Raw genomic sequence first — 143,510 nt, forward strand, 5'->3', positions numbered from 1 at the left:
ATCATGTTAGACCTTAGGCTAAGTAAATTCTTTCCTTAACTAAAACCCACTACACCGTCACCCTATGTCACCCTATAGGAATGTAACTTTATTTGGGTGGTGTCTGTTTTAAGAATAATCACCCCTGGAGAAATAAGTATCCTGGTTGACTGACCGCTGTCACAAGGAGAGGGTCGTAAATTGTCAGCAGGCCCCCTGGCCAGAAGATGATGTAACACCCCTAAGACCTCTGTATACATTTGTATGAAGCACCTGACTTTGATAAAAGTCAGGACTGCTGACCCCGCGTGACTTTTGCATAACACCTCAGTGTATAAAAGTAGACCATGGAAAATAAAGAATCGGGATCAGTTTCTCGAAATACTGGTCTCCCCATGTCGCTCTCTCTCTCACTCTGGTTGAGTCTCCATCTGGAGCGCGGAACCCGCCATGCTTACTAATTATGCCTGGGCTTCTAAGATCCGACCGGGGAGGCCTCAGTGTCTCCTCTCCTTCAGGAGAACGGAAGGATGCCTGCGGCCTACGTAAGTGGTGCAAACTTCTTGTCTTGAAGTTTTATTGGTCTCCCGCGTAAACCAAGCTACTCAGCCTCTTTTCTCCACTGAATTTTCCTACTGAGCTATCTTTATTCTATTACTCTTTATATCTTTAATTAATATCTAATTGAAGCTATTGTATCCTGATCCTCGCCTATGCCGTCTCTCCTTCGAATACCCTGGATCAGCTGGGGCTGGACCCCGGCAGCAGATGGTGACTGCAGCCATGAAATTAAAAGATGCTTACTCTTTGGAAGAAAAGTTATGACCAACCTAGATAGCATATTCAAAAGCAGAGACATTACTTTGCCAACAAAGGTTCGTCTAGTCAAGGCTATGGTTTTTCCAATGGTCATGTATGGATGTGAGAGTTGGACTCTGAAGAAAGCTGAGAGCTGAAGAATTGATGCTTTTGAACTGTGGTGTTGGAGAAGACTCTTGAGAGTCCTTTGGACTGCAGGGAGATCCAACCAGTCCATTCTGAAGGAGATCAGTCCTGGGTGTTCATTGGAAGGACTGATGCTAAAGCTGAAACTTCAATATTTTGGCCACCTCATGTGAAGAGTTGACTCATTGGAAAAGACGTTGATGATGCGAGGGATTGGGGGCAGGAGGAGAAGGGGAGGCCAGAGGATGAGATGGCTGGATGGCATCACCGACTCGATGGACATGAGTTTGAGTGAACTCTGGGAGTTGGTGATGGACAGGGAAGCCTGGCGTGCTGCAATTCATGGGGTCGCGAAGAATCAGACACGACTGAGCCACTGAACTAAACTGAACTGAAATCTCCCAAGGAGAGACTGGAACTGCTCAGCCTCCTTTTTTTGTGATCATATTCCAATAGTTTGCATCCCCTGTGGTGCGGTGCCAGTGGTTGAATATAAGCACCCTTAACAACGATGCCAGTGACAGCTCTGGGTCAGTGTTGGCACTGAGGCCTGTTGTCCTGGGCTCCAGTCAGGACGCCCCGGGAGGTGGGACTGCTGTCAGGAGCAAGGGGACCTCCGGCCACCTCTGCCCACTCCCCTGTCCTCATTAAAGCTTTAGAGAGGAGAGGAAGTGACAGGCTCTTGTCCTTCCATCTTCCAAAGAGCATGCTTCTGTATAAAAGATGCCCTAAATCCTTTGTTGATGTACACAAGCTGAGTGCGCTTCTTGGAGGGCTCGTGGCCAGTGATGCAAACAGGTGACAGACGCACATCGTCCACAGTCTATGCTGAGTCTCGCCCCCGTTTCCAAGAATAAACGCATTAATCTGTAAACTTTCAGCAGGGCCTGAGTCAGGTAGGCCGGCCACCTGGAGCAGCGGCTGGCTCCCTGACGCCTGCATCAGTGGGTCGGGCTGAGGCTCAGGACCAAAGGAAAAGCTTTCCGTAAAGAAGAGATGCTCACCGTCCTCAAGACTGAGGACAGGCAGATTGGAGTGAAGAGAGAAGGGAAGCCCACCGATGCGTCAACCACAGCTCGGCCAGAGCGGTACTGCTCCCACCTCTTCCTGGGCCACGCCTGCCGGGAGCCCAGCGCATGCGCAGGGCCCCCGATTTCCGGGCCGGGTGTGCGGGAGTGCTGGCGCAGACGCAGAAGCGCGCAGACGCAGAAGCGCTCAGACGCTCATGAGCGGGGTGGGGCGGGGTGGAATAAACCTGGCGTGTGTGCAACGGAGACTCACGCAGCTGTTAGGGGTGAGTCCGCACACATCTAGACAGGCAAGATCCACACACGTCTGACCCAATGGAAAGGCAAGTTGCAGAAATGTCTGTACAATATAACGTACTCTCCACGAGGAAGAGAAGAAAGAGTGTGAGAGAGGGAGAGAAGTTTGCATGGGCCCAGAAGAAAATGTCGGGAAAACACCACGCACTCATGATGGTAATATTGAGTTCCCGAGTGGTGAGAGGCAGATGGCGGATGGAATTCACAGCTTTTTCACTTTTTAGCTAATATCTGCCTCTGATGTTTGAGCTTTGGTAGCTCCTCTGAATAGCTTCTCTAGTCTGAAAATGGCACCACCGGAAAAAACTGCCGTTCGTGATACGAAAGGAAGGCGCTGGCTGTTTCCGTCTATAGAGGTGGCGTCTTCTGCAAAGTGGCCCCTGGGCACACACCCGCCCCCACGGTGTGCGTTCACTTCAGTTCCCCAAGTCTGGGACAGACCTGATGCGAGTCCTCACGAAGGTCCTTCCACCAGCAGACATCTGACAGAGTCCTGTCACCTGGAGCCTGGGGCTCTTAGAAACCACCAGAGGCGGGTCTCCGCTCGTTTCTGTCTTCTCTAGCTCTGCCTCTGGAGATCGCAGGTGCGATGCTTTGGCACTGTGCGATATTCCCCTTGGAATGAGGCGGTTTGACTGAGCATGGGGTTTATTAGAAATAGATTTTGTCTATCTGTGGCACAAATGCCACAGTTAGGAGTTTGCTCGCAGAAGGCACGCACACACGCACACACACGAGAGCACGTGTGTGCTCAGCCCTGCCCTGGTGAGCAGGTCCCCAGGTTCCATGGAGCGGGGGTGTGTGTCTTGGGAGCGGCAGCCCCCTCCCCACGTCCAGGGGTGCCGGGAGCCCCTGCATGGACCAGGCCTGTAAGGAGCAGTCCCGACTGGTGCCAGTGCCCGGGAGGCGATGGCGTCCAGAGGCCTGAGCTGCCGCCCGCCCGCCCCCACCGGCCCACCCTCCGCCGGAGCTCCTCTTCACAGGCGGGAAGGCTTCCTCCGAACGTCCTCAGGATGTTGATGCTATCAGAGTCAGCCAGCAACAGACACGAAATGGGTTTTATTCAAGCGGCCACGCACGGCGGCTGGGGCACACTCCAGGCACACGTTTACAGCACTTTGCAATGACACGTTGGGCGCTTTGGTCACCTCTGTCCTGCTAACGGGGAGTGACAGGCAGTCTCCCCCCTGCTCCCATTGGGCCGGACCACCAGTCCTAGGCTCGTGGCCTTGGCTCCGGCAGCTGACAGACCCCCGGGTGCTCATCCAGCACCCCCGCCATACGGCGGCCCTGAGAGGCTTGCTCGCTGTCTGAGCTGGGACTCTGCTGCCGGGCCCCCCGCGGCTGCCCCAGGCTCTGGGCCAGGCTCCTCTCACCGGGGGCCGGGCACACCCCCAGGGGGCCTCTGCTGGGTGACAAGCCTCCCAGTCTTGCCCAGGCTGTCCAGCCTACTCCTCAGCCCAGCCCTGTGCCCCGGCCCCGCTGCCCAGCGCCGGCCATCCTGACGACAGGCACCCACGCTCAGGTCTGTCTGTGATGCCCCAAGACAAAGGCTCCATGGTCTTGTTGGTAAGGGGGGCCTGATGTCACAGAGCGGCTGGAGAACTGAGCGCAGCAGCAGAGAGGCGAGAGTCCCGATGTGGCGTGAGCAGGGCGGGGCCGCGGGGCACCCAGGGGTGCGAGGCAAGGGGCCCAGCTGGGCTTGCAGGAGGCTCCCTGGAAGCCTCGGAGTGGGTGGAGGCCCACGTGTCCCGCACCCAGCGGGGTGGACCGCCCCTGTGACTAGGGGTGGGAGACCAGCGGTGGAGGTCATGCAGAGACGGGGTAACCACGTCCCTGAGGGCCAGCGCCCCAGCTCAGGCCTGCGCCCCCCGAGAACTGGCGCTGAGATCAGAAACCCCTTCCTTCTTCCACAGTCGCTGGACCCAAGTCCTGGGTTCCACCACTGTGGTCTTTGTTATTCTCTTTGGAAATGGGCCTGTCTGCCAAACGTGTGAAGTACAAAGTGCCCGGCTGCTGGCGTTTGACAATCGTGAGCTTTAAGTCCCGGGTGTTTTGAGGTCCCCCAGTCCCCCGGGGGCTCAGCTAGGCCCGGCTCCGGGGGCCAGCGCCGAGTCCGCTCGGGCCCCCACTGAGGCACCCTTAGATGACCGAGGTCTCCGTCTGCAGCAGGGACGGGGCCCGGGAGCCGCGGGGGCCCTGCAGGGCGCCGTCGGAGCCGGTCCTGGAGATGGACGAGCTGTGCAGCCGGTAGTCCCGGGCGGAGGGCCGGCTGGGCCACAGGCCGCGCCACGTGCGTCTCAGCTCGCTCTGCACCTGGAGCGGGGCACGGCCGCACGGGCTCAGCGGGCGGGAGCCGGGGGCCTGCAGCCCCGGAGCAAATCTCCCCCTGTGGCCCGCTTCTGGGTGTGGAAGCTGTGATGTCCGTGGACGGAGTCAGGCGGGCTTGGGAACCAGGAGGGGACAGGGACTCGGGGAGTGCCAGAGAAGAGTGCTCTGACCCGGAGCCGGAGGCAGCTGAGACGCACGGGAGGGCTGAGCGGAGAGCTATGGGCACTGGCAGTGGCATTGACCCCGGCAGGGTGACCCCCAGAAGGTGGGCCCGCTCCAGATCTTTTCAAGTGAAGTCGGTCAGTTGTGTCCAACTCTTTTGTGACCCCATGGACTGTAGCTCACCAGGCTCCTCCGTCCATGGATTTTCCAGGCAAGAATACTGGAGTGGGTTGCCATGTCCTTCTCCAGGGGAGCTTCCTAACCCAGGGATTGAACCCGGGGCTCCCGCGTTGCAGGTGGATTCTTTACTGTCTGAGCCCCCAGGGAAGCAGGTCCTTTAGGGGTGTTTTAAGGAATCCCCCACGAGCCGGGAGCCTATGCTTCCCTGGGAGGCCAAAGGACTCACCTCGCTGTTGAGGAAGCAGTAGAGAACCGCCACCACCAGGCCCTGAAAGGGAGAAGGTACTGGTCAGAGGCCACCGGTCCACCCCCCGCCACCCCAACCCCCGGGACTCGTGGCCCCGCCCACCGCACCTGAAAGGATCCTAGGCACAACTCGAACAGAATCTGGTACTTGGAGGAGATGCGGATGGGAAAGACAGCGAACACCATGTAGTGGACTCCAAACAGCGGGATGAGCAGCAGGGTGGACTTGGCCAGCCTCCTGCAGCGGAGAGAGTGGTCATGCTCTGGGCAACCGAGGGCCTCCCTACGCAGCCACACCTCTGCCCATCCCAGGAGAGTGTGCAAAAGCAGGGGCAAGCACCACTCTGCCCCACAGAGCAGTAAAGCCCTCTCGGGAATCTTGGCCAATCGGAAAGGGCGGCACTGGTCTGAGCAGGTCAGACAGCCCTGTGTGTCCCTCGTTTAGAAGCAGAGACGGGGCAAGCATCCCCAGCATCCAGAGGATGGGGCGAGTTTTAGTTTCAGATCCAAAGAGCAGATGCTGCAAGGCTGCCCCTGGGCACAAGTGAGACCGTGTCCCCCTGACGGCCATGGACAGGTCCTGCGGGCGACCCTGCTGTGGGGCCCAGACATCTGAGGAGTGGGAGAGCTTGGACCCTATTTCACTTCCCTGCCGGGGAGCTCTTACCCTCTTAACCAAAGAGCAGACTTTCTTCTCACTGCAGTGGTGTTGAAAGCAAGACAGCTGAACTCAGTCCTACCTGCCCCCAAGCCTGTCCCACGCCCCAACCAGGTACAGGTCATTTCCGCTAAGTCAGCATTTCCCAGGCCCCAGCACCGGCCCCGGCACCACCCGAGGCCATGCTGAAGTGGGCCTCCTCCGACTCAGCGTCCGGGTCTCAGTGCTGAGTCCTTCTTCAAGTGCACAGAGGTGCTGCAGCTGCTGAGCGGAACCCCCTCGGAGAAACTGCTGTGAGCCAGGAACTCTCACAGCTGCACACAAGAGTCATCGGGGGGGCTCTTCAGACTTGGAATCCAAACTGCACCCCATCCAGTTACGTCAGGTCTCTTCGGGTGACCTGGCCTCTTCCCGGGGGAGTCCCCGTGGCTGTATCTGATGCAGTGACCCCACCACGGTCTGAGGGTCAGGAGCCCTGGGGTCACCGGGAGGACGGGCAGGCAGGCAGGCAGGGGCTGGGCCCCCTCATGACCCCAGCAACCAGCCACCACCCGGATGACCAGCCTCATCCTGGCAACGTGGAGGGAACCAAGGGAGGGGTGCCTCCGGCTCCTCCCCACCTGCTCTGCTGGGTTGGCACCACCCAGTACTTGGCAAGACCCTGATGCTGGGAGAGATTGAAAGCGGGAGGAGAAGGGGATGACAGAGGATGAGATGGTTGGATGGCATCACCAACTCAATGGACATGAGTTTGAGAAAACTCCAGGAGATAGTGAAGGACAGGCAGCCTGGCGTGCTGCAGTCCATGGGGTCACAGTCAGTCAGACACAACTGAGCGACTGAATTGAACTGAACCGAATACTCAGAAAGAAGTCACCACTTTGCTGACGTGTTTTGAGACACCTACAGAGTTCACAAGGGGTTTCCTTGTATTGGGTGATCTGCACAAGCTCTGCCCCAGCTGCACGCGTGACCAGGGCCTCACTGGGCGAGGAGGCCTCAGGACCCCCCACCAGCATGTACAGGCCTGACCGTCTGACCATAGCACACGGCAGTCTCGCGGGCTTCAGCACCGCGGCCGGTGTCCACCCGGCAAGTGAGGCTGAGGTTCTGCAGGGACCAGCCCATTAGGCAGATGTCAGAGAGACCTGCCTGGACTCCTGCAGTTGAGACTCTGCTGGTCTCTAGAAAGGGGGCTTAGAGGTGGGACTCCTGTGCCTGGGGATCTGCCACTTCTGTTATGAGATGGAGACAGAAAACACACCAAAATACAGCCAGGCGAGCATCACAGATGTGCTCTGCCTTTTTTGTTATTCTGGAAAAAGAGTAGATTCTATTATCCGCATCTTCAGGGTCTGCAATTCCTGCCCCCATTTGCCTGAACCCAAGGCTGGACCAGCTGCACCAGCCCCTCCACACTGGACTAGTTTTAGTTACACTCGAGTCGCAGACTTTATTTTTCTTTATAAATTCTTGATAGATTTACAGAGTCTTCCAGTTCCTTTACAGAGTTCTCAGTCCTTGTTAATTAGCTGGATGAGGGTGGGTGATTACTTAAACTCTGCTCTCTTTCTAATGAGGGAGATGATATCCACCTTTCTGTTACCATTCAGGCAACAAACACCAGTTCAGTTCAGTCACTCAGTCGTGTCTGACTCTTTGCGACCCCATGAATCACAGCACGCCAGGCTTCCCTGTCCATCACCAACGCCCGGAGTTCACTCAGACTAACATCCATCGAGTCGGTGATGCCATCCAGCCATCTCATCCTCTGGCCTCCCCTTCTCCTCCTGCCCCCAATCCCTCCCAGCATCAGAGTCTTTTCCAATGAGTCAACTCTTCACATGAGGTGGCCAAAGTACTGGAGTTTCAGCTTTAGCATCAGTCTTTTCAATGAACACCCAGGACTGATCTCCTTTAGGATGGCCTGGTTGGATCTCCTTGCAGTCCAAGGGATTCTCAAGAGTCTTCTCCAACACCACAGCTCAAAAGCATCAATTCTTCAGCACTCAGCTTTCTTCACAGTCCAACTCTCACATCCATACATGACCACTGGAAAAATCATAGCCTTGACTAGACAGACCTTTGTTAGCAAAGTGATGTCTCTGCTTTTCAGTATGATGTCTAGGTTGGTCATAACTTTTCTTCCAAGGAGTAAGCATCTTTTAATTTCATGGCTGCAGTCACCATCTGCAGTGATTTTGGAGCCCCCCAAAATAAAGTCTGACAGTGTTCCCACTGTTTCCCCACCTATTTCCCATGAAGTGATGGGACCAGATGCCATGGTCTTCGTTTTCTGAATGTTGAGCTGTAAGCCAACTTTTTCATTCTACACTTTCACTTTCATCAAGAGGCTTTTTAGTTCCTCTTCACTTTCTGCCATAAGGGTGGTGTCATCTGCATATCTGAGGTTATTGATAGTTCTCCCGGAAATCTTGATTCCAGCTTGTGCTTCTTCCAGACCAGCCTTTCTCATGATGTACTCTGCACAGAAGCTAAATAAACAGGGTGACAATATACAGCCTTGACGTACTCCTTTTCCTATTTGGAACCAGTCTGTTGTTCCATGTCCAGTTCTAACTGTTGCTTCCTGACCTGCATATAGGTTTCTCAAGAGGCAGGTCAGGTGGTCTGGTATTCCCATCTCTCAGAATTTTCCACAGTTTATTGTGATCCACACAGTCAAAGGCTTTGGCATAGTCAATAAAGCAGAAATAGATGTTTTTCTGGAACTCTCTTGCTTTTTCGATGATCCAGCAGATGTTGGCAATTTGATCTCTGGTTCCTCTGCCTTTTCTAAAACCAGCTTGAACATTAGGAAGTTCACGGTTCACGTATCACTGAAGCCTGGCTTGGAGAATTTTGAGCATTACTTTACTAGCATGTGAGATGAGTGCAATTGTGTGGTAGTTTGAGCATTCTTTGGCATTGCTTTTCTTTGGGATTGGAATGAAAACTGACCTTTTCCAGTCCTGTGGCCACTGCTGAGTTTTCCAAATTTGCTGGCATATTGAGTGCAGCACTTTCACAGCACTTTCACAGGATTTGGAATAGCTCAACTGGAATTCCATCACCTCCACTAGCTTTGTTTGTAGTGATGCTTTCTAAGGCCCACTTGACTTCCCATTCCAGGATGTCTGGCTCTAGGTCAATGATCACACCATCGTGATTATCTTGGTCGTGAAGATAATCTGAGTCGTTATTAAGTACAAGGCCCACATGAGGTGTTACCTGGACCCTGTGGTCAGACAGGGAAGACAGAACCAAATATAAAATGCAAAGACGTGTGGCCAAGGAGAAAGGTCAGGGTACAAAAGAGGAGAGTGGACAGACACTTGGATACCCAGCTCTCCAGAGGCTGTGCACACTGGCGGCAAGGGAAGCACCCAGCCTGAACAATGGCCTTGGCGACGCTGCCCTTGGACAGGTCACTCCAAGTCTAGGGGTCCCTGTAAATTGGCCCAGGGCACACTCCTGTGGCTAAAGGAGACGACGTGGGGTCATGTGTGGGTCCCCAGGCCCCAGTTTCTCTGCTCTGCACACACGTACTCCAAGTTGTCAGGCCGCGTGCGGCTGCTGAGGGTGGTTCGGAGCTGGCTCAAAACACATACTCACTTGTACTGTGACTGGTCGTTGCCACCGACATCTGGGGACGTCAACTTCTGCAGTAAAATTCGTATAATGCTAACAAAAAGGATGAAATTGACCTGCACAAAAAGAGATGACATTTCAGGGTGTGAAGTCCCCCTGCAAGGGAGGCGGCGAGGCCAGGATGTCTGCAGCTCAGCCCCGCCCAGGGCCCCACTGGCTCAGGAGCGCCAGTGCCCTGCCCAGTCAGGTCTGCTCCCCCTGCCCGCCCCCCAAGTCAGAGCAGGGCAGTCTGTCTGTGGCGTCACCTATGTGTTGACCCCAGGCTGCAGCAGTTTAGTTGAGAACATTAAGACGTGCATTCCACAGATGGAAATCCAGTTCAGATCCAAGGCTGCACACTTTGGGGAGCTGACTGTGCCCCCCTCCAAAGGTGCATCTCCCTCTTGCCCTCCCCTTCCTCCTGATGGTGGGCCGAGCCACCCGTGGTAGAGCTCAGCCTGGGATTCTTGTCTCGAGAGGCTGAGTGGAACGGGGCCGTCTGTATTCACCACAGGGCTCTCTGCCCAAGTGCAGCCTGGTGGTAACTCAGGTTTCCACACAGAAGTCACTTACTATAATAGAAATTAAAATTGGTGTTCGTATAACCCACCAAGGAACACTGTGGTCATTGGTATCCCAGCAACTATTGAAGAAAGAGAAGGAAAATCACATTATCACGGATTCCATCTACAAACGAAGCATAGGAGGATAACACAGGCCTGTGGCTGCACCCCTTCCGAGGGGCTTGCCAAACCAGCCGGCACCCCCACCCCCGCCACGATGAACCCCTGACTCACAGGTTTGTTGGGTGGTCCCTCCTGACCGCCACGCCCTGTCTCCGGGAGGAAGCTGGGACAGCAGGCTTGTACAACGCCCCCCCCGATTGCCTGTTAACTCACACCCCTCCCAGCAGAACAGACCCACCCTTGTTCTGGAGCCTGGCTGGTTCCGACAGGAGGGTGTGGAGTCCTGGAACTCAGTGTGGCCTGTCTAGACCTGCAGCCCCGGCCTCCCCTGCAGGTAGAGGCCCACGGCAGTGCGTGAGCAAGACTGAGCTGGAGAGCTGCCCAAAGAGCCAGGGACAGAAGCACACCAATAAACTGGACCTGTGTGAGCGCCAAGCTTGGGGTGTTTGTTACTGGCAGGGGGCGGCTGGGAGGGGGCGGCAGGTGGACCCGGGCCCGCATGAGGCACAGCAGCTGCTGCGCTCCACGGTGGGAGCTGGGGTGCCTCAGGCTAGGCACGGCCTGCCCCACCGTGCACACAGCAGAAGCCTCTGGGCCTGGCCCAGCCGCAGGGCCTCAGAGGGCTGAGCCCGGATGCCCTCCTGCTGGGCTCCCACTTGGCTCCGGGCCACACCAGTCTCCCTGAGACGTAGCTCTGTCTCTGCCTGGCGGACCCCAGGCCCCGCTCCACGGCCAGCCCCCATTCAGCTCCACCTGCTCCGTGGCACCTGTCCGAGGTCCCCACCCTGAGTCGCCCCCCTGAGTGTCCAGAGGCTGCCTTCTGCCTAGACACAAAGCTGCCCTCCGGCTCCCCAGGCCCTCTGTCAGCAGCGCTCCCCCTCAGCCACAGGCACAGCACTCACCCCGTGTCCTCCAGCAAGAGCCGAGCCACAGTCCACGCACCCGTGCAGACAGTGGGGATGCCTGCAGAGAGACACCCGGTCACCCCGGCCCGGCACTGGCCACCTGGACCAGCCCGATGGGGACGCACACGGGAGCCTTCGTGAGCCCCCTGCCAGCAGGGACAAGGGCTTTCTGACGGACAGATTAATGGAAACTCTTCATAAATATGGAGAGGGCAATGGCACCCCACTCCAGTACTCTTGCCTGGAAAATCCCATGGACAGAGGAGCCTGGTGGGCTGCTGTCTACAGGGTTGCACAGAGTGGGACATGATTGAAGTGACTTGGTGGTGGCGGCAGCAGCTTCATAAATACACACAGGCTTACCCTCATGCCTTACTAAGCAGTGAAGATAATTAAATACGAGTTTGAAGGCTTCACAGGCCTGAAACGCATGTGTTTCTGGATGTTGGTACCAACGTGCTGGAGAGGCTGTGTCCCGACTTGGCAGAGACCTGAAGGGGCGCCCCTCACTGCGAAGGTGGGGCCCGCAGCTTCACCCCTTTCCGATTCCAGCTTAGGCAGAGCCCCACTGATGAGCGCGTTAGGGGAACCTCGCTGGGGACGGTCTCCCTGCTCCTTCTCCCAGGCTCCTTCTTTCTGGTTCTCCCCCAACCCCCCGCCTCGGTTGGGGTTCACCCCAGGAATGAGAGTCACAGTGGTTTTAAACCAGGTTCTAGGGCTTCCCTGGTAGCTCAGCTGGTAAAGAATCCTCCTGCAATGTGGGATACCTGGGTTCAATTCCTGGGTCGGGAAGATACCCTGGAGAAGGGAAAGGCTACCCACTCCAGTAAGAATACTTAGAATTCCATGGACTGTGTAGTCCATGGGGTTGCAATGAGTCCGACACGACTGAGCAACTTTCACTTTCATTTTCTGGCTCCCAAAACATTAAGGTGTTGACTCCCTTCTTCCGGGGCAGCCCAGGGTTTTTCTGAGCGGAGAGCGTCTCTGTGGGTAGGTCCGAGCCAGGGGCACCTGGCAGGCAGGGGGAGTCCTCACCCCATCCGATCAGGAGGTAGGCCCGGAAGCGCCGGCCAGGGGCGAAGATGACCGCGAGCAGGGTGTGGAGGTAGAGCCCCTCCACCAGCAGCCAGTAGAAGTTGGCCATGATGCAGTACTGGAAGAAGACCAGGCTCAGCTTGCAGCCCACCTGCACGGGGAGGGGCCGCGTGAGCGCGCGCCACCACAGGCCCGGCTCCGGGCCCTGCTGTGCAAGGAGCGCGGAGGTGCCTCCCGGAGGCGCGAGAGTGTGCGTGTGCGCGTCCGGCGAGGCCTGCAACCTGCGGAGGGCGACACGGGCCGGGCAGACGCACACCACGCCCGAGGGGACGGTCACCCTGGGTGACGCGTGGGGCCCGGCCCCCCTCCCCCTGCCGCCTCGTCCCCACTAACCCTCCGCTCACTCCCACTTCCCTCCTCTCTCCCTCCTCACTGTGTACTCTTTTTTTTTTTTTTTTTAAGTGGGTCAAAAAAAGTTTATTTTGAATATTTAATTAAAAAAAACCATACCTATAAGGTGTGCTACAGAAACTTAGATACAAGGATTGCATATAAAACCCAACCTAACCGTGGTAAAGCAAATGCACTTCAGGAAAGAAAACGCGTCCCTTGTGGTCACTGAGGTCCCAACACCCGAGCAGTTCCACAGGGTCACTCAGGAGGCTGCTGAGCAGGCCTCCCAGCCCCTCCCGGGGGACGGGCTCCCCACAGCAGCCCAGGAGAGCTTCACTGTGTACTCTTAACAAGAGACAAGAAGTAAAGGAAAAAACAAGAGAAACCACCAAACAAAATATTTCCTCAGGTGTTTAGAAAGGGGAAATTTAGGCTTTAGGTCACTAAGCTTATATAAATGCACCGAAAACAACCCCCAGCACGTTTAGTATTCTGTATCTTTACAGCCTGCAGCCCAGATACATACTTGTGGACGGATGGGCTGGATACACTGAGACGTGCGGATAGACCCGCCCACGTGCACTTGGTGGGCGGGCAAGAAACGCCTGGCAGCCCTTCAGGCAGGCGCGGCTGCACATCTCCAGGCCGCTCGCTGCCGGTGCCTGGCACTAGGTTTCTCTCGCTCTGTTTCTTTCTAAGGCGGTTAAGCTTTACCAATGCCGAGTGTGGGGCGGGGGCCCGGCATGTGGAGGACAGCAGGGCTGGGCCCGGTAAGTGGAAAGAGGCACGCTAAAACCCATCGATGAGACCCCGGGACTGGCGCCCCTCGCTGGAACACTGACAGAGGCCGGCCTGGGTGTCGGGGAGAAGGAGCCCCCCATCGATGAGACCCCGGGACTGGCGCCCCTCGCTGGAACACTGACAGAGGCCGGCCTGGTGTCGGGGAGAAGGAGCCCACGCCCGAGGGTGGAGGGGCCCACGGTGAGCCCTGCTGGCCGGGGCAGGGGCATCCTGCACACCGGGCGCCCACGGCGACCAGCTCTGCTTGTTACAACTTAAATACATGTGCCCTTCACTGCCTCCAGCCTCTCTCCAGTCCCCCCTGACCGAGTGGTGGCAGAAATAGAAACCAAGGTGTGTCTGTTACTGGCGGGATGGTCGCACAGACTACGTCACACCTTCCAGATTCAAAGTAAGAGACCCTGGGACCCTGGTAGACTCAGAGTTTCCAAGATACACTGTTGAAGGAGGAAAAAAGACAAAGTGTGTTTAACATGATTCCAATTCCTTCTTCTTAGTAAAAGGTTTAAAATGCCATGTCTGCACTTCTTCACTGCAGCTCATACGCCATCAACACACTCCAAGGGCAGAGGCTCTGGGGTGAGGGGCTGTCTGCTGACCTTCAGTCGTGGGAAGGCCGAGAGGCCAGCGGCCAGGACTGCACCCTGCTTGGTTCCCAGCGGGTCCTTGGCCAGTCCTGTGCCGTCTGGGAGCCTCTACCACCCACGGCAGCCAGGCGTGCAGGGCGCTGAGCCCCAGGGCCTGCAGGAGGTCCTGCTGAAGGTCAGCTTCGGGTGGCCCTCGGGTCGCTTCTTTTCTCCAGACTGCAGCCAGTTTCCACGGTTTGGATGAAACCCAAGCCAAGGAGCAGCAGGGAGGCGCCCGTGTGTGTGGGCTGGCCTTGGTAGGGACGGAAGCCGGGTTCTGTCTCTAGGTCCACTTTATGAGCCAGTACAGCTGGCTTCTTTGAGGGCCAACCCCTTGCAAAGGACGAGGAAACTGCACCCACATCCATGACTGTCCAAGGCACAATCCGGGGTCACACCTGGGAACGCTTGCCTCTCGGGCCCTATGGGGACATAAGCAACTCCCTACGGTGCTGGGGAGACTTACAGCGTCCACAGGTGCTAAGAGCAAGCAAACAGGAGATCTTACTTAAATGTGTGGAAGTGACGGCTGCAGGGCTGGGGAAGGAGGCTTTGTCACCTCTGCGGGCCTGAAGCCCGGAGCCCTCACTGCTCAGCGAGCAGCAGAGGTGAGGGCCACGGCCACGGCCACTTTCGTGGTTTCTGGTGTCTTGTGTGCCAGCTGCCCCACACTCGAGGACGTGGGCTCCCCCAGCACCACTCAAAGCCCCTGTCTTCAGAGCTGTCCTTCCAGGGTTGGAGCCAAACTTTCTTGATGGGAAAGAATGTGAAGAGTGTGTGTGTGCCTGGGTGTGGGCACACATGGCTATGTGTCTGCATGCACGTGTGTGAGCACACACTGCTGTGTGTCTGCATGCACATCTCTGAGCACACACATGGCTGTGTGTCTGCATGCACATATGTGAGCACACACATGGCTGTGTGTCTGCATGCACATCTCTGAGCACACACATGGCTGTGTGTCTGCATGCACATATGTGAGCACACACTGCTGTGTGTCTGCCTGCACGGGTGCACCTGTGTGTGTTGACAGGCTCTGCTCACTTCCCTTTCTCCTGCTCCCTCTCCCCTCTCTGCCCCTCTATTCTATCCTGGGCTGTGGAGCCCAGGACCCTCGGCAAAGTCAGGCCCCCAGCCCAACCTCCTGCCCTCCTCTCTGGGAGTGCCCCTGTTCAGATGTTTCGGACCTCTGAGTTTGCCCCTAACGCTCCAGGCAGGTGGGACTCGGGGCAGGGACATCCCAGTTCCCATCCCTCCACCCCCACCTCCCTCAGCCTGGAGCCGGCCAGGTCCTCTGTCTACACAGCAGGACAGCATACTGCTCAGGTCAAGGGCCTGGTGTCCATGAGTCCATCAGGGTCACTACATCCTTTAATGAAGGAGGAGCTAAGTAAGGAGGGCTCCTTGGAGCAGAGTTCTGAGTAAGGCAGAGAAGCAGCAGAAGATTTCTCAGCAGGAGGAGAACTGGGTCTCCCGGGTCCTGGCCTCTGGGGGACCCCCGTCTGTGCAGAGGAGACTCCATCCCGGGACAAGAGCCCAGGGCTCCCCTTCCACCTGGGGTGGGACGTCCGAGTGGAGGGCCGTGCTGCTGATTTTACTGTTGCAGTCAGTCCACACGCCTCGCGGAGGGACTGTCCCCAGGGTATATTAACCTGCGGGCCGGGAAGCAGCTGCTCTAGTGTGGTAAAGGCTTTACTGTCTTAGAAAGACCCTGATTCAGACTTCTTCAGTCCAGAGGAATGGAGTCAGCAGATGGGTCCATCCATGCCGGATGCCAGTGGAAAGCCGGCTCTGGCTCCGCGTGGAAGAGCCGACCTGACCGGGTGACATGAAGAACCCGGACGAGGGAAGCACTGGACCGCGGCACACTCCATGAATGCACCACACTGAGCTTCCTCCTAAAGCCCCACGAAGTCCACCGCATGCCCCGCCTGCACCGCACAAACTCCCAGTCCGGGCGATCCCTGCGCGGCCCATTCACCGCACTGTGTCCCGGGCAGGTGCCAGGGCCACGCTCCCCCAGGTGGTACCCGTCCTGCCAGCTGGAAGCATCCACCGCTCAGAATCCCGGACACAAGGGAGAAAACGGCGTCGCACGTGCCCACCCGTGTCCCTTTCTTCCAGCCCCCAGCTGCTGCTGGTCCCTTCGGCGGTGCCCTCGAGCAAGTCTGGTTTTGCCTGCATCAGCGCTCAGGCCGTGACCTCCCAGCGGGCAGTGCCTGTGCCCCCACTCACGGCACCTGCCGCCCTGAGTTGCTCTGAGCGCAGGCCGGACCCCACCCCACCTTGACCGGGGCCTCGGTGAAGCCGGCTCTTGACCTCATCACAGACGGAGGTCGGTGGCGGGCAGGAGTAAACAAGGCTGCCTAGAGGGCCCGGCCCCGTACAGCCTTACCCAGGAGGATGGCAGGTCCAGGCAGTGCAGCATCCCAGAGCTGGAGTACAGCACGTCGTCCTTGACCAGCACCGAGACGGCCCGCAGGATGAAGGACAAGAACAGGTTCAGGTGGATGTAGTTCCGGGTGCAGTGCAGCTTCCTGCCGAGGGGAGGTGGGGGGCGCGTGGGGGAGGGGCGGGGGGCGAGGAGGGCGAAGGGGAGGAAGGATGGGGGGGTGGGGGGGTGGGAGGAGGGGTGTTGGGGGGCGGGGGGCGAGGAGGGCGAAGGGGAGGAAGGATGGGGGAGGGGTGTGGGGGAGGGGTGTGGGGGGATGGGGGTCGAGGAGGGCGAAGGGGAGGAAGGATGGGGAGGGGTTTGGGGGGGCGGGGGGCGAGGAGGGCGAAGGGGAGGAAGGATGGGGGAGGGGGGTGGGGGAGGGGTGTGGGGGGACGGGGGTCGAGGAGGGCGAAGGGGAGGAAGGATGGGGAGGGGTTTGGGGGGGCGGGGGGCGAGGAGGGCGAAGGGGAGGAAGGATGGGGAGGGGGGAGGGGGGGCGGGGGGTGAGGAGGGCGAAGGGGAGGAAGGATGGGGAGGGGGGAGGGGGGCGGGGGGTGAGGAGGGCGAAGGGGAGGAAGGATGGGGACGGGGAGGAGGGAGGGAGGGGTGTGGGGGGGAGGGAGGGAGGGAGGGGTGTGGGGGGGCGGGGTCGAGGAGGGTGAAGGGGAGGATGGGGTGGGGGAATGGGAGTCATGGGAAGAGGGAGGAGATGGACAGTTAAACACTTCGACAGATGCCTGTGTGGCTTTAATCTTAAAGCTTCTTTTTTATGGAAGTGAACAATGTTGAAGACTCTTGAGAGTCCCTTGGACTGCAAGAAGATCCAACCAGTCCATCCTAAAGGAAATCAGTCTTGGGTGTTCATTGAAAGGACTGATGTTGAAGCTCCAATCCTTTGGCCACCTGATACAAAGAACTGACTCAGAAAAGACCCTGATGCTGGGAAAGATTGAAAGTGGGAGGAGAAGGGAACCACAGAGGATGAGGTGGTTGGATGGCATCACCGACGCAATAGACATGAGTTTGGGTAGACTCCAGCAGTTGGTGATGGACAGGGAGGCCTGGCGTGCTGCAATTCATGGGGTTGCAAAGAGTCAGACACGACTGAGCGACTGAACTGAACTGAACAATTTAAGTATTCCTTGTGTATTTAAGATGGTTTCTGCTTTGCATTACGGTACACATTTTTGGGTATCAATATTGCCCTTTGTTTCTGACTTTGCACCTTAGAGCAGAGTCCTAGAAACAGGGCTTTGGGATAAATGTGGACAGCACAGCCACGGCGCATCTGAGCCTGCAGAAGCATGCCCCACTTCACAGATGTGAACACCATGTGTCTCTGCAGCAAACTTCCTGCAAGACCACCTCAAAGGACCTGTCTTTGAACAACTTTATGTGGTATTTGCTTCTCTAAAACATGTTAAGAACATTTTGTTTATAATCATTTTACAACACATAAATTCTGCTTTGGAGAAGACTTAATTAGATATTTGATTTAACTCTGACTTTTTATTGTTTGGAGACAAGCTGTTCCACACAAATGAACTTCCAAGATCATTAAAACATTAACTCCTTAAGTTGAAGTAGAGTTTACAAATTTGAAGGATATTAAAAAATATATTCTAAGCAGACTTCCACCTGTGGCTCCAAAGAGAAACTTATCTGACCTCTCTCCCATGTCATCCGTGATTTAAAAAGTTGTCTACAGAGCTCTGGAGGGCAGCTGAGGTGGCTGGGATCTAAAGGACTAGGGCCCTGGTGAGGAGGGAGCATCAGGCACTGCAGCCTCCTCTCATCTCCTGGCTGAGGGTTAACCCAGGTTTTAGGGCACAGCGCTGATTACAGAGCGGAGGCCCAGAGCTTGTAACAGCGTCACCAGATGGAACGGACGACAAAAGACGTCAAGGGCTTTCAAGGCAACAGAGTGGAGAAAAGGAAGCCACAGGGAGCCTCAAATTCTGCAGGCAGTTACCTAAGAGATTTTCCTTCTCTTTTTTTCCATTTCCCAAGGTGTTCATTTGTTGGATGAGTAGAAGGATTCCTAGGTTTTCATCTGAAACCCCTAAAGGGCTGTGACTTAGGAATAATGACAAACCAGCCTTCAGAGAGCCTAAAATGCGGCCTTAGATTGACTCAGTCCCTGCCTGGCTCAGGCTTGTCTGCCCATCTTGCTAGAAAGAGTAAATCCTCTCTGTGGTATGATACCATCTAAAGCCTCTATGATTTAATTATATGTAACTTCAATAATCAATTAATAAATATGCCAGAAATAGTACCAAATGATCAAATGCAGTTAAAAATGGAAAAACAAAAATAGAATAGATAGAGATCCAGATACTGGTATTTTAAGACATGACTATAAAATGTCTCTGATTAATATATCCAAGAAAATTAGAGGATGGTGCGCTAATAAATATTTCCCTTTACTTCTGACTTAGTGCCGAAGAATTGATCTTTTGAACTGTGGTGCTGGAGAAGACTCTTGAGAGTCCCTTGCACTGCAAGATCAAACCAGTCCATCCTAAAGGAAATCAGTCCTGAATATTCATTGGAAGGACTGATGCTGCACCTGAAGCTCCAATACTTTGGCCACCTGATGTGAAGAGCTGACTCACTGGAAAAGACCCTGATGCTGGGAAAGATTGAAGGCAGGAGGAGAAGGGGATGACAGAGGATGAGATGGCTGGATGGCATCACCGACTCGATGGACATGAGTTTGAGCAAGCTCCAGAAGTTGGTGAGGGACAGGGAAGCCCTGTGTGCTGCAGCCCATGCGGTCACAAAGAGTCCGACACAACTGAGTGACTGAACTGATACTGGCTAGAGGATGGAATTAATTGTAAAAATCAAATGGAAAATTGAAAATTTTAAAAAACCCATGAAATTAAGAATTAAATAGCTGGGTTTAAATATTAGATTAGACACAGTAAAATAGAGTATTATTATAAGTTGGAAAACAGATTGGTAGACTGTGTCTAAAGTCCTGCATGCATGTGCACTTAATCGTGTCTGACTCTTTGCAACCCATGGACTGCAGCCTGCCACACTCCTCTGTCGATGGGATTTTCCAGGCAGGAATACTGAGCAGGTTGCCATTTCCTCCGCCAAGGGATCTTTCCAACCCAGGCATCAAATCTGTGTCTCTCGTGTCTCCTGCACTGACAGGATTCTTTACCACTGAGCCAGCTGGGAAGTCCATGTCTAAGGTAGAGAGAAACGAATTAATGGAACATAGAAAGAAATAAGAGGAAGTATACAGGAAATGTTGAAAATATTTATCATGTGAAAATGGTGTTTCAGAAAGAAAGGAGAGAGAGAATAAGGTAGAGGAAATATTTGAAGAGCTGCTGGCCAAGAATTTTTGAAACTGATAAAATATAATAACAGATTAAAGGAATTCCACTAACCCCAAGAAGGAGGATTACACAGAAAACCACACTAAAGCCCATGACAGCAAAAGTGCTAAAAACCAAAGACAAAGAAAAAAATCTTCAAAGGACCCAGAGAAAAAGACTCATCCTTCAGCAGCATTATGGTGAGACTGGAAGCTGACTTTCAAAAGAAATAACGATGTATATCTTCAAAGTGATGAAAAAGTGTAACTGCCAACAAAGAATTCGGTCCTCTCAAAAATATCCTCAAAAGTGAAGGCAAAATTAAGATGATTTCAGGCAATCAATAGCCATGAGAATTCATTGCTGGGAGGCCTGGTCTCCTAAAAGGAGATCTTCAGGGAGGAAGTTGACCCAGATGGAAACGTGAAGATGCAGGAAGGAAAGACAGACAGATGGGCAATTCTAAACAAATACTGCGTTTGAAAATAACAAAAATAGTGATCACGCATGTGGCATTTAAAATATGTGCACAATTAGAATACATGACAATGACGCAGAAGTCATGAGGCTGAAGGGAAGGCTTGAGTTACCTGGAAGAGATGGAAATAGTAACTGGAGGTTAATGCCTGTGAGACACGGATGCACTTAGTTAACATGAGGTGGAAACCAGAGGAAGAAGCACTGAATATACGACTAACGATCCAAAAGGGAAACACTGGAATAATAAAAACACTTGACAACTTAAAAACAAACACGAATAGAGTGCAGGGGCCACAGAACAGCTGAGACAATAGCGAAGAGATGGAGGCAGACTGAAACCGCAGCTTGCCAGCAAGCAGTCGGAACGTGAGCGGAAGACACTGTGTGCACGACTAAAAACAGACTGGAAGTAAAGAACAAATCTCAATTAAGTGGAGCTTACAGAACACGCAAATGTAAAATAGGGATGAATCTTGCAGATATCAAAGAAAAGAAGGCAGACATAGCTACACTAATGTAGACTTATTTTTAAGGCAAGGCGCGTTACTAAACACGGACAGCTTACAGGAAGACAAAACATGAAACGGGGGTGCCCCTAACAAGCAAACAGTGAAATAAATAAATGGAGATATAGTTAAGTCCACAATTATAGCTGGAGATTTTAATACACGTCTCTCAGTGACTATAGAACACGTGAAAGTGTTAGCTGTCCAGTCGTGTCCGCCACTCTGTGACTCCACGGACCATAGCCGCCGGGGAAGTAGTTAAGCGAAACAGTAAAATTTAGAATATTTAAATAACACGATTGATAAATGATGGAAATGATATATGTAGCACACAAACCAGTAACTGTAGGATTTGCACTGTCTTAAAATGAAAATGAAACTTTGACTAAAAAAGACCAGATTCTGAGTCACAAATCAAATCTTAACAAATTTCAGAGGATTTAATTCATGTGGTATGGTCTCTGATTACCACAAGTTGAGCCAGAAATCATTAGCAAGCTGAATAGAAAACTAATAACAGATTGGAAATTAAACTATAAAATTTTATAGTTAAAAGATAATCAAAAGAAGAGCTTAGAAAAACTATGACTAAATGATAATGAAAAACACATCTTTAAACTTGAAAGATGGGAATGAAGCAGATCTGAGAGGGAAATTTGTAGATATAAATAAAAGCAGTTTAAACAAAGGAAGGCTGAACATCTAACTTAACAAGCTAGAAAAAGAACACCAAATCGAAACCAGAGAACACAAAAGGAAGGAAGTAATGAAGATAAGAGGGCATGTCAGTAAGTTAATAAATGAGCATACAAGAGAAAAAAGTCAAAAGCTGGTTCTTGGAAAACACTGATAAAACTGATAAAACTTTATACAGTATGATTCATCAAGATACAAAGAAGGAAAATAACAACGACCAGTGTTGTTCAGTGTCTGACTCTTTGCAACTCCATGAACTGCAGAACACCAGGCTTCCCTGTTCTTCACAATCTCCTGGAGTTTGCTCAAACTCATGTCCATTGAGTCGATGATGCCATCCAACCATCTCATCCTCTTCACCTCTTCTCCTCCTGCCCTCAATCTTTCTGAGCATCAGGGTGTTTAGTCAGCTGTTCTCATCAAGTGGTCAAAGTATTGGAGCATCAGCTTCGGCATCAGTCCTTCAAAAGAATATTCAGTGTTATTTCCTTTAGGATTGACTGGTTTGATCTCCATGCAGTCCAAGGGACTCTCAAGAATCTTCTCTGACACCACAGCTCAAAAGCATCAATTCTTTGGCGCTCAGCTTTCCTTATAGTCCAACTCTCACATCCATATACGACTACTGGAAAAACCATAGCTTTGACTATACGGACCTTTGTCAGCAAAATAATGTCTCTGCTTTTTAATATACTGTCTAGGTTTGTCATAGCTTTTCTTCCAAGCAGCAAGCATCTTTTAATTTCATGGTTTGCTGTCACCGGCCACAGTGATTTTGGAGTCCAAGAAAAGAAAACCTGTCACTGTTTCCCCATCTATTTGTCATCAAGTGATGGGACCGGATGCCATGATCTTAATTTCTTGAATGTTGAGTTTTAAGCCAGCTTTTTCACTCTCCTTTTTCACGTTCATCAAGAGGCTCTTTAGTTCCTCTTCACTTTCTACCATTAGAGTGGTATCATCTGCATATCTGAGGTTGCTGATACTTCTCCTGGCAATCTTGATTCCAGCTCGTGATTCATTCATTCCAGCATTTTGCATGATGTACTCTGCATATGAGTTAAATAAGCAGGGTGACAATCTACAGCCATGATGTACTCCTTTCCCAATTTTGAACCAGCCCATTGTTCCATGTGCATTTCTAACTGCTGCTTCTTGACCTGCATACAGGTTTCTCAGGAGGCAGGTAAGGTGGTCTGGTATTCCCATCTCTTTAAGAATTTTCCACAGTTTGTTGTGGTCCACATAGTCAAAAGCTTTATCATAGTCAATGAAGCAGAAGTAGACATTTTTCTGGAATTCTCTTGCTTTTTCTATGATCCAACAGATGTGGGCAATTTGATGTCTAGTTCCTCTGCCTTTTCTAAATCCAGCTTATACATCTGGAAGTTCTTGGTTCACGTACTGTTGAAGCCTCATTTGAAGGATTTTGAACATTGCCTTGCTAGCATTTGAAATGAGTGAAATTGTGCAGTAGTTTGAACATTCTTTGGCATTTCCTTTCTTTGCGATTGGAATGAAAACTGACCTTTTCCAGTCCTATGGCCATTACTGAATTTTCCACATTTGCTGGCATGTTGATTGCAGCACTTTAAAAGTATCATCTTTTAGGATTTTAAATAGTTCAGCTGGAATTCCATGACCTCCACTAGCTTTGTTTGTAGTACTGACTCCCATGGCTCACTTGACTTCACATTCCAGGAGACGACTCTACACATGGACATCACCAGATTGTCAATAGCAAAATCAGATTGATTATAATCTTTGCAGCTGAAGATGGAAAAGCTCTATACAGTCAGCAAAAACAAGACCTGGAGTTGACTCTGGCTCAGATCATGAGCTCTTTATTGCAAAATTCAGGCTTAAATTGAAGAAAGTAGGGAAAACCACTAGGCCATTCAGGTATGACCTAAATCAAATCCCTTATGATTATACAGTGGAGGTGACGAATAGATTCAAGGGATTAGATCTGGTAGAGAGAGTGCCTGAAGAACTATGGACAGAGGTTTGTAACACTGTACAGGAGGGGGTGATCAAAACCACCCCCAAGAAAAAGAAATGCAAGAAGGCCAAATGGTTGTCTGAGGAGGCCTCACAAACAGCTGAAAGAAGAGAAGCTAAAGGCAAGGTAGAAGGGAATGAAATACCCAAGTGAATGCAGAGTTAAAGCCTTCTTAAGTGAGCAATGCAAAGAAATAGAGGAAAACAATAGAATGGGAAGGACTAGAGATCTCTTCAAGAAAACTGGGCATACCAAGGGAACACTTTATGCAAAGATGGGCACAACGAAGGACAGCAAGGAGCTAACAGAAGCAGAAGAGATTAAGAGGCGATGGCAAGAGTACACAGAACTGTAGAAAAAAGATCTTAATGACCCAGATACCCATGATGGTGCGGTTACTCACCTATAGCCAGATATCCTGGAGTATGAAATCATGTGGGCCTTAGGAAGCATTACTACAAACTAAGATGACCAATACCAGGAATGAAAAAGGAGGTATCAGTATAGCTCTTACGCACGTGAAAATATAAGAGATATAGATGAAATGAACAGATTCCTTGAAAAATACAGCTTATAATTAACATAAAGAGAAACAGAGAATTTGAATCATCCTATGTCTGTTTTTAAAAAATTGAACCTAAAAATAAAGCCTTCCCACATGACAGTCCTCCACCCAGATGGCTTTCCTGGTGATTCCACAAACGCTACAGAGGAAGCAGCGCCTTATTCAACCTTCACTGTCCCACAGAATAGGAAGGACGGCACTTGCTCATTCACTTGTGGGCCAGCATAACCGTCAGAGCAGAGCCTGATTTTACAAGAAAGGGAGTTATAGATTAAATTCATGAGTGTAGACACAAAAGCCCTAAACAAGACATTAGTAAACTAAACCCAGCTACATAGTAAAAGGATAGTACATAGAACAACCAAGTAGGAATGAAAGGGAGATTTAATATCAGAAAATCTCCCTATATAATTTTCACATTAAATGAACTTATGAGAAAAACCCCCTACTTATGTCAATATATGCAGAAAAATTATCACAAAATTCATAACCCATTCATGATTAAAAATTCAGAAAACTGGGAATTGAAAGGAGTGTTCTTAATCTGATAAAGAGTATCATCAAAATATCTGTAGTGAATTTCCTGCTTTACAGTGAAATACCTAAAGCTCCCACTGTGAGCTCAGAAATAAGGGCAGGGGCTCTGCTACCGTCACCTCCAGTCACCAAGACATGAGCCGCACATGGAAGAATCCAGATGGATTTACCTAATAAGTATAAAATTCATAAATTAAGCAAGGCTGCTGAAGCAAGATTAACACACAGAAATCACTTCCTTTTCTGGAAAGTTAATACACACATGTATACAAGAGCATAAACAAGGACTTTGGCATGACTATCAAAAGACGTCCAAGACATTTACTCAGAAGACCACAGAAGAGTACTGAAAGAAATTAAGAAAGCCCAAACCAAGGGAAGGAGCTCCTAGAGTCATGGCTGGGTGATTTAAAATGGTGAAGGTGTCCAGTCTGTCCAAGCTGATCTACAGATTCAATGCAATCCAAAATGAAATCTCATCAATTTTTTTTAATGGCTACTGACAAACTGATCGATTATGGAAGTGCAGATGACCAACCTCTTCGTAATGAGAAACAAGAGTTGACAGGCGTACATTGCTGGAAATCAGGGCTCGTTATAAGGCACAGTGGTTATAGCCACGCAAAAATGGCAGGGGAGAGAGGAAGGGGCAGACAGGACAGTGCGCAGTCCTGCTGCCGCCGCCGCGGTGCCCTGGCACAGGCTGGCTTTCCAGGCAATGGCCTTGGAGAAGCTGAATACACACACAGAGAAAGCACGTGAATCTCAACCCCTACCTCTCACCACCCACAAAAACAAACCACCCGTGGATCATAACCCAAACACAAGAGGTTAAACAATAAAATTTCTAGATGGTAACAGGCTTAGGAAGCTCTGACCATAATGACAAAGAGTCAACAGACTTGATTAAAATGAAGAACTTTCACTGATCAAAAACCTCATCAGGGGAGTATAAAGTTGAACCACAGTGCTGGAGATACAATCTGTAATTCCCAGGGCTGACAAAAGGCTGCACTTCAGAACTCCTAAAAATTAACTTAAAAAAAAAAAGAGAGACAGCTGAATAGAAAAATGAGCAAACACTTGAAATGGTACTGCAAAAAAAAAAAAAAATTAAAAAGTTTCCAAACATGATATCATGATCCACCAGGGAAATGCAAATTAAAAACACAGTTCTATATTATACAGACCCAACTGCATGGCAACAGCTTTTAAAATTGGGATAACAAATGGTGTGGGAGATGGAGTAGAAGGAATCTTCACTCAGCAGGTGTGAGTGTGCAGCACCCGGAGAGAAAGAGTGTGTGCATGGCTATGATCAGGCACGACGTATGATTATAAAACAGATGGGAATATAAGGGGAGGCGTGCACACACTCACACACCCGAAGAAGTGTGTACATGTGTGCAGGAGACGGCACATGCTGTTCACAGCAGCACTGCCTGTCGTCAAACAGCTGCCCCGAGCTCCATGAACACTGGATGAGTAAGTGAGCCGTGTCATCTTCACACAGGACAACCACGCGCAACAACGCGGGTCCATCTCCCTGCAAAGTGCTGAGTGAGGAGCCCCGAGACTGCGCATGCCTCCCGTGAGTTCTAAAAGAGTCAAATTAGCGCTGCAGTCAGAGCTCTGAGTCGCCATCACCTGCTGGGAAGTGGGAGCTGACGGACAGGCGGTGTCCCAAGCCCGGCTCTGGGGCTGCTCCTGCTGGGCCGCGGCCTGGGCGCTGAGCTCGTGGGGAGATGGGTCTCAGCGTGGGGAGCCCTACCCAGGCCCTGCTGCAGGCTTCACTCAGGGAAGGCTGTTCTCTGTGTAACGGACCACAGGGGCCTCAGTAGTGAGGTGTGCTCTGCGTGTGCAACAGACCCATGGGGCCTCGGTCGTGAAGTCTGTTTCATGCGTGTAACACGCCCACAGGGTCTCAGTCACGAAGTCTGTCCCACATGTGTGACACGCCTGCAGGGCCTCGGTGGTGAAGCCTGTTCTGCGTGTGTAGCACGCCCGCAGGGCCTCAGTCATGAAGTCTGTTCTGTGTGTGTAACATGACTTAGTAATGAAGCCTGTTCTGTGTGTGTAACACGCCCACAGGGCCTCAGTAGTGAAGTCTGTTCCACATGTGTGACACACCCGCAGGGCCTCGGTGGTGAAGCCTGTTCTGTGTGTGTAACACGCCCGCAGGGCCTCAGTAGTGAAGCCTGTTCTGTGTGTGTAACATGACTCAGTAGTGAAGCCTATTCTGCGTGTGTAACATGACTCAGTAGTGAAGCCTGTTCTGCGTGTGTAACACGCCCGCAGGGCCTCAGTAGTGAAGTCTGTTCCACATGTGTGACACACCCGCAGGGCCTTGGTCGTGAAGCCTGTTCTGTGTGTGTAACATGCCCGCAGGGCCTCAGTAGTGAAGCCTGTTCTGTGTGTGTAACATGACTCAGTAGTGAAGCCTATTCTGCGTGTGTAACACGCCCGCAGGGCCTCAGTCGTGAAGTCTGTTCCCTGTGTTTGGCACACCCATGACTGTGTGAACAGATTCCTGAAGGTGAATGGGGTGCATGTGGCTGTGGATCCGACCCTGCCATCCCCTGTTCAGCAGCAGGGCCTCCTTCTCAAGTTGCTACAACTGGGATCAAGAGCACTCACCTGGTGGAGGTGCTGTAAGGACCAAATTATTAATAACGACCCTGAGGAAACGCACAGCACGGGCTGGAGCAATCACCGCAGCTGCTCCTGGGCCCGTGAGTAAAGGCCCGTGAGCACATGCTGGACCCCGGGACGCGGTCAGGAGCACAGCGACCGACCGCCCACGACTCCCGCGCAGAGCTGGGCCCTGCGCCGGCTCCCAAGTCTGCACGCCCCTGGACGAACGAGACGCTCCCTCTCTGTCTGCAAAGTAAGGTCGTGGTGGCTCGGTCCTTTCTCAGCCTCTGGGCTGTTTTGGAGAACAAATGTTTGGTGACCGCAAAGAAGTCTGTTTCTTGGGTGTGGTGACCAAGACAATGGGGCGTGTTATTTTTATAACGTGGGTTTTAGACTCAGCTGTCTCACAGCTCTCTGGGGGTGGCGTGACCAGGCGGACAGAAACCCAGACGGAAGGTGGAGCCCAGCCTGCAGCTGTTCCTCACTGAGCCAGCGGCGCAGTGACTGCCACTGCAGGAGTGTGCTGCCCGTAACCAAGCATCTTCTCCTGCAGAGAAGATGGTGTTTGATATGCATAAAGCCACCTGAGATCCTCCTCACGGGTCATGACCGTACTTGCAATAGTTAAATAGGCCGTGAAGGACAAACCCGAGGGAGACTGTTGATGTCAGTGTTAGTCGCTCAGTCGTGTCCGATTCTTCGTGACCCCACGGACTGTAGACCGCCAGGCTCCTCTGTCCATGGAATTCTCCAGGCAAGAAAATCAGAGTGGATAACCATGCCTTTCTCCAGGGGAATGTTCCTGACCCAGGGATTGAATTTTGCCAGCTGAGCCACCACGGAAGCCCCATACTGATATCAAGTATATGGTTTGCTCGAGATAGGAGCTCTGAGTTTTTTCTCATTCAAGTTACCCTGTGCCAGCTTACCTCCTTAAATTTTTTTTTCTGTATTAACAATTTCTATATTTTAAAATGTACAGTTAAATATAGAAGATAGCAGAGCAAATAGTAATAATATTATATCAGTTTCTTAAAAGAGTTTTTTTTATCATATACAACGACAGGTCTTCCCTACACTTTTCAAAGTGCAGTTCTGGATTAAAGGCACTGCCTCATTCTTCTTGAGAATGATCAGCCACCTGTCACACCTGAGATGCCTGAACGGAGAGAAGCACCAGCCAACAGCTGCTGGGATCTCGTCTACATGCTCCGTTGCCTCCACTCACTCATTTTCTTCCAAGAATGGATCTCCTAATTTTTAAAATTCTCCATTTGCTATGCCACTGATGTTATCTGAAGGCTGACCGACACCTGATCTACATTTTAGCAGAGAGAAAGAAGACGTGGTGTGTGGAGGAAAAGGAAAAGGAGGGAGTCTTGCCAAGAGAGCACCCACACGGGGCTGGAGGCCTGGAGGCAGCGGGCCGCCCACGTCTCAGCCGACGGAATCTGAGCTCTGACCACCTACTGTCTGACAAAGGTGCCCAGAAGGTCTGCACAGTGTCCCCGAAATCAGGCGCGTGTGGGCCCCCGACCCTGAACAACTCGTCACAGTCTACGCCATGACGACACCATTTCCCTCTGTGTCAGGGCCAGTCCCAATTCCTGCCGTCTTTAACAACCCGCGGCTTCTGCCTTTACCAGCCTCCAACTCCTTCTCCTCCCTGGAACCCTCTCAGGTTTACCCGAATCTGTGTCTCCCAAGTTGCAATTCCTAAGACCCCCAAATAAAGCTCTTTGTTGTCTACAGATTATTTTTTGACAGGTGATCAAAACCCTTTAAAATAAGCTGGAGAGCACCCATTTTACTAAGGCTAGTGATGCTTAAGACATGGATTTAACCTGAAAGTAAAAGCTTTTCTCAGGTGGAAGTGTCTACACCTCCTTCACACCCCACCACCAGCCACAAGACGTCTGGCGTTAGCTCCAGAGACAGTGAGGGTCCGGGCGCAGGGGAGGAGCAGGCTGAGTAGGGAGCGCCCCCTACACGCGGCGTGGGTCCGTCAGCCTGTGTACTTCACAGACGCACAGAGAGAAGGCAGTCCGCTCCGCATCACGCCGCTGCTATGAGACCGGCCCGGATTTGAACCTGTCCTCCTGAACACATGACACTGTCTCTCAACAGAGCGCCCCCACAGCTTCAACCCGGGCGGTGTTCTGAGCGGGGAGGGGAAGGCCAGGCTGCGTCTGTTTTCAAAGCGTGGCATCAGTAGGGGCTTCACTGGCGGCTCAGCTGGTAAAAAATTTTGCCTGCAACGCAGGTGACTCAGGTTCCATCCCTGGGTCAGGAACATTGCCCTCGAGAAGGGCATGGTTACTCACTCTGATTTTCTTGCCTGGAGAATTCCAGCACTTGAACTGCATTCTTATCCACGGTCAGCATTGTCTCCTCAAATGAGACGTGCAGATCTCAGCGTCAGCATCCTACTGTACCTTTCAAGGGAGTCTGGCCGGCTCGGCACAGAGGAGGGCGGGGGCGTGGTCTCTGCCCCCCTCACGGGCTGAGACAGCTCAGATGGATGCTTTCCCATCTTGTTTTTGGCAGAATCACTCATTTCTGCTGCTTACCTGAAGAGGCAAAGAATTATGCTTCCTGTTGTAAGGGAGATCAGAGACACGCTGTAGCCCAGGGTGTAAATGGCCTTCACCAGAATGTAGAACGTGATCTGAAAGAGAAGGAGATGCGTCCGTGAGCTGCAGCGGGGCCTCCTCCTCGGGAGGGGCTGGGGGGCTGCTGCTGCTGGCATGATGGAGCAGTAATGTCCTGGAGCTCCACCTCCGCCCTGAGCCAGAAACGACACTCAACGCCCACCTGTTCCCTTCCATGGCACCGTGAACCACTTGGCCTGGTCTCCATAAGGCAAACCTGTCTGGAGGGTGCCAGCTGGGGAACCTCAGGAAACCAGGACGGTGGGCGGCACCTTTGGAGGTAAGCACCAGGCCTGCCCAGAGCAGTCAGCCCTCCAGACGCAGGGACCCGTCTCTGCAGCTCGTGCTCGCCTCTGGGGGGAGAAGCCCAGCCCGGTGGGTGCTGCGCCCAGCCCGTGGTCTTCCCCGAGGTCACCCTGCCCACGGAAATAGCCACTTTCAAGCAGAACCGGGCGGGTCTGACCCGGGAAGACCAGCCTGAGGCAGGATCCTGCCTCCATGGCGCGTGGCTCCCGGCTCCCACAGCGGACCCCTGGTGTGATCTGGGTTAAGTGAATGGGACGGCAGAGGTAAGCGTGAGAGAAACGGCAGATCCTGCCTCCAGCGACCCCGAGGCCCACGGGTCAGCGTGTGTGGGATGGTCACTCTTTGTGGCCTCGAGCTGCAAGGGAGGAAGCAGGGATGCACTGGCCTTCACAGCATCCTTGGAAACCCGCACTGGAGGTCTGCCCCCTTGTCGCCCTGACGCGGGGTCACAGGCAGCACGGGCCTGTTTGGAGCAGCTGCCACCGTGTCATCTGCAGTTACAGTGCAGGCGGGACCGTTGGAAAATGACATATTTCAAGCCCACAGAAAGCACAGAAAACGAAGTGATGAGCACACACACTTGCAAGCAGACCCCAGAAGCGAAGCCACAGCTGAGTAAAACCAGGGGGCGCCCGGGACCCTCCCCAGGCGTGAGGCCCGCAGCGTACCTATAACACACGTGGTCTGCTCTCGGGTCTTGGCGGGGTCGCGGGCGGTCTCCTCTCCTGTAGCCGCCTCCCTGCTGCTCGTCCTCCGCGCCCCATCGCGCTGTTTGCAGTTGCCCCGCCTCCTTTATTATTGTTCAGTCTCTGCTGCGTTTTCCCTTCTCCGCCTTTTTCTCACGTTTCCTGACTCTCAGTGCCCTCTCTGCTTTCTGCGTCCCTGGAAGCACACTCCTCGGGCTCGTCTGATGGGTCTGTGGCCGTGGACCCATCAGGCTTGTTTTCTGGACGGTCTCTTCCCCCTGCGTTTCTGAGCGCACTCTGTGCTGGATCCCGAGAGTCCCAGGCGCGGGCAGAGGCCGCGTCCGCGCGGTCTGCGGCGGGCAGCCTGTCTCAGACTCTCAGCGGCTGGGTGCTTTCCGGGCTCACCGCAGCTGCCTGGCTGGGGATGGCCCTCTGTCCACGGTGCCTGGGTGGCGGGGTCTGTCCCTCCTGCTGGGGCTCCGATCACAGTGACACTGCCGCTCATCCCAGGACCCTCCGCGGCCTGCCCCCTCACCCCTCTGCGGTGTCCTGGCAGTTTCTTTGGACTTTTCTTCCCTGTTCCAGAAATTTCTTTTCATCTGTAACTGATTTTGCTCTTTGATGAATCTACTTGAGTTTCATTTTAAAACTGAAGTGTAATTGATTTACAGTGTTGTCTTGGTTTCAGATGTACTGCACGATGACTCAGTTACACACACATGTTCGTTTCCTTTATAGGTTATTACAGAATACTGGGCATGATTCCCCTGTTGTCTGTTTTACAGACAGTAGTGTGTGTCTTAGTTCAAGCCTCCCCCCGTCTGCTTTGTTAACCATGTTCGCCTTCTGTGTCTGTAAGTCCGTTTCTGTTTCGTAAATAAGTCCATCTCTATCATATTTTACATTTCACATACAATTAATACCACGTGACTTTCGTCTTTTCTGACTTCACTTAGTATGATCATCTCCAGGCGCCTCCGTGTTGCTGCAAATGGCATTATTCCATGCTCTCTGAGTGGCGTTCCACTGTACGTATGCACCACCTCTTCTTAATCCGTTCACCCACCGGTGGACAAACGTGTTTCCATGCCCTGGCTACTGGAGACGGTGCTGTGATGAACACTGGGATGAATGTTTCTTTTCTAGTCAGAATTTTCTCCGCATACATGCCCAGGAGTGGGGTTGCTGGATCATATGGTAGCTCTATTTTGGCTTTTAAAGGAACCTCCACAGTGTTCTCCATTGTGGCCGCACTGACTTACACTCCCACCAACAATGTAGGAGGGTTGCTTTTTCCCCACACTCTCTTCAGCATTTATTTTTTGTAGAATTTTTAATGATGGCCATTCTGACCAGGGTGAAGTGATGCCTCGTTGCACTTTTGATTTCCATTTCCTTACTAATTAGCGATGTTGAGTGTGTTTTCATGTGCCTGTTGACCACCCGTATGTCTTCTTTGGAGAAATGCCTAGGTCTCCTGCTCATTTTTTTATTGGGTTGTTTGTCTTACTGTTTTTGGGTTGCATGAAGTATTTGTATATTTTGGAAACTAAGCCTATGTCAGTCTCATCGTTTGCAAATATTTTCTCCCAGCCGTAGGTCGTCTTTTCATTTGGTTTATGCTTTCATTCACTGTGCAGAAGCTTATAAGCTCAAGCTCCACTTGTTTATTTTTACTTCTGTTTCTATTGCCTTGGAAGACCGATCTAAGAAAACGCTGCAATGATTTATGTCAGAATGTTTTGCCTATGTTCTCTTCTAGGAGTTTCATAGCATCCTGCCTCATATTTAAGTCTTTAAGTCATTTTGAGTTGATTCTTGTATATAGTATGAGGGAGTGTTCTAACTTCATGATTTATATGCAGCTGTCCAGTTTTCCCAATCCCACTTGCTGAAGAGACTGTTTTTTCTCTGTTGTATATCCTTGTCTCCTTTGTTGAAGATTAATTGGCCATCGATGTGTGGGTCTATTTCAGACTCTCTGCCCTGTCTCATTGATCCATGTGTCTGTCTTTGTGCCAATACCATGCTGCTTTGATTACTGTAGCTTTGTGGTATTGTCTGAAGTCTGGGATGGTTATGCCTCAAGCTTTGTTCTTATTCTTCAATACTGCTTTGGCAATTCTGGGCCATTCATGGCTCTATATAATTTTTAGGGTTATTTGTTCTAGTTCTGTGAAAAATGTCATGGGTAATTTGATGGGGATTGCATTAAATCTGTATATTGCTTTGTGCAGTATGGTCACTTTAATGATAATTTTCCAATCCAAGAGCATGTGGTTTCTTTCCATCTTTAAAATAATGTTCACTTCCTTTGTTAGTGTTTCACAGTTTTCAGCGTGTGAGTCTTTCACCTTCTGGGTCGGTCTTTGTTGCTGTTCAGTCTCTAAGTCATGAATGACTCTTTGCGGCCCCATGGACTGCAGCACACCAGGCTTCCCTGTCCTTCACCATCTCCTGGAGTTTGCTCAAACTCATGTCCATTAAGTCAGCGATGCCATCCAACCATCTCATCCTCTGTCATCCCCTTCTCCTCTTGTCTTCAATCTTTCCCAGCACCAGGGTCTCTTCCAATGAGTCAGCTCTTTGTATCAGGTGGCCAAAGTATTGGAGCTTCAGCTTTAGAACCAATCCTTCCAGTGAATATTCAGAGTTGATTTCCTTTAGTATTGATGGTTTTAACTCCTTGGTGTCCAAGGGACTCTCATGAGTCTTCTCCAACACCACAGTTTGAAAGCATCAATTCTTTGGCACTCTGCCTTCTTTATAGTCAACTCTCACATCCATACATGACTACTGGAAAAACCATAGCTTTGACCGTATGGGCCTTTAATACACTGTGTAGGTTTGCCATAGCTTTTCTTCCAAGGAGCAAGTGTCTTTTCATTTCATGGCTGCAGTCAATTTCTGCAGTGATTTTGAAGGCCAAGAAAAGAAAATCTGTCACTGTTTCCATTGTTTTCCCATCTATTTGCCAGGAAGTGATGGAACCAGACACCAGGATCTTAGTTTTTGAATGCTGAGTTTTAAGCCAGCTTCTTCACTCCCCTCTTTCACCCTCATCAGGAGGCTCCTTAGTTCTTCTTCACTTTCTGCCATTAGAGTGGTGTCATCCGCATACCTGAGCTGTTGACATTTCTCCTGGCAATCTTGATTCCAGCTTGTGATTTATCCAGCACAGCATTTTGCATGATGTACTCTGCCTAGAAGTTAAATAAGCAGAGTGACAATACACAACCTTGACATACTCCTTTCCCAATGTGGAACCAGGCTGTTGTTCCCTGTCCGGTTCTAACTGTTGCTTCTTGTCCTGCATACAGGTTTCTCAGGAGGCAGTAAGGTGGTCTGGTATTCCCATCTCTTTAAGAATACTCCACAGTTTGCTGTGATCCTCAGAGTCAAAGGCTTTAGTGTAGTCAATGAAGCAGAAGTAGATTTTTTAGAAGAATTCCCTTGCAGTTTCTATGATCCAGCATATGTTTGCAATTTGATCTTTTGTTCCTCTGTCTTTTCTAAATCCAGTTAGTACATCCGGAAGCTCTCAGTTTACATACTGCTGGTTAGTCTTATTCGTCAATATTTTTTTTTTTGATGTAATTTTAAAGAGGTCATTTAAAAAATTTCTCTTTCTGATATCAATATTTCATCGTTAGCATAAAAGAATGCAATAGATCTGTATACTTTGCTTTTCATTATTTTAGTTCTATTTTTTCCCCCTCAGAGCAGGTCCTTTTTGGAATATCTTGTCTTTGGTTATTTTCAATTTCCTCTTAAAAAAAAAACATTTTAAAATGAACTTATTTGTATTCTGTGCTTGATGAATCCACTGTCTCCAATGCTGGGGATATGACTTCACTGTGTGTGACCTGCTGACTGGTTCACAGTGCTTTCTTCTTTGCGTGCATGCTAAGCCACCTAGTCGTGTCCGACTCTGTGCAGCCCTATGGACTGTAGCTGCCAAACTCCTCTGTCCATGGGATTTCCCAGGTGAGAATACGGGGGTGAGTTGTCATGCTTTCTTCCAGGGGATCTTGCCAACCCAGGGGTCGAACCCGTGTCTCTTGTCTCCTGCGTTGGCAGGTGGGCTCTTCACCACTGGTGCCGCCTGGGAAGCTGCTTTGTGCAGTTTGTACATTTAGGCGTGAGCTCATCTTTGGGGTTGGTTTACGGGAATGTGGGAGGCCTGGGCAAGGATTTCCTTCCGGGAGAACCTGTGTTTGCATCTGCCAGGCCCCTCAGTGCTGCTGATCAGGAGGGCTCTGCCTGCATGTCTCAGCTCAGAGTCTCCTTAGTGAGCAGCATAACAAGAAACCACCCTGCAGGAAGGCACAGCTGGGGTGACATCCCGGGGAAGACGGGCATCCAGGAAGGAGGACAGCCCAACAGCGAAGCTGGCAAAGGAATCCTATGGGGAGCCCGAGTCCACTAGGATCAACCAAGTCCAGTGGAAATAATAAGATAACTTTTTTTGTTTACAAAATTGGTGATAACTGAAAGAATATGAAAGTGCTGGTGAGGGTGTTCGCTAAATCACATCCATTTCCAGTGAAAATGCACATCAGCACATTTCAGGGAAAGCTGTTTGACAACATAATTAAAAACATCCTCTTCATACTTCACATCCTTTAACCAAGAATTTGAGATTGGCACCCAGATTTGTTTCGTTAAAGTAGTAAGATATTAGAAACAACCTAAGCTATGAACTAAACTCAGCATATTTATAAAACAGAATATCACACTCCCTTAACAATCTTGTTTTTGAAGGATGTTGACTGACTTCAGAAAATGTTCATGATATATGATACTTTGTAAAACAGAAGAAGCCGGGTGTACATTAGGTACACTGGCAACGTTGAAGTAAACACATGAGCGCCGGGAAGGCACGGGGGTGGGGACTGCCCACGCCTTCCTCCTGGAGGGCCCCTCCCTGTTCACACTGCCGCACCGTGCAGTAAGAGGAGTAGAAACAGGAACGGTTGCACGCTAACCACACGCATAGCAGAGGCTGCTCGGAGGTCGGTAATGGGCCGCCAGTCTTCAGTTCCCAGCAAAACTACTGGCAAGCTCCCAAGGGAGAAAATACCTATTTTCTGTCATCTGTAACACCTATAAAGAAAGACAGTGAAGTCGCTCAGTCATGTCTGACACTTTGCGACCCCATAGACTGTAGCCTACTAGGCTCCTCCATCCATGGGATTTTCCAGGCAAGAGTACTGGAGTGGGGGTGCCATTTCCTTCTCCAGAGGATCTTCCTGACCCACGGATCGAACCCAGGTCTCCCACATTGTAGGCAGACGCTCTACCATCTGAGCCACCTTTTAACACCTATAATCTGCACCGCAAACCTCATGAAACAGAGCTGAGCACAAATACTTGGGGGAAATGCAACGAGTCCAGTGCTCACCCCCCTTCTAATACCTCTGAAATTAGAAGGCCTTGCTCCCCTTCAGGGTGAGGGACCCATCTAAACGCTCCTTTGTAGTAATTTCTTGATACAGAAAAGATTCATTCTACATGACTGGCTGAATTTAATATTCATCTGTGACACAGTCAGGATAATAGGATGACACCCTTTCCAAACTCATTCTTATGAACTGTGAATTTATAGCAGTCTTACAACTAGACATCTAGTCTAGTGATGTATGAAAAGGATGTTTTTAATTATATTGTCAGTTAGGACTTGTTTTCCTGAAGCCAATGAAAGGTGATAAAAGAACATGTAGGATACTCTGCAGTTCTTAACTCTTTTCTTTGTAACCCTTTGGGCATCCACTAAGCTTGTGGTCCGTGAAAAGTCAGCTCAGAGAATACACTACTTAGCTGATGTTTGATTGCATGGGGTTTGGAGTCAGACAGGCCACGTCTGGCTACACTGTTGATGAGCCTGGTAGTCTCTGCCAGCTTCTGTCTGCACACACGGCCTTTGCAGACCCTTTCAAGTGTTCAGAATTGTGTATCACCCTAACCTGCGCACTGCACACGTGTGGACCCTTGTGGTGTCATGGGCAAAAAGCCACGGAGGGCATCTGCTGCAGGTTTTGCTGTTTTCCCTGCAGTCCCAGTAAGTTTTCACTGTCGCCTAGCAGAAAACCTTTACGTGTGACCTGCAACGGTGTTTATGCAATTTTATGCACAAGTTTATGCAATTGAGTTTCAGACTTGACATCACATCCCCTAATCTTGACCAGGGCATCTTAGGGAGGAAGGTGACCTCTGGGGCTTTCTCTGAGGCTTCTCCAAGGGGTGTTGGAGTGAATATTGGGGTGAACAGAGAAAACTCATTAAAAACAGCAGATGAGCCTTGCACACAAGAGCCGTGGCCTGAGCCGTCCTGTGAAGTGACCGTTCTGTTCCCCTCCATGGGCAGACGTTGCTCACCGTCTCAGGGCATCTCTCGGAGGACCGGTGAGGGGGTCAGGCTGGCCCGGCTGTGGTTCTGCTGCTGACCGTGTCCAGCACGGGGCCCCTGCTGTCCGTCAGCATGTGGGTCAGAGGCCACTTTACCCTGAACCGTTAAAACCCTGTCATCCCGAAACAAGGGCGCAAACCTAAAAACCCAGTCAGGCAGCTAATTCAGCCACAGCCCTCGGTCAAGTGGCTGCTCCGCTTTGTTTTCCCTCTGCTGAATGGATGGAGTGCACGTGTTTCTGAAACAAGGGAAGGCCTGAGTTCTGGCTGCCAGTACCGCCCTGGAACAAAGTGACCTCGCCTGGCACAGAGCGGGCGCCAGGGGCCGGGGACCCCCGCGTCTCCACCAGTGATGTGACTCAGCCCAGGGAGCCCGGGAGGGCAGGCGGGTCCCTGCTGGGTCAGAGCCAGGGCCCCTCCCGAGTCAGGGTCCCCGTCCCTCCGCTGGAGCATCTCCTAGTGTGCAGACAGTAGGAAGGGAGGCCTCAATGCATCCCATTCGTATTCAATGCTGTATTGTTCTTTTCCCAGAGAGCCCTCAGATTCGCGAAGCTTGAGGCCTACAGGATGATTCCTGGGAGTGGAGAGCGGGGAGAACTTTGCTGGGGGCACCTGATCTTGAGGGGCTGAAGCTGCAAAGATGACTATCAGGGAACAGAAAGGTCAGTCCCAGTGCGGCCGAGGTGTCCCCCAGCGGGACACCCAAGGGCAGGTGGGGGCCACGTTTCCAGGGCCTCAGCATGAGCAGTACACATGTCTGCACGACTCGACCAGGGGAGATGCTCCAGTGTCACATGAAACAGGCACGAGTGTGAGACTTCGATTTACTTGGGAAAACGCTCTACAGCGTGTCACCGTCATCGCATGATCAGGCGGTGGGGGGAACACGCCAGGGAGCTTGCCCTTCTCGAAGCTTCGGGGCCTTGGCGGGGCGGGCTGCAGTGGGCAGCGGGGATGAGACCCTGCACGCTGGGCCGTCGAGGCCCTGCTGGGAGGAGATACCGCCCCTTCCCCCACCGTCACCCGGGGCGGCCTCCCGCCCCCCAAGTGCGTGGGGCCAGGTGGCGAGTGAGTCCCCCGCAGACCCCGCTGTCCATGCGCACCCGCCGCCTGGAGCTGCCGGCAGAGCCCTCCCCAAGGCGCCCCGTGGCCTGGCCTGTGTGTGCAGACGCAGAGCCCTAACTGTGCGACGCAGCCTCTGCTCGACCTGCCAGGCCTGCTGTGCATCTGCTGTCCCTGGGACTATTAATAACTCTCGTTCTCTCCTGAGAGCCCAGGTTTGGCCAATATTTTATACAGCCACCCTATTTATAACCCAGTTGTGGGTTATGCAATCAATTCCGAAGGTGACAACCAACACTTAAAAGAAGGCAGCACGGAAAATGTGGCTTTGTGGAGTGTCTGTGTTGGCTCACAGTGTGAAACGCATTTCTAACTGTGGATGTCAATCAGCAGTCGAAAGCCCCGTGGCTGGACCAGAGACTTGATTCGGGAAACTTCTGATTACAGCCTGGCCCGGCCCGTTGCCTCACCCCGCAGCTGAGGCACAAACACCCTGACGTGTTCTCTTTTGAACCTGCGGAAGCCCCGTGCTTCAGTACCTTTGTAACACAAAAGCTAATTCATTTCCGCAGACCTTTTGGTAATGATTAACCTGTGTACCTGGGGCCCTGGGAATGCAAAGGAAACCACCGTTGATACTCAGTGTCTGTCTGGGACAGGAGCCACTTGATTAGAAGGCACAACCCCTGTCTCTGGGGAACGTAGGACATACAACGTCCTGTTGGATGAACAAGACTAACACAAACCCTGAAAAATGGATGAGTAGGCGCTGACCTGCGCTTCTAGCTGCAAACTCAGACCGAGCGGCCAAGGCACAGCAGGGGCCAGAGGGGCAGGGACCCCTGGTGGCTGGCAGGAGGCAAGGGTGGGTGGGGGGCTCGAGGTGGGGGGCGTGGGGTGCTGGGGACACCGGGATGTTTCTGGATGGGGGCCGGGGCCGTCCAGGCTCCATGCAGAGGCATCAGTAGTGCACGACACTCACTCTGCTTGGCAGCTGCTCCGAACACGCCGGTCCTGCTGGGTCTCCCAGCTCCTCTGAGAAGGCACCGCAGGGACCCACGCACGCCGTCCTGTGGGGCGGCAGGTGGAGGGTGCAGTGGGCAGTGTGTGCTGCCCACGGCAGGACGCAGAGTGGGCTGGCCAGCCCGGGCCTCTCCTCGTGGTGGCTTTGGCACAGGGCAGGGTTTTGGAGCCTGTGGACCAGCAGCAGGGCCAGGAGGTAGCCTCTGTCTCCCGTGCAAGGAGGTTCCTATTCTCACGTCAGAGATGGAAGCTGGGGGCTTCTTCATTTTAGAGGCCTCCAGAAACACAGCCCCGCCCGTCTTCAGGGCCTGTGGTCCAGGCTCAGTTCCAGCTCAGGATTCGCTGTGAGGCTCACTGTCACGCTGGTAACAATCTTACCGTTGAGTTTTTCTTCCTGAAGGTTGTTGGCAAATATCTTTTAAGATCCACCCATTCTGATTAGAAGATTCTAACTATAACCTAATCATGATGGTGCTTTGCAATTTACAGAATGTAGCACAGAAGTTAATTCATTCTCTTCTTCCAACGGCCTGTGAAGGAGCAGACGTGTTCTCGCCACCCTTCTCTTACTCAGGTGGGACCTGAGTCCGGGGAACAGTCGTAAAACGCGGGGCCACCGAGGTGCAGGGTTGAGACTCCACTCAGACCCTAGTGTCTTCTCCCTCCAGAGGCTCCTCCCTGAGGGCAAGTTACCCAACTGTTTCAGCTTTTTCCTTTAAGAGGAATCGGTCAGTTCTGCAGATAAGGACGTGGATGTCACCGCTCTATCCAAACAAAGAGCAGAACTCTGAACACACAGGAAGTCAACGGCTCTCCTTTGGTCCACAAGAGAAGGGAGGACACAGGACAAACAGCTGTCCCAAGACTGGGGGGGACCAGGCAGCGGCAGGAGCTGGGGGCTCCCCGAACAGAACCGCGAGGCTGCCTGTTAAGCTGCAGGAATCAGACACTGGCGCGGCGGAAAGGACAGAGAAGGACGTCAGCGAGCAGGACAGAGCAGAGTCCAGTCCGCGTGATGGTCACTGGTCTTTGACAAAAACTAAAGGCAGCACCCTGGGGCAAAAGCAGTCTTTCCAACAAACGCTGCTGGGACAACTGGACATCCACACGCAAAAGAACGAGCCTAGGCACACCCATATGCTGCTGCTGCTGCTGCTGCTAAGTCGCTGCAGTTGTGTCCGACTCTGTGTGACCCTATAGACGGCGGCCCACCAGGCTCCCCCGTCCCTGGGATTCTCCAGGCAAGAACACTGGAGTGGGTTGCCATTTCCTTCTCCAGGCATACCCTTATATTTTCACAAAAATTAACTCAAAATGGGCTATAGCCGTAAAGAAAGTAGGAAGGCGCACAGTCCTATCTAACTCTTTGTGACCCCATGGGCCATAGCCTGCCAGGATCCTCTGTCCGTGGGATTCTCCAGGAAAGAATACTGGCGAGGGTTGCCATTTCCTCCAGGGGATCTTCCTGACCCAGGGATCAAACCCAGGTCTCCTGCATTGCAGACAGATTCTTTAGCATCTGAGCTGTCAGGGAAGCTCCTATAGATGTAAAGGTAAACTGCAAAACCATAACTCCTAGAAAATAACATAGGAGAAAACCCAGATTCCCTTGGGTTGTGATGCTTTTTAAAATACAATGCCTGTATGTATACCTATGGCTGATTCATGTTGAGGTTTGACAGAAAACAACAAAATTCTGTAAAGCAATTATCCTTCAATAAAAAAATAAATTAAAAAAAATACAGTGCCGAAGGCACCCTTCATGAAACAAATCATTGATAAGCTGGACTTCAATAAAATTAAAAAATTTTACCCTGTGAAAGAATTTTAGAGAATGAGAAGACGGGCCACAGACAGGGAGAAAATATTTGCAAAAGACATCTGATAAGGATTGTTATTCAAGACACATAAAGAACTCTTAATACTCAACAATGAGAAAACAAACAACCCAACTAAAAATGGGCCGAAGACCTTAAAAGCTGCCTCTCGAAAGAACGGATCCAGGTGGCAAACAGGCCAATGAGAAGATGCTCCCAGAAAGCACAGGTCAGGGCGTCCAGGTGGACAGAGGCCCCAGGAGCCTGCAGACTCGGTGGTGAGCAAGCGTGTGCGGACTCTGCACTCACCGGGGACCCCGGTGGTGAGCATCCCTTCGCTGTGAAGTGGTGATTAAAGGCAGAGCTCTCCCTCATGGGCTTGTTGGGGGATTTAATGAGCCAATCCATGTGAGAGCTGTAAACACTCTCAGTAAAAGCCCGAGACGTGATTTATGGCGCTTGGTTTGATTTTATAATAAAGACCGTTTTTATTAGGAAAGAGATCCTCGAGGTTGTTAATCCAGCACCCCTAGTCCTCCTGGGTCAGGCTCCGTTTGCGCTCACTCTGCTTCATGGAGCACCTGGAAACACCCACCGCCTCCCCACGGGCAGCGTGGTCCCGCCTCCCGCACGATCACCAGCATCGTGTAGGAAGGACTGGCCGGCGCGATCCTGCTGACCGCAGCTCCTCCTCCCGTCTGGGGGGCTCAGAGGTGCCGCGCACCCAAAGGGGAGACACAGGTCCCCGGCTTTGTGCTGGGCCCCTCTGGTCTCTGCTGCAGCCTTCGGGGCCTCTGAGGAAGTGGACCTGAGCCCAGCTGGGAGTCCTGACAGCACTGTCCCGGGAGGAAATGACCAGGCCCCTGTCCCGGCAAGTCAGGGTCACCTGGGGACATCACGTTGCCCCCGAGGTCACTGTCCTCCTGAGGATGAGCAGAGGCTTCAAGAAGGAGACGGGGGTCCAGACAGTCCCCACGACTAATGCCCCGTCAGCACAGGCAGACTCCCCATGGAGACTGCAACCCTGAGCGGCCGGCAGCCTGGCCATGGGTCGGGGGGCAACCCTCCAGAGGCCGGGGCCCTGGGCTCCTGGGCTCCTGGGGTCCTGGGGGCCCCATGGCACTCCAGAGACAAGGGTCCTGGTGTCCCGTGACCCTCTGAGGTGGGGGTCCTGGGGTCCCTGTCTGCACAGCTGTCAAGACTGTGGCCCAGCTCCCTGTCTTCAGTCACTGCAGGGACCGCTCCTTTGTTGGTATGGACTGGTTACAGGAGAATGCATTTTCTTTTAAAACCCAAATGTGACATTTCTGAGGTTAAAAAAAAAAAGTGGTAGATATTTTTGAATGTTTTCTCCCACTGACACCTATTTTGAGCACAGGGTTTATGCTAAAGAAAAGGCAACAGAAAGAGAGGTCGGGAACCTGTGCTTTGCCACCAAGCACCCTCACGCTCAGTGGGGAATCCGGACCTGACCCTAGAGACACCAGGCAAAGCCCACAGGGAGCCGGGCTGAGGGGCGAGGCCTCCAGCACGACGAGGGAAGGACAGAGAACGGCTGGGGCGGGAGAGGCTGGGTCACTCCACCAGAGCCGCCCTGGCTCCTCGGAGGGACGCGCCCTGGGCAGGGGACACAGACAGCAGTCAGGGAGCAGCTTCGCAAAGACGTGCGGTGCTGGGCTTACAGCAGGGCTGCTCACTCCTGAGGCAGCGCGTGTGTGTGGCCAGGGGTCTGCTGCTTGCCCCCCAGGCCTCAGAGGCTGCAGGACAACCAGCCAGCCGGGTTCCCCGAACCACTCCTGCAAGAAAGTCGCCTCCAAACAGGCCTCAGGAAATGCTCAACAGCAGGAAATTTGACGGCTGAGTCTCCACTTGTCCTGACCGAGTCCAGGTGGAGGCAAATGTCACTGAGAGATGATTTGTCAAACAGCAGAAATTTGTTCTGAGGGGTCTTAAAACTATTTGAATATAGAAATAACGTATTTGCTGACTTCTGAAGAGGTAGAAAATATAACCAAACCACTAAAGGGAACACGCAGCTTCACTGTTTCCGGTCCTTCATCCACGTGTTTCCGGGCGTGCAGTCTCTTGCTGCCCTTGTCCAGCTCCTGAAATGCCCACGTCCCACCCCAGTGGCGGGTGGTACCACCCTAACAGTGAGGAGGGGAGCTTCTCCGAAAGCCTGTCCTCTCTTCCTAGGTCTGTAACAGATCGCAAATACCCAGTAAAACAAACATTGTTAATTTCCATATTTTCTTCAATTATCTCTTTGGACTACAGACTTTCAGTCCTGAAATCTGTATGTCATGTGGAGAAACAGACAGGATTATCCAGCGAATATCCTGGTTGCCCCCATCCTACCCTGGAGCAGCGCCTCCCTTCCTGAGGGTCTGGTGGGTACGGCTGGGGCTGATAGGCACCCAGCCCTGCTGGCAGGGCTCCCCATCCTGAACCCACCCCCCGCCTGCCTCACCTCCCAGACGCAGTGCCGCCCCGTCATCTGATGAGCAGTCCATGCACTGAGCGTGCCCTCCCGTGCCCTGAAAAAACCCTGGGAAGCTTCCTCCCTCCACTTGATGCAAAGTGAAGCACAGACACCACCCTTGGTGCTTGTTTGGAGGCAGAACGGGACCGGCCACCGTAACAGAGCTGACTGTGGGCCCCCCTGCACCTTTAGGGCTCCAATCCTGGCCTCCGCCCCCTGCAGGCCATCCCTGCTGAGCCCCTCACCCCACCCCACGCGGGGACATCGTGGTCCTGCAGGGCCTAGGAGTGAGAGATGGAAGGCATCTGACGCGGAAGGACCGCGTGCTGGGGACGGGGACCCTGGGGGAGGCAGCACTAGCGGTCAGAGTGAGAGTTGCTGCGTGGTCTGAAAGCTGAGAGGAGGCCACAGAAATATTTTTAGGAATATGGCATAACATGGAAGAAATGTGTCTGCTTGAAGCATGGGAAGGTTGAAATGCCAAACAGCTCTCTTGGCTAAATTTAGCAGAAGTGCTCTTTATTTAAGACCTATGTTAGCAAATATATAATGTGGGAGATGTATGGAGTGCCTGCTGTGGCGTGTCCACTCAGCACAGGACGCCAGCCTGTCTCTGGGACTGCTGTCCTTGGGAGGGGCCGTGGGCCAGGCACACGCAGTGACTGAGTCACACCTGGTGGCTGAGCGGGGTACAGCCCTGGGGCCCTTCACCTGGGCGGCTCTCGATAACAGGGGAAAGGAGACCTCCTGGGCCCACAGAGACTCATCACGGCCTCCGACTACAAGCTGCTGGATGTTTTGCCAGCTCTCGGGTGGGACACTGGGCAGGAGGTGGGAACCAGAGGCAGGGAGGCTGGCCAGGACACTCTGACCAGGAGCCTCCAGATGGCCTTCAGCGGAGGAGGGAAGTCAGGAGGACAGGGTCTGCCTGACGTGCTGTGGGGGCGCCCCTGGGCCACAAGAGCCCCTGGGTCTGGGGCAGGACTGGTCGGGGGCTTGGTGGGGGGGCAGGTAGGCAGGCAGATGACATGGGGTGGAGTGCCCAGTCCTGGCTGGTCCCTCCTGAGGCTGAGGCTATGGTGCAGGATAAGCTCCTTGGCTCCAGAGACCTTCAGCTCTCAGGGAAACCCTGGGCTCCCATGATAAGGGTGGGACTTCCTTAAACCTTCTTAGTGGTATTAAGCCCTTTATCCAAGGGTTAAAAGAGAAGAAGTTTAAGATGAAGATACGCAGGCCAGGCTGGAGGTGACTTTTGCTGGGAGAGGAACACAGACAGGGGAGACCTCGTCTGTGGAAGCTGGGGCACAGTGAGAGGGTGTCCCAAGATGAGCAGGGCTGGGTCAGGGTTTTGAGGCACCAGGAATGCAGGCTTAGACCACTGAGCGCCCCCCAGCCCCTCGCAGCCTCACAGTCACGGCTCCGGCTGTCATCCAAGGGCTTCTCTGGGGTCTTCAAGCCCGTGTCTCCTTCTCAGGGCTCCCGATCCCCGTTACTTTACCTCCTGATTCCCTCACCATATGTGGCTTATGTGGAGACTGTTTTTCCCCTTGAATTTAATTAACTTTGAAACCAACAAAGGTTGCACACGTGGCACCCAGGGTGGAGTTTGGCTCCGTGACAGCAGGAAATCCAATTACAACTGTAGAACTGGGGAGAAAGATGGGCTGATGAGACGCGGAGTGATGTATTAGCAGGAGCCCATGGAAGGCCGGTGGGCTGAGGCTCTCGCTCCCCACCAGGAGGGCCTGTCCTGGCCTCGCTCGGGCAGCCCCATGCCTTGAGGCTCTCATCCTCACGGACTCGCTAAACAACCAGGCATCCAAAGCATGCGAGCGTGGGAGCTGCAACCAGGGAGAGAGTTACTCATCCTGGCTTTGTGCCATTATTTCCTTCACTTTCTCATATTAAAGTATTTTGAGTTTCTAATCCATTAGTAGGGAATATGCACTCATGATACTTGCAGAGTCTCTGAAATGTTTAACTGAGAACAAAAATAGCTTTGCACACTGGATAGAAAGGCAGTGGGAAGTCACAGGCGCCCCATCCTCGAGGGGTCTGAGCCGACGCAGTTCCCACAGGGTGTCCTCTACAGCCGTGTCAGTGCTTCGTTGCCTGAGGACAGAGGGGAATGCCAGGGTTCCCGGAACATTCACGTGTGACGTGAGCACAGGCTGTGCTTCCCCCCATGGGGTCCCGAGGCCTGGGAGGTCCACATGCTGGGCTGGCTGCGGCGGCGGGCAGGAGCTGTGGGCAATGGTAGGTGGGTGTTGGAGCCCCACCCGCCCTCCACGCTCAGGAGGCCGGGCGCTCCCCGGCTGCACCCCTGGGCTGTCTGGGAGCACGTGTGAGGTGACAGGGGCCAGGCCACTGTGGGGCTGTCCTCGCTCCTGGTCAGAACAGGGCTGGGACACTCGTCTCTACAGGGACGGTCCTCAAACTGGGGTCAATGCTACGCAGTTTAAGGCTCCCTCGTAGAACACCGACAGGACGTCTCCCAGTTTGGACACGTTACATCATATACATCATAGAACAGCAGTCTGGGGCGAGTCCGGAACCTGAGATGGCTCACAGGCCCGTGAAGAGGCGGTTGGCCTGAGTTCCCTCGGTGGTCTCTGACCCGCCTGGGGGCCCGGCCTCCAGCGAGCCCACGGGCCATGGCACCCAGCCTGTCCTGGGTGGCGGGGCTGACAGTGGAGGCGGTGAATGCCGCCCAAGCCGCAGGCTCAGCACCGGGGCCCCACCTTTGTGCTGCAGCCACGGGGGCCATGGGGGCCTTCCGGCCGCCCCTTCTCTGTGGGGTCCCTGCAGAGCGCCCCAGGGCGCAGGTCCAGGTGGGTCTGTGGATGGGTCAGCAGCCCTGGCTTGGCTGCCCAGGTGGGTCCCACTGCATCTGGGCAGCTGCCCTTGTGTGGGGAGCGGGGGCTCGGGAACTGCCCCCGAGGAAGGGTCAGACGGACTGACTCTCGTCAGAATGGCAGGGTCCCTGGCTATGCCACATTGTTCCTCCAAACCACAGTTTCTCCATCTATAAAGTAGGCTGTCACCTGGTAAATGAGGTGCGGGTGGGCAAGCGGCTGACGAGCACACACCTGCAGTGGTTGGAGGAGTAGGCTCGGGGCCTCCCCAAGGCGGATGTGAGGGGCTGTGAGCCCCCACGCCCGGCGCACGCAGGAGAACCTCACACCTGTCAGCGAGGCGCACACAGCACGGATGCCCAGCCGCACCCCGGTCACCCTCCCTGCCCGCCAGTCACGCCTCACCAGGCTGATCTTCCAGTTAGAGGGGTACACGCAAAAAAGGTGCTTCTTCTCCAGGGTTTCCTGATCCTACAGGACAGGAACTGGCTTTAAATTACAGACCTTGGTGAAGAGAGCAAAGGAAGCCCCTCGGTCATCCAGGAAAACGACGGGCAGCAATGTTCCCGCGGGTCTCACCTGGGGACTGACATGGGGGACTGGCGGGAGGGGGGCCTCAGCCCACAGACAGGCTTCTGCCAAGGTTCTCTGGGCTCCTGCTTGGGTGGCAGGCAGCCCCCAGGCTCTTTAAATGAGCCCCACACCCAATGCATGGACTGTGTGGATCACAACAGACTGTCGAAAATTCTGAAGGAGGTGGGAATACCAGAGCACCTGACCTGCCTCCTGAGAAATCTGTATGCAGGTCAGGAGGCAACAGTTAGAACTGGACATGTAACAACAGATTGGTTCCAAATAGGAAAAGGAGTACGTCAAGGCTGTATATTGTCACCCTGTTTATTTAACTTATATGCAGAGTACATCATGAGAAACGCTGGGCTGGAGGAAGCATAGGCTGGAATCAAGATTGCCAGGAGAAATATCAATAACCTCAGATATGCAGACGACACCACCCTTATGGCAGAAAGTGAAGAAGAACTAAAGAGCCTCTTGATGAATGTGAAGGAGGAGAGTGAAAAAGGTGGCTTAAAACTCAACATTCAAAAAACTAAGATCATGGCATCTGGTCCAATCACTTCATGGCAAACAGATGGGGAAACAATGAAAACAGTGACAGACTTTATTTTCTTGGGCTCCAAAATCACTGTAGATGGTGACTGCAGCCATGAAATTAAAAGATGCTTGCTCCTTGGAGGAAAAGCTATGACCAACCTGGATAGCATATTAAAAAGCAGAGATATTACCTACAAAGGTCCATCTAGTCAAGGCTATGCTTTTTCCAGTAGTCATGTATGGATGTGAGAGTTGGACTATAAAGAAAGCTGAGGGCCGAAGAGTTGATGCTTTTGAACTGTGGTGTTGGAGAAGACTCTTGAGAGTCCCTTGGACTGCAAGGAGATCCAACCAGTCCATCCTAAAGGAGATCAGTCCTGGGTGTTCACTGGAAGGACTGGTGCTGAAGCTGAAACTCCAACTTTGGCCACCTGATGCGAAGAACTGACTTACTTGAAAAGACCCTGATGCTGGGAAAGATCGAAGGTGGGAGGAAAAGGGGACGACAGAGGATGAGATGGTTGGATGGCATCACTGACTTGATAGACACGAGTCTGAGTGAACTCAGGGAGTTGGTGATGGACAGGGAGGCCTGGTGTGCTCCAGTCCAAGGGGTCGCAGAAAGTTGGACACGACTGAGTGACGGAACTGAATACCCGAAGCTGGCAGGGAGCACACGTCTGAAGTAGGCCCAACCTGGGGCTCCTAAGGCTCATCCCTGTCCACACAAGGTCATGGCCTTAGTAGCAGGGCCCAAGGGGAGAGAGTGGGCTGGTTTTTGGTAGTAAACAAAACAACCCCCGTCACGGGCCACGGCTTGGTGAGCGTGCCGGCACCGGGGAGTTTACAGAAGGCCCGGGGCAGGCTTCAGCAGAGCCGCGGTCGTTCCTGGAGGGGGTCTCTTCTCGCCCCTCCCCTGCCCTGGGCCAAGTCTGGACCCAGCCTGAGAGCATCACCAGCAGGCACTGAGCCGGGGCAGCCCCGGCCAGGCACGCTGGCTCTATGTCTGCAAAGATGCTCCAAGCTTGGTCCCGTCCCTGCGGCTGGCTCAAGGCTAAGAAAACCGCTTCACAGCTTCTGAAGAGCCTGTATTGTGGCGACATCTCCAAGGGAACAAGAAACCCTCACCGCAGAAAGGACACACATTACAGCTGGGCTCAGCAAGCACCGCCACTCTGGGGTCACCTTCCAGACACAGCAGGCTGGCGAGGCCTCCCTACCCCAACCTTACAGAACCGTCATGATTCCTAAGCCCATGCAGCTGAGCTGAAATACGGGCCCAGCTGGATTTGACCGGAAGTGGAAGGAGCAGCGAACAAGGTGCTTACCTTACTCTCATCCTCAGGGTCGCTGTAGCCACACGCGTCCATGAAATCCGGGAACGTCTCTGACCACCCGTCACTGGTGCAGTTCTTGCTTATGTTTCCTGGAAAGTGAACGCCACGGGTCTGATCTGCGTGTTCACGGCGTGCACCTGCGCCTCGGGGCCTCTCGCTCCCTCTGCCGGTGAGGGTCAGGGCCTGGACCAGGGCGCCCGCTGCTCAGGGCCTCCTGACCCCTGGAACCCGGGCAGTGGTCCTGCATTTCAGGGGGCCTCGGTGGCTGGAGGGAGCAGGTTCTCAGACAAAGCACGGGCACATGATGGTCGTCACGTGGGATGCAGTTAACCGTGTGCTCGGATCGCCACAGAGCAGAGTGGAAGTAAACAGGGTGTATCCTGTCAAGTGAGAAGGGTCTGCAGCCAGACCCCGATCACCGTGTTCTGCTCTCCAGACCCCGATCACCCTGTCCTGCGGCTGGAGTCGGGAACAGAGAAGAGCGATGGAGGAGCAGGGTGCGGGGCTCTTTGTAACTCACGCAACCCTGACGTCTCACGAGGAGGCCCTGCGACGATCCCTTGTTGTGGACAAGAAACCTGACGCTTAACGAAGGTGGCCCACCGGCCCAAAGCTCCACAGCCGAGAGCAAGTGGCCCATTTCAGGACGGGGCAGTCAACTCCTCAAGTGCACAGCACGCTTGCGGCCCACCTGCCCTTGGGACAGTACCCTGAGGTCTGGAAGGCCAGGGGGCGGGGCGGTGAGGGGAGGGCGGAACCGCGAGGGGCGGGGCAGGGGGCGGGGCAGAGAGGGGGCGGGGCAGCAAGGGGATGGGCCGTAGTGATGCGGCGGGGCAGAGAGTGAGGGGCGGGGCAGTGGGCGAGGCAGTGGGGGAAGCAGGCGCACAGTTAGAGGGTCTCCGCACCAGGGTCTGTGAGAACCTTGCTCTCCGGGGGCGTCAATCGCTGTGGGACCTCCCCCTGCTGTGGGGTCCTCTTATCTCCAGGCCGCTCCCTACTCTGGCCGTCCTGAGTTGCGGTTCATGGCGGGGGTCTCAGTACAGTGGTGACAGGCCCCCACCATAGTCCCCCCAAAGCTGACTGCACACCCTTCATGGCTCAGAGGGCAAAGAGCCCTCCTTCTGTGCAAGAGACACAGGTTCGGTCCCTGGGTGGGGACGATCCCCCAGAGGAGGGCATGGCAGCCGGCTCCAGCATTCTTGCCTGGAGAATCCCATGGACAGAGCAGCCTGGGGGTCACTACAGTCCTTAGGCTGTAAAGGACTCAGACACGACTGAGCAACTAGCACTTTTCCCACGCTTTTCCTTGCTGCTCAGTGCATGGTTGAGCGTGACTGTCCCGTAGGGGCCATGGTCACAGCGTCTGGTCCTGAGCACTGACAGCTGGGCTCAGACCCTGCTCCGGAGGGTCCTGACTTGGGGGTGAGGCTGGAATGGTGGCGGCCTCCACAAAGAACCAGCCCCCGGGAAGAGCTCTCATCCAGGGTCACGTTCAGGCTCGAGTCAGGGGCAGGTCAGAGCCCTGCAGCCCTCTAAGGACCAGCCCCGTGGCTTCTAGAGAGAAGCGGGCAGAACGCAGGGCTGGGCCCTCTTGCTGCTGGATGCAGAGTGCAGCACCTTCCCCGAAGGGGGAGACCCCCCTTTGTCCATGAGGGCCTTTGTCCATTCATCAGAACAGATCTCAGAGTCCTTGAATCTGGCCCTCCTGCACCTGGAGGTTTGACACCACTCCTTTCAAAGACCTGCCTCAGAGCAAAACCCAGCCCAGCTCCCCACCCAGAGGCAGAGTCTCCTGCGGCTCGTTCCCACCCCCATCCTAGCCCTGCTTGGGGGGACCTTCTGCAGCCCCAGGGCCCACTGGCATGGTTGCTATGACAACGTGCACCAATGTCTGGAGAGACCACCCCCCCCACAATTTCCCACCTACAACTTTTTAAAAAAATAAAAAACAGGTGTATTTCTCACACATCCGGGTTTTCACGGTCTGTGTGCAGAGCAAGCCCCAGGAAGAGGCAGCCCTTGGCCCCATGAGCGCCTCCTGCAGGTGTTCAGGGGCTGAGAACCCAGAGTCAGTCCAGGAAGGGAGACGTTTCCTGTGAGGGAGAGAGTGCGTCCTAGGCCAGCAAGGGACACCCTGGAGGACATGCTCTGAGGGCCATGGGCGCCCAGGTGAGGCAGGTGTTCCTGTTCTCCTCCTGCCTGGTGCCCGCAGCCCCTCGTCTGCACTGGACACCCATGTGCCGGGCTCCTGCTCAGGGTCTCCCGTCCGAGCCCTCCGCGTGTGCTGTGGGTGGACGGCCTGGCAGCAGGCATTCTGTCCTCCCAAGCTCTAAGGTCAGGTCAGCACAGCTGCTCCCTGACCCACCAGGTCGTGGATACCGACGCCCTGCTTCTTGTGCCTCCATGGAGAAGTCGATCCCTCTGACCAAAACCCCCAAAAAGCTAAAAAATGACACAGCGGAACAGTACCTGGTTTGCTGTAAAAATTGCTGAACAGTTTTGGACAGGGCACCGTGACGGTCTCGCCAACATCCGCGGGGCGCCAGCAAGTAATGTTGTCCCAGATGCCGCTGCAGGCTGCAGGGGAGACAGGGGTGAGCGAGGCCCACGGCCCACCGCAGGCAGCTCCCTCCGGCCCGCACTTGGCACCCAGAGATGGGGCCAGATCTGCTCTGAAACTTTGCAATAGACAGCCTATCAGTTAGATGATTATACTGCAAATCATTCTCCTGTGAAACAAAGTCGCACCACGATATTATTGAGAACATGCTTGGCACGGGTTCACTGTGATCAGCTTTGCAGAAGTGAGTGAGTGGGAAGGGACGAACCTGAGGCACCCAGGGTGCACTGTGCACTTTTGAATCTCAGCAGAATCAGTACTTTTTCCTGATGATATGCTTGCCCCTGTGACACAGTGGGCACCACCCGGTATCTGTGTAAGTCTTGGAGATGAGGGTCCCCTGAGGCACACACCCTTGTGCTTTTATGGACTCTGACTTCAAGGACAATTTGTAAATTTAAATATTTGATAAGATTTAGTTGATTGCAGCAGTCAAGATGATATACTGGTGGTGAAATTTTAGGCTACCTTCGTGGAGTTATCTAATAACTTAATTAGCACAGTGTTAAAGCCTAAAACATTTTTCAGATCTCCTATTTTGTGTAATAGCCCCCCCCCCCCATGAGGGTAATTCATGCACGCATTGCATTAATCATCTTACCAGCAAACAGCACTGAGCCTCAAACAGTGCAAGGACCTCTCACGTCAAACAAACAGAAAATGAATCCTTGAACCCAGGGATTTTTTACTACAAGTTCAAGGTGTTTCTACTATGTTTTGTGACCTCTAAAGTTTTGCATTTCAGTTAAACTTCAGTATTGGAGGAGCAGTGTGCTGGCTTCAGTTAAAACAAAGAAACAACACTTCTGCTCTCTGACATGCCATCCAGATCTGTACGATAACTGTGATATAGTTTTGGTTTGACCACAGGAATGTTTTACTTCTATGAAAACAGATAATGAAAAGTTGGCTCCAAACCAAGTTTTGCAAAAAAGTTGAAAATATCTTTCTAAAGGCTTTTATAAATAAAATGAAAATATGTGTGCTTAGTCACTCAGTCTTATCCGATTCTTTGCAACTCGATGGACTGTAGCTCACCAGGCTCCTCTGTTTGTGAAATTCTCCAGGCAAGAATACCACCCCTCATGGGGTGGCTATTACTCAAAATAAGAGATCTGAAAAATGTTTTAGGCTTTAACGTTGCACTAATTAAGTTATTAGATAACTCCATGAAGGTAGCCTAAAATTTCATCACTCATATATCATCTTGACTGCTGCAATCAACTAAATCTTATCAAATATTTAAATCTGCAAATTGTCCTTGAAGTCAGAGTCCATAAAAGCCATTTCCTTCCTTAGGGGATCTTCTTAACCCAGGGATCGACCCCAGATCTTGCATTGTGGGATGATTCTTTACCATCTAAGCTGCCAGGGAAGCCCCAAAATGAAAATACACTCATCCTACAAACTGCATTCCATACCAAAGATTGAGCACAGGAACGCACACTACAGTAGCTCACACATGTAAAGAGAATGCTGCTTTCTGAAAAATTAACTAGAGTAAATCATCAAGGACAAAGATGTCAGTAGAAACACTCTCCCAGTTGGGTGGACAGTGTGGCCTGTGGGCCTGGGGGTGTGTGGGTGAGCAGGGGGCAGTGGTGGGGGGTTTACCTGCGCAGTGAGTCTGAGCACAAGCCACAGATAATGGGGAACATATGCGCTTCTCTCTCCACCTTCCAAACCTCATGAAAATGACAGTCGAGAAATCAGAAAGGGCAGTTCCTAGAAAACTTTATGGCAGTTCCATAAAACTTTGAAGACAGACAGCACGTGTGTTTTAAAGACTCAGGCAGAGCAAAGGGGGCACAGAAGAGCCTGCAGGAGAAGGGAAGTGGGCAGTGCCCTTGAAGGGCCCTGGACCCCAGGACCCAGGGCTCGGGCTGACTAAATTTGGAAGAATCACACTGAGTGTGAATTCTGAACTCTGGGAACTCCAGCCTCCCCCAGCCTGCCAAGTGTCTGGAAGCTCTGCTTAGGCCACCTGCTGGAGCAGCGCCCAGGGGAGGCCCCAGACAGCCAGGCCACCTGAGACAGGCAGAGTCGCTCTGAGAACTGCAGTTGGGGACCACCCGGTGTTCATCCCGAGAGAAGCTTGTCTTGTTCTGCTGCAAAGTCTGATGCTAACTGTTGAGAGATATGGGGCTTCCCAGGTGGTGTTGATGGTAAAGAGCCCACCTGCCAATGCAAGAGACATAAGAGATGCGGGTTTGGCCCCGGAAGACCCCCTGGAGGAGGGAGTGGCGACTCCCTGCAGTATCCTTGCCTGGGGAACCCCATGGAGACCGGAGCCTGGCAAGACTTTGTTTTGCAAAGCCAGATTTCCAGACATTCCCAGCCATCATTCTCACCTCTAACTCTGTGGCTGCTTAGCAACTCACTTTCCTCGTTTTTCCAAAGCACACCAACTGGTTTTCCCAGAAACAAGTGCCTTTTGGTATCTGTCAGCTTACATTCTGTTTAACTAAGCTGGTGGTTGAGTAGCAGATGTGGGTGGTGACGATACATTGTAAGCTCGGCAAAGTGGTCCCAGAGGTTGCAGGGAGGAGGTGGCGGAGAGCCTTGAGCAAAGAGCTTCCCGCCAGGGTCACCAGAAAAGAAAGCATAGGAGCCCAGTGGACACTGGTGCTGGGCTTCCTAAGCTCCTCTTGGGAGGGCAGTTTAGTTCCCTGAAAGCAGCCTTCCAGCCCAAGTGGTTCAGGAAAACTGACCTGATGCAGTGTGCAGCCTCCAGACATCCCCGAAACTTCACGGCATCTCATACAGAACATACTGGAGGCACTGATGAATGGTGTAGGAAGGGCTACGATCGGAACACGTACCTATAAATATGCTGGAGCTCCAAGGGGACAGCGGCAATTCACTCGCCAGACAGGAGTCTTAAGCGGGGGGTACCCACCATCATGGAGAGAACCCTAATCCCCTTGTTCCCAAAAACCCACTTTCTCTCCAAGCTATCTCCGGGCAGGTCACACTACCACAGGTGGGGTACTGGTGTTGTTTTGAGTCCTGGATTTATTTTCTCATTATTTCAGTGACATAAGCATCACTTTCCAGAAAACCACGTGAGTCTCATCACTCAGGTCCTGCGGTTCCTCTCGGCAGAGCTTTCACAGGCACCGCGTTCCCTGCCCACGGGTGCACACAGGGCGGTGGGGGCCAGAACCCCACCTGGCCACCACCGCCCTGACCCCTGAAGGCCATGTCCTCACTGGTGGTTTGTGGTCGGAGCCCTGGACACAGAGCCAGAGGTGCGTCCGAGTCCAGGTGAGCATGTGGACAGAGGACGGCCCTGGGCACTCGCCCGGGGGCTGAGGGCTGAAGTCTCAGGTAGGCTCTGACCACACGGACACGGCTGCCCTCTCTGGGTGAGGCTCCTGGGGCGCTCCCAGCAGAGGCCGGGCTCTGCTCCGTCCTTGTTGTCACTGGGAGAGGAATCCATTACCCAGCCAACACCAAGGCAGAGAGAGAGAGCACAGCAGTGGGACCGCGGGTACCCAGGGACCCTGGCAGACCGGAGGTGCCCATGCAGCAGGGAGGTGCCCAGCGGGCAGGCAGGCACGGGGTGATGGAGGAGCATCCCAGACCCACCGGGAGCTCCAGGGAGTGGCTACACTCCTGCAGCCTGGCAGACCAGCAGGGGGCAGAGGGCCCAGCACCCCAGCACCCCCGGGTCAGCTTGCTCCAGACGGGGTATGGGGCAGGAGCTGCAGGAGCAGGGACGTGGGAAAAGAAAACGCAACACACCCATTCCAGCACAAAGGCGCGAGGTCTGGCAGCAGCTGGCAGCGCCAGCACCACCTTCCATTTGTAAGTTTAAAGTTGAAGTTGCGAGCGGCCGGAATCAGATGCTGCAGGCATGTGCTGGACGTGCCCCCGGGCTCTGAGGCTGGAGCTGAGCTGGTCGCTGGACCCCAGCCCACAGACGGCAGGGCCCACGAGGCCCGGGGCGTCCCCACAATGCGCTGATCTTGCTCAGGAGAAGCCAGAGAAATGGCAGCCTTGCTCTCTGGCCAGGCCTTGTGTGCAATATACACACGCCTTGCGTGGGACATACTGTGGCCAGAATGACAAGGTCTCCAAGGCTCGCCTGGCCGCCCAGGGAGGAGGCTGCAACTCTGGGGCTGCCCTGCGTGTGCCCACGGATAACACCATCAGAGGGCAGGTCTCCCCTCGGTCCAGGCTGGCAGTGGGGCGGCCGAGGGGCAGTGACAGCATGCCAGGTCCTTCCCAACTCCCCACCCCCACCCACCCCCTGCCCTGGGACCCGCTGTTAATGCCCACACCCAGGGTCCTGCTTTGATTCTCCCTCTGGCGCGGCTCAATTTTTAAGTTTCCTGGAGGTTCTCACAAGTACCCAGGGCTCAGACCGACTGTCTTGCAGGGCAGGCGCCAGGAGGGACCTTGAGGTCATTAGTGTGGGTGTTGATGAAGGTGCTGGGGCTGCTGTCCCTGGGAACTTGTCAGAAAGTTCTTGGGTCCCATCCTAGGCCACCAAGCCAGAGACCCAGGGTGGCCCTGCAGTCCCGAGCTGGTGCTGAGCAGTTCAGGGGCTGAGGCGGCCCCATTCCCGCCCAGCACAGGAAGGGGGTGGGTGTGGAACTCCTGCAGCTCAGCAAGCCTGGTTTCCGCTGTAAACGGTGGGGCGGCGGCAGGCTGGGGGGTGAAGGGGGGAGCCCTGGTGTGCCCACGTGGCAGGTGCCAGGGTCTGTGTGGCCCAGGGAGCCCAGAGTGGCCATGGGGCACCTCCTGGGGTGACAGCAATGCTGGAGGGCCATCCCTGCTCCCCAACTTGATGGCCCCCAACACCTCCACAGACCTGGGGGGCTGTGCCTGATGACCACCCCATCACATGAGCCCGCTGGGGAAAGGGCTGCTCAGGAGGAGTTGTGAGAGCAACAGGGGGCAGGATGCCACCCCCAGGGGCCGGCTCTGCCCTCAGGAGCTCATTTTATCCCCAGACCCAGGCAGCAGGGCGGGGGTGGCTCCCCAGTCTCAGCTCATGGATATGGACGTGCAGGCCAACATCTGCTGGATCATCGAAAAAGCAAGAGAGTTCCAGAAAAACATCTACTTCTGCTTTACTGACTATGCCAAAGCCTTTGTGTGGATCACAACAAACTGTGGAAAATCCTTCAAGAAATGGGAATACCAGACCACCTCACCTGCCTCTTGAGAAATCTGTATGCAGGTCAGGAAGCAACAGTTAGAATCGGACATGGAACAACAGACTGGTTCCAAGATGGGAAAGGAGTACGTCAAGGCTGTATATTGTCACCCTGCAGGGCTCCAAAATCACTGCAGATAGTGACTGCAGCCATGAAATTAAAAGACGCTTACTCCTTGGAAGAAAAGTTATGACCAACCTAGACAGCACATTAAAAAGCAGAGACATTACTTTGCCAACAAAAGTCCGTCTAGTCAAAACTTTGGTTTTCCCAGTAGTTATGTATGGATATGGGAGTTGGACTATAAAGAAAGCTGAGCAGCAAAGAATTGATGCTTTTGAACTGTGGTGTTGGAGAAGACTCTTGAGCATCCCTTGGACTGCAAGGAGATCCAACCAGTCCATCCTAAAGGGGATCAGTCCTGAATATTCATTGGAAAGACTGATGCTGAGGCTGAAACTCCAATGCTTTGGCCACCTGATGGGAAGAACTGACTCATTTGAAAAGACCCTGATGTGGGGAAAGACTGAGGGCAGGAGGAGAAGGGGACCACAGAAGATGAGACCATTAGATGGTATCACCAACTCAATGGACATGAGTTTGAGTAAGCTTTGGTAGTTGGTGATGGACAGGGAGGCCTGGCGTGCTGTGGTTCATGGGGTCGCAGAGATTCAGACAGGACTAAGTTACTGGACTGAGTGATGTGGCGGGGCCCCCCGGCCCTGCCTGCAGTGCTTCTATGTGACCTGTCTGGGGTGGGGCAGGGTAGACACCCAGCAGGCGTCCAGCTCGGTGAGGCTGCTTTTGCCCTGGCGGTCAGTGGCAGCACCGGGCTGGTGGTCTCAGCCTGGGCCAGATGGAGGGTCGCTGACCCACCTGGGCCTCCTGGGTGGCGAATGGCCCCCAGGGCCCCCGACCCTGGCACTCCTGTGGGGCCACCCCCATGAAGGCCACAAGCCCACCGCCAGGCCGAGGACGGGAGACCGGCTGGCTGGTCGGTGCCACAAGATGGCTCTGGTGTCGGGGCCCTCTCCTCCCCTGAGTTCTGGTCTGGGTGATTCAGGCTGCACTAATTACTAGACCCCTCCCAGCGGGAACAAAGCACGTTGAGAATGACTGCCACGATTCCTCACTGTGCCTGCCATTCTCCTCGTGAGCCTTTGAAAATCAGTGCCAGGGCTCTGCCTGGAGAACAAGGACTGTGAGGCAGGGCCAGCTGGGGCTCACTAAGGGGACCCGAGGACATCAGAGCTGGGAGGACCTGCTGACCCCTGGAGGCCCTCTGCCTCACACCCGGGGTCCACGCCTAGAGTCTCAGGAGCTTTGAGGCCCACGGGACGCAGGCCACTTCCCGCGACGCCAGTCTCTATCCACTCAGAACGTCTCAGCCATTCATGGAGACGCCCTTACAATCCTACAAAACCTTCCAGGTGTGCAATCTTAAGCTACGGGCACTGCACGTGTGCTGGGTGTGTGTTTGCACGGGCGTCAGTCCAGGTGCGGGGAGATGTGCGCGGCGCTGGGAGGCCATGCCTGCTCCGGTTAGTTCCTGGCTGACGGCACGTCACGGCCCCCATGGCCCCTGCTCCAAGGTGTGGCCTGGTTCCTAGTGAACGCGCCTCCCTGACCCCGGCATACTTCAGGCCAGTGGCCCAGCGTGTGGGGCCACTCTGCTGGTGGTACTCTTCTGGGCTCCCCTTAGGATCCAGCACCTCCACTTCCCACAGCCCAGAGGCTCCTCACCCCAAGTGCTGGCACTGACCCCTCCTGGACCCTGCTCTGGGGGCCGTCCTCCCCGGCAGAGGACGGTTACAGACCCAGAAGACCTCCCTGCCACCTGCAGCGGGGCAGCTGCCACTCACCTCTCATACCCGCGTCCCCTGGGACTGGGGGCCCTCCCTTCCCTCCACAGTGGGGCAGAAATCACAGGGTATTCCAAGGTCTCTCCCCAAAGACACCTGATCCCCAAACAGTCCTGCTCTTTTGCTTCTGTGCTGTGGGTGTTGAGGAAACACCCCTCTGAGTGGCCTCCTCCTGGCCACTCATGGGCACCTGGTTCTGGCTCTCTTCGGGGCCTGAGAACATCCTATACATCGGCCTATACATCCTATACAACAGCCTGTACAACACCCTGTACAACACCCTATGCTGCTGCTGCTGCTAAGTCGCTTCAGTCGTGTCCGACTCTGTGCGACCCCATAGACGGCAGCCCACCAGGCTCCCCCGTCCCTGGGATTCTCCAGGCAAGAACGCTGGAGTGGGGTGCCATTGCCTTCTCCAATACAACACCCTATAAGACACCCTGTACACCCTATACAACACCCTACACATCCTATACAACGTCCTGTACTCTGCACCACGGACACAGAGATGTGACATGCTTTTCTTTCAGAAAAACAGGACGCCCTGTATGCTGTCTTCTTTGCTTTCTCAACAAAACACGTCTCATATTTTCCTGTTCTTTCTGCGGTGCGCCGCGTTTTTAATGGCTGGCTAATAGATCAACATCCACTTACTTGTGACACACAAGGAGTGGTGACCCAAGTGTCTGATCGGAACTCTGGGTGGTAAGGCCTTAGTAGGTGCCCCCCAGGTGACTGGACTTGTTTCCTGTTCTTTTAGAAGGAACTGCAGTTCTTCCCCAAATGATGAGGAAAAGCTCTTCTTTACAGAGAATGCTAATTGATACGTGCAAAGAATGGTTAGAACTTTAAAAGCTGACATTTTGGACCCTGAGACAGACTGATTCGAGTGTGAATCAGGAACAGGGTGGGGGGAAGGCTGGGAAAGAGGAGCAGCTCCAAAGACCACCAGCCAACTGCAGGGAAAAAGAACTTGGTGTTCAAGATCTGGAGGCCACTTATACTCAAGTGGCCGGACAGCATAATGGGATACTGAGGGACATATCGATCACCAGTATGGGGACCCCACAGAGCACACACATGACCTGCATCCGCTCTTCCCAGAGGGTCTGATCTGAGTCTCCTCAAGCCTTCATGTCCAAGCTGCTGTAAGGAGACATGGGCTGGAAGGACACACCGAAACGCACCTGGAATATGGGACACTCTGTGAGGTGACTGATCTGCTGCTTACTGTCTGGGGGTGCAGGCGGAAGCACCCCCAGGGCCAGGGCCCACAGCTCTGTGGACATGTCCACGGAATGTGTCCTGCACAAGTCGGCCCAGCAAGTGCAGAAGTGCTGACAGCTGCTGAACACCCAATGCCTCCTCTGCAGCACCTGACTACATGGATGTTCAGTCACACAGAAAGGGCAGCCTCGCTGCGGGAAAACTGCTCATGAAGACAGTAGGGGAAAGCCACGGTCCCTTGGCCTGCAGAGCGAGGTCCGGCCCTGGAGTAGCTGGGGCAACGTGGGATCCTGGGCCCTGGCTGGAGAAAGGCGGCCAGGATGCCCTGTGGGGGAGGCCGTGCCAGGCCTGGTGCGCCTGCCACTGAGCCCACGAGCAGAGTGCACAGGGACAGAGGTTAGCTACAGCTAAGCCTCCAGGAGAGGCCTCTGGGTACTCTCACGGGAGCAGTCTCAGAGCCGGGAAGTGCAGCTGGCTCTGGTGTAGCTTACTTATTCTTATTCCTTGAAGGTGAGGACTCTGCATTCCCACAGGAAAAGAGAAACTGCCAGACAAACCCTGCTGGGGTGGCAGCACAGATGTGGTCACCGCCGGCTGGGCTGACGGTGAGACCGCCCTGTAAAAACAGGACTGCAGCCGCCCTGTGCAGACGCAGCTTTGCAGCACACGCTGCAGGGGGCTGTGCTGACCCAGTAGGTTTGCCAGGGGTCCTCTGTGCTCTGAAACTCTGATTTAACAGTTTTAAAGAAAGGAGTTATCTTCATTTTAGCCCTCAGAGCCACTGATCTGCTTCTGGCTCCCAGCAACCCCCGTCTATTATCAGTGTAAATAATTGAAAGCTAGATGGATCGTCTCACCAACTGAAGTTGGGAAAAATCCTTTTTAAAGTGGGTTGGCCAAAATGTTCATCTGGGTGCCCCCCTGGCCAGCTTTAACTTGAATGAAATTCTTGGCCAACCCAAATAAAAGGGTTTGTGCTTCCCTGTGAACCTGCTCACCTGTTCTGACCTGAATTACCGAATAGGCCGCTTCCCACTTGCCTGCCGCCCGAGGGCCCCACTCTGGGTGCAGGGTGAGCGCCTGATTTGCTACTTTCTGCAGGTAAATCCAGGCCAGCCTTGAGACCCCCGGGGTCCGGATGACTCTGACCAAAGGGCTTCCCCAGGCCAGTGGGCACCCAGGATTCGAAAGAGGCCACAGAGGCAGCTGGGGTGGCCCAGAGCCTCCCACCTCTCCCAGGGCACGGAGCATAGCGCTGCCAGACGTGGCCATCCACGGGGCCTCTGTCTCTGGTCAAATCTGCTGTGTGCCCACGACCAAACCTCCATGGAGGCTCCAGGCTCAGCCCTGGTTGAGCCTGGCCCCTTCCCAGGGCAGCTGCAGTCACGACCAGCAGAAACATCCCCACATCCTCACTGCCGCCTCACCTTGACTGCCTGCCGAGACCACCTCTCAGAACGCTCCCACCCTAGACTCTCAGGCCACACAGCACAGGAAGGACCCCAGGGTCTGCCTCCTGAATGCAGGGTGTGCAAGGCTGAGATGCGGAAGGTACCCCCAGGGAAGCAGCCTGGAATGCCCCATGTTTCAGCCCCTACGCCCAGCGGTCTTAGCGTGCACCAAGGGAGTGGATGTGATGCTGAGTGGGTTCAGACCCCCAGCCCCGCAGATGGTGACGTGATCCCCGGGGATCCCGTGCACTGGACCTGGAGGCTCTGAGACACTGGCCTGCCAGCCCCTCCCTCAGTTTCGGAGTCACCCTTTGGGCATATTCAGTGCGACCTGTCCAGGTGTCCAACTACAAATGCCCTGTTTCCCGACGTCCTGCAGAGAACCCAGTTACCCTGAACACTAACAGTGGTGACCAAGCTCTCCCAGATGGAGGCCTCCTCCTTCTGTTGTTCTAAGGATGCATATTTACACCCTTTGTTCTCAAAATACTTGCAGTGGCGTAAGGAGTGCTATTTCCACGCATTTCCTCAGCTGGACACGGAGCCAAATGTCTTTTTAGAAATGCTGTCATCAGGGATGACAACAGTACTTGCCAAGGGTGGACACAGAGAGGAGAGGCGCCTTCAGAGGGGACAGCCCCTCAGAGCAAATAACAGCCATGTTGGGAGGTGCACTTCTCAGACATGTCATTGACATTGACACTGAAGTCGCTCAGTCATGTCCGACTCTTTGTGACCCCATGGACTGCAGCCTTCCAGGACCCTCTGTCCATGGAATTTTCCAGGCAAGAATACTGAAGCGGGTTTCCATTTCCTTCTCCAGGAGATCTTCCCGACCCAGGGATTGAACCCGGGTCTCCAGCATTGTAGGCAGACGCTCTACCATCTGAACCACCAGGGAAGTCTCAGACATGTCAGTGCAGGTGAAATCAGCCACATGCTGGGAGCGGGCCGCTCCAGTCAGGACTCGGAAGGCACTCACAGCACAGGCTCAGGGCAAGACGACAGCCCCTGCTCGTGCACGCGGAGATGGAGCATTCATCTTCCACAAACGGACTGGACCTTCTTCATGACTCAGCACAGCTCTGGGACCAATGCAGCCTCGGACCCTTCACACCTGTAGTGATGAGTGTTCATGTCCCCCCAAAAAAATATTCACTGAGGGTCACTGGTCCTGAGGCTGCCCGAGGGGCCTGATGGATGCGCTGGGCCAGGAGGGTCTCTCCAGGACTTCCTGAAGCAGGAACACCACAGATTCACAAGCCAACAAAGGCAGCAGCTTGGGGCTGGCTCTTCCGAGTCCACACTGCAGGCCAAGCCTTCGGGCCCAGAGAGAAACCATCGGGCGGGTGTGGACCATGACCCAGAGCCACGCTGCTTCCTAGGCCACCTGTGCAGGAGCCTGGACTTTATACAGGAGCAAACCCAGGCTCCACAACAGTGCTCCAGCTCTAAACACGTTTCCAGGGCTGCAAGGAATGTTTTACGGGGAACTCATTCTTCAGACACCTCCTGGATATCCCAATAGTCAGTATAATTAGGGTGCTACAATGACCCCAACCTTGGTAATTTGGAGGCAAACCACAAACCAAGGGCTGGGAAATGCCATTTTGGGCGACAGTGCCACCAGATGGTGTCTTGATCCAATCACTTTGGAATTTCGAATATGGAAGTGGCAAAGTTTCATTTCAGTTCAGGTGGATTCCATAGTTGGGAGTCATATTCTGGGACCTGAACTAATGCTAAACAAAGATTCAAAACCCGGAACTAATCAAAGCTGTTAACTGAACAAAGCGATTTTTTTTTTTTAAAGAAATGTACAGAAGCCCACTTTGAAACTATTTTAAAAATATGCTGAATCCAATCAACCCCAAATATCAAAATGTCCCCCACACTGAGCTGAGCAAATGCGGTGCCTGTGGTGGGTGTCCCAGCAGGCACGCCTGCCTGAGGGCTGACTGGAAATCCCCCTGAGGCAGGCGTCTCCCCACAGTACCAGGACCGGACCGTCGGGAGACCCGTGAGGCCCTGCAGCGAGTCAGCTCAGAACTGATGGAGAGCTAAGCTTGTGCAGACGCCACACCTTCACCTGCCGTCCTCTGTACAAATCCTCAAGAACCTTCCCTCCGAGGGCAGTGACCCCTTGGGACGTTGTTGGTGCCGCACAAGCTCCCGGGTGGGCAGAGTCAAGCCTCATGGCACGGGAGGCCGGACTCAGCTGACGGGCTGGGGCTGGAGGATGGTGGATCCTGCCATGTTACTCCCAGGGCGATCTTCCGTGGATTTACGAGCAGCACTTGGGCGCCGTCCCGGGATGGTCCCGGGACATCCATCTCGCAGTGTTATGACAAGACATCTTCACACGGGCCAGCAGCCGCTCATCCGAGCGTGCCCCCGGGGGCTGGACACCCGGCTGCGCAGACCAGCCTCCCGCGGGGCCGTCCTCCTGGCTGTGGGCGTGGCCGGGGCCAGGGGCGTGGCCGGGCGCCTCGTGCGTCCACAGGCCGCTGCCCCGGTGCACAGCCTGTTGACCTGGCAGCCCGGGAGCCCCCTCTCCCTGCCCTCCTCCTTCTGGGTCACACCCTTCGGGCCGGCCCTCGGTCACTCCTCCTGTCTCTGGGGCCCATGGCCCCGCACGATCCCACCTGGTGGGCAGCCTCCAGCCTTCCTCCCGTCCCGTCCTCTCTCTCTACCTGGCCTCCGGGATCCCCGCTGCCCCCCAGGGAGGGGCTGGATCCTCTCACCCTGCCGGTCTGCAGCTTCAGGCCTTGCGGTGCCTCTGCCTTCCCCACTCCACCCGCTCACTCCACTCGCTCCACGGCGGCGTCCCCAGCGAAGTGGCCTCTCTGGCGGTCCGCCCAGCTCTCCAAGCTCGGGAACAAGCCTGACGCCTACCTGCCTGCCACCTGCCTGGCGACCTTTGGTGCTTCACGCAAGGCGGGTCAGGAGCAGAGGGACAGCAGGGGACGCGTGCTGTCCTTGTCACGGGGCGGCAGGCCCCTGGGCAGCCTGGCCTCACCCTCCCCGTCCACTCAGACCAGCCTCAGTCCTTTCCTCTCAGGGAAGGAAGGAACTGTAAGAAGTCACAGATGACTTGAGAAGCGGGAGCAGCCCTTCCCTGGGGTGGGAAAGAGGCGACTTGTCGGTCAGTTCTCGGGCTGTGGGAGCCCCTCACAGCTCACAGCCAGGGTGGTGTCCAAGGGTAGGCATCTGGGCTGCCCTGGGCCCCGGTTCAGTGCCTGCGCTGTGGGGTCTCCGCCTGCAGCTGAACCCCAGTGGCCTCCAATGGCCCCTGTGGACACGCAGAGAACCGGGCATGTAGTGAGGACAGCCAGCCAGGAAGGACTCACCAAATCCACACACTGCCCTCAAACCCCAGCAGAGCGATGTCACTGTGAGTGGCCAGGGAGGGTCCTCCATCCCAAGGGGGTGCCTGAGCAGAGGTGCAGATAATAGATGAACAGAGGCAGCTGTGGGGGTTCAGAGGGAGGCCCCTCAGCTTTGAAGCAGGCTTGGGAGGGAAGAAAACTCTGGTCTAAAACACACCTCGCTCACTACGGTGCCAAGTACAGTTTTATGAAAAGAGCACTGGATTCAGGGTCCAGGGAGCCAGGCTCTGCCACCAGCTTGGGCGAGAGACTGGGGGTCCTCTCTTGTGTCCTCACTTCGGGAAGGTGGCTGAGGGCACCTTCAAGCATCAAGACCAGAAAGCCCTGTGCCTCCTGGGTGGACGTCGCCCTCCCTTGTCCAGAGAGAGGACGCTCAGGGCCTTCCGTCTGCCCGCCAGGTGGGGTCTGCAGGTCTGCTTCTGGGTCAGCAGACGGGATGGCCCTTGGCAGACGCCTTGGTGCTGGGAGGCTGGGGGTGTGCAGACAGGGCCCGCCCCGGAACAGCAGAGGGTGCACCTGGCCACCCCCAGGAGGGTGGCAACACCAAGTGCTGGGCAGGACCTGTGGCCGCAGGGACAGCGGACAGCGCAGCAGAGGGGCCAGCAGCCCACGTGGGAGCCACTGCTGGAGGCCGCGGATGGCCACCCTGCGGGGAGTCGCCCCTGAGCTGGGGACAGGCGTGTGCACCTCAGGAGGGGCACGGACAGCCATGCCCCAGACCCTCACTGAGGACAAGTGCAGGGCAGCGAGCTTGGCAGTCGGTGCATGGCCTCAGGGCTGATCGCCATAATGAGAGGGGGTCTCTCGTGGGGCGGAGGACAGGCGGGCAGACCAGCGTCTCCCGCGAACCTGGGGTTCCCCAGCTCAGGGCCCCTGAGGCAGGACACACTGCCCCAGGCCTTCCTCCGCGGCTCGTGGGGGTGAGGGCAAAGGGCACCCATGGGAGTGAGAGCATGTTGCCCACAGCCTGCTCTGCCTGGAGCAGTCACCTACAACGACCAACCTGCCAGGGCCTCAGGATGAGCCAGGACCTCCCGCTAGCTCGAAGGGGCGCAAACCCAAACCCGCCGTGGCTCTCGATGGGTGAATCAAAATCAGTCCAGTATCCTTAGAAAAGTCGAACAGCGGGAAGCTTGCTAGTCCAGCACCTCCTGGGGACCTGGTTTAAGCTACTGCTTGTTATCAAAGCCTCCATAGCCAGGAACCTTCTTGACACGGCTCAGACTGTGGAGCTGCCCCATCCCCTCTCCCAGAATTAGGGCAAAAATGATGCAAAGTCACGGGGAAGGTCCCAGGTGCCACGGGCACAGGCGGGGACACAGGCAGAGAGGAGCGTTGACTCAGGGCCTCCCACCGTGGTCGGCGGTGCAGGCAGGGACAGAGCTGCTGTGAGCTTACTTCCAGGCATCCGTGGCCTGAGCCTCACGGGCGGGACTAGGTCAGTCTTAGTGCTGAATCAATATTAAGTCACAAAGCTCTAAATATCTCTAAACACCTCCTAAACTTTTCTGTTTTACAAAGTGAATCCGTTAAAGAGCTTTAGAACTGAAGTTGGCTTTTCTCTAGATTTCTGTGTTGGTTTGTTTGTGTTTGTTTTAGATCCAACATGTAATAAAAAGGATTCCTTGTTAGACTTACACAAATTACCTCACCAGAATTGAAAGCTAGTGTTTTTTTTTTTTTTGCCATTTCGGGTGCTGTCTCACGCTGCTTTCTCGCAGCTCCTACAGACCCTGTGTCTCCTGACGTTCACTGTGGATATGGGAATCCGTCTCATCTCACTCGGCGAGAAGGCCTTCGCTCAGCTCCCGGTTTACCTCGTCTGTAGTATCTTTATTCTGGTAACTCATTACTATTTATATCCTTGGTATTCAAGCCACACACATTTCAAAGAGCAACAAGGAAAAGATGGGAATTCAGAACACAAGCTGCTTCTCTCTGCAGAAAGCGGGGGTGCCCGGCAGGCTACCTGGCCGGCCTCCCTCCTTGGGGGCGGAGCGCTGCCCACAGGCTCTTCCTGTGAGTCAGGGTGAAAGGGCTCCGGCAGGTGTTTTTGCTGTTGAGCTAACAGTGAAATAAGAGCCTTTGATACAAGGAAACACTGAAGGACTGACGCTTGTCATTGCAGAAAGACCGAGTGACACCTTCCCCCGGCTCCTCTAACTCTCCCACATCCTCTCTGCTCCGGCCGACGCCAAGTCTGCACAGGCTGTGCCGTCCATGCTCCCGGCAGCATGTCCAGCGGGCCCTGTGAGGTCACTCTGAGGAATGCGGAGCCAGACAGCAGAGCCTAAGACGGCTGAGCCCTGAGGAGTGCTTTAAACATCCTGGCCCATCTCTGCACCACGAGCAGCTCTCCGAGGAGGCCGGCCTGGCCTGCGGTCCCTGCAGAGCAGCCTGGCAGCTCAGGCAGCGTCTGCACGGCAGCTCTGCCTGCTCCCATGGAATGTTTTAAAAAATACTGGTTGCAGACTTTTAAGAATTGGAGTATTTTCACCAACTCCATGGACGTGAGTTTGAGCAAACTCCAGGGGACGGTGAAGGATAGGGAGGCCTGGTGTGCTGCAGTCCATGGGGTCAGTCGGACACGACTGAGCGACTGAACAACAGGGACCTAGAGTTTGCTTTTCTAACGTTTGGTGCCCGCGTTTCTTCACAGCAACAAGTGGGTGGTGAGGGACATTCCCCAGGCCCCGTGGCCAAATGTTACCCTGCCCAGCGGCGTGGCCCCGGCTCACACTCGTGAGCTGTTGGGACCAGGGACAGACTCGAGTCTTTGGAACGAGAAGCACGAAAGGACAAGCCTTCACACTGCTTACGGCCACACTCCATCCGCCTGGGCCGACCAGAGGTGAAGAGTCTCCTTATGAAAGAGAGCCGACTGAGGACCGTGCCTCCTGCCCCACAGTGGACGCGCTCACACCGCTCTCCTGGTCCTGTGTCCGTCAGGGTGATCACGGGCACAGACCTGCAGGCACCCCTCCCGACGCCCAGTGACCCTGGCCAGCTGGGAGGGGTCTCCACGAGGGAAAGTCACGGCCAAAGCCCCTCTCCTGAAAGTAAATGCTCCTTGCCTCCTGTTGGGTCGGCTTCCTCCTGTTAGCAAAATGCTCTTGGTGAGCGTGGGGGATGAAGAGTGTTAAGGAGGAAGCACGAGGCCGGCGCTTCAGGAGCCGTCCCCGAACAGAGGGGACAGCGAGGGGCGGGAGGGGCCGCCCCGGGTGACTGCCAGGCAGGCTGGGGCAGAGGCTTTATCCATGGTGAAAAACTGACTCCAGTTCAGTCTGCCCCTGTGTCAGGGGTCGCGTCCTCCCCGTTCCCGCGTCGGGAGTGCCTGCTGTATCAGGCCTGTGGCGGGGGCCTGCCAGCGGTGAGGGCTGCAGGATCTGGAGGCATCGGCCTGCCCTCTGAATGCTGGCCGATGCCCGCGTGAAGAAGGGGTTCTGTTCACAGCTGTCCCCGGTCAGTGCCAGGGAGTGGACGCCATCTGGGAGCAGCCTCAGAGCCCAGCAACCTGATGGCCCAGTGATGACGGCATGAGCGGGCAAAGGCCCACCCCACGGAGCCCGCCCATGCTCCCCACGAGGGAGGCCTGGACCGAGCGCCGTGCTGGCCGGACCTGCTCCTGCCGTGACTAGATGCTTCTAGGGTTTCGGCTCGCCTCCTATCCGCGTTTAGCTCCCCTAAGTCTCTTAATTTCCACCAAAAGGACAGAGCTCAGTGGCTGTGGCAGCTGTCTTGTCCTGAGGCTGACATGACTGGCAAGACCCAGCCTCATGGATCCTAGTAGCTGGCTAGCGGTCACATGTGGCTTTTACAGGACAACTCCTGAGTTCATGTTTGAGTCACCTGTTTTGCCTTCCTCCAGACAGAGCTTGACCAGACCTTTTGGAAGACATGGCTCTCAGGACGCTGTGTGCACTGCAGAACCACAGATCTCAAAAGCTGCAAGGAGCCCTTGGACCAGAGTCCTTGTTTTTTCAGCTGAGGAAGGGGAGGGTCCAGGGAGACAGGAAGGGGCCCGGGAGAGCTATTTTAGAACTGGTATAGAGCCCCTCTGGCTGCAGACCACCTGTGAATACCTGAAATGTGTGGTCCAAATTGTGATGCACTCTAAGTGTGAAATGCATATTGGGTTTCCAAGACAATATACAAAAAAAGCAAAATCTCTCCTCAATATTTTATATTGATCACAAGTTGAAAAAATAGTGGTTTGGGTATATTTGGATAAACAAAACCATTGTCAAAGTCCTAAGTTTCTTTTCGCTTATTTTAAAATGGCCACTGGAAAACTCAAGCTGCCCATAAGGCTCGCATCCCGCTTCTACTGGGAGGTACTGGTCTAGAGCAGCACCCACACCTGGGGCTTCCCACTCGCGGTCCTCTGCAGGGCACCAGGCTCTTAACACATGGCTGTACTTTGACTTTAATTTTTTCTTGAATAGACTAAAATGATGACACAGAACAGAGAAAAAGAAGAAAGCTGAAGGACGAGAGGTTTTTGCCACTGTTTATGATCTGGGTGTTATCCCAGAACCTTCAGAGTTTACAAACAGGAAACGGTACCCAGGGCGGGAGCTCATCATCCCAGCTTTGCTTCTGGGAGAAATAAAGTCAGTAAGCTCACTGTCCTCATAACTGGTCTGTTCTTCAAGAAAGCAGAAGTTTCAATTTCCTGTTTGATTTCTGATAAATTCCCACCGTTCTTAACTGGATCTAAATCATCTGTGATGTAACTAAAGATTTAAAATGCAAGAAATCAGATAAATAGTCATGGGAAAAGGAGTTGCCTTTGCAAAGTGTAACAACCGTCATAAATTATTTTAATAACTGTTGCTATTGTCTCAAACCATGGAAACTATTACGTAATAGTTTGTGAAGGACCCCCTTCCCCTCTGCCTTTCCCAACACACATACCCCACTGCCCATTACCCACAATGCTATAGGATTTTTGCCAGCAGTTCATTAAAAAACATTGGAAGCAGACTTTTTTTAAAAAAAAGACACAAATGACTGTAAACACCAGTTTTCTGAGTGAGGTGCAAGCTACTTGCAAGTCCGCCTGTCCATCCCAGGGACAGTCTCACCAAGCATCATCTGCCTTACCTTTGTGTTTTTCTGTTTGAGTGCTCAGAAGCTCTGCACATCTCGTTTCTTCCTCCTGAATTTCCAGATGAAATCGGCATTCTGGGTGAACACTGCTCACCTAGTCGTGGTTAAAAGAAAGGGAAAATTCCACTGTAATAGGAAAGGCAAGCAAAAACTACATAAAAGCCCCTAAACCTCACAGTTCTAAACTGCTTCCAAACTAACACTCATTTAAAAGCAATAACCTTCATATTTTGGCGTGGCTATTTTTTAAAAAAGCCTCACTATTTACTTTGTAAAGGAATTAGTAAACAAATAAGAAACTTGATATAATTTTTTTTTTTCTGGGCAGGAAAGCAAACTAACGCAATACATCGTATGTTATCAGCACTAATTTGGCAGCAATAAAGCTCTTTAATCCAATAATCTTTCAATATTCGAGTCCTCCATTTCATAGCCCTTGATTTAATCAAAGTAAATACATGTTTACTCATCAGCCCGTTCTTAATGGCTGCACACAACCCCAGACGCCAGTGTGCTTCATCTAAGGCCAGCCTCCGCCTTCACTGGAAAGCCCTAATAGAATAACTTTATTTTTAGAGGCTGCAGGTCACATTCAAAACTGAACTTTGGAATCTGGTATGAACGAACTTTTCAAAAAGATGAGGGGTGAGCAGGGAGAGGCCTCGGGCAGAGTCACAGCAACGAGGCAGTGGGGGCCTTCTCGTAGGCTTGATTACGTGAATCAAAGATGTGATAAGCACCGTCTGTCAATGTGTGCAAAAGACAAAGCTGAACACCGCTTGAGTCTTGGAAGGTAATATTCTCTGGTCTTTATTTTCACAAAGGTCCAGCATTCTCTTTTTTTTATTACCATCTCCAACCCCTGATAAGTAGTCACACGGTAGGCTGGAGCTGTGAGGCCCACTCTCATGTCTGAACAAAACTTTTGTTTTACTGAAGAGAATCATACTCTTGCATATATTATGGCCGTCTATATTTAATTGGGCTTCCCTGGTGGCTGAGGAGTAAAGAATCTGCCTGCAATGCAGGAGACAGGTTTGGTCTCTGGGTAGGGAAGATCCTCTGGAGGAGGGCATGGCAACCCACTCCAGTATTCTTGCCTGGAGAATCCCCATGGACAGAAGATCCTGGCAGGCTACAGTCCACAGGGCTGCAAAGAATCCTACCACTGAAATAAGTCAATAGAATTCTAACCAGAAATAACATTTCCCAACAGTGTTAAGGGGCTTCCCAGGTGGCTCAGTGGTAAAGAATCTGCCTGCCAAGGCAGGAGATGCAGGAGACTCAGGGTCCATCTCTGGGTTTGGAAGATCCCCTGAAGGAGGAAGCGGCAACCCACTCCCATCTCAGGTCTCCAAGAATGCCTGGGAAATCCCATGGACAGAGGAGCCTGGTGGTCTAGAGTCCACAGGGCCACAAAGAGTGGGGCACAACTGAGCATGTATGCAACAGTGTTAAGAGCAGAAACTTAATGCTGAATGCTTTTGCCACATTTACCCTCATTTTGGGCTTCCCTGGTGGCTCAGAGGGTAAAGCGTCTGCCTGCAATGCAGGAGACCTGGGTTCGATCCCTGGGTCAGGAAGATCCCCTGGAGAAGGAAATGGCAACCCACTCCAGTACTCTTGCCTGGAGAATCCCATGGACAGAGAAGCCTGGTAGACTACAGTCCATGGGATCGCAAAGAGTCGGACACAACTTAGTGACTTCACCCTCACTTAAAAAAATAAGACGTGAAGCATGGTCTTTTTTTTTTTTTTCCCTCCCCATGGCTCATCACGGGGCAACAACCACTGTACGAGCTCCTGGTTTCAACCAGGTTGTATTTTTCGTACATGAACAAGTCAATACCTTAAATGTCAGAATTAGGAAAATTGTATTGACTTAAAAAATGGATTTTTGATAAGGTACTAAAAGACATCACAATACCAGACTTTCTTGGAATATGCACAGTGATGCCTTATTTTGGGATACCCTAGAAGTTAAAGCAGCATTAAGCGTAACAATTTCTGCAGCTATTTCATGCACTGAAATGATCAGGCAGGCTCTTATCCCCACAGCATTCCTCTGAGGGAGGAAGGCATCCTTCGCCTTCACTCTGAGGAGGGGTTGGCCCCTCTGAGGGGTGGGCTAGGTGCAGACGAGAAACACCCTCAGCACAGACGACTTTCCCTAAATAGCTCCATCCCTGGCTTCGCAACCTTAAGAGGGGATATGAGTCAATAGAGACGGTGATCTGGCCGCGGTGTGAAGTGCGTAAGCTCGCACACCCAAACTGGCTCCAGGCTGCGGGAGGGAAGCAGGAAATGGGGCTTACGGTTTAAGTGTCTTCGCATAAGAGGAAGAATTAAATAGTCTATAAATGCATTCATTCAACAAACTTCCACCCAGCATATGACCTCCTCCGGTGCTCTTAAATAATGGTAACAAATCAAAGCAGTCTATTTCCAAAGGAAACTTTGGTTAGCCACATCACGTCTCCCTGACACACACTAAAACAAACAAAAAGCATAACCGGTACTAGCAGGTGGAAAGGAAAGTGTTTTATGATAAGGCAAACTCCAATTTCCCTCTGAAAGGAGAAGCCTGCGCAGGTGACCGCAGCCCAGTCCCCAACTCCAGAGGGGGCGCCAGGGCCCCGGACCCGCTCCGCTACGAAGGGCGTCGAGCAAGGCACTGGGTTCCGGTCCCAGCAAACCCGGGACGCCGGAGCAGACCGTGCGAACGCATCTTCCCAGCCGGGTCTTACACCGGGCCGGGCTGGGGCTTCGGTTCTTCGCGCTCTGCGGGGGGATCCAGAGTCCCCGGCAGGCTTGTGCCCTCCAGCGAGCTCGGAGGGCGGGTGGAACCCCCGGGCCAGCCGCGATCCCCGCGCCTCCGGGACCAGCCCGATCCCCGAACCCCCGGGACCAGCCCCGATCCCCGAGCCCAGATCCCCGAGCCCCGGGACCAGCCCCGATCCCCGCGGCCCCGGGACCAGCCCCGATCCCCGAGCCCCGGGACCAGCCCCGATCCCCGAGCCCCGGGACTAGCCCCGATCCCCGCGGCCCCGGGACCAGACCAGCCCCGATCCCCACGGCCCCGGGACCAGCCCCGATCCGCGCGCCCCCGGGACCAGCCCCGATCCCCGTGCCCCCGGGACCAGCTCGATCCCCGCGCTCCCGGGACCAGCGCCGATCTCCGCGCCTCGGCCCAGCCCCGCGCGGGACCCGGAGGTGCAATAAAGCCGGGCGCCCGGGGCGCTCCCTCCGGGGACGGTCGGCGCGGCGGGTCGTGAGGGCGCGGGTCCGAGCGCACTCACCGGGGCGAGCAGCCAGCCGCAGCAGGTCAGCAGCGCGGGCGGCAGCAGCGCGGGCGCCCTCATCCCGGCTCCGCGGCGCGGACATGGGCCGGGCCGCCCGTGCGCAGCGACGCGGCCCCAGGGTCGGCTCCGCGCTCCGAGGTCTGTGCGCGGGGCCCGGCAGCGGTCTCCGGGTCGGCGGTCCGCCGAGGTTGCGCCCGGCGCCCCGGCTCCGCCCCCGCTCCTTCCCCCAACTCCGTCCCCACCCCGCGCCCCCCGCCCCCGCCTCTCCGTCTCTCCCCTCCCCTCGCACTGGCTTCGCCGCCTGGGTCTCCGCCCCACGTTCCGCAACCGCCCCCCGCCACCCGCACTCCTTTCGGCCGCCCGCCCCCAGGCGCTTGTACCCACTTCCCCGCGCCCCTGCCTCTCCCTGGCGACCCCCAGCCTTCGCTCCCTCCACCGCCTCTAATCCGCGGGTGACGGGTGCGCACAGGTGGAGTCCCTGTGCGGCCCAGCTCCCAGCGGAGATGCCAGAGGAGCGACTCCGGAGCGACCCACCTTATCGGAGACCCGGGCTCCCGGCCTTTGCACCTACTGTGTCCTCCCTGTTAAACAAGACCCTCGAGAAGTTGGCAGAAAGGGCAAGTGGGTTGGTTGGGGCAACTGAAAAATCAGAAGGCATTTGGAGGGCGTCCTGATGCGGGGAGACCCGCGTCAAGCTGGGTAGGTCATTCTTTGCCCCCTCCCGCCGGCCCCCTCCCCTCAGCTGCTGGGGCCGCAGAGTTGGACGCTGGGCAGGAGCGGCCGGGGCCTGAGATCCCGCCTCATCCCACACCTGTCTCAGAACTTCGCAAGGAGCAGCCGAGCCTAAGAGCTGGTTGTTACTCAGCAAATGGAAAAGCGCTAGAAATGAAAAATGAAGCCGGGAATTTTCTTTTTTTCTGTCCTCCGCCGATCATCTATCAATCGTCGTCTGTTGGTCATTATCACCTACTGTCTGTCCTTCTGTCTGTGGGGGGTGGGGGGATCAGTAGTAGAGACAGGATCTGGACTCGGGGTATGCAGCTTGGGATCTGGAAACTTAACCATTCTGGATCCAACTTGACAGACATTTTTTTACTCACTATTTGAAGCTGGACAAGCCGTGAACTTTGGACCAAGTGCCCTTGTAAATGAGAAAGCTGACACCTGCCCCTCACCTAGAGGGTTGCTGAGAATGTAGACCATTTATGGGAATGTAAATACCATGCTGTAAACATTAACTGCTTCTGGTGCAAGCAAGACACACGGTCTCCCTCTGCAGGAGTTTGTGGTCCAGAGAAGGGGGGGTTGATGTGGAGAAAAAGTGTGATAAGTACAAGATGCAGACAAATGGGAGGAGGAGGGGCCCAGAGAAGTGAATGTGAAAATGAAACACAGTGGAGAGTGAGAGACAGGGATGGTGCGGCAGGCATCTCCATCGCAGGGAGCGCCTGGGCAGAAGCCTGAGGCCCAGGGCTGTGTAAGGAAGAGGGTCACCTTGGGAGGCCTGAAGGCCTGAAAAACAGTCTTCAGTCCGTGGATAGTAAAACCTGAATCACACAGGACTGAAAATGTTAACACGTTGCGAACGCACAGCACTAGGTTCTTTATATTCTGACTTACTGTTCTTGTTCAAAACTGATGTTGGGATGGGTGGTACTTACATATGTCAGTTGAAGGTTACTCTGTTTCTCCTGGGTGAATGCCCATTCTTTCAGGATTTTTCTCACTTCCCCTTGCAGGGGGAGGTCTGTGTGTCCTCAGGGCTGGTGGGCAGAGGGGCCCCTCTGTGGGTGTCTGATGCGGTGGGGTGGGTGGTCCTGTCTCTAGACCCCTGGCACTGGTGCCCTGAGGCGTGGCAGCCCCCTGGCGGGGCTATGCTGATGCCCATGGTCTCCTGGGCCCTGGTTTCCAGGACCTGACCCATGCCTCCCGACTTGGACCACGTGGCTCGGAGCCCCGGCACCTGCTTGCCTGTGTTCTGAGGCCCCAGGAGGGGCCAGGCCAGTGAGACCGTTTTCAGTTGCCTTCCCCACCCTCCTGCCTGGACACCTTTGCCTGTCACCACTCCCACTCTGCTGCGTCCTTGGGTGTCCAGGCTGAGCTTTGTCTGTTGGTGGAAGCTAGCTGGCTCCTGGTGTGCCAGCCTGCACGCCAGAAGCCTGGAAACCTACTTTTTCAGTGAGGGAAGCTGCAGGCCTTTGCAATCAGGAGCAAGTGGAGTTGCTTCAGAAATATGTGCCACGCTGTTACCTTATATTTTGTTCAAAGGGGGGGTAGAAGCTTCGCAACCACGTGACTCTCTGAGGCCGCCTGGTCCTTCTGTTCCATCTAGATCTGCTTGGGGGGAGGGGACACGCCCCCACCCCCAGGTGCATTTTTAACTCGTACCTACAAAGAAACGTAGGGGTCACCTGCGTCCCTCTTTTTCTGTCCTTTGAAAGCTGGGAGACTAGACTTCAGTAAAAAGTTTACTTCTTCCTCCTGCTAAAAAAGCCAGGGGAGTCGAAGATGCTGCTGGCTGGAAGTCTCTGATCAAGGTGGCAGGGAGCACTCTCCGGAGCTTGGCCCCTGGCCCATGCCTCCTGGTTTCCTGGAAGCAGACTTAGAGCATGTTTCTTTGCTGCGTCCTAGTTCCCGTAGGCATAGGGCACCCCGGCTCCCGGGTGCCACAGCAGCACGGCTGCCTGCAGCACAGAACGGGTGCTGCATGTGTGCTTATAATGTCAGACTGAGTTAGATCCCCAGGCTCTGGTGGAATTCCTAATATGTGCTCAGCCTACTTCTCAAAATGCTGGTGAAGATAAAATCAAATACCAGCCCGGGAAAGCCTTCACACACATTTTCCAAGTATATAGATGTGACGTGCTGCCTCGGGGGTGTGCCCCTGTGACCCTGTGGGGGCTCTCTGCTGCCCAGGCCAACACTGGCAGTCTGCGCTCAGGCCTCAGGACAGGTCAGGGACCTGCTTGACCGGCTCATTTGCCCCGGGTGGTTTCCAGCCCCTCCTGTTTTCAACCATAACCGAATTGTCCTGTGAGGGGATTAATTAGGCCAAGCTCCCTTACAACTGCACCCCTGCCACGATGTCTGCAGTCCTGGGCCCTTTGCTGGTGATGCTTTCCTTTCCAGCTATGAAAAAGCCCAGCACTTGGATGGCAAAGTGCCCCACTTTCTTTAGATTCAAAAGTCTCTCCTGCAGCCCGGTTCTGGATCAGGCCCCGAGCCTGAGGTTAGGGAGCTTTGTCCTCTGTCGGCGGAAGGGAAGGCTCTGAGTCTGGAGGAGGGCCGGAACGCAGACAGAGCGCTGGGCAGCAGTGGGCAGGGTTGGGGCGGGCGGTGTCTTTTCTTTCCTGCTTCACCTCTGCCCATTTTGAGGCTTGGGGGTCCCCCAGGCTCAGACGGCGGGTGAGGGGTCAGGCAGCCCCACTTCCTGGCAGAGCTGGGGCCCCTCCTGACCGGCGCCCCCGTCGGCCTGGAGCGAGGCCGCCTCTCAGGACGCCTACTACTCCCAGAGGCTGTCCTTTGGTTGGGATCAGCCTCCCTCCCTAGACGGTCCTCTCAGGCAGGAGACTCTCAGATGGTCCTCCTCAGGCTAATGAGGACACAAGCCCATCCTGTGCTTTGCCAAACGGGGAAGCGGCGGCTGCCAGGACAGCGTCCTCCGGGGACTCTGCGGGCGGGCGGCCAGGCTCAGCCGGCCTGCCCCCGCGGAGGACGAGGGCTGAGCTCCGCTCGGTTTGCGGTGCGGAAGCGCTCCAGAGTCCGTCCTGGAGAAGGGGGTGCTGAACCCCGGGCCCCTCACCTCTGAGAATGCCTCCCTCGGGCCCTGCTGCGACTCAGCCCGGAGCTGGGACTTGCACGGGCCTCGGGGTCACACACCCTGCAGATGGTCCAGCCCCTCGATTTAAACACGGGGACTTGATCAGAGCTGTGTTGGTCTTTGGGCTCACACACTGACGTGATGAGCTGAGCTGTCTCCGATGTCTGACGTCACTCTCAGCCCTGTGGCCAGGGGGCCTTTAGAAACATCTGGGGAGAGACCTGCCCTCGGGTGTTCCCCTGGAAGGTTGTGGTCTTGTAAACAGACTTTATTTTTTAGAGCCGCGCATGTTCATAGGGAAGTACAGAGTTGCTATATGCGTCGCGCTTCCACACACTTCCCTGTGTTAACACCTCGTTTCACGGTGGCACGTTGTTAAAACTGAGGAGCCCATGTCATTGTTCACTGACGTTCGTGGCTCACTGTCATGAGTTTCGCCTTTCCCAGAATGGCATGAAGTTGACTCAAAGAGTTTGCAGCCTCTTCAGATTGGCTACTTTCACTTAAAAACATGCATCTAAGGTTCCTCCATGTCTTTTGGAGGCTTGACCGCTCATTTATTTTTAGAGCTGAACAATTCCCAGTATCTGTACCACAGCTTACTTCTCCACTCACCTACTGAAGGACGTCCAAGTTTCTTCCCATCGTGAACAAAGCTGCTAAAACAGCACAGTCCTACTGCGAGGCACAGGAAACTACAATGAATAGAATTGTAATAAATTATAAGGAGAAAGATAAGAAAAAGAATATATGTATGTATGTATAACTGACTCATTTTGCTGTACACCAGAAACAAATACAACAATGTGATTAACTATACTGCAAAAAACCAAAAACCTGCTAAAAGCATTGCTGAGCACGTTTTTATGTGGACATAAGTTTTCCCCTTATTTGGATAAATACTGAGGGGGGTAGCTGCTGAATTGTATGGCAAGTCTATATTTGCTTTTATAAGAAACTGCCAAGTTCTTCCAAAGTGGCTGCACCATTTTGCATTCTTGCCAGCAATGAATGAGAGTTTCTGCTGCTTCACGTCCTCGCCAATGTTCAGTGAGGTCAGTGCTCTGGATTTTGGACATTTTAATGTTTGAATGGGCTTCCCAAATGGCTCAGAGGTAAACAATCTGCTTGCTTATGCATAAGATGTAGGTTTGATCCCTGGGTTGGGAAGATCCCCTGGAGAATGAAATGGCTACCCACTCCAGTATTCTTGCCTGGAAAATCCTGTGGACAGAGGAGCATGGTTGGCTACAGTCTATTAGGTCAGTAGAGTCAGACACAGCAACTAAACAACAACAACATTTGTATAGTAGTATCAGAAAGGGAAGAGGAACTCAAAAGCCTCTTGATGACAGTGAAAGAGGAGAGTGAAAAAGTTGGCTTAAAGCTCAATATTCAGAAAACAAAGATCATGGCATCTGGTCCCATCACTTCATGGGAAATAGATGGGGAAACAGTGGAAACAGTGTCAGACTTTATTTTTCTGGGCTCCAAAATCACTGCAGATGGTGACTGCAGCCATGAAATTAAAAGACGCTTACTCCTTGGAAGGAAAGTTATGACCAACCTAGATAGCCTATTCAAAAGCAGAGACATTACTTTGCCAACAAAGGTCCGTCTAGTCAAGGCTATGGTTTTTCCAGTGGTCATGTATGGATGTGAGAGTTGGACTGTGAAGAAGGCTGAGCGCCGAAGAATTGATGCTTTTGAACTGTAGTGTTGGAGAAGACTCCTGAGAGTCCCTTGGACTGCAAGGAGATCCAACCAGTCCATTCTGAAGGAGATCAGCCCTGGGATTTCTTTGGAAGGAATGATGCTAAAGCTGAAACTCCAGTACTTTGGCCACCTCATGCAAAGAATTGACTCATTGGAAAAGACTCTGATGCTGGGAGGGATTGGGGGCAGGAGGAGAAGGGGATGACAGAGGATGAGATGGCTGGATGGCATCACTGACTTGATGGATGTGAGTCTGAGTGAACTCCGGGAGTTGGTGATGGACAGTGAGGCCTGGTGTGCTGCGATTCATGGGGTCGCAAAGAGTCGGACACGACTGAGTGACTGATCTGATCTGATCTCGTTTTTTTAATGAATAAAGCCTGTGGAGGTGATGGGTTTCCAGCTGAGCTATTTAAAATCCTAAAAGATGGTGCTATTAAAGTGCTGCAGTCAACATGCCAGCAAATTTGGAAAACTCAGCAGTGGCCACAGGACAGGAAAAGGTCAGTTTTCATTCCAATCCCAAAGAAGAGCAATATTAAAGAATGTTGAAACTACCATATGATTGCAGTCATTTCACATGCTCATAAGGTTATGCTCAAAATTTCAAGCCAGGTTTTAGCAGTATGTGAACTGAGAACTTCCAGATGTACAAGTTGGATTTAAAAAGGCAGAAGAAGAACCAGAGATCAAATTGCCAACATTCGTTGGATCATAGAGAAAGCAAGGTAATTCCAGAGAAACATCTACTTCTGCTTCATTGACTATGCTAAAGCCTTTGACTGTGTGGATCACAATAAACTGTGGAAAATTCTCAAAGAGATGAAAATGCCAGACCACGTTACCTGCCTCCTGAGAAATCTATATGCAGGTCAAGAAGCAACAATTAGGACATGGAACAACTGACTGGTTCAAAATTGGGAAAGAAATACAACAAAGCTGTATATTGTCACCCTGCTTATTTAACTTCTGTACAGAGTACACCATGTGAAATGCTGGGCTGGATGAATCACAAGCTGGAATCAAGATTGCCAGGAGAAATATCAACAGCTTCAGATATGCAGATGATACCACTCTAATGGCAGAAAGTGAAGAGGAACTGAAGAGCCTCTTCATTAGAGTGAAAGAGGAGAGTGAAAAAGTTGGCTTGAAACTCAACATTAAAAAAAAACTAAGATCATGACATCCGGTCTCATCACTTCCTGGCAAATGGAAGGAGAAAAAGTGGAAACAGTGGCAGATTTTATCTTCTTGGGCTCCAAAATCACGGCAGGTGGTGACTGCAGCCACAAAATTAAAAGACGCTTTCTCCTGGAAGAAAAGCTATGACACACCTAGACAATGCATCACAAAGCAGGGGCATCACTTTGCTGACAAAGGTCCATATCGTCAAAGCTGTGGTTTTTCCATGTGTGGATATGAGGGTTGGACCACAAAAAGAAGGCTGAGAGCCGAAGAATTGATACTTTCAAATTGTGGTGCTGGATAAGACTCTTGAGAGTCCCTTGGACTGCAAGGAGATCAAACCAGTCAATCCTACGGGAAATCAACCCTGAATATTCATTGGAAGGACTGATGCTGAAGCTGAAGTTCCAATACTTTGGCCACCTGGTGAGAAGAGATAACTCATTGGGAAAGACCCTGATACTGGGAAAGATTGAGGGCAGGAGGAGAAAGGGGTAGGAGAGCATCAGATGGTTATAGAGCATTACTAACTCAATGGACATGAATCTGGACAAACTCTGGGAGATAGTGGAGGACAGGGGAGCCTGGTGCACTGCAGTCCATGAGGTCACAAAAGGTCTGACATGACTTAGAGACTGAACAGCAATAATTTCGTTCTTTTAATTTGCATTTCCCTGATGACATAAAAGGTGAAATATTTTTTCACATGCTTATTTGTTATCTGTCTAATTAAACTTGGTGAAGTGCTTATTGCTATCTTTTATTGCTTTTTAAAAATTGCTTCATTTGTTTTCTTATGGTGAATTTTAAGAACCTTTTGTAAATTTTAGATTCTAGTCTTTTATCAGATAAGTGGTTTGCAAATATTGTCTCCCAGTCTTCTCATTTTCCTATCTTCTCATTTTCTTAACAGTGTCTTTCTCAGAGCAGAAGTTTTTAATTTTAATAAAAACTCACTTATCAAAATTTTCCTTTCTTGATTTATGCTTTTGGTGTTATGTCTAAACTGAAGGTTACCAAGATTTTCTCCTATTTATCTCCTATAAGTTTTATAGTTTTGCATTTTTCATTTACATCTATGATCCATTTTGAGTTAATTTTTGTGAGAGGTGTAAGATTAGCATCCAGACTCACTTTTTTTGCCTGTGGATAGTCAGTTGTTCCAGCAACATTTGCTGAAAAGACTAATATGAATTGCTTTTGCTCCTCAACTGTCAAAGATCAGTTGACTGTATTTATGAGGGTCTATTTCTGGGTTCTCTATTTTGTTTCACTGATCGATTAGTCTATTTCTTTGCCAATATCATGTGGTCTTGATTACTGTAGATGTCTAGTAAGTTGTGAAGTCTGGTGGTATTAGTTCTCTGATCTGCTTCTTCTTTTTCAATATTGTGTGGGCTGTTCTGCATCTTTTGTTTCTCCATATACAGATCTTATAATCAATTTGTCCACATCCAGATAATAATTTGCTGAGATTTAAATTGGGATTGCAGTGAATCCATAGGTTAATTGGGAAAGAACTGACATCTTGACTTTATCAAGTATTCCTATCCATGGACATAGGATATCTCTCCATTTATTTAGTTCTCCTTTGGTTTCATTCATCAGACTTCAGTAGCTTTCCTCATACAGATCTTGTATATATTTTGTTTTGATTTATAGATTTACATCTAGTAGTTTATGGTTTTTTTTGTGCTAATGTTAGTGGTATTTTGTGTTTTTATTTTTCAGTCTCAATTGTTTGTTGCTGGTATATAAGAAAACAATTGAGTTTTGTATACTAAGCTTGTTTCCTGTAACTTTGCTGTAATCACTTATTGGTTTCAAGAGATCTTTTGTTGTTGTTGATTCTTTGGGATTTTCTACATAGGCAATGATGTCATTTGTGAAAAAGACAGCTTCATTTATTCATTCCGAATCTGTGTTCCTTTTCTTTCCTTGTCTTGTTGCATTAGCTAGGACTTCCAATATGATGCTAAATAGGAGTGGTGAGAGGTGACATCCTTACCTTGTTTCTGATCTTAGCAGTAAAGCACCTAGTTTCTGACCAATAAGTATAATACTGGCTGTAGGTTTCTTCCCCCCAGGTTTTCTTTATTAAATTAGGAAGGTCTCCTGCATTCCTACTTTGTTGCGAGTTTTTATCATGAATGGGAGTTGGGTTTTATTAAATACGTTTTCTGCATCTACTTTATGTGAGAATGTAGTTTTTCTTCTTCAGCCTGTTGATGTGATTTGTTGTTATTGTTTAGTTGCCAGGTTGTGTCCAAGTCTTTTGTGATCCCATGGACTGTAGGCTGCCAGGCTCCTCCACCCGTAGGATTTCCCAGGCAAGAATACTGGAGTGGGTTGCCATTTCTTTCTCCAGGGGATCTTCCCAACCCAGGGGCTGAACCCACATCTCCTGCAAGACAGGTGGATTTTTGCCTCTGAGTCATTGGGAAAGACCATTGATGTGATAAGTTACATTGACTTATTTTCAAATGTTGAACAAGCTTTGTATACCTGGAATAAATGTCACTTTTTTGAAGTGCATAATCTTTTTATATACTGTTGACTTTCATTTGCTAATATTTTGTTGAATATTTCTGCATCTGTGTTCATGAGTGATCTTAGTCTAATTTTCTTTACTTACAATGTTTTTATCTAGTTTTGGTATTAAGGAAATAAATAAGTTAGGAATATTTACTTTACTTCTATTTTCTGGAAGAGATTGTAGAGAATTTGTAAACTTTCTTTCTTAAATGATACAATTTACCAGGCAACCCATTTGGACCTGGTGCTTTTTTGTATTAGAAGAGTATTAATTATTGATTCAGCTTATTTAACAGATATAGGACTATTTAGATTATATGTTTCTCTTTATGTGAGTTTTGATAGATTGTGTGTTTCAAGAAATTGGTTCATCTCATCTAAGCTATCAGACTTGTGGGCACAGAATTGCTCCTAGTATTTGTTATCCTTTTAATGTCCATGGAATCAATAGTGATGTCCCCTCTTTCTCTTCTGATATTAGTAATTTGTGTTTTCTCTCTTTAGTTAAGTCTGAGAGTTAACTTTCCCTGAAGTTTATCAATTTTATTGATTTTTGCAAAAAAAAAACAGCTTTGGAGTTTCTTTGATTTTTTTCTATTAATTTCCTATGTTCCATATCACTGATTTTTGCTCTGATTTTTTAAAATTAATTTTTATTGAAGGATAATTGCTTTACAGAATTTTGCTGTTTTGTGTCAAACCTCAATATGAATCAGCCATAGGTATACATATAACCCCTCCCTTTTGAAACTCCCTCCCATCTCCCTCCCATCCCACCCCTCTAGGTTGATACAGAGCCTCTGTTTGAGTTTCCTGAGACATACAGCAAATTCCCATTGGCTGTCTATTTTACATATGGTAATGTAAGTTTCCATGTTACTCTTTCCATACATCTCACCCTCTCCTCCCCTTTCCCCATGTCCATAAGTCTATTCTCTATGTCTATCTCTCCATTGTTGCCCTGGTAATAAATTCTTCAGTACCATTTTTCTAGATTCCACATATATGCATTAGAATACAGTATTTATCTTTCTCTTTCTGACTCACTTCACTCTGCAGAATAGGTTCTAGGTCATCCACCTCATTAGAACTGACTCAAAGGTGTTCCTTTGTATGGCTGAGTAATGTTCTGGGTGTATATGGACCACCACTGCTTTATCCATTCATCTGTTGATGTTCTGGCTATGCTAGATGTTTCCATGTTCTAGCCGTTGTAAATAGTGCTGCAATGAACAATGGGATCCATGTGTCTCTTTCAATTTTGGTTTCCTCAGGGTATATGCCTAGGAGTGGGATTGATGGTCATATGGTGGTTTTATTCCTAGTTTTTAAAGGAATCTCCATACTGTCTTCCACAGTGGCTGTATCAATTTACATTCACACCAACAGTGCAAGAGTGTTCCCTTTTCTCCACACCCTCTCCAGTGTTTATTATTTGTAGACTTTTTGATGAGGGCCATTCTGACTGCTGTGAAGTGACATCTCATTGTAGTTTTGATTTGCATTTCTCTAAGAATGAGTGATGTTGAGCATCTTTGCATGTGTTAGCCATCAGTATGTCTTCTTTGGAGAAATGTCTGTTTAGGTCTTTTCCCCACTTTTTGATTGGGCTGTTTGTTTTTCTGGTATTGAGTTGTATGAGCTGCTTCTATATTTTGGAAATTAATCCTTTGTCAGTTGTTTCATTTGCTGTTATTTTCTCCCATTCTGAGGGTTGTCTTTACACCTTGTTTATAGTTTCCTTTGCTGTGCAAAAGCTTTAGTTATCAACAGGCAGTATATTTTGTATATTGTTATAAATACATAATATAAATATATTTACCTAATTACAGTTTGCCTAATTAGGTATGGGTATAAATAAAATATAATTAAGTATACCTGATTCTGTTTATATATCTATACTTAATTAATTTGTATATAAGTTAATATGTATACTATATATGCATATTATATATATACTGTATAATTAAATATATATTGCAGTAATATAATGTGTGTGTGGCTGATATTAATTGGTGTGGATTGATGTGCTGTGATGATATATGTTCTATATACTGTATAATTATATTATATATGTGTGACATGTATTATTGCAGTACATTGGTTTGTGTTGGTTGGTATTAGCTGTGTATGTGTTGTATTGCTGTAATATATATTAATTAATATTTTAATTATAAAGATTAATTCAAGTATATTGATTTATATATATTATATGTCAATAAGTTTATACTTGTTGCCATATATAAATACATATATAAATAAATTTTGCATTTATGTATATCTGTATACCAAAATGAGATAAGGAGGTTATACATTTATTATTTAAATTTATACAGAGACATAAACTAAACATTAGACCTAAATTACCATATGCCTAAATTTATGTTGTTAAAATGTAAATTTTAAAAATTTAAAAAATTAAATTGACAAGTACTTGACAATTCCTTTGCCATAAAACCCCCATAGGTGTAATTGGGGTAGCCAGACAAAAAATTGGTTTTATGGCAAAACGGCCCCCTAAAATGGGTCCATGTCCCCGCCCAAGCTAAAAAAGTAGCGGCTTCTTTTCCAGGATTGATAGCTACTTTGATATTAAAGGAAAAAAGGGGACCATTGAATTATTTGGTAAAGAGCCATCAGAAATTGTAATTCCATATAATAAGGAACAACTTGATGCTCTTCTAATGTTTGATGAAAATTGACAGATTGCTATAGAAAACTGTTGTGGTCAAATTTTTGCATCATTTACCCTCCAATGTTTTGTTAAATTTTATATCTAGACACCCAGTTATTTTCCCTGTTAGATACAAACAGTTCCCTATTCCAGATGCCAAAAATTTTGTATAAAATTTCAAATAAAACATAACACGGGCATCCCTTATTATCCCCAGGGACAAGCTATAGTAGATAGAGCACACCAAACATTAAAAATACAAATTCAAAAGTTAAAGGAAGGGGAATTTAAGTATAGTTCCCCCCATCAGATCTTACAACATGCTCTCTTTGTAATAAATAACCTAAATGCTGATTCATCTGAAACAACAAGATACAAAGCTGCTGGTGAAATGGAAGGACCTCCTCTCTGGACAATGGAAGGATCCTGACCCATTATTAACTAGTGGTGGAGGATGTGCTTGTATTTTTCCACAGGACACAGATTCTCCAATTTAGATCCCGCACAGGCTGATTCGCCATGTTGCTGTCCCCCAGACATCCGGTTCCCCTATTGCTTTGGTCACAAAAGAGGAGGGGCCCCTGCCCTCGGAGCACGGAACAGCTGCGCGTGGGGAGCCGAGGGCAGGACCAGCATGGCTGCCGGGGCCCAGCGCACAGCGCTCGCAGCTGGTAGCCCCGCCAGCGTCTGTCTGCGCTCGCTTGGCCGCCGCTGAGCCCTAGGCCAGTTCAGCGAGGGAGCGGGGGCGGTGCCCGCTGGCAGGGGTGGCAAGATAAACATCGAGATCCCAGCTAGACTGATGGGGCTGCTGCAGCGCGGACTCCAACCAGAAAATAATTCTACTTATTATGTTTTAGCTTGTCTAACCTCGCCTTATGTTTTTCTTTTTACTAATGACTCCAAGAAACTCAATGTACGTATGAATTATTCAGGTGGATCTAATGTAGTGACTTGTGAACAATGCATGCTCTCATCTTGTTTAAACCCTCAATATAATGTTTGCTCCTTTGTAGTGTTACAACGTCCACCTTATCTTATGATGTAACCACTTATTGATATGATAATTTTGATCTTGCTGTATAACAACAACTGCAGGATTTAATGCGATCGCGAGGGTTTGTGGGCTTGCTTATCCTGGGAATAGCAGCTTTAATAGCAGCAATTACTTCTGTTACTGTGGCAGCAATGTCATTGACTCAACAAGTGCATACTGCCCAATATGTTGATACCATGTCTAAAAATGTTTCTCTAACTCTAGCAACACAGGAAGCTATAGATAAAAAGTTGGAGATGAGGGTAGATGCCTTGGAAGAGGCAATAATGCATATTGGGACTGAGTTACAGGCTTTAAAAGTGAAAATGGCTCTGTCATGCCACGCTGATTACCAGTGGATATGCGTGACATCTTTGAAGGTAAACGAGACAGATTATGAATGGGAGAAAATTAAAAATCACACTTCAGGTGTTTGGAACAGCTCTGACATTGGCCTGGACTTAAGGAAACTTCATAATCAAATACAGACCTTGGAACACTCTCAACTGGATTTTACTGCTGCTGGAGCAGCTATTGACTTTCTTCACACCTTCTCTAACTTTATTTCTGGAAAAAAACATTCTGTCTAATCTTCTCATAATCATTCTTTCTTGTATTGTCAGGATTCTTTGGCAGAACATTCAGAAGCTCGTGACTGAGCTGCATCTGGCTGTTTTAAGAAATTAATAAGAAGGACATGCAGAGAGCCAGCGTGAGGAACTCCGCCCATGGCAAAGGTCATGAGGAAGGATGCTGGGCATACGCAAAGGCGGGATCGAGCCTCAGGAGTCCCCCTGGAAATTCTCGAGCATCTACCCCCAAAACCAGAGTCTGCCTACTTTACTGCTTTGTGCTCTCACCTACACCTCTGACTTTACGGGGGGCTGTCCCCCACCACCTCTCTCTGAAAAAGAGTTAAATTACAGCTCCAGTTAATAAAGTTCCTGGGCGTGATGAGAGTGTTTTAGTTCACAACCGTGAGAGGCATGAGATGTTCTAAACTGTTTGAATACAGATTCCTTTGAGCAGTTAAAAGATTGATTAGAAATTGTATTGGTGAAGGGTTTTTCACTTGTTGGGCCAATGTTTGCTGCTAAGTTTCCATATCCCTTACCTGCTGTGTCCCTGGCAGTGTATTGATTAATATAATTGGTGTATAGGAATGTAAGTAGTAGCTTTACTGTTTGTAACCTTGGACCCTTGAGTTAATTCTTTTTCTTGTTATAGCCCACCGCACCTTTGCCCCATAGGAATGCAACTTTATCTAATGCTTTCGGAGGGTGGCGCCTGACTTTAGAATAATCACCTTTAGAGAAAAATAGGTTTTCTGAAGAAAGGATCTTAAAATGTTAACAGGCCTCCTGGCCAGAAGATGATGCAAATCACCTAAACTTTTGCATATGGTAAGTTTGCAGGAAGAAAGCCTGGCTTACTGCTGACTCTACCCCTTCCCCCATTATCCTCTATGCATAACTTAAGGTATAAAAACTACTTTGGAAAAAAAAAGTGCGGGCCTTGTTCACAGAAGCTTGGTCTCGCCATGTCGTTCTTTCTCTCACTTTCCGGCTAAATTCCCATCTTGGACGTGGAGGCTCGTCAAGCCTACTAATTATGCCTGGGCTTCTAAGATCTGACCGGGGAGGCCTTAGTGTCTCCTCTCCTTCAGGAGAATGGGAGGACACCTGCAGCCTACGTAGGTGACACAAATTCCTTATTTTAGAATTTTATTAGCTTTCCATGTAAACCAAGTTATTCAGCCTCTTTTCTCCACTAAATTTTCTCACTGAGCTATCCTTATTTAACCACTCTTTATATCCTTAATTAGTGTTTAATTAAGCAATTGTTTCCTGATCCTCGCCGACGCCGTCCCTGCTTCGAATTCCCTGGATCCACTGGGGCCGGACCCCGGCAGGTCCCATTTGTTTGCTTTTGTTTTTATTTTCATTACCCTAGGTGGTGGGTCATAGAGGATTTTGCTTTGATTTATGTCATCAAGTGTTCTGCCTATGTTTTCCTTTAAGAGTTTTATAGTTTCTGGTCTTACATTTAGATCTTTAAGCCACTTTGAATTTATATTTGTGAATGGTGTTAGGAAGTGTTCTAATTTTATTCTTTTACATGTAGCTGTACAGTTTTCCCAGCACCATTTATTGAAGAGGCTGTCTTTGCCCCATTGTATATTCTTGCCTCCTTTGTCAAAAATAAGGTACACATAGGTGCATGGGTTTATTTCTGGGCTTTCTTTCTATCTGGTTCCATTGGTGTGTATATCAGCATGGTACAGCAGTAGCATACTGTCTTGATGACTGTGGCTTTGTGGTATAATCTGAAGTCAGGAAGGTTGATTCTTCCAGCTCCATTCTTCTTTTCTCATAGCTTTTTTCGAGTAGCTTTGGCTATTTGGGGTCTTTTGTGTTTTCATAAGAACTGTGAAATTTATTGTTCTAGTTCTGTGAAAAATTCCATTGGTAATTTGATAGGGATCACATTAAATCTGTAGATTGCACTTGGTAGTATAGTCATTTTCACAGTATTGATTCTTTCTACCCAGCAATATGGAACATCTCTCCATCTGTTTATGTCTTGATTTCTTTCATAACAGACATATAAGGAGAAATTGATAGTAACACAATAATAGTAGGAGACTCTAACACCCCATTCACACCAATGGACAGATCATCAAGATGGAAAATTAGTAAGGAAACACATGTCTTAAATGATACATTAGATAAGACAGATCTCACTGATATCTTCAGGACACTCCATCCAAATGCAGAAGAATACACCATCTTCTCAAGTGCACAAGGAACATTCTCCAGGATAGACCACATCTTGGATCACAAATCAAACCTCGGAAAATTTAAGAAAATTGAAATCATATCAGGTATCTTCTCTGAACACAATGCTATAAGACTAGGTATCAATTACAAGAAAAAAGTGTAAGAAACACAAAAACATGGAGACCAAACAAGCTGTTTCTAAATAACCAACAGGTTACTGAAGAAATCAGAAGGAAAATAGAAAAATTTCTGGAAACAAATGACAATGAAAACATGACAACTCAAATCCTATGGGATGCAGTGAAAAGCAGCCCTAAGAGAGAAGTTTATGGCAATACAATCCTACCTCAAGAAACAATAAAAACATTGAACAGACAACCTAACTTTACACCTAAAACAACTGGAAAAAGAAGAACACCCCCCCCCAATTAGTAGAAGGAAAGAAATCATAAAGATCCAAGCAGAAATTAATGAAAAAGAAATGAAAGAAACAATAGTAAAGATGAATAAAACTAAAAGCTGGTTCTTCAAGAAGATAAACAAAATTGACAAAGCTTTAGCCAGACTCATCAAGAAAAAAAGAGAGAAGAATCAAATCAACAAAATTAGAAATGAAAAAGGAGAGGTTTCCACAGACAGTGCAGAAATACAAAGGATTATAAGAGACTGTCATGAACAGCTATATGGCAATAAAATAGATACCCTGGAAGAAATGGACAGATTCTTAGAAAAGCTCAATCTTCCAAGACTGAACCAGGAAGAAATAGAAATTATGAACAACCCAATTACAAGCACTGAAATTGAAGCTGCGATCAAAAATCTCCCCCAAAATCAAAAGCCCAGGACCAGATGGCTTCACAGGAGAATTCCATCAAACATTTAGAGAAGAGCTAATGCCTATCCTTCTAAAACTCTTTCAAAAAATTGCAGAGGAAGGGACACTTCCAAATTCATTCTACAAGGCCACCATCACCCTGATATCAAAACCAGACGAAGATAACACACAAAAAAGAGACCTACAGGCCAACATCACCGAAGAACATAGATGCAAAAATCCTCAACAAAACTTCAGCAAACAGAATTCAGCAACACATCAAAAAGCTCATGCACCATGATCAAGTTGGGTTTATTCCAGGGATGCAAGGATTCTTCAATATACACAAATCAATCAATGTGATACACCATATTAACAAATTGAAAGATAAAAAGCATATGATAATAGAAGCAGAAAAAGCCTTGACAAAATTCAGCACCCATTTATGATTAAAACTCTTCCAGAAAATAGGCATAGAAGAAACCTACCTCAACATAGTAAAGGCCATATATGATAAATCTACAGCAAACATTATTCTCAATGGTGAAAAACTGAAAGCATTCCCCCTAAGATCAGGAGCACGACAAGGGTGTCCACTTTCACCAGTATTATTCAACATAGTTCTGGAAGCCCTAGCTACAGCAATCAGAGAAGAAAAAGAAATAAAAGGAATCCAGATCAGAAAAGAAGTAAAGTTCTCACCGTTTGCAGATTCCATGATACTGTACACAGAAAATCCTAAAGATACTATCAGAAAATTACTAGAGCTAATCAGTGACTTCAGCAAAGTTGCAGGATACAAAATCAATACACAGAAAGCACTTGCATTTCTATATACTAACAATGAAAAATCAGAAAGAGAAATTAAGGAATCAATCCCATTCACCATTGCAACAAAACGAATTAAATATCTAGGAATAAACTTACCTATGGAGACAAAAGAACTGTACACAGAAGATTTTTGCTCTAATTTTCATATTTTCTTCTTGTGCTTATTTTGGGTTTAATTTGTCCTTCCTTTTCCAGTTTCTTAAAGTGGAAGCTTGGATGACTGGTTTTAGATCTTTCTTCTTTCCTAATGTATGCATTCAATGCTATAAATTTCCATTAAGCACCATTTTCCCTATATCTTGAAAATTTGTTTAGTTGGATTTTATGTTCACTTAGGTCAAAATATTTTTAAATTTCTCACAAGACTTCTGTTAGATCCACAAATTATTTAGAAGTATGCTGTTTAACCTCCCAGGATTTGGGGGTTTTCCAACTCTCTTTTGTTACAGATCCCTAGTTTACTTTCTCTGTGAGGTGAGAACGCACACTGTATGATTTCTATTGTTTTAAATCTGCTAAAGTGTGCTTCGTGGCCCAGAATGTGGTCTGTCTTGGTGAATGTTGCTGGTAAGGCTGAGAAGAGCTCTGCTGTTGCTGAAGGGCGCAGTCCATAGACGTCAATTAGATCCAGTTGGTGGATGGTGCTGTTCAGCTCAGCTGTCTACTAATCACCTGCCTGGTAGATCTGCCAGCTGCTCACTGAGGAGTGTTGAAGTCCAGCAGAAATAGCAGATTCAGGCTATTTCTCATGCAGTTCTATCAGCTTCTGTCTGATGCATTTTGGGGCTTTGCTGCTTTGCACATACACATTCATGATTGTTGTATATTTTTGAGAATGTACCATTTAATGATTATGTAGTGCCCCTCTTTATTCTCGATAGTTTCCCATGTTATAAAGTCTGCATTGTCTGAAATTAAACTAACTACTCACACTTTCTTCTGATTCCTGTTAGCATGAGATATATTTCTTATTTCCTTCCTCTTTAATCTAGCTGTGTCTTCATTTAAGGTGAGTTTTTTTGTAGACATCATATAGTTAGGCCTTGTTTCTAATCAACTCTGACAGTTTTGCCTTATAACTGGTGTATATTAAGATCATTGATATTTAAAGTGGTTACTGATATAATTGGATTAATCTACAATTTTTGTTACTGTTTTCTATTCATTGCCCTTTATGGGTATTTTTTTCTTGTTTGTTTTTTCATCGTCCTGCTCGTCTTTCTTCTCTGGTTTTAGTTTATCTTTTTATGTGATTTAATTTTATCATCTCTAAGCATATTAATTGTATTTCTTTAAAATGACTTTTTTTTAGTGGTAGCCCTTGAGTTTGTAATATACATTTAAGACCAATTCATGTCCACTTTCAAAGGAAACCTCCCTGCAAAGATGTAACCACAAGACAGGCAGAACACAAGGAAAAAGAAAGCACTGAAGTCAAGAGCTTTGGGTTTGCATCTGAAGACTGGCATTCCTGGGGTCCCTTCTGCTCAGGCTTTGGCGTCTTCATCTGTAAAATGGTAAAGCTGGCTGAGACAGTCTCTCAAGCCTGACTCTGTTTCCAACACTTTGAAATTTTAACAAGTCTTTAGGGGAATATGTTGAAGTATAAAGTGTCCTTTTGAGTAAGTTTTATTTCGCAAAGTTAAAAAAAAAATAACAAAACCAACACTAAACCACTAGTAACATAAGTACCTTATAACAGAGTACCCCGATAAATCCTAATGTTCTTTATGTCATTCAATGTATTCATCCATCAGCTATAAAAAATGTACCATTTCTTTTACTATTTTGAGCAAAGTGTCATGTGTTAGATCAATTAGAAATAAAAATTAAAAAAAATTATTTTACCTTCAGTTATACCTTCCTTAACACTCTTTTTTATAGAGATACAGATTTCTAATCTATGGCATATTTCTTTTTTCTGAAGAGTTTATTTTAACATTTCTTGCAAGGCAGAACTATTTGCAACAAACACCCTCAGTTTTGCTTGTCTGAGAAAGCCTTGGATATTGGAGGCTAAAATTTCTCATGTTCGTGGTTTTCCTCCTCTGTTGTCTCGGTTTTCTCTAGAGATGACTTCTTTTTCTTGTTTAAAGCTTTGAGGTGCGCAGGTCTTGCAGTTTATTTCCTTGTTGTGTCCAGGAGCCCTACTGATGTGGCAGAGGGGAATGTGGGGAGGGGCTTCTATAACCTGTGAGAGGCCTCAGCCTTGAGGCCTGTGTCCTTGGACTGAACTTGCCAAGTGCTTCCCAGTTTTTTCTTCCCCTTAAGCAGACGGATGGCCGGGGGTGCTGGACTTGAGTATTTCCCTGCCCCCAGTAGGTCAGGCGATTGTCAATCAGCTCCCCCAGAGACAGGCCTCAATAGGAACAGAGCACTCTGGAGTGTTTCAGTTCAGTTCAGTATAGTCACTCAGTCGTGTCTGACTCTTTGTGACCCCGTGAACCGTAGCACGCCAGGCCTCCCTGTCCATCACCAACTCCCGGAGTCCACCCAAACCCATGTCCATTGAGTCAGTGATGACATCCAACCATCATCCTCTGTCGTTCCCTTCTCCTCCTGCCCTCAATCTTTCCCAGCATCAGGGTCTTTTCAAATGAGTCAGCTCTTCTCATCAGGTGGCCAAAGTATTGGAGTTTCAGCTTCAATATCAGTCCCTCCAATGAACACCCAGGACTGATCTCCTTTAGGATGGACTGGTTGGATCTCCTTGCAGTCCAAGGGACCCTCAAGAGTCTTCTCCAACACCACAGTTCAAAAGCATCAATCTTTGGCATTCAGCCTTCGTTATAGTCCAACTCTCACATCCATACATGACCACTGGAAAAACCATAGCCTTGACTAGATGGACCTTTGTTGGCAAAGTAATGCCTCTGCTTTTTAATATGCTGTCTAGGTTGGTCATAACTCTCCTTCCAAGGAGCAAGCGTCTTTTAATTTCATGGCTGCAGTCACCATTTGCAGTGATTTTTGGAGCCCAGAAAAATAAAGTCAGCCACTGTGTCCACTGTTTCTCCATCTTTTTGCCATGAAGTGATGGGACTGGATGCCATGATCTTAGTTTTCTGAATGTTGAGCTTTAAGCCAACTTTTTTCACTCTCCTCTTTCACTTTCATCAAGAGGCTCTTTAGTTCTTCTTCACTTTCTGCCATAAGGGTGGTGTCATCTGCATATCTGAGGTTATTGATATTTCTCCCAGCAATCTTGATTCCAGCTTGTGCTTCCTCCAGCCCAGTGTTTCTCATGATGTACTCTGCATATAAGTTAAATAAGCAAGGTGACAATGTACAGCCTTGACGAACTCCTTTTCCTATTTGGAACCAGTCTGTTGTTCCATGTCCAGTTCTAACTGTTGCTTCCTGACCTGCATATAGATTTCTCAAGAGGCAGGTCAGGTGGTCTGGTATTCCCGTCTGCTTCAGAATTTTCCACAGTTTATTGTGATCCACAAAGTCAAAGGCTTTGGCATAGTCAATAAAGCAGAAATAGATGTTTTTTTTCTGGAACTCTCTTGCTTTTTTGATGATCCAGTGGATGTTGGCAATTTGATCTCTGGTTCCTCTGCCTTTTCTAAAACCAGCTTGACGTGTTTAAAAATGATTTTTTCTCTCCACCCCTGTTGCAAGCACAAAGGGATTTTCACTATGAGAACCTGGTCACTCCTGGAGGTAAAAGTCATGAAAATGTGAAGCCATCTGGGTTCCCCTTGGAGTTTTTAACTCTTGAATTTGTCCACAATGAACCTCCATCAATTAATAATTACAAATTAGGTGTTCCAGCCCTAGGCCTGGTTCCCACAATGGTCTCGGCTTCTGGTCTTTTGTCTGGAAAGCTGTGGTTCTCTGCAACAGTTGTCTGTCTCTCCAGTTTGGGGGGAATGGTTTTCCCTCTGAACTCAGTTTTCTGATATGTCTAAGTGAGTTTTTGGTCTCCAGGTTGTTCAGCTTTTTCTTGCTGTGAAGACAAGACTGATGGCTTCCAAGCTCCCCATGTCCTGAATTAGTAACTAGACGCCTAAGGGAAGTCAGGGGTGAGGTAGAATATAGCATGATACTTCTGTAAATATACTGGATTACTTTTTAAAGGACTTGCCAGATTATAAATCAGATGGACTCCAACATTTACCCAATGTTTGGTAAAATCCAGGGAAAACAGATCAAATGATTAACCGATCAGCAGATTAAGTGATAAAACAAGATTTTATGTACTTTTTGAAGATCAGGAAAGCCTTGTAGTTGTAGCTTTCATGTTTCAAATGGCAGGCTGACTTCCCAGAGTGGATAAACTCAAAACAAAAAGCTGGAGATTATCAGCCTGGAGAGCGTAATGACCTTGACGGAATGGGTTGAATCCTCATTCCCAGAAGAGGGGAAGGGGGAAAAGAGAGCAAACCTTCCAACACACCTAACTCTGTTTGGTTCCCTGACCCGTGCTCTGCAATCTGAGCTGCTCTACTTGCCTCTTGATGAAACCATCCCTGCACGGTGGGTGCTGTGACTGGCCCCTGAAGACGCCTGCTTGGTCCGAGCTGACATCAGGCTGGCAGCCTCTAGCGGGACCCTGGGAGCTCAGAGGGCCTTTCCTGCTCCTGCCTTCCAGGTCACTGACACACAAAGCAGCTGCTTCCCCATTGAGCTGGAATCTCCTCAGCTTTTCTTTCAAAAACCTCACCAGTGACATCTAGTGTTTTTGATGCCCAAGTCACAGGTATTTCTGTTTCTGTGACTGAGCATGCGCACACACACACACACACACACACACACACACACACACACACACACACACACACAAAGGTACCAAAGCAGCCAGCAAGGATTCAGGGCTGCTTCTGCTCAGGTTGCTGGGTCCAGGGGGCAGGACAAGCCTTTGGGATGCTGATGTCCTTACAGGTAGAGCTTGTCCTGCACACCTGCCCTCCCCCAACAGTCTTCCTCACCCCAAGCTCAAGGGTCCACCCTGGGAGGCAGACTCTGCTTCCTACTGGCTGCCTCCATCACCAACTGACTGTGAGTGTAGGAGGCGTGAAACCGGCCCCAGGCTACCAGCAGTCTCAGGTGGAGCTGTCCCTCCTGGGGTTTGTGGAGCAAAGAAGGGGCTTGTGAACATCAGTGAGGCCAGGTGCACAGCATTCTGAGATGTAGGCAGCTGTTCCTCACCTTAAAGATCTACCCTCCAGACCTGTCAACAAAGCCACCTGAGAGGCACAGCCTTAGGTGGAACCTCACAATCAGCTTAGAAAGATGAGATCTAGTCATGTGGGGATTTCCCCCAAAACCATTGTAAGATGCAGGGGACTGACGGTGTGGTCCAAGGAAGGCATTATGCAGGGCACACCCGTGGTCAGGGCCATGGAACAGGAGCGTGGGGTGAGCCCAAAGTCCCTGCAGAGCTCAAGGACAGCCCTGATGATGAATTCCTTGCAGTGACAGGGATGGAGGGTCAGGGTATGCCACAGATACAGGCTCTGGTGAACAACCACCAAACCCGCTTTTAAAACGCAGTGACCATGACACCTCCCTGCCCAGAACCCTCCTATGGCTTCCGCTTATACACCTTTCAGCATCACGCCGAGTCCGCCATCTGCTTCACCCACCACCCCAGCAAGGCTATTACCAGTGTTCTTGCATTCCACCTGCAATGCAGGAGACCCCGTTCAATTCCTGGGTTGGGAGGATCCCCTGGAGAAGGGATAGGCTACCCACTCCAGTATTCTTTGGTTTCCCTGGTGGCTCAGCTGGTAAGTAATCTGCCTGCAGTGTGGGAGACCTGGGTTTACTCCCTGGGTTGGGAAGATCTCCTGGAGAAGGGAAAGGCTACCCACTCCAGTATTCTGGAGAATTCCATGGACTGTATAGTCAATGGGGTGGCAAGAGTCAGACACAACTGAGTGACTTTCACTTTCACTTGCATTCTCAGACCTGTCCTGGTTTGGACCTTTTCCATGGTCACCCTACACTTGAGGCCACAGGTGATCTGACCCCTCCTTACCCCCTTCTCTCACCACTTGCCTGAGTTTGTGGTGAGCAAAACTTGCTGTCGCTCCCAACTGGACAACTCGAGATTCTACAAGCCTAAGGTGGACACTCTCACCTTTGGCCCATCTCCGGAAGCATCTTGTTTTCCTTGCTAAGGGAAACATGGAGACCCTCCACCCATCTAAGTAGAGTTTAGTGCCAGGCCAGGCCAGGGTTCTCACCCAACAGAGCCAGGAGCTGGGCTTGAGCAGGCCCCGGGGAGAGCAGCCTGGGGGCTAGGGCTCCCTTCCCAGGCTGGGCGGAACCAACAGAAACAAATCCAACAGCTCTCAGGAGGAGAAGCTTGTCTTCTAAACCAGGCCCCAGCTTTGGGGCGCAGGTGACAGGTTTTAAATCATGCACGTTTAACACGAACTGGTAACTCAGACCCTTCATCTTTGAGAAAAGTCTGGGCAGAGAGTGCCCTGCGGTGGGCCTGGGGAGGAGGGGCAGTGGGGAAGGAGGGAGGTGTGGCAGGATGATCCTTGCTCCCTCAGGTCCTCCTCCAAAGTAGACCCAGCCTTGCAGTTGTCATGCGCCCAATTCTTGCAAGACCAGGGTCCTTCCCTCAGAGCTGGCTGGTGGAGGAGGCAGGCTGGGGTGCCCAGAGGACGCTGAGGGGGTGACTGGTCCAGAGAGGAGGAGAATCGGGGGTAGAAGGGAGAGAGCCAGAGGGCAGAGATGCAGAGGCCTTGGGGCTGGGGCTGAACGCCCCGGTGGAGCATGGGACAGGGACGGGGGACTGATGTGGAGGGCCCAGGGTGGAGGGACGGTATCTGCTGAGCCCCGTTGCACAAGGGGCCATTAACAGTTTTGAGAAGGGTCCCATCCGGTGTTTCTTTCACAGGGCAGCCCTGACCAGTGGCGTGGACAGACATCACACACAGAGGGTCCGAAAGACCCTTTTCAATGTCTTGTTTCTGTTTTTTTTAGGGAGAAGAGAAGAAAATGAACAAGTTTAAAGGAAAACAAGATAAAGAACAGTTTTAAACCTCATGTTCAGCGGTCCAACGCGGTTAGTCACCAGTCGGCACCCGGAGCGTGTGGGGCCGCGCTGGACCTTTGAGGACCAGAGCCTTGCCCCGGCCTCCGGGGCGCAGCGCCTGCAGGGAGACCGCCTCGGCGATGACAGGAAAAGCCGTGTTGTCATCAGTGCTTTGTTCTGATAAACTCAGCCGGCTGATCACAGAGAACGCAGAGATGATTACACATGAAATAAACAGTGAGCTTTAGCTCAAATGCCTTTATGAGTCAACATAAAGTAAACACGTGGAGCTGGACGCGATGTGACTGCACAAGAGAACGCTCCCTCAGGCCCACGTGCGTCCTGAGGCTGTGCCTGGCTGTAACCGAGAGCACTTCGCTGATCCCTTTAGGGTGCTCATCTCCCGAACACTCACTTCCTGCTTGGATTCTCTGCGCCGGCAGCTCTCCCTGCAGCTTGTAAAACACGAGACCTGAGGAGCCGGAACCGGAATGGAAGTGGGAGAGGAAACCGGAAGAGGACACGGAGGCTCGGTGTGGGCAGCATGGACAACCTGCCGGCCTCCGGGCAGGAGTGGGGGTCGGCGCTGTGAGTGGGGGGCTGTGGCTGGACTGCGTGGGCGGGCAGGTGTCATGAGGTCTGACGCCCTCACCTGGGCGCGGTCCCTGGGAATCTGCAGCTTGGATCCCGACCCCCAATCCCGCCCTCCCCGCCCCCGCACTGCCAGGTGCTCACAGCCCCACTCTGCACCCCAGGCAGGGGTCACATTTTCTTCCCTTTGAATAATAATAATAATATAAAAAATGTTTCTTTTAATTTTCCCATTTTCCTTATGGTTCTGTTTATGAAATGGTCTTTTGAAAATGCAATTTTAATGCCATCTTCTTAGAATTTAATTTCTAAGAAGATAGAAAAATAAAGTGCTGCATCTCCGATTGGAGACCAACACTCGGGACTCAGGAGATGGGTGTGGTGACGACGGAGCAACGGAACCGGGGAGCCCTGCTGGCTCTTGCTCAGATGTTTACCCAAAGCAGCATCCCTCAGCGCCAAGAGCTGCCTTCTCTCTTCTCCTAGTTTCTCCACCAAAAGACACATTTTTGTTGCCTTCCCACTCAAGCACTTTGCTCAGTCCAAATAAAAGCAGTGTATTCGCACAACTCTCTGGAGCCATTTCCCATACTGGGATTCCTTCTTCACTGTCCCTTCTTTAGTAATACTCAAGACCACCCCATCATGAACAAGCCCACCTGGCAGTCACTTCTGCTCTTGTCCACCCTATGTATCCCAGGCACTCATAGCCCAGAGAAGTGACCCATTAAGCCAGGTCTGAATGAGCTCAGTAAAGCTCCATGCAATAAGAAATTATTTAGCAGTAAATTTAGAAACCAATGAAATTGTAACATTTTTGAAGTTAAAGTTCATGATGTTATAAGTTATAAGATGGCAGTTATAAGATGGCAGAGTAGAAGTACATGTGCTCATCTTCTGCAAGAACTCCAAAACTGCAGCTAGCTGCTGAACATTCATCAACAGGAGAACGTTGGATTCCACCAAAAAAAGGTACTCCACACCCAAGGGCAGAGGAGAAGCCCCAACAAGACAGTAGGAGGGGCAAAATTGCATTTAGAATCAAACCCCATACCCACCAGAGATGCTTAGAGGACTCAAATAAAACCTTGTGCACACCAGGACCCAGAGACCCCACAAAAGACTATGCCAGACCTGCCTTTGAATGTTTGAGTGTCTCCTGTGGAGGCACGGATCAGCTGTGGCTTGCTGCAGGGACAGGGGCTCTGGCTGCACAAGACCTGGGACTTGTGCCATATGGCATAAATCCTCTTGGAGAAGGTTGCTATTAGCCCCACCATAGAAAACCAAGTAGACAAGCCACAAAACTGGAGAACAATGATATCAAAGAAGTTCTCACACTGTTGCAAACTTCTAGGGCCCACAACAGATTCCCCAACCTGGGCATCGATAGAGGGGCTGAGACTCTCCAGGGAATTTGACTTTGAAGGTCAGTGGGATTTGATTACAGAGTTTCCGTAAGACTGGAGAAACAGACTCTTGGAGGGCACAAAAAAAACCATGTGTGCAGCAGGAGAAATGAGCTGTGACCCCACAAGAGATGAGCCAGACTTGCCTGTGAGTGTCCAGGAGTCTCTGGCAGAGGCATGGGTCAACACTGGCCTGCTGTGGGGCCAGGGGCACTGACTACAGCAGTCCTGGGAGCCACGGGGCATGCTGGTATAAGTCCTTTTGAAGGATGTCCCCATTACCACCATTACCCCTACCATAGTTTGGTCCAAGGCCAAACTACAGAGAGGGGACACAGCCCCACCCTTCAACAGAAAACTGGATGAAAGATTTACTGAGCATGGCCCACCTATCAGAGCAAGACCCAGATTCCCCTACAGCCAGTCCCTCCCATCAGGAAGTTTCCACAGGCTTCTTTTTCTTATCCATCAGAGGGCAGACAGAATGAAAAACACAGTCACAGAAAACTAACCAAACTGATCACATGGATCACAGCCTTGTCTAACTCAGTGAAACTAGGAGCCAGGCCATGTAGGGCCATCTAAGGTAGACGGGTCATGGTGGAGAGTTCTGCCAAATCGTGGTTCACTGTAGAAGGGAGTGGCAAACCACTTCAGTACTCCTGCCTTGCGAACCTCATGAACAGTATGAAAAGGCAAGAAAATACGATGCTGAAAGATGAACTCCCCAGGTGCCAATATGCTATTGGAGAAGAGTGGAGAAATAGTTCCAGAAAGAATGAAGAGAGAGAGTCAAAGAGAAAACAACGCCCAGTCATGGACGTGACTGGTGATAGAAGTAAAGTCTGATGCTGTAAAGAGCAATATTGCATTGCTAAGGGTCCTGCATTCCAGGACCTAACCTGGAATGTTAGGTCCATGAATCAAGGTAAATTGGAAGTGGTCAAACAGGAGATGGCATGAGTGAACACTGACATTTTAGGAATCAGTGCACTAAAATGGACCAGGATGGGTGAATTTAAATCAGATAACCATTATATCTACTACTGTGGGCAAGAATCCCTTAGAAGAAATAGAATAGCCCTCATAGTCAACAAAAGAGTCCAAAATTGCACAGTACTTCTGTGCAATCTCAAAAACGACAGAATGATCTCTGTTTGTTTCCAAGGCAAACCATTCAACATCACAGTAATCCAAGTCTATGCCCCAACCAACCACTAATGCAGAAAACGCTGAAGTTGAATGGTTCTATGAAGACCTACAACAGCTTCTAGAACTAACACTGAAAAAATATGTCCTCTTCATCATAGGGGACTGAAATGAAAAAGTAGGAAGATGAGATTCCTGGAGTAACAAGCAAGTACTTGGCCTTGCAGTACAAAATGAAGGAGGGTAACAGAATTGGTTAATAGAATTTTGCCAAGAGAATGTACTGGTCATAGCAAACACCCTCTTCAACAACACAAGAGGCAATTATACACATGGACATCACCAGATGGTCAATATTGAAATCAGATTGAAAGGAGCTGACTGTGGCTCAGATCTTGAACTCCGTATTGCAAAATTCAGACTTATATTGAAGAAAGTAGGGAAAACCACTAGACCATTCAGGTATGACCTAAATCAAATCCGTTATGATTATACAATGGAAGTGACAACAAGATTCAAGGGATTAGATCTGATAAACAGAGTGCCTGAAGAACCATGAACAAAAGTTCGTAACATTGTACAGGAGGCCATGATCAGAACCATCTCTGAGAAAAAGAAACACAAAAAGGCAAAATGGTTGCCTGAGGAGGCCTTACAAATAGCTGAGAAAAGAAGAGAAGTGAAAGGCAAAGGAGAAAAGGAAATATACAACCATCTGAATACAAAGTTCCAACGAATAGCAAGGACAGAAGGATCTCCTAGTTTCACTGAGTTAGACAAGGCTGTGATCCATGTGATCAGTGTTGGCTTCATTGACTACACTAAAGCCTTTAACTGTGTGGATCACAACAAACTGTGGAAAATTCTTCAAGAGATGGCAATCAGTCAGTTCAGTTCAGTCGCTCAGTCGTGTCTGACTCTTTGAGACCCCATGAATCGCAGCACGCCAGGCCTCCCTGTCCAGCACCAACTCCCAGAGTGCACTCAGACTCACATCCATCGAGTCAGTGATGCCATCCAGCCATCTCATCCTCTGTCGTCTCCTTCTCCTCCTGCCCCCAATTCCTCCCAGCATCAGAGTCTTTTCCAGTGAGTCAACTCTTCACATGAGGTGGCCAAAGTACTGGAGTTTCAGCTTTAGCATCGTTCCTTCCAAAGAAATCCCAGGGCTGATCTCCTTCAGAATGGACTGGTTGGATCTCCTTGCAGTCCAAGGGACTCTCAAGAGTCTTCTCCAACACCACAATTCAAAAGCATCAATTCTTCGGCACTCAGCTTTCTTCACAGTCCAACTCTCACATCCATACGTGACCACTGGAAAAACCATAGCCTTGACTAGAGGGACCTTTGTTGGCAAAGTAATGTCTCTGCTTTTGAATATGCTATCTAGGTTGGTCATAACTTTTCTTCCAAGGGGTACAAGACTGCTTTACCTGCCTCCTGAGAAATCTGTATGCAGGTCAAGAAGCAACAGTTAGAACTGGACATGGAAGAAGAGAGTGGTTCCAAATTGGGAAAGGAGTATGTCAAGGCTGTATATTGTCACCCTGCTTATTTAACTTATATGCAGAGTACTTCATGTGAAATCCCAGACTGGATGAAGCACAAGCTGGAATCAAGATTGCTGGGAGAATTATCAATAAGCTCAAATATGCAGATGACACCTCCTTTATGGCAGAAAGCAAAGAGGAACTGATGAGCTTCTTGATGAAAGTGAAAGAGGAGAATGAAAAATCTGGCTTAAAACTCAAGTTCAAAAAACTAAGATCATGGCATCTGGTCCCATAACTTCATGGCAAACATATGGGGAAACAATGAAAACAGTGACAGAGTTTATTTTTGGGGGCTCCAAAATCACTGCAGATGGTGACTGCAGCCATGAAATTAAAAGATGCTTGTTCCTTGGAAGAAAAGCTATGACCAATCTAGAAAGCAGGTTAAAAAGCAGAGACATTGTTTTACCAACAAAGGTTTGGCTAGTCAAAGCTATGTTTTTTCCAGAAGTCATGTATGGATGTGAGAGTTGGACCATAAAGAAAACTGAGAGCCGAAGAATTGATGCTTTTGAGCTGTGGTGTTGAGAAGACTCTTGAGAGTCTTCTAAGGAGATCAAACTAGTCCATCCTAAAGGAAATCAGTCATGAATATTCATCAGAAGAATTGATGCTAATGCTGAAGCTCTAATACTGATGTGGCCACCTGATGCAAAGAGCTGACTCACTGGAAAAGACCCTGATGCTGGGAAAGATGGAAGGTGGGAGGAGAAGGGGATGACAGAGGATGAGATGGCTGGATGCATCACTGACTTGATGAACATCAGTTTGAGCAAACTCTGGGAGTGGGTGATGGACAGGGAAGTCTGTCCATGGGGTCGCAAGAAGTCGGACACAACCAAGCGACTGAACTGAACGGTAAGTTCATGAAATAATTTTGCTCTTTAAATTTTTATTCACTGTATTTTTATACTGTCTGCCAATTTGTCCTTAAAAATCAACTCTGACTTTTTAATGTTTAAGATCTGGGTTACCATGGTTTCCACCTGGTTCTCCTGGGACACTCCATTGGGGAGCCGACAGAGGCCATGTGAGGAGTTACCCTGAGCCATCCACAATGATTTGGGCCTCTGTTCCACACCCAGAGAAATCCCAGGAGTAAGCTCTCAATGGGCATCTGGCTCCAGGGCCTGTCGGTGGCCAAAATTGGCCTTCTCTGTCCACCGAACGAGAATGAAAAATACAGGGACAGAGTTTGGAGGAAATAGAAAGGTGGCTTTAGTTCTCAGTGGACTGAGAGGGGAACCCAGTAGGCACGTGCCTCAAGAACTGTGCCCCCGCACTCCCCATGCGGAGTCCAGGGGCTTATAGAAGGCAGGGCTCGCAGGCAGGACTCAGTGATGAGGAACAAAGGGGATAGGATCTTTATTTCTGCCTCTTGCATTGTTTCAAAGAGTCACAGGCTGTCAGGAGTAAGCCGTCGTTGGGTCTGGAAGTTTGGTGGCTCTGCACCTTCTTTCTGGTATGTAACTCCAGGAGGCAGAGTGGTGTAAGGGTGAACACCAGGTAGGGGACGCACTTAGCACAGAGTCAAAGGAAAGTAGGTGCGAAGTGCAGCTTCTGCAGAGCTGGGGGCAGAAAAGCAAATTTAGTTATAGACATACAGCGTTAGGTACAGTTAAAGTGAAAACAGTAGGAACGTTCAGGCCTACTCACTGTTCTCTTTACATTCTTTGTTCTCAGGAAAGGGAAAGAGAAAAACTCATTCCTCTTTCTTCCTTTTCACTACACACACACACACACACACACACACACACAGAAGTCGCTCAGTCGTGTCTGACTCTTTGTGACCCCATGGATTGTAGCCCACCAGGCTCCTCGGTCCATGGGATTTTCCAGGCATGAATACTGGAGTGGGTTGCCATTTCCTACAGGCCCCCAAACAACTGTGGCCTCAGCTGCCAATGGGGATAACTACATTAAAGACCCTAAGTGAAAGGTGCTCAGCCGTGCTCCTACCAAATTCCTGCCCCCAGCTCTGTGTAAAAGCAACATCAAGTGCTTGTTTGAAGCCCCTAAGGTTTGAAGTAATTTGTTCTGCAAAAGCCCCTAAATCTTCGTGATGTTGAACATCTTGCAGCTGCAAAAGAAATTTGACAGATGATGTCTTTCCTCCTCTGACCCTCCGGGAGGGGTCCTGCTAGGGCTACAGACACAGAACCTCCAGGTGAGCAGGGACCCAGCACCTTCATCAGGTCAGCCTCTGATTCAAATACAGCCCAGAAGATGTCATCCTCATGCCTCAAGCTAGAAGTCATTAAAAAGAAGACTCGCCTGTAAGTAGACCCATTGGTTGCCAGGATGTCATTGATCAAGGCCTTCACTGCACACGTGTATCACAGTCTCTAAGGGGGAAGCTGAAAACCTCGGTCTTCACTTTGCTGGAGGAGCTGATGGAGCCCACAGCTGTCCGATCGGAGGCCCTGCTCAGCTCCCACGATGCCCACTCCTGAGGCTTATGTCACTTGTCACAGGAGAAGCACAGGTGGTAGGATGTCACTGAGCCCCAGGCAGAGATCTTAATGCCTCTTCTGAGATGAAACCAGTGGTTAGGTGTCTGTTCCCTGCTGTATTCTGCATTCAGAAAAGCACGTGGGTGGACAGCGCCCCACCCCACCACAGCATGTTCTGGTTATTTACTGCTCTGTAACAAACCACCACAAAAGTTAGGGCATTAACACCGCTGTTTTCTCTTGCATATGGCTCCAGGTCAGATGTGCAGAAGGACAGGCCGCTGTCTGACCCTCTTGGCTAAGGCCAGAGGAGCCACCACTAACACGGCTTCTCACCCATGCATCCGGCCTCTCTGTCTCTCTTGGGGTCTCTTCTGCTCACGGCCTCTTCGAGCCCTTGAGCTGGGGGTGGGTAATGCTGAAAGTCTTGCCTGGAGGAATGGGTCCACCTGGTGCTGCCTGGGGCAGAGAGGAGGGAGGCCAAGATGCTTCCCCCAAAGCTGCTGAAGTTAGAGATGCATGGACCTTTCTACAGCCCATCACACATGCCCTTCAGGTTCACATCGGCCAGGAGCCTGCCCTTTGTTTCTCTTTGCTTCACTGAGGGGATAATCCATGTCAGGCCTGTCACCTGTCCCAGAGGTCACTGCAGGAATACACTGCATCACAGGGAGGTTGTGTCTGGACAGCAAGGTGCTCTGGAAATTGGAACAGAAGCCGTTTTCTGAGAGACAGGTGAGGCGGGAGGGAAGCAGAGGCCCCATGTCTGTAAGTCAAGTGCGGCAGCCACAAGCTGTGAACTCCTCCACAAGAGAGTCCCTGCGCCCTGCACACCCACGTGATCTACCACAGTCACGTGCTGACAGGACCGCAGACGACTGGAGCGAAGGCTGTGCTGTCAGACCAGGTTGAGCCATTCCCATGCAAGCTCTCAAGGGTGGGTTTCAGCGGCTCAGCATTTATGATCACTCGGACACAGGACGGCTCACTGTCAGGTTATTAGCCTAAGAATTTTCAGGGTGACATTCTTGAGCAAGGAAATTCATTTTTGAAACTTTCAGGTAAATTTTGAAAATGAAATGTGTTTGACATCTATTATTTTTCATGGACCATTTTTGTTGAGGGCATAATGATACCACTTTAAAGGCAGAATGTGAAGAGGAACTAAAGAGCCTGTTGATGAAGGTGAAAGAGGAGAGAGAAAAAGCTGGCTTAAAACTCAACATTCAAAAAACTAAGATCATGCCATCTGGTCCCATCACTTCATGGCAAATACATAGGGAAGAAGTGGAAACAGTGTCAGATTTCATTTTCTTGGGCTTTAAAATCAATGCAGACAGTGGCTGCAGACATGAACTTAAAAGACGCTTGCTCCTCAGAAGAAGGGCTGTGAGAAACCTATACCACTGCAAAAGCCACATCTTTGCTGGCAAAGTGATGTCTCTGCTTTTTTGCATTGTGCAGTTTGTCATAGCTTTTCTTCCAAGGAGCAAGCATCTTTTAATTTCATGAAGTGATCTGAGACAAGATGGACATGAGTTTGAGCAAAATCTGGGAGATGGTAAAGGAAATGGAAGCCCGGCATGCCACGGCCCATGGGGTCACAAAGAGTCAGACACGACGACTTAGCGACTGAACACAGTATAATGTAATATAATACTATTTTATTTAGAATTAAAGCCACGTGTTCTTCACTTGCTTTCAAAAGAGGATACCCAAGTGGCTAATAAGCATATGGAAATGTGATTAAACTACTTACTTATCACTATTTATCAAAGAAATGTTCTATATACTCAAAGAAATGGCTGAAATTAAAAACACCAACAGAACCGAGTCTTAGCAAGGAGGTGGGGTAGGGAACTCACGTTGTTTGTTGGTAAGAGTGTAAGTTGGTACGAGCCACTTGGAAGACCACTTGGAGAGGCTACTGAAGACCAAAACCATGTCTGTGGGTAACGCACTGGCTCCATGCACGGTGGCACCCGAGATGAGTGTGTGCGTGTGTCCACCGTGGCACATGGACAGTACTCTTAGCGGCCTTTTAATAGCATCCCCAAATTAAAAGCAATCTCATAGCATGAAGAATAGGAGAGAGAGGATGCCTGTGCTGTTGTTGACCCTGGGATAATCTACAGCAGCAAAGAGGAGAGACGGCTGACGTACACGATGTGACGAACGGGGAGGAAACCAGGCCCCAGACTGCCCACCGAGGACGAGCCCAGAGACACCAGGTGTGAGAACAGACGATGCTCACTGTGGCAGCAGGGGTCAGAGCTGAGGCCTCTGAGGGTCGGGAATGTCAGAAAGGATCTGTGTGTTGATCTGGTAGTTGGATCCAGGGGGCTGTGTGTGTGTAAAATTCACTGAGTCATATACTTAAGATTTGCTCAACTTATGTGCGTCAGTTTTCCCCATAAGTTTGAAGCAGGGATTTTTTTTTTTTGCCACACAAAAGTGGCTTCATCTCCCAGACCATGGGGTCCCTCAAGGCCACCTGGAGAAGGACTGAGAACTCTAACATTTAACTTCTTGAATACTTTTTGGTCAGTTAATTGGATTTTTAAAATATGTTTATGTTTTATATATTCTTGGTGGCTCAGATGGTAAAGCATCTGCCTACAATACGGGAGACCCAGGTTCAATCCCTGGGTCGGGGAGATCCCCTGGAGTACTGCAGCAACCCCCTCCAGTACTCTTGCCTGGAAAATCCCATGGATGGAGGAGCCTGGTGGGCTACAGTCCATGGGGTCGCACAGAGTCGGACACGACTGAGCGACTTCGCTTTCACTTTCATACATTCACATGGCTTTGAGTGACAGTGAAAATGCTACAAAAGCCAATCAAAAAATAGTTGGTACTGATGAAGCTATTTGAAGGGCAGGAGTAGAGACACACACGTAGAGAGCAGACTGCGGACACGGCAGGCAAAGGAGAGGGTGAGCTGGATTGTGAGAACAGTGTTGACAGACACACACCTCCGTGTGTAAAGGAGACAGCCAGCGGGAGGCTGCCCTGCAGACACAGAGCTCAACTCAGCTCTGCGACAACCTCGCGGTGTGAGGCTGGGGGAGGTCCAACGCGGAGGGAGCGTGTACACTCAAGGCTCCCTCGCGCTGTTGCACGGCAGCAGCCAACACACTGGTGTAAAGCAATTATCCTCCAATTACAAATAAGCTTTTTTTAAAATTAAAAGCTTTGGGTTAAAAAAAAACCAAACAGTCCTTGAAGAAAATAGCAGGCACTGTTTCTTAACAACACCCTTCTTGGTTCATCAGTAGGAAATTATAGCTTTTTCTCTCTGTCACAAATAACTCTGCAGCTAACTCTGAGCAGCCAGTTTGTTTGGGAGGTGGCCCCGGAGTTGTTGATGGGGCCACAGGGAGGAGACACGGGGAAGAGAAGGTCATTAATAAGCAGATTATTGTGGTGACTGTCTGGGGTGTGCCCCAGAACTGCCCCATCCCAGGGGCATGAAAGCCAAGGCCTCCATCCTTCAGTTCTCCTGTGCTGCTGGGGCCGCCTTGAGGTCTCCGGTGGAGGCTTGGAGTTGCCTGGGGTGGGCGTATCCAGGGAGAGGCGCTGAGGTCACAGGAGTGCTTCCGATGCACCTGTGTTCAGACACCAGCTGGTCACCCAGATTGACTCCTTTCTCTTCATCATTTTTTCTTTAGTCACAGATTAGGTGTTTGAAACTAAAATGAAAGAAGATAGTTACTCAGGTATTTCAGGCACTATTTCTCTATCCCTGGTGTAAAAAAGAGTTTGGTGCAAGTGAAGCCCTTTCCTGGACATCTCACTCACTGGGGGTCGTAGGGGGTCTTCTTCCCCCTTGGGGTCTTCCTTCCACTCAGAGTTCCCAGTGCCTCGCACAACAAGGGGAAACCATTAAGGCTCAGTGAAGACCTTCTCCCAGGCTCGAGTTTTATTTATTTCCAGGAGAGGGAAACATTTTGAAAATTAAAAAGAATTTCTTTCTGTTTGCTCTTACAACCAGAACTCAGCTCAGGCTGCACGCCCCCGCCGCGTGTAGAGCACGGCCCCATTGCGGGACGCCTGGCAGGGATGGAGGCCAGGACCGCCAGCGCTGCCAAGCTTCCCTCTCTCAGGCCAGTTCCCAGAAGGTGTCTGAGGGGCTGGAGACTGCAGGGAGGCAGCTGTTGGCACACTGCCTGCTCCCAGACCGACATCACGTCCTGGGATCAACTTAGAGGGAGCACACAAAGCTCCCTTCCATCCCCTAAATGAAACCAAGGATCTGATGCTAAGCCTGGTACTATTTTCCTAGCGATCGAGATGGATTTGCACGTGGCTTTTCTTATACCATTGGCTGTGACTTGGCTGTGAGTTTCAGTGTCATTGAGAGCCATTAATAAAGATTTGCGCCTGGGAGATGATAGTCTGAGGAGTTGGCACTGGGGAGAATCATTGCATTTGCCTGCCTTGGCGATGCAGTGGAGCATGCCTTTTGGCCCAGAACATAACCTGAGTTTATCCAATAATATCTGGTCCCTGTGCTTTGCCATGTACAAGGCAGAGGTCCTGGGCTGCAGAATGAAAGACAACAATAACATCATTGACACAGGCTGCTGTGAAGGTTAAACAAAATGAAGCCTAAGTAAGAACGGTCCAGCACAGAGCAAGGACCGGCGGGCGTCAGCAGCTGCGGACGCGGGTCTGGCTCCTATTGACAGCCCTGCTCTGTCTCCCTACCTGCATCCTCGCCACCTGCTCCAGGACTTCTCCCTGGATCTTCCTTATGCTGAGCCTTTCCCAAGCATCCCTCAACTAGGCAAGCTTCAATCCAACAAAATCTTTAACATCAAGCTCTTAACGGTAGTCACAGTTTAATACCAGCTTTCAAGGCTTTAACCTAGAGCAGTGAGTTTTAAAACTTAAAGTCCGAGCAGGCAAGTACGGTAGTCTTGCTCACATGTTAAGCTTCAAGATTTCACTCTGATCTTAAACCTCCTCCCGACCAGCCTGGCTGAGTCAGACAGTCTCTGCTACAGGGCAGATGTGAGTCGACACGGTCTCTGCTGCAGGGCAACTGTCTCGGCTTTCAGGCCTGTTGGCCGAGTTGCGCTTGTGGAATGCAGTGCCCTCCGGCTTCTCATCTATCAGATAAAACGACCAGAGCTGGACAGGCCCGCACGCCTGGAGGATCACAGAAAATTATTTCACCTCTCTGGGCCTCGTCAACAGAGCAAGGGACTTGGCTCTGCTGGGTTCCATCTTCCCTGAAAAGCAGTGCATTTCTGGAAGCCTCGTCTAAGCCAGACACTGCTACACACCAAGCCAAAGAGAGTGCTTCTGAACTTCCTTTGGGTGAACTGACATGCACAACCAGGATTTATGATTTTATTTTCCAGACAGAAGAAATTCTAGCTTCACAACATTTGCAGATTTTTCATCCAAGAAAGCAGGAGACTCTTGATTTATTGGAGTCAGTCATGGGCGCACTTTTGAGCAGGTCATCATGACTTCTGGCTCTGTGCCTTTCTTCTCAGAGCTGCCTGGGACCCCTGTGTGGGCTGAGCCACCTGGGGCCTCAGGGTGTCCCCAGGGGAAGCCCACCCTGCCCTGCATGTTCCCTCTCATCTCTCCGGGGTCCCACCAAAGCTCTTGCCTCCTTAGGAAATTGAGGAAATTGAAACTAGGCTACTAAACATTAGAGCGGAGTCGCTTAGTCATGTGCAACTCTTTGCAACCCCATGGACTGTAGCCTGTGAGGTTCCTCCATCCATGGAGTTTTCCAGGCAACAGTACTGGAGTGGGTTGCTGTTTCCTTCTCCAGGGGATCTTCCTGACCCAGGGATCGAACCCCAGTTTCCAGCATTGCAAACAGACGATTTTACCATCTGAGCCTCCAGGCAAACTCCTGGTGAGGAAACTGGGACTAGTGTACTAAAGCTCTGCAAAAGCACGCGTTGCCGAGACGTAAGTGTCTGTAGTGGCTTCCCGTCATGATTCTGACTGAGCCTCACCGGGCATCAGCCAGAGTGACTTACAGTTTCTCTGCCTGCTTCTTACCATGTTAATGTAAGGACATTTGAACCATGAGCAGGTGGATCACTCTCAGTCCTCAGGCCCTGTCTTGCAGAGGCTGCGTCCTTGGCAGGGGCAGCCGACCACACAGGCGCCCTCGCCCCCACTTCTCAGGCAGGGCTGTGTTTCCCTCCCTGGGAGGACGAGCTGCCCTCGCCGGCAACTCCTCCTGCACCACATTGCAGAAGCCTCTCCCCCTCGGCTCCCACCTGGAGGAGGGAAGCCTTCCCCGGCACAGCAGGCTGAGCCTGGGGTCCACACCCCAGCTCCCTCATTCCCCTCGGGGCTCCCACTTGCAGAGCATGCGTGACGCTGCAGGAAGAGAGGTCGGCTCTCCACCCCTGCGCTGGTGCAGCGGGACTGGCGGAAGGCAGGGCACGATGCACAGGAGTCCCGCCCGCGGGGCACAGGAGCCTGGAGGGCCCCTTGCCAAAGTGGAGTCAGTAGCCATGGGGGTCTGGGCAGGGGGAAGCTACGAGGGGGCTGGTAGCGCCACAGTGTGAGCAAGGCGGCAGAGCCTCCAGAAGCTTCTCAGATGACCCGGAGGGAAGGGGCGAGGTTGGGTGCCGGCAAGCAGCCCGTGTTGCGAGCAGCAGACATGAACGCATTTCCTGGCCACACACAGACCATCACCAGGGCAGCAGTCACACCAGGACGCGGGCCTTGTGACCAAAACTGACCAAGTTGCTCTGACCCAGGGGTAACTCCTAGGGAGCCCGGCCTGTGAGGGACAGCAAGGCAGGCCTGGTGGCCTGGAAGACCGTTCAGGCCTCCCACCGTGTCCCTCAGGAGAGGTCAGCAAGGAAAGGCACAGGCTGCTGCTCTCTGGATGAACAGGAGGCAGAAAAGGTAAGCTTAGCGAGCTGCGTTAGCTGCCTCTGAGCCCCAGTCATGTAACGTGTTAAAGGGTGAAAAATGTCACTGACTTAAACACAGCCGTTGACCAGAAGGTGACCTGGGCTGACCCAGAGGGGAAACTTAGGCAGCCAGACTAGAAGATGGCGGAAATCTGGTTGGAGATACTAGGGGTTGCACTCGATGTTCAGGGGCAAGCTGGTGGGGAGACAGACTTTAGGGAACTGGCTCAGCCAAGAACAAGACAAACCACCAAGCAAACACCACCCGGAGGTGAGTCAGTGTGCGGTTGCTACAGTGTATTATCTGAGATCCTCTGTTTTTAACCAAAAATTCTGAGATATGCAACAGACAGGAAAGTGTGGTCCATACACAGGGCAAGAGAAGAAAAGCAGGCAAGAGAAACTGCCTTTGAGGCGCCCAGAGTGTAGACTTAGAGACTTCAATGCAGCTGCAAGAAACATGTCCAAAGAACCAAATGGAACCCTGCCTAAGAAACTCAAGCAGGATGACAATGTCCCATTAAACAGAGAACATGAATCAAGAGAAGTCATTGAAAAGAATAAAGTGAAAATATTGGAGATGAAAGTGATAATAACCAAACGAGAACGTCCCTGAAGGCTCACCGGTAGGTCTGCACTGGCAGAAGGAAGATCATGAACGATCATGCAGAGCGGGGATGCAGAGGCGTTTGAGGCTTGGCTAGGCGCATAGCATAAGTGCAATGGAAACAGTAGAGGAGAAGAGGGAGAAAGTGGGATATTGTTCAGAGAGAGAACTAATAGCTTCCCAAACATGATGAAAAATATTGATCTACCTGTCAGAAAAATTAAAGGCAAAGAAAGGATAAAAACCAAGAAATACACGTGTAGCTATATCACAGCCAAAATGTTGGCAGCCCAAGACAGCCTCAAACTTGAAAGCAGCCTTAGAAAGTCTGCTGCTGCTGCTGCTGCTGCTGCTAAGTCACTTCAGTTGTGTCTGACTCTGTGCGACCCCATAGACGGCAGCCCACCAGGCTCCCCCATCCCTGGGATTCTCCAGGCAAGAACACTGGAGTGGGTTGCCATCGCCTTCTCCGTCAGAAAGTCTACTCACCCTAAAACATTCAGATAATGCTAACATCTCTTCAGAAACAGTTGAGGCCAGAGGAGGCAAAATGACACATTCAAAGTATGGAAACTAAAAGAAGTTCAGCAAAACTAGCTTTAAAATGAAGTCAGGATATAGACCTTGTTAGATAAAGAAAAATAGGCAGAATAAGACCTGAATAAGACTTTTCTCCAAAAGAACATACAGATGGCCAGTAGGCGCTTGCAAAGCAGTTCAACCTTGCTAGTTATTAGAGAAATGCAGAACAGAACTGCACCGACACGTCACCTCACACCGGTCAGAAGGGCTTTCATCAAAAAAGCCACGAACAACAAGTACTGGAGAGGGTGCAGAGAGAAGGAGACCCTCCCACACTGTTAGTGGGAATGCAGACCGGACAGCCGCTCTGGAGAATGGTGTGGGAACACAAAAGCTGCTGGTTTCTCAAGGGGACTGTTCTGCCTTCCCCTTTCCTTATCTGCCCTTTCTCATGCTCTTAAGATAGATACCTTGGCTGACACATCGCCTCAGCAGATGCTCTGCATACAGAACAGACTTCCTTATCTTCAAAGCTTTACTATTGCTTTGCTGAGCTCCGTTACTGAATGTCAGATAAGTTCTCAGTAAGTCCGCACTCAGCATTTTCTCAGGGAGTTGCTCTTTCACGAGTTCTCCCCGAGCTGTCTCTCATAATGCTGTGTGTTTGTGAGAATTAAGTCAGGGTGACGTGGCCACAGAACAGTAAGGAGATTCCTTGAAAAATGAAAAGTGGAGCTACCATATGACCCTATAATTCAACTCCTGGGCATCTATCCGGAGAAAAACATGATCCAAAAGGATACATGCACTCCAATGTTCATTGCAGCACTGTTTACAGTAGCTAAGACATGGGAGCCACCTGAATGTCCATCAACAGAGGACTGGATAAAGAAGATGTGGTATACATTTATGACAGAATGTTACTCAGCTGTTAACAAGAATGAAATGATTTCATTTGTAGCTACATGGATGGACCTGGAGAGCATCATACTGAGTGAAGGAAGTCAGACAGAGGAGAGCTACTGTATGACATCCCTTATACATGGAGTCTAAGAGGAAATGATACAAATGAACTGACTTATAAAACAGAAAGACTCAAAGACTTAGAGAATGAACTTAGGATTGCCAAGGGGAAGGGATAGTTAGGAGACTGGTAAGGTCGTGTACACACAGCTAAATTCAAAATGGGTAACCAGCAAGGACCCATCAACGCTGTGTGCCAGCCTGGATGGGAGCGGGCTTCGAGGGGGACTGGATGCACATATGTGTGTGGCCGAGACCCTTCCATGCTAACCTGAGACCACCACAACATGTCAATCGGCTATTGTTGTTGTTCAGTTGCTAAGTCATGTCCGACTCTTTGCAACTCCATGGACTGCAGCATGCCAGGCTTCCCTGTCCTTCACCCTTCTCAGAGTTTGTTCAAACTCATGCCCATTGAGTCTGTGATGCCATCCGACTGTCTCATCCTCTGTCACCCCCTTCTCCTCCTGCCTTCAATCTTTCCCAACATCAACTTCTTTTCCAATGAGTCAGCTCCTCACATCAGGTGGCCAAAATATTGGAGCTTCAGCTTCAGCATCAGTCCTTCCAGTGAGTATTCAGTGTTGATTTCCCTTAGGGTTGACTGGTTTGATCTCCTCGCAGTCCAAGGGACTCTCAAGAGTCTTCTCCAGCACCGCATTTCAAAAGCATCAATTCTTTGGCACTCGGCCTTTTTTATGGGCCAACTCTCACATCCATACATGACCACTGGAAAAACCACAGCTTCAACTACGTGGACTGTACTCCAATACAGTAAAAAGGTTTAAAGCTTGGAAAAAGTTTAGATTTAAGAATATAAAAGAAAGCTAAAACTAATTTATGTGTTGCTGCTGACTTTAATCTGAAAAAATTTAAAGACAGAGAAGGATAGAAATTCCTGTTGAGTTGAAAAAAATACCATATAAAATTTAAAAATTTTATTGTGGTAAGAATACTTAGATAATAGGTCCCTGTGGCTCAGACAGTAAAGCGCCTGCCTGCAATGTGGGAGACCTGGGTTCAATCCCTGGGTCAGGAAGATCCCCTGGAGAAGGAAATGGTAACCTACTCCAGTATTCTTGCCTGGAAAATCCCATGGACAGAGGAGCCTGGTGGGCTAAAGTCCACGGGCTCACAATAAGTCGGACATGACTCAGTGACTTTAAGAATACTTAACATCTGTCCTCTTAAGACAGTTTTCAGTGCACTTACGTTATCTTTGACTACACATGCAATGTTGTATAGCAAACAGAAAGCACTTTTTTTCTGAAAGGAAAACTTACTATATGGCTGAATCAGAAAATAGGGACATTGTTAACATAAAACGAAAGAGACAAGTGGTCCTAATATAATATTTTGTTTTGTTAAACCAGGACCTCTTGTTCTCCAGTCATTTAAGGGAAACAACCCATAAAACCTGACTGAAGAGCAGCTCAGAGACCCCTCAATAGGAATCCCCTCTCTCACCTGGACAGCAGTTGAAGACTGCAAGGTGAGACCACCCAAGGAATCGCTCAGCAATGAACTCCGTCTAGAACAGACATACTCTGATCACCAGTACGTTTTCACTTGGATAAAAATAGAATTCATTTAGCTGGAAATGTAGAAGAGAAGCAAAACTCACCTATTTAAAGCATACGGGCTGAAATAAAATGAGAACAGACAACCACAAATCTGTCAGGAAAGCGGAATGAAATACAAGGGCTGCTCAGCCAAGCAGACCTGGTTGTTGTCGAGACCCTGCTGTCCCTTCCGCACCAGCTTCGCCCTGTCTTCCGACCACGCTGCCCCTGCTCTGTCGAAGCTTTGCGGCAGAGGGTCCCCAAGCCTCCTTCCTCTAACAAGGAACACGCAGAGCAAGTATTGGTTTGGTTTTGAAAGAGGAAGATTTTCACAAAGGCCTCATTTGCTTTTGAATTTTTCCAGCCGAAACAGATTAATACATGAACTGCTCTTTCGTATCTGTGTGAACCCATTCCATCTCATGAGCAACGGTAAACTTGAAAGAGGTCACAGATACGAGACTTGAAGGGACAGCAATTGTTACAGCTTTGTCCACTTTACATTTTCCTACTCTTACAATTCTCCAAGGGGCTGTAAACACCCAGGATTTCAAGTTGGCCGATGAGCGAGTCTCTCAGAGGACCATGGAGGGCGGGGGGCACGTGAGCTCAGCTGAGCATCTTGACTCCTCCTTACCTTCCCTCCCTGCTGGCTCCCTTCCCTCCTCTTCTGTGGGTTCACTCATCTCTCCTGAGGCTTCAGCATTCTTTCACTGTTCGCTGTTACCTCGGGCTGTTAACATGTTCAAATGATTTACATCCGGGGGATAAATAGGAAGTCAAATGCATGTGAAACACTCTCAACTATCCTCTCAGCCTGGTTGCTTTCTACCCTTTCTCGCTGCTTCTCAGCAGAGCTCCCCAGAGGAACCAAACTGTCTCTTCCCCTTGTCACACGTGTGTTTCCTCCAAAGTTTTTCCTGTGGTTTTCTTGCCAAAGTCAACAAGCCCCCAAGACAGCCTTGTAGGTTCCTCTGTGACCTCCACGCGGTCCGTCCGCAATGCTCAGATGTGGTCAGCTTAGCTTTGTGGGCGCCTGGCCTGGGGGCACCACTGCCCTCCCCACCACGTTGGTTCCTTTTCTTGCTGCAATAACAAACCCTGGGCTCGGTGGCTTAACAACACACATTTGTGTCTTACAGGTCTGAATGCTGACGTGTCTGGCGAGGACCTGCTTCCTGGCTTGCAGAGGCATCTTCCCTGTGTCCTCATGTGGAGGCAGGAGCCAGGAGCTCTTGGGTCCTTCTGGAAGGCACCGTTCCCACCACGAGGCTCTGTCCTCCTGGGCTAGTCGGTCCCACACGCCGTCCCAACGAGGGTGAGATTTCCACAGTCGGATGAGGAGGGGGACAGACATTCTGCAGCAGCTCTTTGCCCTTCGTGCCTGAGCCTCACCCTCCTCCTGGGCTGGTTCTCACTCATCCCAAGGATTCCTTCCCTGCTGGTGTCTCCTCAAGGGTCCATGTTTCCGGGCTTCTCTTCGCAACCCCCTTCTTCCTCTAAATTAGTTCCCTACACATTCTTTCTCCCTATGCTTCTTTTAATGTGTACATATTTCCTGAACTACTGTAAGGTCATTTTCCCCAATTAAGCCACTTGATCTGAGCTACTTGAGGGGAGGCTCTGTGCCTTGTCCCTGGGTCTCCAGGGGACCGGACATGTAGGAATTCACTTGGGACCCCTGTGACTTCAGTGGCGGTTTGTAGCTCAGGGATGTTGAAGTCTGCACCGCAGTTCAGACTTCTCACGGGCAGCAGACTGCACCCTGTGCTGCTCAGCAGAGAGGTGAAGTGTGTGCCGATCAAGGGCGAGACCGCCCTCAGAGCCCGTGTTCACGCTGCAGTTCCGCGAGGACCCATCCCCCGCCTCGGTTTGGACCTGAAACCAGGGTGGAAGAGCACCGGGTGGGGCCGGGCTGTGGCGCTGAGGACGCAGGGCACTCAGAGCGCAGCCTGTACGGACCAGCTGGCACCTGCTGTCACTCTGATTCTCCCTGGGATGTCTCGGCCCCAACTCATCCAAGGATGATTCCTCACCTGCGTTCTGGGCACCAGGACTCCAGCCTGCCCACCCCGTCTCCCATCACGCACAAGTGTTGCCAGCCCCGCCTGTCTGTCCTCATGGTCTCAGCCTTGCCGCAGGGACCCTCGGCTCTCATCTCCCTAGACTCTGAGAGCAGAGCTCCTTGCCTGGTTTTCAGGTTCTAAACCATTCCCCACTCTGCACCTGGATGTGCTTCCCAAAGCAAAGCCCTTGTCCTCCCTCCTCAACTTAAGTCCTACAGCGGCTTAAGTCACCTTCAGGATAAAATCCAAGCTCAGCGGCACATGTGAGGACCTGCCTTTCTCTGAGCCTCAGTCTCAGCTGAGCCCAGGATTCACAACTTATTCAAAAGGAATGGGTTCCTCGCCTGCCAAGCGAACACCTCCTCCTCTTTCAAAATCTATATGCTAAGGACTACAGCCTGAGGAGTCCATGAGCTCACCCCACCCAAGACAGACTGGGTCACTCCTCTCCTTGAACCGCTCTTTCCTTGGAATGAACCATCTTCATTACTATTTTGAGGTCAGATCTGTACAGAAATCGTCTTTTTATATCCAGTGTTCCACATCAGACCTAGCACAGCGGTCCCCAACCTCTGGGATCTAATGCCCGATGACCCGAGTTGGAGCTGATGTAACAATAACTGAAATAAAACGCGTAATGCGTGCAATGCCCTTGAGCCATCCTGAAGCCACCCCCACCAACCCAGTTCGTGGGAAAACTGTCTCCCTCAAAACCAGCTCCTGGTGCCAAAAAGGTTGGGGAGCACTGATGTAAAACATAGCAGGTACTTACGACTGAAAAAAATTATTATGAAAATAACTAATATTAGTAATGCTTAGTAACTGAAGCCATTTTCTACTGCGTTAGGCCCGATTTAGCCTCCTCTCCATTTCAGTCTCCAGGCTCTCCCCCGTTATAACTCTGGAAACTCCCATGTATCCAGGGAAGAGGCTACAGCGACTGGAGGGTGGGCTCTGGGTTAAGCCCAGGGCCTCCTTCCAGGAGGGGTCGGGGGAGTCCTGCTCCCACCACACACTAAGCTCCCAGGGCCTCAGAGCCTGGAAGGACAAACAGCAGTTAAATGAGGCGGGGCTCAGACAGGAGGAAGCCTGGAGCCTTTGTTCCCGCAGCCACTGGACTAGCTGCCCGGGGGCGGGGCGGGGCGGACGAAGCCCCAGGACCGGTGTCTGCATCACCTCTGCTGCCCGCACCAGCCAGCGGCCCTCAAACAGCCCCAGCTGCGCGCGCAGGCCCACTGGGCAGCCGTGTGCTCGGTTAACCTCTGGAGTAACAGAAGGGGAGGGTTCTGGGGGAAATGGGCTCTGTCTCAAGTTACTTTGGCTGGCTTTATTGAAGAAGTTGACAGTAAATTTAAGATAGGGTATTAATGTCTACCTACAAAGGCAGTGCTTTTCACAACAAAGTTCAAAATTGCGTCCCTTCATCGCCCAACGAGCATTTTCGTATTTTGGTGTGCTTGTCAAAAACTCCATGAAAACAACTGTTGCGTCTGTTCTCGTCCTTCACGCAGATTCCACGACACACAAACCTTGCAGGCTGTGTGTACAACCGAAGGCAGTCACCGAGGAGAAAGAGGAGAAGCTAATCAGTTGAGATGACAGCATTGTCTGTGTGCTGATAATTTCCAAAATAGGCCATTTCACACGTACCAGCGTTTTTTCATATTTTTTTGTGACAACAAACATTCCACTTTTTCCTAGTCATTTTTTTTTAAATGTCTGCAAGAGACTTTTCTGTGGAAAAGCTTCAGCATATTTTATATGGAGAGTTGGCTTTCTTATGGCCCCTTTTCCACAGTTACCTCTAGTAATGGGAAATTATGCTTCAGAGTAAAATTTATAAGCAGAGCATTTTCTGCCTGCATCTCTCAAGCCAGGTTTCCCTTCATGAAGTTTTCTTCCTGGAAAAAATGCAAACTTTTCTAACAGATACTTTCCCCTCCTGGCAATGTAATGATAAAACCTGTTGGAAGGGTACAAAAAATGTTTAAATCATAATTTTCCTCTGCATCAAACACTTTGGTTTGGTTTCTGACTTCCCAATGGCAAAGATTCCACTGACTGTTTTTCTTGTTTTCCAGTTTTCCAGTTCTGTTTTCCAGTTCTGAGGGATTTTTTTGAGTGATTTTCCACACCATGATCTGGAAATCCTTCATCTCAGTTCTCAAACTCTTGACAAGTGTGTTAATGCAGAGCACACTAGAATAAGCTGACTCAGGTGGCAACTCATGGCTTGGATCAGTCCTTGGATGACTTCAATTATCAGAATAATTAAATACTTACCATTCTTTGTAGGGTCTTCTCTGATAGCTCAGTTGGTAAAGAATCCGCCTGCAATGCAGGAGATCCTGGTTCTATTCCTGGGTCAGGAAGATCCGCCAGAGAAGGGATAGGCTACCCTTCCAGTGTTCTCAGGATTCCCTTGTGGCTCAACTGGTAAAGAATCCACCTGCACTGTGGGAGACCTGGGCTCAATCCCTGGGTTAGGAAGATCCCTTGAAGAAGGGAAAGGCTACCCATTCAATTATCTGACTTCAATTATCAGAATAATTAAATGTTTATCAGGTTCATTCTTTGTAAGTTTTCAGCAACTAGAATCCAGTTGTTTTGCCTTCTTTTCAAGGGCGTGTCCAGTCACATACCAACAAAGTCTTCCAGCCACATTCCCCCGCTGGTCCTCAGCTAGAATCCTGCTGCTTGTTCTACCACTTTGGTCAGATACCTGGTCGTGAATATGTCTTTAATCTGCTCATTGCCTCATTCCCTCTTTTTTTTTTTTTTTGCATATGTAAATCCTATCCCTCATTCAAGGTGAAGCTGAAATTCTTCATCTCTCACTAAAACTTCAAGTAACTCACAGGCCCCTAATTGCCTCCTGTGAATTTTAATATTACTTATGATTTATGTCACTTATTTGGTAATCACCAAGTCCCATCTTTTGTTAGATATTCTTTTAATTAATGCATGTAGATAACCTCCCTGGGGCATTTTAGGCACAAGTTACAGAAATCAAGAGAGGCTTAAGTAAGACAGCTCTTTACTGCTCTGCAACATCCCAGGAGTCCAGAAGTGGACAACTGAACGTTGCCATGATGGTCACAGGGACACGGAGCCAGGCGCCTCTCATTCTGCTGTGCTGTCCTGGAGGACTCCACTGCCAAGGCCACTCCAGAGTCTAAGGTGGCTGAAAGGGGCTCCAGCCATTGCTTCTCCAGTCAGATAGTAGCACAGGAGCAGAAATGGAAAAGTATGTGTCCTTTCCTTTCAGGACACTGCCTGGAAATCACACACACGTCCCATTTACCAAACAGTACTCAAGCACACCTACCTCTGGGAAAGACTTGAAAAATTAGGTTATGTTTTAGGTGGCCATATAACCATCAAAAGAGACAGATGTTCTATCCATGGAAATTAAAGGGCAAATGAATATTGATTGTCTCTGTCACAAAGGGCAAAAGTTGTATTTTTTCAACACTGCAATGTGGCTAATTCAGAATCTTATAACTAATATAATCACAATGCAATACATTTGGAAGTTTCCCGAGTTACATTTAAAAGTTATTTTGGGGGAATTCCACTTCTGTTAGTGGTAGGCTAGGTGATAATGAAAAGCCTCCTGACAACAACTAGAAAATCTGGACAAAGATAAAAATACTTTCTTGACTTCCACTTATTTTTACAGTAAATTAGAAAAAAAAAAAAATACTTGCTTGAAAGCCTCAGAGAGCCAAAGATATGGGGCCAAGGCTGGGAAAAAGGAGGTAATCCAGTGATGTTTTTTCTATAGGAACATTTTCCTGATTCTGAGACGGCAAAGGCAAATGAAAGACTTTGAAGCTTAGCAGAGCCTTTAAGGGAAAGAGGGGTGAAAACTGGAATATAGTGTCTGCCAAGAAAATGAGAGAAAAAGGGCTGAGGACAGATTCAAATCCTCTCAATCCTTAGAAATACATTAAGGTGCTCTGGAATTGTTATAGCTTTTAATCTAGCTGACTGCTAAAAATAAAGAAAAATTCTCCCAAGATATGTTTCATCCTATATGTTTTTTTCCCATATAAAATACACATCCATAAAAAATAAACTTGTTTCAAAAAAAAATAATAATCTTGTCTCAAGGAGACAAATAATGTGATTGAAAAAATAAAAGAGATAATACACAATAACTAGAGATGCACGACTTTAAAACAGCCACCTCATAATAAAATGATAATAAAAGACAAGGTTGATATTTTGGCAGAGAAATGGAAATAAGACATAACCAAAAGGAAATTCTAGAACTAAAAAGTACTATAACCCAAACTAAGAAATTAATGGATGAGATTATTAATAATAAAGACAGAGCTAAAGAGACAATTATGGAATTGAGAGACATTTTAGAAAAAATAAATAGAATGAACAAAAAAAATATGGAATATAGAAAAAAGATTAAGAGTCATAAGGGAAATAATAACAACAATAAAAATCTAACATGGCTATAATTGTAATTGTGGAAGGAGAGTGGAGAGAGAATGAAGCAAAAAGAGAATCTAAAAAATATTGCTAAGAATTTTCAAAATATGTTCAGTTCAATTTAGTTCAGTCTCTCAGTCGTGTCCAACTCTTTGTGACCCCATGGACCGCAACATGCCAGGCCTCCCCGTCCATCACCAACTTCCGGAGTTTACTCAAACTCATGTCCATTGAGTCGATGATGCCATCCAACCATCGCATCTTCTGTCATCCCCTTCTCCTCCTGCCTTCAATCTTTCCCAGCATCAGGGTCTTTTCAGATGAGTCAGTTCTTCCCATCAGGTGGCCAAAGGATTGGAGTTTCAGCTTCAGCATCAGTCCTTCCAATGAACATTCAGGACTGATTTCCTTTAGGATGGACTGGTTGGATCTCCTTGCAGTCCAAGGGACTCTCAAGAGTTTTCTCCAACACCACAGTTCAAAAGCATCAATTCTTTAGCGCTCAGCTTTCTTTATAGTCAAACTCTCACATCCATATATAACTACTGGAAAAACCACAGCTTTGACTAGTCAAACCTTTGTTGGCAAAGTAATGTCTCTGCTTTTTAATATGCTGTCTATGTTGGTCATAACTTTTCTTCCAAGGAGTAAGCATCTTTTAATTTCATGGCTGCAGTCACCATCTGCAGTGATTTTGGAGCCTAAAAAAATGAAGTCTGCCACTGTTTCCACTGTTTCCCCATCTATTTGCCATGAAGTGATTGGACCAGATACCATGATCTTAGTTTTCTGAATGTTGAGCTGTAAGCCAATTTTTTCACTCTCCTCTTTCACTTTCATCAAGAGGCTCTTTTGTTCTTCTTCACTTTCTGCCTTAAGGATGGTGTCATCTGCTCATCTGAGGTTATTGATATTTCTCCTGGAAATCTTGATTCCAGCTTGTGCTTCTTCCAGCCCAGCATTTCTCGTGATGTACTCTGCGTATAAGTTAAATAAGCAGGGTGACAATATACAGCCTTGACATACTCCTTTTCCTATTTGGAACCAGCCTGCTGTTCCATGTCCAGTTCTAACTGTTGCTGCCTGATCTGCATACAGATTTCTCAGGAGGAAGGTAAGGTGGTCTGGTATTCCCATCTCTTTAAGAATTTCCCCCAGTTTGTTGTGATCCACACAGTCAAAGGCTTTGGCATAGTCAATGAAGCAAAAATAGATGTTTTTCTGGAACTCTCTTGCTTTTTCGATGATCCAGCAGATCATCGAAACTAATGTTAAGAAAAAAGTCTCCAGTATTCTTTCTGGGAAAATTTCATAGACAGAAGAGTCTGGCCAGCTGCAGTCCTTAGGGTCACACGACTGAGCACTCATGCATAAGAGAGATGATGGGAGGTGGGTTGGTAGCAACAAACAGAGCAACAGCAAAAAGTCTTTCAAGCAGTCAACTACTGAGACAATATTAAATGGAGTGATAATTAGAAGATACTTTATCTCTCAGGGGAAAAAAAAGTCCAGAGCAAAATAGAATGTTATTGCTAAATGTGAAAAGAAATAAAAATACCAAGCTGAAATTTTATATTCAGCAAAATATTATTTAATAATAAAGAAACTCAAATATTAAAACTTCTTTGACAAACAAATTTGAGAGATTTTTTACAAGAAGAGCTAATTCTCTAAAGGAAATATATAAAGTCTGTTTAAATATTTCAAGTAGAAGTACAGTGATACTAGCTAATAGCATCTCAGAACTTCAGGGAAGAATAGAGAACAGTGAAAAAGAGTGTATATGTGTGGTAAATCTGCATGAGGATGATTTTAAAAATAACAACAACAGCAATAATGTATGGAGAGTTTCAAAAAATATATGATATGAAGAGCATATGATTTGTGAGGTGGCAAATGAAGTAAAATTATTCAAAATTCCTTCAAATTTTAAGAGGAAATATACTAATTTAAATTTGAATTTTCTAACTAAAAGATGCTGGTGGTAGTCTCAAGTGTACTCAGAAAGAGAATTGTAGTAGAATCTATAATTACTAATAGTTAAAAGGATAAAGGTAAAGAACAAAAAAATAATCTTATGGAACATGAATAGAGAAAAAGAGGAATATAAATCATATGTGACAAGTTGAAAGCAATTAATAAGTCAAATAAAATGTATCAATAATTACATTACATGTAAATAGAACAAATATTTAATTATAAAATAAAGTTAAAACCCCAAACTTACATGCTTCTCCCAAGAGACATATACAAAATGTAAAGATAATGCAGGCTGAAAGTGACAGGATAGGGAAGAATTTGATGCAAACCTAAACCAAAAGAAAGATTATGTAGCTGTATATCAATGCGGACTTTACGGAAAAATGCATTTCTTGAGATAAAGAGATGGACTTCTTTCTTAAATCATTTTATTTGTTTATTCATCTCTTCACTTTTGGCTGTGCTGGGTCTCGGTTGCTGCACAGGCTTTTCTCTAGCAGCGGTGAGGTGGCTGCTCATCACTGTGCTGCTCGGGCATCTCCTGTGGTGGTTCCCTTGCAGCAGAGCACGGGGCTGCAGGGCCCACGAGTTGCGGTAGTTGCGGCTTCTGGGCTGAGAGTGCAGTACCTGTTGCGAATGGGCTTGGCTGCTCTGTGGCATGTGGGAGTTTCCCAGATCTGGGATGGAGTGCACGTTTCCAGCACCGGCAGGTGGGTTCTTTACCACAGAGCCACCAGGAAGCCCTAGACCTCTTATGTAAAAATATAGTTCACTGGTTCACTCTAGTAATTACAAATATGAATGCCCCAAATAACATAGATTCAAAATATATAAGGAAAAACTACAGAACTACAAAAGAAAAAGCCCAAAAACCTGTAATAATATTAGTAAGTTTTCAAGTACCTCTCTCAGTTCCTGATAGAAGAAGCAACCTAAAAATATTAGAATATAGTTCAATAAGCTAAGCTTAATTAACATATTTTAATTGGAAAATATTTTGAACTAAATGAAAATAAAAATAAGACATGTAAAAACTTATAGGATCTGGCTAAAGTGAGTGCTAGAGGGAAATTTTCCAGCATTAAATATCTATATATATATTTAACATGTTATTAGAAAAATAGAAAAAATTCATCTAGGAAAAAAGAACATTAAACACAAAGGAAGACAAAGGAAAAATATGAAAACAAAAATCAGTAATATTGAAAACAAAAACAATACAGAAAATCACTGAACTCAAAAGCTTATACTTTGCAAAAGGTCACTACAATAGATAAACCTCTAGCTGGACTGTTCCACAAATAAGAAGACACAAATCATCATTATCAAAACTTAATAAAAGGATATTTCTAAAGAACCTAAAGACATTAAAAGGAAAATAAGGGACTACTATAAACATCTCTATGCCGATACATTTGACAATTAGGCTAAATAGACCAATTTCTTAAAAGATACAAACTACCAAAGCTCATTGGAGAAGCAGCAGGCAGTCCGTCAACTTGGACTGCCACGTTCAACAGTCTGAAGGATTTGCGTTGTTCGTCCTTCCCTCCTGAACGGTTACTTGCGTAACGGGCTGAAGCTCCTTTGAGGCAAGGACTAAGGAAATCAGAACCATGTTCTCCTGCGGCAGTGTATCCGATTCTTTCCTACTGGAGGACTGGTGACTCCTTCTTATAGTGGGATTTGCCGTCCCCAAACTGTGGTTCAAAAGTGTTCACTGGGGGCATGGACATGCTTGACTTGAACTCACAGTGCCTCTGCTTAGCGCCTTTGCTGACTGTCCGTCTATTTTGCGCGTGAGGACCCTCCTCTGCCACAATCCCGCTGTGAGTCGGGCTCCCCCGACTGCCCCTCCGACTTGCAGATTCCGAGCGCTGCCCTTGGCTCCTGAGGGTGGCGTAAGCCTCCTGGCCTGCAGTATTCAGGGTCCGGTGACCCCACTGCTGTCGGAGAGCCCAGTTCAGCTGTGTCTGCTCTTCTCAGCCCAGCCTGCTCGGAGGGCCACCACTCTCCCTTCCACCAGCAAATTCCTCTGAGCTTTGGTCAGTGGGGTGTCTTTGGGTGCTTTTCCATTCGAGAGAGCCCAGCTCTCCTAGCCCACCCATCCCTCCTTCACCATCTCTAAGGCAGTTAGGGCGTTTGCACCTCCTCTATGGCAGGAGCGGGCAGAGGGCAAATCTGAGCTGGGACACAGTCTCAAGAGGCCTCAGCTGACCACACAGAAGACGCTGTGGCTGGGGTGGCCCTTTGCAGCGGCCCCTCGTGTGGGACTTTTACCCCCATCTGGATCCATCAGGGGTTGTGAGGTGCCCCGGGTGTTCCAGGCCAGCCCTGTGCAGATCATGGCTGTGGGCCCTCTGCCGACAGCTCTCCCAGAGGCTGGGAGAGTCGAAGCAGGAAGGACATCTGAGTGGATCATCACAGCACACGCTAGTCAGGCCGGCCAAGAAGCCAGACCCAAAGGAGTGCACGGGGTCCGTTCCATAGGGTTAGCAGCCAGGCAACGCTGCACTGGTGCTCTCGGACCAGGGAGCAGCTGCCTTGCGGGAAAAGGGCAGGGGCAGTCGCGGGGGCAAGAATGGGGCAACTGCCTGGTTTCCGCGTGGGGGATGCTTGCCTGAACGGCACATCTGTGTTTTGTACACTTTTCCATTTGTGCTCTACTTCAAACAACGTGAAATTACTTGGGAGAGGAGGAGTGTTTCTGAGATCTGGCAAGCACGGTTGTTTGAACTGCTGCTTACCTCTTGTAGATATTGACACAGCCTGGAATTTCCTGGTTTGCTGGTTGAGGAATACTTTTTCCAGGTGCAACACATCTGCTCTCACTTTCCAGTCGTTGAATTTGGATGATTCAGATGCTAAATTGGACTCTTTTCCTTTATTTTACTTTATTTTTTTCTGGTTGACATGAGTAAAGCAATGTGTGTGTTGTTTTTAGAATGGAAAGCTTTGGCTAACTGAAACCAAAATTATCCCTTTTAAATCACAGGGCAAATTGCCTGCATGCTGTAATAAACTTACTATAAAAGTTTGGGTATGCATCTATGTAGAGTAATTTTGCTTTGGGATGAATCAATATAATGCCTTGTTTCTGATATTTTAGAAAGGTCTTCATAGCAAGAAGGAATTTGCTGACTTTGGCATGTGAGCAGTGAGGGTAAGATGTTTCAAAATTATTCAGTTTTAGTAATTCTAAGAAGAAGGTTTCTAGTACAAGGGAAACAAAGCCCATGTCAAGTGTTCCCAAGACACCATGGGAGCCTGAGTTCCTGTGCGTTTCGAGAATGCCGGTTCTAAGGATCAGTCTCATTCCCCAAGCAGACAGAAGAGCGTTGCAAGGAGCCCCTTGACACACAGCCTCACCCTAGACTTGATGCCTCAAACCACACGATCTGATCCAGACCTCTCATTCCACACTTAGGAAAAATGCTTTAAAAGCCAGTGACCTTGGCCAAGCTAACATGTCAGCTGCTTCTGCGCACAACTTGAAAGATAACTGAAGCTGTGCATGCGACGGTGCTGCTCGTTTTCACGGAAAAAGTGAAAAAGCAGGGTGGCACCAGCAGAGAATCTAGATGAGTATCTTCCAGACTGGACATCTGGAGATGTCATCCTGGACATCCAGCAAGGGAGTTCTTAAATAATCCCAGAAGTGTTGTTGATAACAGCAACTCAAGTTACCTTAAGGACATTGAAAACATCATACAATGGGAGCAGATATGTGGATCATATAATCAACAAAGGATCAGTATCTGGAATTCCAAGAACTGCTTTTTTTTTTTTTTTCATTTTATCCTCTCCCTTCTCTTGTGAGTTTACTCACCAGCACAGAGCAGAACTCTGAGAAGCCACACCTTGGAACTACATCTACACCCGGAAAGGGAGTGACCACCCCTTCTCAGAAGTGGAAACCCAGTGGCCCAAACACTGTTTTAAATCAATAAGAAAAGGACTAGTTATGTCCAAAAGCAGCAGCATGTCACAGAAATGTACACAAAAGACATGAATGGGAATGCTTAATGTGATAGCAGAAATCTGGAATGACCACCAACAGGAGAATAGGTAAATTGTCATATATCCCAACTGTGAATTATTTTTAACACCCTAAATTAGGCAAAATGCTGGGCTGGATGAAGCACAAGCTGGAATCAAGATTGCTGGGAGAAATATCAATAACCTCAGATACACAGATGACACCACCCTAAAGGCAGAACGTGAAGAAAAACTGAAGAGCCTCTTGATGAAAGTGAAAGAGGAGAGTGAAAAAGTTGGCTTAAAACTCAACATTCAAAAAACGAAGAACATGGCCTCTGGTCCTATCTCTTCATGGCAAATAGATGGGGAAACAATGGAAACAGTGACAGACTTTATTTTCTTGGGCTCCAAAATCACTGCAGATGGTGACCGCAGCCATGAAATTAAAAGATGCTTACTCTTTGGAAGAAAAGCTATGACAAACCTAGATAGCATATTAAAAAGCAGAGACATCATTTTGCCAACAAAGGTCCATCTAGTCAAAGCTATGGTTTTTCCAGCTTTCATGTAGGGATGTGAGAGTTGGACTATAAAGAAAGCTGAGAGCTGAAGAATTGATGCTTTTGAACTGTGGTGTTGGAGAAGACTCTTGAGAGTCCCTTGGACAGCAAGGAGATCCAATCAGTCAATCCTAAAAAATCCATCCTGAATATTCATTGCAAGGACTGATGCTGAAGCTGAAGCTCCAATACTTTGGCCTTCTGATGTAAAGAACTGACTCATTGGAAAAGACCCTGATGCTGGAAAAGATTGAAGGTGGGAGGAGAAGGGGATGACAGAGGATGAGATGGTTTGATGGCATCACTTACTCGATGGACATGAGTTTGAGCAAGCTCTGGGAGTTGGTGATAGGGAAGCCTGGCATGCTGCAGTCCATGGGGTCACAAAAAGTCGGACACAACTGAATGACTGAAATGGACTGAAATTAGGAACCGCAGATGTATGAATTTCAGCAATTTGGTTTTGAGTGCTAAATGAAAATCCCCAAAGAATTAAAAACAAGTAAAACCAAAGCCACATGTATGTAGGCTAGAAATACATGCACAGAAAGGAAGTAGCACCAGATGACATCTAAGGGGAGAGTGGACTGGGGGCTGTTAAGGCTGAGGTAGTGTGTTATCAAGTCTGCATTTTTATTTTGGGTAGTACTTTTCTGGACGTTTGCTAAATTATTTAAGTAAATTAATTTTAAAAAGTAGGCATTGCATAAACAATAACGAGAATATGTTAGAAACTGAAGGTTCAATTAGAAGGAAAAAAAAAAACAGGAAAAGCTGACCATGTGATTGAAGTAGTCAAGCAGGGCAAAGTTCACTGAAACCTGGGAAAACAGTGAAAACCAGAAAAGTGAGCAGGACAGTGTGAGGTGAGTATAAAGTTGGCTCGGCTGTTTTGCTGAGGACCAGCCCTGAGACACATGCTCACTCTGGTCAAATTCCAGAGAAGCTGTTTTTCTAAACAACTTTATCTCCTTTTGGGAGGGCTTGAAGTTGCAGGTTCCACCTGCAGAGACACGAGTTCTCTGCTTGCTCCTCGGGGTGTAGGTGGCTATGAAATCCTTGAAGAGGTTAAAGGTTTTCATCTTGGCTGCTTGCCCAGGGTTCACTTTAACGGGATTAGGAAATGGTACTTTCACAGTGTATTTCTGGAAACTTTCATAAGGTAATAAATCAGCAGAAAAATTCACACAGCCTGCTCCCTCATAGCACTTCTGTGATAGACAGGGGTTTCCATGAATAGTTCATGTGGAAATTTTAGTCTAAACATGACACTCTCGAGTATTCTACAGAGAAATGACCTGTCACTAATGGTGGTGGTTTAGTCTCTAAGTCACACGGACAGAGGAAGGCAGAAGCTGGGCGAAGGCTTCGGATCCCGTGACTGCGGGCCCCCCGTCTCAGCCCGCCTCCTTGGCCAGGTGGGGACCGCCGGACGCGGCTCCAAGCGGCAGGGCCTCAACTCGGCCCGTGGCGTCAGCCTCGTGTGGACCGTGTGGAGAGCGGCAGGTTTGCAGAGGGTGTGGCCTGCTTTGCTGTGGGTAGGTTAGGAGGAACAGCCTGGGCCTGCTGGGACGATCTGGAGAAGGAGATGGCAACCCACTCCAGTGTTTTTCCTGGAGAATCCCAGGGGGAACCTGGTGGGCTGCCTTCCACGGGGTCGCACAGAGTTGGACACGACTGATGAGACTTAGCAGCAGCAGCAGCTGGGATGATCTGTGTCTCTTCCTGCACCATCCACACCCCTGTCAGCTGCTTCAGTGTTTCTAAAGGCCAAGCTCGACGGCAGTTAGGGTGTTCACTTCCCGCATTCGTGTCTCCGTGCTTAGGTTAGATAAACAAGGCAAGAAGCCTTTTTATTCACGTGAAAGGCTTTAAATGTTGGTGTTGCAGCATCCTTTCCAAGCATGCTCATGGACAATTGCTTTTTCATAAATTTTTGTTTAGCTCTGGTTGTGAAATGACAGAGTTATACGTGTATAAGTGCATCCACTTTGCAATGAACTACTTGTATATTTTTGGTAGTTTATCTACACTATACTTTCTCTGATTAGGTTGATTGCAATATTACTTTATGCCTCTTCTAGCTAATAAAAACCTGGACTTGCTTGTGTATGCTTTTGATTTTTCTGGTAATTTGTTTTCATTGTCTTTTATAACAGTGTTGCTCTGAATGTCTTGGAAACTAAGAATATAATTAAGTCTCCCACAGGTTGGTTGGGAAGCACTTGGGGGTCCCCACGGCGAGCCCTGAGCCCTGAGCACATATCTGGGTCAACAGTCCTGTGAGGTGAGCAGGTCCACAATCTGGACCTCTTGATGCAAGACTTAAGAACTTGGAAAAAATCCTTTGGGTGCCAGTAAGGGAGCCAGGCCTAATATCTAACAATTTAGCTATAAAACAATTCAGGGAACTTCTGGCTCATGAGTCCAACCACACAGAACTTTATTTTAAAGGAATGAGCTTTACCTGACTTTTAAGAGAGAGGCAGATGACATGAAAATAAACTGCTTGCTGAGAATTGCCAGAGATGTAAGAAGAAGAGTTTCGGCACCTGACTTATGCTGACTGACTAGAGCCTCGCTAAAACACTTCATGGTGTATTTCTTGACAGGCCAGTGGCTGGAGGACCCAGCCGGAGTGGCCACAGCCCCTTCAGATTCAGCAGGATAGGCCAAGGTCACAGTGCTCAGGTCTCTGGTGGAGAGGGGGCAGATGAGAGTGGTGAAGGGGACCCAGAGTGGCTGCAGAGAGCCTGTGCCACAGAGGAGCAGCTGGGCCAGGCGAGGCAGGAGGGCTGCCGGGGGTCTGGGAGGGCTGTGTGAGAGGGGGAGAAGCCCCTTCACCATTGATGTAAATTCTACACGAATTTCAAGTTCACACCACTGTGTCCATTATACAGTCAGTTCAATGACTCAGTTGTGTCCGACTCTTTGTGACCCCATGGACTGCAGCACATCAGGCCTCCCTGTCCATCACCAACTCCCGGAGTTTACCCAAACTCATGTCCATTGAGTCAGTGATGCCATCCAACCATCTCATCCTCTGTCATCCCTTTCTCCTCCTGCCTTCAATCTTTCCCAACATCAGGGTCTTTTCCAATGAGGCAGCTCTTCACATCAGGTGACCTAAGTATTGGAGCTTCAGCTTCAGCATCAGTCCTTTCAATGAATATTCAGGACTGATTTCCTTTAGGATGGACTGGTTGGATATTGCTGTTCAAGGGACTCTCAAGAGTCTTCTCTAACACCACAGTTCAAAAGCATCAGTTCTTTAATGCTCAGCTTTCTTTATGGTCCAACTCTCACATTCATATGACTACTGGAAAAACCATAGCCTTGACTAGATAGACCTTTGTCAGCAAAGTGGTGTCTCTGCTTTTTAATATGCTGTCTAGGTTTGTCATAGCTTTTCTTCCAAGAAGCAAGGGTCTTTTAATATCATGGCTGCAGTCACCATCTGCAGTGATTTTGCAGCCCAAGAAAATAAAGTCTGTCACTATTTTCATTGTTTCCCCATATATTTACCATGAAGTGATGGGACTGGATGCCATGATCTTAGTTTTCTGAATGTTGAGTTTTATGCCAACTTTTCCACTCTCCTCTTTCACTTGCATCAAGAGGCTTTTTAGCTCTTCCTCACTTTCTGCCATAAGGGTGGTGTCATCTGTGTACAAGCATTAAGTAATATTATTCATAAATCTGACCTTTGAGAGGGCTGGCAATCATTTAGTCCTGCAAACAAGCTCATCAAATACTACAGGAAGAAACACAGAAGCATCTGTGCTGAAGATGGGGGCAGGCACAGCCGCATCACAAGATCAAGAACTCCTGTAACTCCCTGTTGTGCCCTGGAGACCGGCTCCATACCCTCCTACCAACACACCCCGGAAGAAAGCCTGGGAGGCTGGAGGGAGCTGGGACGATCTGAGGGTTATTTTATCCCTCCTAAATGCTTGTTTTGCAGTGAACTACAAAACTGGAACGAGAATCTGTAATTAGACCTTCAGCAATGTCAGGATTTGGATCTGGCTTTTATGTGTGTTCAAAGGTGATAGGCAAGAAGGAAGGTAAAGAAGCACACTTAATGTAAGAGTTTTAAAAGAATAGTTCTAGAATTCTTGTGTATGGAAGGTGGGAAAGACTGCCTCTTTTTTTTAGAGCTGGGAGGCGCCTTGGTGAGAGCAAGCCTCCTTCTTGCACAGGTTTGGGGACAGAGAGGCCGAGAAACTTTCTAATGTCACACAACCTGTGTCAAAGCAGGGGCCAGCAGCCAGGCCAGAATTTTCTCCATTGAACTGCACTGGTTTAGACATCTGCTTTTTAACAATGACAGTTTGAAAGCAGCCCCCACACCCATTCCAACAAGTTCACTAATGTCCCTTCTCTGAGTGCCTCTTCTCATAAAGTGCTCGACCAGCAGCACATTTCTCCTTGGATGTCCTCGGGAACCAGGCCTAGGGACAAACTGTGTGGAGTTCATCCTCAGCCACCCGCTGGCTGGGATGTATGTGCTGCGCTCACGTCTGCTAACGGGGAGGCCACCAGGGCTCCCAGCCCTCAGGGCCGCGAGCCACGCATGACCACACCACCGATAGCAGACGGGCCACATTCGCACATAAAGACCTCAGAGCACTTGCAGAGGGTCACCTGTCCAGCCAGGGATGCTGGCATCCCCGGCCTGTTGTACAGAAAGATGATGCAAAGTGAAGGCTCCAGGGAGCTGGGCACGGGCCACTGCTCCTGTGGGTTTATGATAAATTTTCTCTCTTTAAGGGACTTCCTTACAGAGTATCTTTAAGGCACTTCCAGTCAGACCATCATCTCTGAGGGACTGGGTTCAATTCCAATTTTCTTACTAATTTCTTTCTTTAAGAGTTACGGGGATTCTGACATGCAGTGACTTGAGGGAATCCAGAGTAAAAGATTTGTGCTCCCAGGCCTTTCAATGCTCCCTGGAGTCCTGGAGGTGCCGCCGGCTACCCAGACGCCATCTGATGGTCTGTGTATCTGGATGGAACAAGGACGGAGCCACACAGGCACGCACTTGCCCAGGGCCACGTCAGACAATTGCAAACACTCATGTTTCTCCTGTATTTAATCCCCAAAGAGCCTCTGAAATTTGAATCTATACTACAAATCCTTTCATGAGAATACAGACACCAGCTAAATTCTCAAAGGGCTTGCAGTTAATCAGGGAGGATAAATAGCAAACTCAGGACCTGGGGTCTGGGGAAAGCCTTCTAGAAGAGCCAGCATTAAGCTGAGACCCAAGCGACGATAGGGACTTAGACAAGATTGTTGCAGACAGCAGCAGGACCCTGCTGCAGCCTGGAGGAGGAGGGGGCATCTGAGAGCTGGAAGCAGCCGTGATGCTGGGACGTGGCTGAGGGGGAGAAGGCAGGAGGGGCCTGGGGACAGGACCAAGAATGTGGACTCTGTGCAGGGAAATAGGGGCCCTGGGGAAGGGGAACCAGATGGGACCATGCAGCCGTCCCGGCGAGAAGACGGTGCTGTCAGGGCTGGGAAGAAACAGCCAGGTGAGAGTAGCATCCCAGGTTGCACGCAGCGGAATGGGTGACGAACTGCAATTCTGGGACCAGCGAGCGGGCTCTGTCACTGAAGTAGGGTCAGGAAAGAGGCCGGGCAGCACTGCCTGAGGTGGCGCTTCTCCGAGGGTCCTGCATTCCTGACGTCCGGAACCCTGGGGATGCTCGTGAAGATGCTGATTTTTCTGCTCTAAAGCGGGAAGAGGTGACAGTGGAGACCCGGAGTCCTGGTCAGGCAAGTGGTGAGCACACCAGCAGTGTGTGGGCTGTGGAAGCTGCCAGGAGTTCATTCACCCCGGAGACCGAGCTGTGTGCACTGGATTTGCCAGCATGAAACCGTCCTCCACGTCCCTGGCAAGGTCGGACTCAAAGGAGGGGTACAAACACAGGCCAGGCCGACCGGTCCGGGAGGTGCATTCAAGATGCCGTAATGCAGACCGAGTCTGGAGGATGTTTTCATGACCCTTGGCGGGAGTATCAGCAGCTGGAGGAGACGCGAGGCCTGAGCAACATCAGGGTCTGGGTTTCTGTTTGTTTTTAGGGTGAGAGAAACTTGAATCGTGGTGGGAAGGAGCTCGAAGAGAAACAGAGGTTGCAGCTGGTTGGCCAAGTAAGTCCTTTAGAAGGACAGGGTCCCCCCGCACAGGGCGAGAACAGTTTCATACAGCAGAGGAATCAGAATTGCTCAGTGCTCATCCAGGTTCCTCTTGAACACTTCTGTGCCAAGAAAGACCTGATGCCTTTCAACCAAAGGTGACCCTTTTGATAGTTCTGAGTGAGCCAAAATTCCTTCTTGAATTTTCTCTTACCGGTCCTAATTTAACCCTGGGGCCTCTAGAATAGACACAGTCCTCCTTCTGCATTGTGGAAATTCAAATACTGTATTTCCCCGCGCCTTCCCTTTAATGCCCTAAATCCCTTTACTGCTGGCCGTTCTGTGCCCTCACTGGGCACCCAGAGCTCAACGTCCCGCTGAGTCTCACTGGCTTCTTCACGACAGAGCTAGCACTCCTGACCTCTCCCTGGAGAGCAGCGTTGTCTCTGCTTCTGCATGTGTAACTCCAAATGTCAGTTTAATATTTGATCACTATAAAACAGTGAACAAAAGCAAGGAAAATCAGGGCCTCCGCTCCAAAATTTGAATGGTAAAAAGAGAATTCAGTGACTCTGGACTCACTCAGATTAAATTTTCCAAGCTTGTTTACTTAGTTTTTCAGAATGTAAGTGAATGTAAGTGATATTAAGATTAAACTATATACTATGATTTGGCAGCAAAGCATTGTTGATAGAAAAAGCTTTATTCTAAGTATGTGTTTTAAAAGACATCAAAAGGGGCTACAAGTGAACTTTAACAGTCCACCTCTCAGTTTTTGCATATTTCCAGATGTTGATCCCAGAAGAGAAGATTAATTAATTTGGCCCCAAGAAAGTATGGTTAGTTTGGTTTAAATCTATTTTACAGATGGGCCAGGGTAGAAAAACCAGAGGCTGGAAGGGACAGGAGACTGGGGAGGCTTGTGATTTGGCTTCTCCCTCTACTTGCAGTCTACAGGAAACCATGAAGAACAAGTATCTCCCTCTTCTCTGAAATCTCCAACGCCCTCCGGACCTTAAGCACGTGGCTCTTTGTCTGATGCCTGAGCTGACACCACTGGTAACTGTATTCGCCACAGGGACCACTTTTCCTGTTGTGGGCATTCTCTTATTTTTGACTGTCCAGCATTCATCCCTTTCGAGGGTGTCAGACCCTGACTGTCTTTGGGAAAACATCTATTCTCTGCATTTTCCAGGACTGAGGGGACCCAGCCCTTGCCATTCAAGAGTTGCATCCCCCTGGCTGGGGGCACGTGGTGCTGGGGGACCCTGGAGACCTCCCTCCTGGCTCTGCACCGGCCCACAGGCCAGGGGACACTCCTAGTTTCTGGCACAGGTGTTCAGAGAGCGTCTGTGAGCCTGAGCTGAGGGCGGAGCTAAGACAGCAGAAGAGAACGGGGGACAGACAGACTGAGTCTTGATTTCGTCGTCACCCACAATCTCTCACGCTGCCAGACTTCTCAGCTCTGTGCATCTCAATCTCAGCTCTGGTCAACTGGATTTAGCTTGATCGCTATCATCTGCTGCAGAAGCGTCTGGACTGAGCATTGTGCTCTGTGTTCGTGCCGTGGGTCTGGGCTCCAAGCTCCCCCACGTACACGTCCCCCGGCCCCTGGACGTCATGGCAGGCGATGCTCTTCTGATGTCAACCTTGGCTACTCCTCAGCCTACAGCTTGTATCCCTGTTGGCCTCCGTCTAATTCTGGCTGCTCTGGGTAACAATCAACACGATCCAAGTTTAGCTGGTGTTACTGCTCTGTTGCCCGGGGAACTACAGGCAGACAGAGAAAGTTCACAGCTGCCTTGAGCAAAGTATTCTCATGAAATTCCTTCTAATTTCTTAACTAAAATAATCATGGATGGAGACATGCAAACGTCAGTTAAAGACAGCTATTCTGAACAAGTGTTTTCTACAGGCTGACCACGTTCTCGTTGTGCGTTAGCCTCTCTTAGATCCGGCCTCTGTATTCACCATCCCAGGCCCTCGGCTCCAGTCTAGTTAAGTCAGGGGTCAGTGCCGCATCGTTGAGAAATCAAGAATTATTCTATCTGCATGCCACACTCCTGCTCAAGAGCTCTGAATGTGCCCAGTAAGGGCCAAGTTGACCTGAGGTCTGCTGGGTTAGGAGGTTATGCTTGGGTTCACAGCTTCTGCCTGAGTTCAGGGGTCCTGCTGGACTTGAAGGTCCTTCACACCTGCCTCTATCCTCAGTTTCCACCTTTCCTCTATCCCCAGCTTTTGTTGGATGGTCTCCCCCACTATTTTCACCTCTCACCCCCCAACCATACCCTTGAAAACTGGATAAAATTGGTTTCTTCCCATTTCCTCAAATGCAGCTGGAACCGACATGCGCCTTGAAGAATAGACCCTAAAATCCTTGTGCTGAACATGACTGCCTAGTTTTAGGAATTAGAACTAGGGGTGCAGAAAGGAGAGGCAGTGACTCCAGATGGTGGGCCTGGAGACCCCCTGCCTCGGGAAGACTGAGGGGACTCTCCAGGAGCCAGTGGATTTACCTGGCCAGAGGGAGCCAGGTGGCAGTGACAGGACTTGGGCCACACTTCGTGGGGCCTTGAATGGACAGGGTGCAGGCAAGAAGTGGTTTCAACACAGGATTTGTATCAGTGTGTGTGAGGAAAGTGTCATCTTTTGGTGACGTAATTACTATCTGCACGGGCGTGTGCAATGTGGGGCTCAGATCCACCACGAGATAATATTTAATATACAACTTAAATTGCCATTTTTGTCCCCAGGAGTCTGTTTTCAATCTAAAGATTAGGTTGATCTTGAGATACTTTCTTGAACCAGTTAACGGAAAGCGAGAAAGATGAAGTATGGCCGTCAAGTATGGCTTTGAAGTGTGACTTTTCTTCTCTGTATTCCTTATCTTTGCTTCAAAGGAAGCTGAGTGTAACTACCAATGGTTATGACATTAACAATCTTTTTCAAACATTTAAAAGATGGGATTCTCCTTGGATTTAGTCGTCCTTAGTCAGTTAGACCTGGGTACACAACTCAGGAGCAATGATTGCATAAGAACTCAGAAGTGTTTTCTATTATTAATACTAAGTTGATGTATGTCTGAGGATAGGCTCAATTCAAAGTCAATCTAGACTCAAAAAGCTAATAGCTGGCATCTTTGGAGGAAATTCTTACCCTTGAACTGGCCAAGGGTAGAATTATTCTCTCTGAAGAACAAAAAAGGAAAACTATCATCCCTGCATCGTGACTAATTTTAAGTGGGGAGTTGGCTTTTTGCAGAACTATTACCCACGGAGAGTTGAAGGTGCGTGGAAATGAAAGACCTAAATGTAACATCATGGGGTCTCCAGGTGTCACACTGGTCTTTTCATCTTTGAAGTGAGCAGGGATGAAATGCAGGCTGCATTTTCCAAGCCTGCAAGCCTGTACTTTCCGAGGAGCGGTTCCTGTCTGCGTGTGTCCCTGGTCCGAAACGCAAAGGTGGGAGTGGGCCCATTGTTTGCAGGAGTCTAACTGTTGCTGGAGGAAGTCTCTGTCACTCAAGGTGGTATCAGGCCTGTGTTATTCCGGAAGCCCCAAATTGGTTTGGGCTGTTGCTATTGGAATAATCCTGTTCTGGGGGGACAAGTTGGCTTCTTTAGTCATGGATAGCTGTGCATGGACCCTTGGCCTGTCCCTGATTCACCCTTCTTTGGAGAAGATGAGGACACGAAAGCCCATAGACGTCTGCATCCTATTTTCTATTTAATTATCAAGACATTCCTGGAGATCCATGGTTTTAAACCTTAGAATAAGTTCATGATCTGTGGTCCATTTGAAGTCACTCTGCCAGGCATCTGATACTGCTGGTGGCTGACAGCACTGGGAAACCTGCTGATTGTTCTGGAGGGGCCACAAGCAAGCCGTTGTCTGCACTCTCAGGAGGCTGATTGGGGGCCCGCGGGCCCTCACAGAGTGTGTACTCCACGCGCCCAACCCCATCGCCTGGGGGTTGGGAAAGCCTGGGAAGTGGGGGCCCCTCTGGGGTGAACATGTGTTTCAGGGGGTTGGGGCTCTAGCTTCTATGACCAGCACAAGGGCCTCTGTCTCTGATTCCACCTCCAGGGTGAAAATAATCTCCTGGAAGTCTTCAGAGAGGTGCATTTTCCACGGTCATCTGTCAGCTGTAGGAGTTTTAAATCGGCTCTTTCTCTTCACCTCCAGTCCCAACAAAACTGACCCCTCTTTCTGCAGACACAGAGGTGCTGGCTGGGCCCAGCACTTGGGAGACTGCGGGGTGCTGTGCCCCGTGACTTCTCGATGAGAAAATCACTTTTTACATCACTTTACCCTCTTACAGCCCAGTGAAGAGGGTAATTCATGTCATATTCTCGGATGGAGGGTAAAGGAAACCGCACTAAAGTCGGAGGATGAGAGGCTGGTGACACACTAGCGCTGGTGCCACGTCACACTCTGAAGCCGCCAGACTCCTGACAGACGGTGCTTTCAGTTTTCACGTTTTCCCCACACAAGTCCTGTTTTTTAAATGCAGCTCTAGCTATGATATCTCAGACAAACAAGGCTAGTACACGTTTCTCTCAGGAGGTGCTGCTCCCCACACCTCTGGCGCCGGCTGCAGACGGGCCCCGGGCAGTGTGCCGTCCACGCCTGGCTCGCATCCCGGGACTCACTCTTACAACCTGAGTGATGAGGCTCAGCGTGGGGAGGGCTGTTCATCCAGTTGATAGCTTCTTTGTTTTCCTCCTTCTTCAGGACTCCTGTTTTTGCTACTTTTCTACAAGTTTAGTGGTCCTAACTACACACATTGTAGTAGGTAACCACTTTTCACTAGGTAAGTATGCATTATTTTAAAATTTACATGTGTGGATTAAACAATGCTCCCAGAATGGTGGAGTAAAGGCCTTGAAAATCTGTTCTTCCATAAAAACAATGAGAACACTGGCAAAATTGTCAAAATAAACTTTTTCAACAGTTTAGAAATTAACCAGAGCCTTACAACAACTCAAGGAAATTTAAAAAATTAATTAATTTATTTTAATTGGAGGCTAATTAATTTACAGTATTGTAGTGGTTTTTGCCATACGTTGGCATGAGTCAGCCATGGGTGTCCACGTGTTCCCCATCCTGAACCCCCCTCCCACCTCCCTCCCCATCCCATCCTTCAGGGTCATCCCAGTGCACCAACAGGGAATTTTTATTCAAGAAAAATGGCTGTGTCTTGGTGGGATCTTTGTGGCACTGTAACTTTCCCCATTCCAGCCCTTCTGCCCCAGCTTGGCCGTGACGTTGAAACCTACAGCCTCACAGTGAGGGCAGCTGTGTAGCTACCAGAGGGCCCAGAAGTCTTTGAAGCTCCCCAGACCCTGTGCCCAGATCAGCACACTATTTGGCAAGCCTGGCAGTTCTCTGGAAACCTCCACTCAAGGACTTGTCTTTATTTGACCTGACTCAGAGCTTACTCAGTGTAAACAGTCCTTCCCTGGGGTGTTTGTTGGAAAAAGTCAGTGGCAATTATTTAATATAATAGCCACATAGAGCAGCAATAGCATTTGGGCAAACAAGAGAATGACCAAAACAACAGAAGGAAAGTCTAAGGAATAATGTGTCCACAGGGGCTTTGGAAAGCTCCAACACATCCTGGGAATAGAGCATGTCACCCACACAATGCCCAGGAAAGGCCTGGGAAGGCCCAGTTCTCTCACTTCATGGCCACCTCCTCCACAGGCAGGAGGTGATGGGTGAGCCCGTGTTGTAATCTGCCTGCCAGAGCATCAGCACAGCACACACAAGGCCCACAGCAAAGGCCGGGAGACCTACTGCTCGAGGCTGTCCGGGAAACTTCAGCTCTGTCATTAGCAGCAACCAAGGCAAGTGACCAGAGATGTCAGTGCCCACCTGTAACACAGAACGCACTCACGTAATGAATTTGCAAGTGGAAGTTGCTGGGGCATGTCTGACTCTTTGCGACCCCATGGACTGTAGCCTGCCAGGCTTCTTTGTCCAGGGAATTCTCCAGGCCAGAATACTGGAAAGGGTACCTGTTCCCTTCACCAGGGGATCTTCCCAACTCAGGGATCGAACCCAGGTCTCCCACATTGCAGGCGGATTCTTTACCAGCTGAGCCACAAGGGAAGCCCACATGATGACTTTAGGAAAGTCAAAACCAACAGTAACAACAAGCAAAACAAGGACTGCCTTGGAGCAGAGGAGTGGTCTCACTTCCCGAACTGCCATATTTTATGTTAGAAAAAAACAACAGAAATAGTTTTCAACAAAAATTTTGGGATGTCCAAAAACAGGAAAGCTTGGCCCAAAACAGAAAAGAATTGCCAGTATAAATTCTCCCTGAGTAATCTGAGACATTGAATTGAACAGGCAAAGACATTAAATTAGTTGCAGTGACTATGTCTAGGAACCAATATTATCCTGGCTTGGAGTCTAAAGAACTAAAGAAGAGCGTAAGAGTGAGGTTACACCAAACAGATGATATTAATAACAGATCATAGTTATACAACAGTACCAGAGAGGACTTCTAAAGTTGAGAAATAGGACTAAAATGGAAAAATTCAATGCAGGCGCTCAACAACAGTTTGGGCTGGCAGAGGAAAGAGACAGAGAACTTGAAGATAAGTCAAGTGAGACGATCTAGTCTCACGTACTCAAGTGAGAAAAACAAGGAAACAGAAAGAAAGAAAAATAAACCCCAAAATATACATGATAGAAGCCTCAAAGAGAGGCGAGACAGGAAGGGGTAGAGAGAAAATTTAAGGAAGTAATGTCCCAAACGTCCCAAATTTGATGAAAAACATTAGTCTATACATCTATAGAGCACAAATAAATTCCAAGAAAGAAAAATTTGAGGTGATTTACACCTAAAAAGGTAAAACTACCAAAAGTCACAGAGAATATTGGAGGCAGCAGGACAGAAGGGACTCATTGTGAACCATGTATCCACAATAACAGTAAAGCTGATTTTTCATCAGAAACCATATCGGCCACAAAACAGTGGGACGACATATTCGAAGCACTGAAAGCCTCTTCAGGGGAAGAGCCAAAAGCAGGAATTCAAGCAAGGGTTTGTGTTCCTTACAGCTCTGTGTGCTCAGGTGCTTCCATGTCCAACTCTTCCCAACATCATGGACTGTAGCCCACCAGGCTCCTCCACCCATGGAATTTTCCAGGCAAGAGTACCAGAGTGGGTTGCCATTTCCCACTCCAGGGAATCTTCCCCACCCAGGGATTGAACCCATGTCTCTTCCATCTCCTGTGTGAGCAGGCAGGTTCTTTACCACAGGTGCCACATGGGAAGCCTCATAGCTCTGTAAGTGGAAGTGGAAGTTGCTCAGTCGCGTCCGACTCTTTGGGACCCCATGGACTGGAATTCTCCAGGCCAGAATACCGGAGTGGGCAGCCTTTCCCTTCTCCAGGGGATCTTACACAACTGCCAAAATGTAAAAACAGCTCAAACGTCCATCAAGAGATGGATGGATAGACAAAATGCCGTCTATTCATATAATGGAATTTTTATACAGCTAGACAAAAGAAGGGAGTCCTGACACACTACACAGATGAACCGTGAAAACTTTATGCTGAGAAGTCAGACACAAAGGACCACATATTCCGTGATTCCATTTTCCTCGTCCAGAAAAGGCAGATCCACAGAGACAGAAAGCACAAGAGTGGTTCCAGGAGCTGGAGGTGGGGGAGGGAGTGCGGAGTGTGTGCTGAGGCTTAGGAATTTCTCTGGGGGCGGTGATGAAAACCTGCCTAATTAGAAGTGCTAATGGTTGCAAAACCATGCAAATATACTAAAGCTGACTGAACTGTACACTTTAAAATTGTGAATTTTAGATTTTAAGAATGGAATTAAGTCTGGAAAGTATATCTGACCTGAGATTCTATAATTCAAAGGAAATACAAATATTGTCTTTCTCTACAAACTGTAGAAAACCAAGAACAATTTATCTAAGTTCTTGACCAAAACCTCAACTATACAGAACACAGCCGAGAAAAAAGACCCAACTGCAGCATTCGGTGCTCACTCAGGCTCACAGACTCGGCTCATCAGGGTGCTCTCAGTCCTCACTCTACTCTGCATGACAGTTAACAAGTCTGGGGATCTAGTCTTCCAGCAATAAGAAATTTTAGGATAATAAATAAAATAGTAGATGTTATATGATAATTACATCTCAGTAAACAAGAACGTTGCAAGTTAATCTTCCATGCTGTTGCTGTTCAGTCGCTCAGTTGTGTCTGACTCTTTGCAACCCCACAGACTGCAGCACACCAGGCCTCTCTGTCCTTAACTATCCCCTGGAGTTTGCTCAAACTCATGTCCATCGAGTTGGTGATGCCATCCAACCACCTCATCCTCTGTCGTCCCCTTCTCCTCCTACCTTCAATCTTTCCCAGCGTCAGGGTCTTTTCAAATGAGTCAGTTCTTCCCATCAGGTGGCCAAAGTGTTGGAGATTCAGCTTCAACATCAGTTCCTCCAATGAATATTCAGGACTGATTTCCTTTAAGATGGACTGGTTCAATCTCTTTGCTGTCCAGGGCATTCTCAAGAGTCTTCTGCAACACCACAGTTTGGAAGTGTCAATTCTTCGGCGCTCAGTCTTCTTTATGGCCCAACTCTCACATCCATACGTGACCACTGGAAAAGCCATAGCTTTGACTAGACTGAACTTTGTTGGCAAAATAATGTCTCTGCTTTTTAATACACTGTCTAGGTTTGTCATAGTTTTTCTTCCAAGGAGTAAGCGTTTTTTAATTTCATGGCTGAAATCAGTACCCACAGTGATCTTGGGTACCCAAGAAAATGAAGTCTGCCACTGTCTCCACCGTTTCCCCATCTATTTGCCATGAAGTGATGGGACCAGATGCCAGGATCTTAGTTTTTTGAATGTTGAGCTTTAAGCCAACTTTTTCACTCTCCTCTTTCACTTTCATCAAGAGGCTCTTTAGTTCCTCTTCACTTTCTGCCATTAGGGTGGTTTCATCTGCATATCTGAGGTTATTGATATCTTCCATAATGACTATCAATGTAAAATATACACCCCATTAATAGAGCACCTATTTCATCAGATCACCATCAGCTCTGGGTATTGTCTTACTCTTTAGTCTTTGCCAATCTGAAAGTTATAACATAATATATTATTAGCTCAAATGCAACTTATTTGGTTGAAATAAAGGTGGCACTTTTTTTCATGTTCACTGATCAGTGTTT

The 143,510-nt window shown here is 49.8% G+C and overlaps 1 protein-coding gene across 1 annotated transcript; it reads right to left on the reverse strand.

Moving 5' to 3' along the window:
* Positions 1-3,289: 3,289 nt before the first annotated feature.
* VIPR2 (vasoactive intestinal peptide receptor 2) lies at positions 3,290-73,156 on the reverse strand. Its single transcript, XM_070788528.1, has 13 exons — positions 72,963-73,156; positions 69,658-69,757; positions 51,304-51,411; positions 48,826-48,923; positions 29,665-29,762; positions 16,301-16,442; positions 12,086-12,236; positions 11,045-11,105; positions 10,030-10,099; positions 9,442-9,533; positions 5,277-5,406; positions 5,149-5,190; positions 3,290-4,565 (listed from the first exon to the last, which is right to left on the reverse strand). Exons 1-13 carry the CDS (start codon positions 73,023-73,025, stop codon positions 4,392-4,394), a joined length of 1,329 nt encoding a protein of 442 aa, XP_070644629.1. The 5' UTR covers positions 73,026-73,156; the 3' UTR covers positions 3,290-4,391.
* Positions 73,157-143,510: the final 70,354 nt, after the last annotated feature.

This window comes from Bos indicus, chromosome 4 (assembly GCF_029378745.1).
Source record: "Bos indicus isolate NIAB-ARS_2022 breed Sahiwal x Tharparkar chromosome 4, NIAB-ARS_B.indTharparkar_mat_pri_1.0, whole genome shotgun sequence".
Lineage (NCBI taxonomy): Eukaryota > Metazoa > Chordata > Mammalia > Artiodactyla > Bovidae > Bos > Bos indicus.

Bases quoted from the DNA above. Each gene is read 5' to 3' on its own strand.
- VIPR2 (XM_070788528.1), bottom strand. From the start codon at position 73,025: ATGAGGGCGCCCGCGCTGCTGCCGCCCGCGCTGCTGACCTGCTGCGGC. The intron at 51,412-69,657 runs GTAAGGCAGATG...TCTCCCCTGCAG, and splicing joins TCAAACAGAAAAACACAAAG to CCTGCAGCGGCATCTGGGAC. The intron at 11,106-12,085 runs GTGAGGACTCCC...GTCTCTCTGCAG, and splicing joins CTACCTCCTGATCGGATGGG to GCATCCCCACTGTCTGCACG.